General features: G+C 44.4%; 7 protein-coding genes across 21 annotated transcripts; 3 read left to right on the top strand and 4 right to left on the bottom strand.

Annotated features, from left to right (window-relative positions):
- The first annotated feature begins 13,545 nt into the window (after window positions 1-13,545).
- On the top strand, window positions 13,546-42,294 carry LOC115175681 (endonuclease/exonuclease/phosphatase family domain-containing protein 1). Its single transcript, XM_029735114.1, has 7 exons — window positions 13,546-14,396; window positions 28,564-28,615; window positions 37,079-37,189; window positions 40,784-40,912; window positions 41,070-41,202; window positions 41,371-41,565; window positions 41,798-42,294. Exons 1-7 carry the CDS (start codon window positions 13,546-13,548, stop codon window positions 41,983-41,985), a joined length of 1,659 nt encoding a protein of 552 aa, XP_029590974.1. The 3' UTR covers window positions 41,986-42,294.
- A 5,441-nt stretch (window positions 42,295-47,735) lies between these two features.
- Window positions 47,736-57,706, bottom strand: LOC115175680 (uncharacterized protein KIAA0895). Of its 2 annotated transcripts, XM_029735113.1 has the most exons (8): window positions 57,362-57,706; window positions 55,647-55,921; window positions 55,152-55,562; window positions 53,163-53,306; window positions 51,427-51,559; window positions 50,696-51,001; window positions 50,103-50,200; window positions 47,736-49,369 (listed from the first exon to the last, which is right to left on the bottom strand). In XM_029735113.1, exons 1-8 carry the CDS (start codon window positions 57,384-57,386, stop codon window positions 49,196-49,198), a joined length of 1,566 nt encoding a protein of 521 aa, XP_029590973.1. In that variant the 5' UTR covers window positions 57,387-57,706; the 3' UTR covers window positions 47,736-49,195. The 2 variants fall into 2 exon arrangements, with proteins under 2 accessions (XP_029590973.1, XP_029590972.1); XM_029735112.1 differs by having other exon boundaries at window positions 55,152-55,921.
- An 18,766-nt stretch (window positions 57,707-76,472) lies between these two features.
- On the top strand, window positions 76,473-92,933 carry anln (anillin, actin binding protein). 4 transcript variants are annotated; one of them, XM_029735095.1, is made up of 24 exons: window positions 76,473-76,656; window positions 77,926-78,079; window positions 78,532-79,023; window positions 79,201-79,556; window positions 79,786-80,179; window positions 80,353-80,603; window positions 84,532-84,636; window positions 84,767-84,887; window positions 85,114-85,319; window positions 85,525-85,670; window positions 86,211-86,358; window positions 86,782-86,917; window positions 87,086-87,262; window positions 87,491-87,617; window positions 87,704-87,752; window positions 87,848-87,901; window positions 88,433-88,465; window positions 88,779-88,797; window positions 89,022-89,134; window positions 89,469-89,522; window positions 89,867-89,953; window positions 90,202-90,309; window positions 90,554-90,726; window positions 91,073-92,933. In XM_029735095.1, the coding sequence occupies exons 1-24, from the start codon at window positions 76,639-76,641 to the stop codon at window positions 91,185-91,187; spliced, it is 3,636 nt and encodes a 1,211-aa protein (XP_029590955.1). In that variant the 5' UTR covers window positions 76,473-76,638; the 3' UTR covers window positions 91,188-92,933. The 4 variants fall into 4 exon arrangements, with proteins under 4 accessions (XP_029590955.1, XP_029590954.1, XP_029590956.1 ...); XM_029735094.1 differs by having other exon boundaries at window positions 79,783-80,179; XM_029735096.1 differs by lacking the exon at window positions 89,469-89,522 and having other exon boundaries at window positions 79,783-80,179.
- Window positions 92,934-93,605: 672 nt separating this feature from the next.
- Window positions 93,606-118,250, top strand: LOC115175676 (asparagine synthetase [glutamine-hydrolyzing]). 2 transcript variants are annotated; one of them, XM_029735099.1, is made up of 12 exons: window positions 93,606-93,733; window positions 100,656-100,911; window positions 103,804-104,044; window positions 104,360-104,545; window positions 104,894-104,995; window positions 105,231-105,358; window positions 106,212-106,338; window positions 106,918-107,024; window positions 107,267-107,367; window positions 107,527-107,608; window positions 115,737-115,892; window positions 117,200-118,250. In XM_029735099.1, exons 2-12 carry the CDS (start codon window positions 100,663-100,665, stop codon window positions 117,407-117,409), a joined length of 1,689 nt encoding a protein of 562 aa, XP_029590959.1. In that variant the 5' UTR covers window positions 93,606-93,733; window positions 100,656-100,662; the 3' UTR covers window positions 117,410-118,250. The 2 variants fall into 2 exon arrangements, with proteins under 2 accessions (XP_029590959.1, XP_029590958.1); XM_029735098.1 differs by lacking the exon at window positions 93,606-93,733 and adding an exon at window positions 97,368-97,513.
- LOC115175677 (uncharacterized) lies at window positions 94,484-99,450 on the bottom strand. Of its 7 annotated transcripts, none has more exons than XM_029735104.1 (4): window positions 99,265-99,450; window positions 99,111-99,232; window positions 98,831-99,065; window positions 94,484-95,304 (listed from the first exon to the last, which is right to left on the bottom strand). In XM_029735104.1, exons 2-4 carry the CDS (start codon window positions 99,180-99,182, stop codon window positions 94,496-94,498), a joined length of 1,116 nt encoding a protein of 371 aa, XP_029590964.1. In that variant the 5' UTR covers window positions 99,183-99,232; window positions 99,265-99,450; the 3' UTR covers window positions 94,484-94,495. The 7 variants fall into 7 exon arrangements, with proteins under 7 accessions (XP_029590964.1, XP_029590965.1, XP_029590960.1 ...); XM_029735105.1 differs by lacking the exon at window positions 98,831-99,065 and adding an exon at window positions 98,259-98,329 and having other exon boundaries at window positions 99,066-99,126; XM_029735100.1 differs by having other exon boundaries at window positions 98,831-99,232.
- An 881-nt stretch (window positions 118,251-119,131) lies between the features above and the next one.
- On the bottom strand, window positions 119,132-119,952 carry LOC115175679 (uncharacterized). Of its 4 annotated transcripts, none has more exons than XM_029735108.1 (2): window positions 119,564-119,952; window positions 119,132-119,502 (listed from the first exon to the last, which is right to left on the bottom strand). In XM_029735108.1, exons 1-2 carry the CDS (start codon window positions 119,948-119,950, stop codon window positions 119,179-119,181), a joined length of 711 nt encoding a protein of 236 aa, XP_029590968.1. In that variant the 5' UTR covers window positions 119,951-119,952; the 3' UTR covers window positions 119,132-119,178. The 4 variants fall into 4 exon arrangements, with proteins under 4 accessions (XP_029590968.1, XP_029590970.1, XP_029590971.1 ...); XM_029735110.1 differs by having other exon boundaries at window positions 119,132-119,412; XM_029735111.1 differs by having other exon boundaries at window positions 119,132-119,563; window positions 119,609-119,952.
- A 5,340-nt stretch (window positions 119,953-125,292) lies between these two features.
- On the bottom strand, window positions 125,293-130,981 carry LOC115175674 (protachykinin). The gene is made up of 5 exons (XM_029735092.1): window positions 130,171-130,981; window positions 129,143-129,245; window positions 128,892-128,915; window positions 126,296-126,352; window positions 125,293-126,137 (listed from the first exon to the last, which is right to left on the bottom strand). Exons 1-5 carry the CDS (start codon window positions 130,279-130,281, stop codon window positions 126,091-126,093), a joined length of 342 nt encoding a protein of 113 aa, XP_029590952.1. The 5' UTR covers window positions 130,282-130,981; the 3' UTR covers window positions 125,293-126,090.
- Between the last annotated feature and the right edge of the window lie 6,779 nt (window positions 130,982-137,760).

Genomic DNA, 137,760 nt, shown 5'->3' with positions numbered 1-137,760 from the left:
GTAGGCCTTGAAATACATCCACAGGTACACCTACAATTGACTCAAATTATGTCAATTAGCCTATCAGAAGCTTCTAAAGCCATGACATCATTTTCTGGAATTTTCCAAGCTGTTTAAAGGCACAGTCAACTTAGTGTATGTAAACTTCTGACCCACTGGAATTGTGATACAGTGAATTATAAGTGAAATAATCTGTCTGTAAACAATTGTTGGAAAACTGACTTATGTCATCCACAAAGTAGATGTCCTAACCGACTTGCCAAAACTATTGTTTGTTAACAAGACATTTGTGGAGTGGTTGAAAATCAAGTTTTAATGACTCCAACATAAGTGTATGTAAACTTCCGACTTCAACTGTATATTCACATAATAAACTTGTGATGATTAATCCCGACGTGGTTTTATTGAAATCACCGTTTTTGTTGAAAAGGTTTTACTTTGGTAAGATGGAAGGGAATTACTTTGGTAAGATGTGGCTTAGCTCACCTTTGAGTCAAGTTACAAGCCATAAACTGTCTTCTGAAATGAATTGTTCTTCTCACCAAGATGCACGCTATATTTCACCAGCAGGGGGCAGTGAATAACTACTGACTCCTTCATATCCCAAACAACAGGGATTATCAACTAGATTCAGCCATGGGATGATTTTGTTTCTTGAGCAAATGGTCTGGGGGACAGAACATAATTACAAATAATTCGTAGGATTGTAAATTAACCACAAAAACCAAATCAGATATATTTCACTAAAACAAAATTATTTCAAACCTTGCTTACATTTGTATATGATTACGTGCTTCTCTTGTCACACCCGGATCTGTTTCACCTGTCTTTGTGCTTGTCTCCACCCCCCTCCAGGTGTCATGAATCTTCCCCATTATCTCCTGTGTATTTATACCTGTGTTCTCTGTTTGTCTGTTGCCAGTTCGTTTTGTTCGTGAAACCTACCAGCATTTGTTCCCTTGCTCCTATTTGTTTCTTGCTCCTGTTTCCTAGGCCTTCCCGGTTTTGACACTTCTGCCTGCCCTGACCCTGAGCCTGCCTGTCATTTTATACCTTGCCCCATCTCACTTGATTACATTTACATTTAAGTCATTTAGCAGACGCTCTTATCCAGAGCGACTTACAAATTGGTGCATTCACCTTATGATATCCAGTGGAACAACCACTTTACAATAGTGCATCTAAATCTTTTTGGGGGGGGGGTTAGAAGGATTACTTTATCCTATCCCAGGTATTCCTTAAAGAGGTGGGGTTTCAGGTGTCTCCGGAAGGTGGTGATTGACTCCGCTGTCCTGGCGTCGTGAGGGAGCTTGTTCCACCATTGGGGTGCCAGAGCAGCGAACAGTTTTGACTGGGCTGAGCGGGAACTGTGCTTCCTCAGAGGTAGGGAGGCGAGCAGGCCAGAGGTGGATGAACGCAGTGCCCTTCTTTGGGTGTAGGGCCTGATCAGAGCCTGAAGGTACGGAGGTGCCGTTCCCCTCACAGCTCCGTAGGCAAGCACCATGGACTTGTAGCGGATGCGAGCTTCAACTGGAAGCCAGTGGAGAGAGCGGAGGAGCGGGGTGACGTGAGAGAACTTGGGAAGGTTGAACACCAGACGGGCTGCGGCGTTCTGGATGAGTTGTAGGGGTTTAATGGCACAGGCAGGGAGCCCAGCCAACAGCGAGTTGCAGTAATCCAGACGGGAGATGACAAGTGCCTGGACTAGGACCTGCGCCGCTTCCTGTGTGAGGCAGGGTCGTACTCTGCGAATGTTGTAGAGCATGAACCTACAGGATCGGGTCACCGCCTTGATGTTAGTGGAGAACGACAGGGTGTTGTCCAGGGTCACGCCAAGGTTCTTAGCACTCTGGGAGGAGGACACAAGGGAGTTGTCAACCGTGATGGTGAGATCATGGAATGGGCAGTCCTTCCCCGGGAGGAAGAGCAGCTCCGTCTTGCCGAGGTTCAGCTTGAGGTGGTGAGCCGTCATCCACACTGATATGTCTGCCAGACATGCAGAGATGCGATTCGCCACCTGGTTATCAGAAGGGGGAAAGGAGAAGATTAATTGTGTGTCGTCTGCGTAGCAATGATAGGAGAGACCATGTGAGGATATGACAGAGCCAAGTGACTTGGTGTATAGTGAGAATAGGAGAGGGCCTAGAACAGAGCCCTGGGGGACACCAGTGGTGAGAGCACGTGGTGCGGAGACAGATTCTCGCCACGCCACCTGGTAGGAGCGACCTGTCAGGTAGGACGCAATCCAAGCGTGGGCCGCGCCGGAGATGCCCAGCTCGGAGAGGGTGGAGAGGAGGATCTGATGGTTCACAGTATCAAAGGCAGCAGATAGGTCTAGAAGGATGAGAGCAGAGGAGAGAGAGTTAGCTTTAGCAGTGCGGAGAGCCTCCGTGACACAGAGAAGAGCAGTCTCAGTTGAATGCCCATTCTTGAAACCTGACTGATTAGGATCAAGAAGGTCATTCTGAGAGAGATAGCAGGAGAGCTGGCCAAGGACGGCACGTTCAAGAGTTTTGGAGAGAAAAGAAAGAAGGGATACTGGTCTGTAGTTGTTGATATCGGAGGGATCGAGTGTAGGTTTTTTCAGAAGGGGTGCAACTCTCGCTCTCTTGAAGACGGAAGGGACGTAGCCAGCGGTCAAGGATGAGTTGATGAGCGAGGTGAGGTAGGGGAGAAGGTCTCCGGAAATGGTCTGGAGAAGAGAGGAGGGGATAGGGTCGAGTGGGCAGGTTGTTGGGCGGCCGGTCGTCACGAGACGCGAGATTTCATCTGGAGAGAGAAGGGAGAAAGAGGTCAAAGCACAGGGTAGGGCAGTGTGAGCAGGACCAGCAGTGTCGTTTGGCTTAGCAAACGAGGATCGGATGTCATCAGCCTTCTTTTCAAAATGGTTGACGAAGTCATCCGCAGAGAGAGAGGAGGGGGGGGAGGGGGAGGAGGATTCAGGAGGGAGGAGAAGGTAGCAAAGAGCTTCCTAGGGTTAGAGGCAGATGCTTGGAATTTAGAGTGGTAGAAAGTGGCTTTAGCAGCAGAGACAGAAGAGGAAAATGTAGAGAGGAGGGCGTGAAAGGATGCCAGGTCCGCAGGGAGGCGAGTTTTCCTCCATTTCCGCTCGGCTGCCCGGAGCCCTGTTCTGTGAGCTCGCAGTGAGTCGTCGAGCCACGGCGCAGGAGTGGAGGACCGAGCCGGCCTGGAGGATAGGGGACAGAGAAAATCAAAGGATGCAGAAAGGGAGGAGAGGAGGGTTGAGGAGGCAGAATCAGGAGATAGGTTGGAGAAGGTTTGAGCAGAGGGAAGAGATGATAGGATGGAAGAGGAGAGAGTAGCGGGAGAGAGAGAGCGAAGGTTGGGACGGCGCAATACCATCCGAGTAGGGGCAGAGTGAGAAGTGTTGGATGAGAGCGAGAGGGAAAAGGATACAAGGTAGTGGTCGGAGACTTGGAGGGGAGTTGCAATGAGATTAGTGGAAGAACAGCATCTAGTAAAGATGAGGTCAAGCGTATTGCCTGCCTTGTGAGTAGGGGGGGAAGGTGAGAGGGTGAGGTCAAAAGAGGAGAGGAGTGGAAAGAAGGAGGCAGAGAGGAATGAGTCAAAGGTAGACGTGGGGAGGTTAAAGTCACCCAGAACTGTGAGAGGTGGGCCATCCTCAGGGAAGGAACTTATCAAGGCATCAAGCTCATTGATGAACTCTCCAAGGGAACCTGGAGGGCGATAAATGATAAGGATGTTAAGCTTGAAAGGGCTGGTAACTGTGACAGCATGGAATTCAAATGAGGAGATAGACAGATGGGTCAGGGGAGAAAGAGAGAATGTCCACTTGGGAGAGATGAGGATTCCAGTGCCACCACCCCGCTGGCTCGATGCTCTAGGGGTATGCGAGAACACGTAGGCAGACGAGGAGAGAGCAGTAGGAGTAGCAGTGTTATCTGTGGTAATCCATGTTTCCGTCAGCGCCAGGAAGTCGAGGGACTGGAGGGTAGCATAGGCTGAGATGAACTCAGCCTTGTTGGCCGCAGACCGGCAGTTCCAGAGGCTGCCGGAGACCTGGAACTCCACGTGGGTCGTGCGCGCTGGGACCACCAGGTTAGAGTGGCAGCGGCCACGCGGTGTGAAGCGTTTGTATGGCCTGTGCAGAGGGGAGAGAACAGGGATAGACAGACACATAGTTGACAAGCTACAGAAGAGGCTACGCTAATGCAAAGGAGATTGGAATGACAAGTGGACTACACGTCTCGAGTGTTCAGAAAGTTAAGCTTACGTTGCGAAAATCTTATTGACTAAAATGACGAAAATGCTAGCTAACTAACACAACACTACACTAATCAAGTCGTTCCGTTGTAATGTAATAGTTTCTACAGTGCTGCTAGTCGGTAGAGGTTGGCTATTATACAAAAGCAACTTTGTAGCTAGCTAACATAACATAACACTAATCAAGACGTTCCTTTGTAATGTATTTAGTTTCTACAATGCTGCTCGTCGGTAATAGTTGGCTAGGTATGGAACAATGGCGTCGCGGGGGACGGAAATAGCTGGCTAGCTAACCTAGCTAACCTCGATTATTGACCCCTGCCTGCCCTGACCCTGAGACTGCCTGCCGTTCTGGACTCTTTGCACATTCTCTGGATTACTGACCCCTGCCCGCCTTTGACCTGTCGTTTGCCTGGCCCTGTATTAGAAATAAACTTTTGTTTCTTCGACACTGTCTGCATCTGGGTCATACCTGAATCGTGATATCTCTATTATGCGTGAGAATACTTGAACAGATTTCCAAAGATGTAATCACGTGGAGCTGATTTCCTGGTGTTTTTAACAGTCTTTTATGTCCAGTTGGGGAACCCTGCCATATAGTCAAAGGTCATATCTCAGGAGTTTCCAGGCTATGCTTGATCACTCTTATCACACACTTTCTCTCTGTGTCCTTGAACATTCTACTCTTTAGACTTGAGTACCTGACCATCTCATCATGGTGTACCCCAAACCTGAATCCTGCTGACTAGAGAAATGCACTCAGATTTTGCATGAGTTAATTGGGGAGATCCCTGATTGTGTTTGATGCCTTTTACCCACATCAGGTGAAAGAGACTAAAGGTAAAAGTAGATAGTCTCTCGTTTAATGTAAGTGGCAAACAGGAATTCCTTGGTCGAGGAAATATAGTGCTTAGTTAGCACAATTACAAATTGACCAACAAGCTGAAACAAGTTGACTTGGACTATTTTCTTTTCTCATTGTCCAAATTCCTATTTATTTTTTTATTTTTTTTATTTCACCTTTATTTAACCAGGTAGGCCAGTTGAGAACAAGTTCTCATTTACAATTGCGACATGGCCAAGATAAAGCAAAGCAGTGCGACACAAACAACAACACAGAGTTGCACATGGAATAAACAAATGTAAAGTCAATAACACAATAGAAAAAATCTATTGTGTGCAAATGAGGTAAGATTAGGGAGGTAAGGCAATAAATAGGCCGTAGTGGCGAAGTAATTACAATTTAGCAATTAAACACTGGAGTGATAGATGTGCAGAAGATGAATGTGCAAGTAGACATACTGGGATGCAAAGGAGAAAAAAATAACAATATGGGGATGAGGTCGTTGGATGGGCTATTTACAGATGGGCTATGTACAGGTGCAATGATCTGTGAGCTGCTCTGACAGCTGATGCTTAAAGTTAGTGAGGGAGATATGAGTCTCCAGCTTCAGTGATTTTTGCAATTCGTTCCAGTCATTGGCAGCAGAGAACTGGAAGGAAAGGCGGCCAAAGGAGGAATTGGCTTTGGGGGTGACCAGTGAAATATACCTGCTGGAGCGCGTGCTACGGGTGGGTGCTGCTATGGTGACCAGTGAGCTGAGATAAGGCGGGGCTTTACCTAGCAAAGACTTATAGATGACCTGGAGCCAGTGGGTTTGGCGACGAATATGAAGCGAGGGCCAGCCAAAGAGAGCATACAGGTCGCAGTGGTGGGTAGTATATGGGGCTTTGGTGACAAAACGGATGGCACTGTGATAGACTGCATCCAATTTGCTGAGTAGAGTGTTGGAGGCTATTTTGTAAATGACATCGCCGAAGTCGAGGATCGGTAGGATAGTCAGTTTTGCGAGGGTATGTTTGGCAGCATGAGTGAAGGATGCTTTGTTGCGACATAGGCAGCCGATTCTAGATTTAATTTTGGATTGGAGATGCTTAATGTGAGTCTGGAAGGAGAGTTTACAGTCTAACCAGACACCTAGGTATTTATAATTGTCCAGAACTGTCCAGAGTAGTGATGCTGGGCGGGCGGGCAGGTGTGGGCAGCGATCGGTTGAAGAGCATGCATATAGTTTTACTTGCATTTAAGAGCAGTTGGAGGCCACGGAAGGAGAGTTGTATGGCGTTGAAGCTCGTCTGGAGGTTAGTTAACACAGTGTCCAAAGAACACGGCATAGTTTACTTTTACCTGTTTGTACTTTTTTCTATCTGTGTTAGTCAAACAAAATGGGTCCCTTTGGACTCCCCACTGCTGTGTGGAACTCACACACACTGCCCCAGCCACTCTAGAATCACGCCATAGCCCCTCTGTCAGCCGGCTATATTTGCTCACCTTTCTACTTGCTGATTGGTCAAGGGTTTTACCTGGTCATCCAGGTGATTGGTGCCTTGACCAATCTGAACAGACCAGTCTAAAGGTCCAATGTTTCAGCCCACATAGCGTGGTATTGACTGACCATTCGTGGAGACATGGATGTAGGCCATGCATTGGACTGTCTCCCAATACTGACTGCCGCAAAGAAAGTGAACTGATACCCCTGACGATTATAACTCTGTTCTGTAAAGTATATTCTGTTGTATATTTGCTGTTACTTTCTGATTGAACAATGTAAAGTTAATGCATAATAACTTTTGTTCATATCTAAATATCATCTTGGTCATCTAAATAAACTTCGGAACCATCCAGTTAGGATGATTTTGAGACCAAATAATTGGTAAGACTTTGCTTGACTTTTTTCCCTGCCAAGAACTTTCCTTGAAAGTTTGTTTCTTAAGTCCTTTGTTGTTGTAATACATTTTTTACTGTTGTTTTTTCATCATATTTACTTGGACTAAGAAAATGCACTATGACACTTAAGAAGCATTATGACCATCAGAATCATATAAGCCACCCAGGCCTATGACATACATGCCCTTATGTCAGTCATCAGTCAAAAAGAGGGTGTCTTGTACTACTCCTGAAATCTGCTCCTGCATTCATCCCAGTCATCAGAAACAGAGCATTGAGGTAGCTGCATGTCTGACATCAATGTGTGCGCAATTAAAATGATCATTTAATATGGTCAATTTCAGAAAATGTTATATAACATAAACATACTGTTGACAGTAGGTGATGGTGTAATGGAATGTTTTGCCTTGTGTGGTAGGTTTTGAAAGTCTTATGTAGGTGTCAAAACCAGCCATAAAATAATACAATATACATATATGTCACAACAACTATAAATACATGTGTCACGACAGTGTTATGACCATATTATGACAAGTTATGTCAGCTGTAGAAATATCAAATCAAACCAAGTGAAATGCGTGTATTATGATACAGTTATGACGTGTCATAATAACGTGTTATGACACTGGATGTCAAGTAAAGCGTTACCAAAGTGAATTATTGTAAAAGATATGATGGTGATCTAGGAATTAGCTGATCGTAATAGTTAAGCAGTAAAAGCTTGCCAATAGAATTTGGGTCTACTATTGACCGACACCCTTTGACACAGAAAGCAGTGTTGGCATTGGTCCTTGGTGTCTGTCTGTTGACCACATCAGCCAAGTCAAACTGGACAAAGGTCAAGGTTCACATCCTGCTGGCCCTGTGCTCAGTCAGCACCCATGGAACCATGCAGTCCAGAATGAACGTCCCTACAAACCAGGTTTTAATCATTTATATTGAGCTGAGGATAATAGCCAATTACTCCACTCAAAGTAATTGCATAAAAGTTCAGTTCGGCATAGTGCATTTTGATCACACATATACTGTATTGACCTGCTAGGGAGCAATGAAGAAACTGAAAAAGATATCTTCCTCAGCTTTTCTATCATCCCTGTGTATTGTCACTTTGAAGCCTGCCTCAGTTGTGGGCTTTCTCTAGACACTGTATGCGTCTCTTTCACGTTGGTATAAATTATTTGGAGATAGGCGCAGAAATACATAATCTGGGGTTTTAACACACCCAAAATAAACACGTATACAAAACACTGGGATGTACCCAAACAAAGAGCGAGGGTAAACCTCGTAGAACGACACGGGACCTGTAACACACAACGCACAAAAAAAGCAGCACAGGCTGAGACAACGCATAGGTACTCACACCACCAACGGACATGGGAGCAATAACACGCAGCACAGGCTGAGACAACGCATAGGTACTCACACCACCAACGGACATGGGAACAATAACACGCAGCACAGGCTGAGACAACGCATAGGTACTCACACCACCAACGGACATGGGAACAATAATCGACAGCCCAATGGCGAAACAAAGGGCACATTTATACAAATACAATCAGTGAGGAATTAGAACCAGGTGTGCGTAATGACACAGTTCAGTGCAGCCTAGAAGGCCGGTGATGTCGACCTCCAGAACTGGTGAACAGAATGAGCAGCAGTCCTGGGGGGATCCGTGACAGTCTCTATCAGTCCACTTAGGTATAAGGATCCTTGACTAATTACAGTGCCCTATTCAGCTCTATGCCTCAGTGGAGTGGTTACTAATGCTAAACCACTGGCATCAGCAGTCTCTTGCTGCCCGGTCCATGGGAAACTGGATCCAATCTTTGTTACATAACACTGTATGACACTCTGATCTCCCTCGCTGTCCACAGCACTCGGTGCCTTTCTCTAGTCTATCACCCCTGAGACCTCCTTTTTGCCAAATACTGTTCCATAGCTGGTGAAACACAGGGGCTCTTGCTTAATGCAGTCCCCTGACTTGGCTTGCACAGTCTGTTCTGCTTAATAGCTTGCTTTGACAATGACCTCCTTTTGATTTTTTTGGAGCTCTGTGTGTGGTGTGCTGGAGTGGGTCCAAGCAGACAGACAACAGAGGGAGAAGAATTGCTGCTGCGCTGTCAGCAAGTTTAAGCTCTTTTCTCTGTGTTCCCATGGCTTGGACAAGGGAACACATAAACACACACTGTGCGACACACACTTGCTGTTCCACACACACAGGCAGTACACACACATTTGCGAGGGGGCGTGCTGTGGGATTATTTAAGATACTCTTTGAAGAGGTAGGGTCTCGGATGTTTTCTGAAGATGGGCAGGGACTCTGCTGTGCTAGCTTCAGGGGCAAGCTTTGAAGGTTGAGCGGGACTTGCCCTCCCTCAAGGGTGGGAGGGCCAAGAGACCAAAGGTGGCAGAAAAGAGTACTCCAGTTGGGGTGTAGGGTTTGAGCATAGCCTGAAGGTAGGAAGGGTTCTTCTTTTTTATTTATTTTACCTTTATTTAACTAGGCAAGTCAGTTAAGAACAAATACTTATTTACAATGACGGCCTAGGAACAGTGGGTTAACTGCCTTGTTCAGGGGCAGAACGACAGATTTTTACCTTGTCAGCTCGGGGATTTGATCTTGCAACCTTTCGGTTACTAATCTAACGCTTTAACCGCTAGGCTACCTGCTTGCTGGCTCCGTAGGCAAGCACCATGGTCTTGTAGTGGATGCAAGCTTCGACTAGAAGCCAGTGGAGTGTGTGGAGGAGCGTCGTGACATGGGAGAACTTGGGAAGGTTAAACACCAGGTGAACTGCGGCATTCTGGATAAGTTGCAATGGTTTGATGGCACAAGCAGGGAGCCCAGCCAACACACACAGTGCACTCACTTGGTGTGCCACACTCACCCGCTCTCTATTTATCTCTCTCTTGTTGTGCCATGCAGTATGGTTGCACAGCAGTACGTTAGTCTCTGGACCCACTAAGGGATCAGGGGCCAGATTCTATTCTATTCTGTCTGTGTGTCTGCATCGTTTCACCACGTGTGGTCTCTGCCACCATGGAGACTGGCCTTTTGTTAGCCAGAATCCCATTATGTCATTGGACCAGACAATGTTTGTGTCTGTGTGTCTTTGTGCATCTCTGACTGCGTTTACAGAAGAAGCCCAATTCTGATCTTTTTTTCACTAATTGGTTATTTGAACAATCAGATCAACTCTGAAAAAGATCTGATTTGATTGGTCTAAAGACCGATTAATGAAAAAAGATATCAGAATTGTGCTGCCTGTGTAAATGCAGCTTAAGTGTGTACATTCTTGGAAAAAAGGGTTCCTTTTGGGTTCCAGGTAGAACACTTATGGGTTCCAGGTAGAAACCTTTTGGGATCCATCTTGAACCCTCTGTGAAAAAGGTTCTGCATGGAACCAGAAGGGTTCTACCTAGAACCAAAAAGGGTTCTCCAAAGGGTTCTAGATACCTGTACATGTTCTAGATACCTATATCCAAAGCCACTTACAGTTGGTGAGGGCATGCATGTTTTGTATGTGATCCCTGTGGGAATTGAACCCACTACCTTGGCAGTGCTAGCACCAGTTGTGCCAACTGTGACACTTCGTATACGTGTCTGTGTCAACATGGGCAAGTACGTTTTAGTGGTGATATGATCAGAGTAACTGAGAGAAGTTGGTTAGGGGTTAAGAGGACAAGATGTTGGTTGTCCTCTGGTCACACTCCAGCTCCATGCTCTGTAGACCAACCTCCAGCCCTCTCTCTGCAGGTCAAGTGGGGCCAGGAGCCTTGGCTGACACAACTAGAGGATTAGTAAGTCAATATTGGCAAAGAAGTGGCATGGAACAGAACACAGGGTTACTGGCAGAGAAAGATGACACCTCAATATCTGTCTGTTCATCACGTATGATATCTAAATCTCCTCAGCTATTTCTGACTGTGTTTACTTTGTTTGTTTTGGAATATCCAAAATTATCAAACTGTTTTGGTACATCTTGTTTGTGGTTTTATTATCTGCAGACATACATTACCTGTTGGTGTTTTCTCAGTGATTCTGACCTTGGTATTGCGTAATAAGAGCAGTGTTGAAGTGAATGTGGAAGTGTTCTGACTTTGAGCCATTTCATGAAACACTCTGACGCTATATAAAGAGGTGTGATGGGAACACTGCAAGCATGGCTTTCCCCATCAGTACTGGTGGGGGTACTGTACTGGTGTAGGCTGCATGGCGATCAGATAGCTTCCTGTCTACAGCTTCCTGGTTTATGCTAGGTAGATTCCTGGGCAGGGGTGGCCTAGATTTGATGAATCAGGTGTATTTAGAGCAGGGCTAGAGCAAAAGCCTGCATGCACAGTTCCAAAAGGGAGGTCCACTGCTTTGTTATGCTGAACCCACACAACATAACGTCCACATTGCTTTTAATTAAGACTCCATTCTGACAAAACAAAATAATCAAATAAACTGTTGCACAGCTCTGTTACAGACATGTAGTTCAGAAAGTGTTATAAATTTCAACAGTTTATCGATCACCAACTTTATGTCGCTAGAGATGAAATCCAACATAATCCCATTTTGGCTCATATAAAATGCAAATTAGATGCTAATCAAATCAGAGGAGAAAAAAACTGTAATGTAGAGAGCCAGAATGGTATTACTTAGCCTGGCTGTACATTGAAACTGGCCACAATGCATCATGTTATGTAGAAATTTTCAGCACCTCTCTCTCATTGGTTGTTCTGTTGTCTGCATATTTCTATTTGAATGGAGAAGGACAAAATGGGTGCCTAACTTATTTACTTCCATTTTAGAGAGAGAGAGAGAGAGCCTGGTGGCTGTGAGCTATATGAAGCTTTGAAATACCAATGTATATGATATCCCTGCTTGCACAGTGCCCGCATATCTGTGTATTTATTTGACTGAAAATAAATGAAGTGTTGTAACACTATTTGAAATGCAAAACTGAGAACATGTAGGGGCCTCTGTGACTGTGAACAACATGGAGACACGTTTGATTATTATTGGCTATTAAGTGGCTGTGTGTAAAAAGTGATGTTACACATATTATATTGAACAAAAATATGAACAACAATTTCAAAGATTTTGTTCAAATCAAACTTTTTTTGTCACATGCGCCGAATACAACAGGTAATACCTTACCTTGAACTGCTTACTTACAAGCCCTTAACCAACAGTGCAGTTCAAGAAGAGTTAAGAAAATATTTACCAAACAAACTAAAGTAAAAAATTATAAAAAGTAACACACTAAAATAACAATAACGAGGCTATATACAGGGGGTACCGGTACCGAGTCAGTGTGAGGGGGTACAGGTTAGTTGAGGTAATTTGTGCATGTAGGTAGGGGTGAAGTGACTATGCATAGATAATAAACAACAAATAGCAGCAGTGTACAAAACAAATGGGGGGGGGGGGGGGGGGGGGTCGTCAATGTAAATAGTTACAGTTCATATAAGGAAATCAGTCAAATCAGGCCTGGGAGGGCATAGGCCCACCCACTTGGGAGCCAGGCCCACCCAATAGGGAGCTAGGCCCAGCCAATCAGAATGACTTTTGCCCCACAAAAGGGCTTTATTACAGACAGAAATACTCCTAAATGCTTCTTTCGTAAAATAGAAAAGAGGATAAGGTGAAAAAAAGCTGCCTACTTAATTGAAATAAATCCGGTGTACCCACTTGTGTAACCTTCTGAACCCTTCATAGGTGTCAAACAGAGACCAACAGATTAGGAGATTTAATCGAAAATCTAATTTTAGGGTTTTGATGTGGATTAAGTTTTTTAGAACCTGTTGATTAAGTAATATTCCTTATAACACATACAATGGATTATACCTCTCCACAGTTGATTAATCCTTTTGTAAAAAAAAAATGTTATGCAAGTGAAAGTAGGCTAGTTTAAACTATTAGGCTACGTTTTATATGTGATAGCCTGAATAGAGATATAACATTTTGACAGTTCTTTCTTTAGACTGTAACCATTTTGATTTAAGCATGTGTTTTAATGTACTCTGTACCAGATCTGAAGTCATCTTCAGAGTAGAAGACGTGGACAGAAAAAACGGATTCGTCGGTCAGATTAGAGCCACGCCCCCCTGGTGTGACGATGAGACCAGCTGGCGTTTAATCCCAACACGATTCTGCAGCATCAACTCGCCACTGGACAGTTCCTCTAGGCAAGCTGACCGGTGTGGACGGGTAATACACCTGAATACTCAGCAAGGAAATAACACCAGCTTCATGACAAAAATGGAGTGAGAGACAGCTAAACGGCTAAAGAATTGGACCTGCGAGGGGAGCGGCTGTTTTGTGCATATGTTCTATCTATTTTAATCCCGAAAAAGCAAACACACGATAACATACTACGGCTCATATGTTTGTCAATTAGTAAAAACTGTCTTGAATGCAGGGCATGTATCTAAGCAATAGTCGATCAATCACACTGTAGTCTACATTTCCACGTTGCGCGCCTGCTGCGGTGCGGCTGCTTTCGCCGCTCTGCCCGGTCTACCCACGGTTTCTAGACTTCGAAGCCACGGTGAATTGCACTGCCAACTGAGCCGCAGCCATGGGTGGGAATTTGGGGTGCCACCGCTCGATCCCCAAAGACCCGACGGATTTCAGCAACAGCAAGCGCAAGTTTAGCGCCGCGTGCAACTTCAGCCACATCCTCGTGAACCAGGAGCGGCTGAATATCAACACGGCCACCGAGGAGGAGCTGATGACTCTACCGGGAGTGAACCGTATAGTAGCGCAGAATATCGTGCAGTATCGGGACTGCATTGCGGGGTTTAAAAAAGTAGAGGATTTGGCTCTCGTGAGTGGAATTGGTGCCGGCAAACTGGAGATCATCAGACTGGAAATATGCGTCTCGAGCAGGACGAGTTCGTCCCAACACTCGCCGTCGTCTCTGCGTAAAGACTTCGAACCCCACCTGTCATGCACAGGTATGAACATTAATACCGCCACACCAGCGCAGCTCATGAGCATCCGTGGCATCACGGGTAAAATAGCGAATAACATAGTAGAATACAGGTTAGAAAACGGTCCGTTTAAAAGCATCGAAGACTTGGTGAGGGTCAATCACATAAACTCGTCTCTATTGGACAAAATCCGCTTTCAAGTGTACGTGGAGCGTTCCAGAACACCTTCCACCAATACCAACGGGGGGTTGACATGCACCACCAAGTCTCATCCGAGCCCCACATCGTTCAGTCTCCTGAGTGAGGACCTGGATCTTCCAGCCGGGGGGCCGACTCGGATCATGTCTGTGCGGCCCGACGTGGAGCCTCCTTCGGGGATGCGGGAGGGGAAGGCGGTGGTCAGGGTGGCTACCTGGAACCTCCAGAACTGCTCCTGTGAAAAAGCCAACAACCCTGGCATCAAAGAGGTCGTGTGTATGACACTGCTTGAAAATGAGTAAGTATTGATCTGAAACCGACAAACTGTCCTTTTTATAGACGTATGTTGTCCAGACATAATGACATGGCCATTATACATTGTAGATTACACGTACAAAATATTTAGGAACAACTTCCTAATATTGAGTTGTGCACCACCTTTTGCCCTCAGAACAGCCTAACTTTGTTGGGACATGGGCAATACACAGCCTGCTCTCATAGACTAGACATAACATGGTAAATGTAAATCCGAGACATTCAAATGAGGTTATGTTTGGTATGGTTACTTAATAAGGGTGGTTGATCATAGTGGATGGTTGGGAATATACAGTTGAAGTCAGAAGTTTACATACACTTAGGTTGGCGTCATTAACTCGTTTTTCAACCACTCCACAAATTTCTTGTTAACAAACTATAGTTTTGGCAAGTTGGTTAGGACATCCACTTTGTGCATGACACAAGTCATTTTTACAACAATTGTTTACAGACACAGTGAATTATAAGTGAATTCATCTATCACAATTCCAGTTGGTCAGAAGTTTACATACACTAAGTTGACTGTGCCTTTAAACAGCTTGGAAAATTCAAGAAAATGATGTCATGGCTTTAGAAGCTTCTGATAGGTTAATTGACATAATTTGAGTCAATTGGAGGTGTACCTGTGGATGTATTTCAAGGCCTACCTTCAAACTCAGTGCCTCTTTGCTTGACATCATGGGTTAATCAAAAGAAATCAGCCAAGACCTCAGAAAAAGAATTGTAGACCTCCACAAGTCTGGTTCATCCTTGGGAGCAATTTCCAAATGTCTGAAGGTACCATGTTCATCTGTACAAACAATAGTACGCAAGTATAAACACCATGGGACCACGCAGCCGTCATACCGCTCAGGAAGGAGACGTGTTCTGTCTCCTAGAGATGAATGTACTTTGGTGCCGAAAAAGTGCAAATCAATCCCAGAACAACAGCAAAGGTCCTTGTGAAGATGCTGGAGGAAACCGGTACAAAAGTATCTATATCCACAGTAAAACGAGTCCCATATCGACATGAAAAACCGCTCAGCAAGGAAGAAGCCACTGATACAAAACCGCCATTAAAAAAAGCCAGACTACGGTTTGCAACTGCACATGGAGACAAAGATCGTTTTTGCTTTCTAATGAGTTTTTGCTATCGTTCTTTTTTTTTACATCCGTTATTAGACAGTGGCAACGATGATGATTATGAACATGGTCTTTTGCCTGCATTGTAGTGACGAAAACGATATGACAACAATAACGTCTAATGTAACTGGCCCCTCTAACAGTACAACTGGCCCCAGCTTGGCCCCCCCAGTTGAAATGGTCTAGAACCGCCACTGGTGGGTGTGACATCCCCAGTAGACTGTGTGTTTATTTCAGGTGGTTGTCTTATATAACCCCCAGAAGAGAGAAGTGCGATGCAGCAGTGAGTATGGAAGCTCTTCCTGGCCCTCCTCAGTGAAAGGGGAACACATTCTCCCCAGGTGGTGTTAGGACACACTGTTTGTGACTGAAACTATCCCTGGTGTTACGACAGAAACGTCGTGGCGGCCGATGATTGGCTGAATTCCTGGGGCGCAAGGTGGTTGGAGTTGTCAACAAAGCAGCATGACAGAAATATGATGACAAGTTTTTGATCTACCGGTAGTGTCTTTTGTGAAAATGTATGAAGTGATCTGTGCATTTGAACAACACCTTAAATACACGTGTTTGACTTTTGCATGTCAAAAACAAAATGACCACTGTTGCACATGCTGCCACTGTTTTGAACAGATTTGATTATACTATTATAGAGTGAGCTACCAGCTCACGAACGAACGAGCTCATGCATCAGGGAGAATGCAACAAGCATGCAGATGCAATAAGTGAAAACACGTTATCGAACTGGGGATAGCTAGCTAACATATCAGAAAGCATCATGCGCTAGCCAGCTAACTTTCATTCTGAAATAACTTCATATTTTTCGAGTTAGAAATTCGTTTTAGAAAGTCTTGAAATTGGCATGAGAGAGAACTAGCAAGCTACCAGGTAGATAACTGTTTCTCAACTAGTGTTGCTGTCTAATTAATATGATCAGGTTGTGTGACACACCCGGTTTTATGCTGTTTGTGTCCTACCAGATCCGTTCTAGATAGAGAAGGTTCTAGATAGTGTATCCCTCTGTCCTTCCACTCTTGTTGGATATAGTTGTCCGGTTTATCTGGTCCCAGGCTCCCATAACTGTTATGATTTATTTATTTACAAGTTAATTACAATTACCTTTTTTGTTTAGTGCCACCTGTACCTGATAGAGTAGGTGTATTCGGAAGTAAGCCGTCTGATATAAGAGCCTCATTGGGAAGAGGAGACTAGAGCAGAGCCATACGTTCTGACTGAACGGATGCACATTTGAGTGCCCCAGGACCATCCATTTACTTTGTGCTGCTATAATTTATGCTATGAAATCCTGCGGTTTCATTGGGGCAGTTGCCCATCATAGCAAATAGCTGGAAAAACCCACCAAGCAATGTTCGCATGGCCTATGCACCCATGGAGGCAGAGCTGTTGCTGCTGGCAGTCCCTGAGGGGCAGAGTAGTAGCTGAACAGCATGTTTTGAACAATATATATTTTTTGAAACAGGAAAATATACACATTTACTGCACTTTTATGAGCATTTTAAAACATAATCCATGAATGATATAATATACACTGTGTACAATATACACTGTGTACAAAACATTTAGAACACCTGCTCTTTCCATGATATAGACTGAGCAGGTGAAAGCTATGATACTTGTTAAATGCACTTCAATCGGTGTAGATGAAGGGGAAGAGACTGGTTAAAAAAGATATTTTTAAACCTTGAGACAATGAATGAATTGATTGTGTATGTATACCATTCAGAGGGTGAATGGGCAAGAATGTGCAACTCAGTATTAGGAAGATGTTCATAATGTTTTGTACACTTTCTATATAAAAATGGGGTCAATCACAAAGGTGGGGGCCCGCCCCTAATGCCTTAATGAGTGGGCTGCCCCTGAATCTGCTACTGTCAGAACGTGTGTATCTGTCATGGTCATTTGGCACCCAGAGTCAAGTCTTACATGCAGTCCCAAATCCAATCTATCACGAGAGAGTACTGTCATCATGCACATGATCCCCTCGTGTCTGTCGCTTAATATAAAGAACACTAAATACTGCCCCACCCTAGTCTAAAAAAAAGTACACTGACACACACACATTAATTTATTTTACTAAACTCCTGGGGACACAATTGATTCCCATTTGAAAATCCTATTTTCCCGAACCTCTAACCATAAATCTAATCTCTAAGCCTAAAATACAATTTTTCCCTGAGGGGACCCCACTTGTTCAAATGTTTGTTTTTGTTTGCTCTTCTTGTGAGTTCTTCTGGTCCCCACTAGTATAGTTAAACATGTCCACATACACACCTACTACATGCACAGCAATCAGGGAAAACAAAGCCCTTTCAGAATGATTTTGACCACCGTTAGCACAGTACTTTGACCCCAGATACTCCACCCCCCCCCCCCCCACCCCCCCTTCCTCGTCTTCCTCTGTACAGGTTTGGAAGCGAAAGCTATTTTCAAAGCTAGGATACTTCCCCTGACTGTCCCTCCCTTTTCCTGTGTTCTGTCAGCCTGTAGGTGGGGGTCCTGGCTGGGGACATCGACGTGCAGAGAGGAGAGGGAACAAAAGGGAGAGAGATGGGGAGAATGGGAGCAAGGGAGGGTGAGAAGGTGGATGGGAATAGAGCGAGGGAAGAAAGAAGGGGAAAGGGAGGTGTAGTGAGGGGAGTTGGAGAGGGTGTTGTCTGTTTGCTTAGCGCTGAGCTGTGGAGCGAAAGATCACAGGCTGCAGGCAGGCAGCAGGGCTGATACTTGAGTTCACAGTGCAGGCTGAGCTGGATTGTCTTGGCCTGCCTCCAGCTAGTACAGGGAGCGAGTCACTGGAGTTCAATGAACTCCTCTGCTCTGTGCTGCACCACGCGGAACCAAAGGTTAGACAGACACTCGTAAACCAGTGCTGACGCAGTGGCGGTTCTAGACCATTTCAACTGGGGGGGGGGGGGGCAAGCTGGGGCCAGTTGTACTGTTAGAGGGGCCAGTTACATTAGACGTTATTGTTGTCATATCGTTTTCTTCACTGCATTGCAGGCATTAGCAGGCAAAAGACCATGTTCATAATCATCATCGTTGCCACTGTCTAATAACGGATGTAAAAAAAGAACGATAGCAAAAATGTGTTATTTCATACTCCACATTTAGGGGGGCCATAAGGGGGTCCAAAATTGTTGTCACAGGGGCACTGGTCCAGAACCGCCCCTGGCCTGACGCAGCCTTGGAGGAGAGAAACACCCTTGGAGTTGTGTAATGAGTCAGCTGAGTGGTTGGTCTTCCCGCAACCAGTCCCTGGCTGAGACAGACGTAGACTAAGGGAAGTGGCCCCATCAGGCTAAGTAGCTAGCAGGGACACGATAGGGAGGTTACCATAGGCTACTAGGGACGTTACTATAGGCTAGCAGGGACATGACAGGGATATGGAGGTTACTATAGGCTAGCAGGGACATGACAGGGATAGGGACGTTACTATAGGCTAGCAGGGACATGACAGGGATAGGGACGTTACTATAGGCTAGCAGGGACATGACAGGGATAGGGAGGTTACTATAGGCTAGCAGGGACATGACAGGGATAGGGAGGTTACTATAGGCTAGCAGGGACATGACAGGGATATGGAGGTTACTATAGGCTAGCAGGGACATGACAGGGATATGGAGGTTACTATAGGCTAGCAGGGACATGACAGGGATAGGGAGGTTACTATAGGCTATCAGGGACATGACAGGGATATGGAGATTACTATAGGCTAGCAGGGACATGACAGGGATATGGAGGTTATTATAGGCTAGCAGGGACATGACAGGGATATGGAGGTTACTATAGGCTAGCAGGGACATGACAGGGATATGGAGGTTACTATAGGCTAGCAGGGACATGACAGGGATATGGAGGTTACTATAGGCTAGCAGGGACATGACAGGGATATGGAGGTTATTATAGGCTAGCAGGGACATGACAGGGATATGGAGGTTACTATAGGCTAGCAGGGACATGACAGGGATATGGAGGTTACTATAGGCTAGCAGGGACATGACAGGGATAGGGAGGTTACTATAGGCTAGCAGGGACATGACGGGGATATGGAGGTTACTATAGGCTAGCAGGGACATGACAGGGATATGGAGGTTATTATAGGCTAGCAGGGACATGACAGGGATATGGAGGTTACTATAGGCTAGCAGGGACATGACAGGGATATGGAGGTTACTATAGGCTAGCAGGGACATGACAGGGATATGGAGGTTATTATAGGCTAGCAGGGACATGACAGGGATATGGAGGTTACTATAGGCTAGCAGGGACATGACAGGGATATGGAGGTTACTATAGGCTAGCAGGGACATGACAGGGATATGGAGGTTACTATAGGCTAGCAGGGACATGACAGGGATATGGAGGTTATTATAGGCTAGCAGGGACATGACAGGGATATGGAGGTTACTATAGGCTAGCAGGGACATGACAGGGATATGGAGGTTACTATAGGCTAGCAGGGACATGACAGGGATATGGAGGTTACTATAGGCTAGCAGGGACATGACAGGGATATGGAGGTTATTATAGGCTAGCAGGGACATGACAGGGATATGGAGGTTATTATAGGCTAGCAGGGACATGACAGGGATATGGAGGTTACTATAGGCTAGCAGGGACATGACAGGGATATGGAGGTTACTATAGTCTAGCAGGGGTTAATTCAGTTCAGCAGTCCTGAGGATGTGTAGAATGGAGCTGCTGACACACAGCTGACTCATCTCTAGAAGAAAAACAAGTAGTCTGGCTAAGATGTTGAACAGCTGTATTGCTGACAGACTCCAGGGATACCCTCTCTGTGTACTATGTTGTCAGGGAACGGTAGGCGAGTGAACGGTAGGCCACAGAAATGCTGTAATGTCAGTTTTGCAAGATCGGTAGAGTGCCATGCATTGCGATATTGATTTGTGCAATTTTTTCACTTTGTCATGAGGCAACTTCTTTCTTCTGTTGAGCTAGTGGTTGGGGATTTGGTCTTTGTCAGTGTTATGCAATAACTATTGTGGAAATGAGATTTGGACATAAAGTAGTCAAAACTGAGAAACCACATAGGTTAACCGTGGATGTACAGCTCTAGGGAAAACAAACCCACATGCTGCCCTAAACATACACTCTCTCTCCCTCTAGGTCAACCTCTACAGGGTTAGTGAAAAAGGACTTCCAAGGTTTAAGTGGGTCTGAACTGATGATGCACTGAGGAATCCACTCTTGTTTTTACAGTGAGGGTAAACGAACAACTGCTTTCACTGCAGTCTGAACTTCTATACAATCATCCCTTTAAAATGACTCCCTCCACTTCAAGGCATGTCTGACACACTCAGGACAGGGGTGTGGATTAGATACCTGTTGGAATGTCTTCTGATTTTCATGGTTAGTGAGGTTTGTCATTAGAACCCTGACAGTGTTTCTGATATAAATCAATTCAACCAGACCAACCCAATAACAGAAACAATGTGTTCTGTGTTCATCTGAATGGACATGATCTGATAACGGAAAATCGGATCAGCGTATCTAGTTAGCTATTCAAAGGTCAGTCGATCAGTCTTGTAATGTAATCACCCAATGATTCCCATCACCACACAATCTCTGGACAAGATCCTCTCCACTTCTGAACAGATTACTGGTATTACAGATCAACTGTGTTCTCTCGCGTCTAATCTTGAAGCATTATGTTCTTTCCATACATATTTATCCATGGAAGAAGTGGTCAGAAAGGGATTTTTAAGACCTGAATGCCAAAACATTTAGGATGGAGGTCCTCAAAGTTGACCCATTTTTGCATACCCTACCATGAGACGTCCATGCCTTCATCACTGAAAAAGATAAATCGTTGAGTTTGATATCATTTAAAAGATTACAAACAGTGTTGTCAAACTATATTTTATACATTCTTGAAAAAACACAGAACCCTGTATTCAAGAGCCACTGGTGGGCACAGCACAAATACCTCCAATGTAAAATAGGGTCTAAGTTACAACGAAAATTGTAACAAAATCAGAGTTTACGTGTTTTTAGATCATTTATGTTAAAGGCAGGTGTTGGCGCTGCCTGCCTGCCACTTACCATGTTAATCCCTGTCCTAGTGCATGAAGGGAAGGCCACATCTACATCTCACCCGCAACAGCAGGTCCCCCTGCCAAAACAGACAGCATGACTATGTGCTGGACTCTACTGCAATGGTACACACCCTCTGTGCATCCCAATGAAATCTGGAGCTATCGGAGAGGCACCGTTTCTCTCACCCCTGTCAGCGTGTTTTGTGTGTGTGACAGGATTGATGCTGAGGTCATGAGCGGTGGTGTTGGGGAGGTCGCCGCTGACAGGAATGTATGTGTGTGTGTGTGTGCTCAAAACACTCAGCGCAAGCTCCAGAGGGAGAAGGTGCTGGTGGAAAATTCCATCAGCGCAGCAGTTTGTGGCAACAGACTGTGTGTGAGAAGCATTGCCCAGAAAACACTGCTTCTGTCAGTGCCAGGACAGGAGCCATCATTCCCAGTCCCTCCTGTAACAGTTTACACTGGTACACTCTGCCTTGAAACCAGTATTGCACTGGTTCTCAATTGACCTAAAAACCAAGCTACACTGATACACCACTATCTAGTACAGTAGACTCTGAGACAGGATTATTCCAAGGTGACCTTCGTGCTGCAGCTCATTAATTTTAGTTACAAAACGATATCAGTGTTATCAGATTTACTCTTATCTGAGAGGTACAGACTGTTTTCCTTCATTGTGTATTCAGTGCGCGTGTGAGCGTACGTATACAGTAGATTTCCTACCCAAGTAAATCATTCTAAGTTTCTGCGTGACAGTGGTTCTTTTTTCCATTGTAATGACATTGAGGGATTCCAGTTTCTCTGAGCCGTATATAGTGTGACTCAGCTCTCCCTCTTCTCTGATGCAGTGTGGATCTTTATGACCTTTGCTGCAAGCCCCCTCCAACTTTTTTTCATTCTGTGTGTGCGTGCGTGCACACACTCTCACTTGTTTGTACATTGCAGTAGAGCCCTTTACTCATTCTTTGTAATGTTTTTTTTGGTGCTTGCCTTAATCGTTGACAGGGTGCATTTGTTAATCTGCCTATCCTGTCGAGCTGTGAGGAGAATTGAGTGAGGATTGGAGGACTTTGAAGACGTTATCCTGTTTTATATATTTTGTTACGTTACAGCTTTATTCTAAAATTGATTGAAGAGGAACGTTTTTTATTTAATCTACACACAATACCGCATAGTGAAATTTTTTGGGGGGACATTTTAGCAAATGTATAATAAAAAAAAAAAAACGTATTTACATAAGTATTCAGACCCTTTGTTAAGAGACTCGAAATTGAGCTCAGGTGCTTCCTCTTTCTATTGATCATCCTTGATGTTTCTACAACTTGATTGGAGTCCACCTGTGGTAAATTTCAATTAATTGGACATGATTTGGAAAAGCACACACCTGTCTATATGAGGTCCCACATTTGACAGTGCATATCAGAGCAAAAACCAAGCCATGAGGTCCAAGGAATTGTCCCTAGAGCTCCGAGACATGATTGTGTTGAGGTACAGATCTGGGGAAGGGTACCAAAAAAAATTCTGCAGCATTGAAGGTCCCCAAGAACACAGTGGCCCCCAACATTCTTAAATGGAAGAAGTTTGGAATCACCAAGATTCCTAGAGCACCATCCCTACAGTGAAGCATGGTGGTGACAGCATCATGCTGTGGGGATGTTTGTCAGCGGAAGGTACTGGTAGACTGGTCAGGATGGAGGGAAAGATGAATGGTGCGAAGTACATAGATCCTTGATGAAAACCTGCTCCAGAGTGCTCAGGACCTCAGACTGGGGTGAAGGTTCACCTTCCAACAGGACAACGACCCTAAGCACAGCCACGACAACGCAGGAATAGCTTCGGAACAGGTCTCTAAATGTCCTTGAGTGGCCCAGCCAGAGCCCCGACTTGAACCCGATTTGAACATTACTGGAGACACTTGAAAAGAGCTCTACAGCGACGCTCCCCATACAACCTGACAGAGCTTGAGAGGTTCTGTAGAGAAGAATTGGGGGAACTCCACAAATACAGGTGTGCCAAGCTTGTAGCATCATACTCATGGCTGTAATTGCTGCTAAAGGAACTTCAACAAAGGACTGAGTAAAGGGTGTGAATACTTATGTAAATGTTATTTCATATATATGTTTTTACTTTGTCATTATGGGGTATTGTGTGTAGATATTTTTAAATCAATTTTAGAATAAGGCTGTTTCGTAACAATGAAAAAGTCACGGGGTCTGAAGCTGTTTGAGAGAATGCAAAGTGTGCAAAGCTGTCAAGGCAAAGGGTGGTTACTTTGAAGAATCTCAAATGTAAAATATATTTTAACACTTACTACATGACTATGTGTGTAATTTCATAGTTTTGATGTCTTCACTATTATCCTACAATGTAGAAAATAGTAAAAATAAAGAAACCCTTCAATGAGTAGGTGTAAACTTTTGACTGTGTGTGTAAATTACACTCCTGTAAGGTCGTGGTCACACTAGCATCAGGTCCCGTGTGCGCTGTGGCCAGGTCACCCGTGGTCAGTGCAAGGAGGCAGTGGAGTCCCAGAGGCTTTCTATTGTAGCCTCACATTGTGTGATCACACCTCGAGAAGAGGAAGGGAAGGGCTGTTGTCACCCTCCTAGAGAGCTCTGGCTCCAGACCTGTTTGTGTTCACTATCTCTGATTGCGTAGTTCCTGTTTGGAGACCAGAGATGTCAAGATCTCTCTCACAATCTATTATGAAAGAATTAGGGTTTTAGGGTAGGGTGGAAGCTCTAGTGTGGTGGGTAAGCAAAACCAATTGAAGACCACAACCAATACAGCTAAAAAAAGTTCCTCAAGTGCTGGTTATGGAGTGTTCCTTTGCAAATGGGTCCATAGTACATTATGTAATTTGTCTCCATTTACTATCAGTCGATATATTACTGAAATAGGAGACTATCTCTGGGTGGACCCTCTGCTGTCTGTTCTTATCAGTTTAGTCTCATCGGTCATCCCTGCCTTCACTCGTTTATGCTCTTCATGTCATTCCCTCCCTCTTTTTATGGACTGGGAGCTCCTGTGAACCACCACCTCATCCGTCCCTAGCCGAGAAGACCGAGAGGCTAACGTTGACACGTTTATTTTTTCCCTTCTACTTATATTAGTAGATGCGGCGTTGCATAATGGGTCAAAGTCAGAACAGATGCAACAGCAGTGTTGTGTAATGTTCTATAATAACTGCTGGAAAACAGCCAACCTACTGTGCTTGAGATGTGTTTTGGAGTAGAGAGTGGCAGGGTACGAATCCTGCTCGTCGCAAGGTCTCCAGTCCACTTCTCCAGTCACATCCACAGTGACTGAGCTGTATGCTGGAATTAGAAAATCAGTCTAGGCTTAGCTGTCCTGTCTGTCTCCTGATATAAACTCAGCAAAAAAAGAAACGTCCTCTCACTGTCAACTGTGTTTATTTTAAGCAAACTTAACGTGTAAATATTTGTATGAACATAAGATTCAACAACTGAGACATAAACTGAACAAGTTCCACAGACAAGTGACTAACAAAAATTCAATAATGTGTCCCTGAACAAAGGGGGGATCAAAAGTAACAGTCAGTATCTGGTGTGGCCACCAGCTGCATTAAGTACTGCAGTGCATCTCCTCCTCATGGACTGCACCAGATTTGCCAGTTCTTGATGTGAGATGTTAAACCACTCTTCCACCAAGGCACCTGCAAGTTCCCTGACATTTCTGGGGGGAATGTCCCTAGCCCTCACCCTCCGATCCAACAGGTCCCAGACGTGCTCAATGGGATTGAGATCCGGGCTCTTCGCTGGCCATGGCAGAGCACTGACATTCCTGTTTTGCAGGAAATCAATATGGTTGGTGGCATTGTCATGCTGGAGGGTCATGTCAGGATGAGCCTGCAGGAAGGGTACCACATGAGGGAGGAGGATGTCTTCCCTGTAATGCACAGCGTTGAGATTTCCTGCAATGACAACAAGCTCAGTCCGATGATGCTGTGACACACCGCCCCAGACCATGATGGACCCTCCACCTCCAAATCGATCCTGCTCCAGAGTACAGGCCTCGGTGTAACGCTCATTCCTTCGATGATAAACGCGAATCCGACCATCACCCCTTGTGAGACAAAACTGCGACTCGTCAGTGAAGAGCACTTTTTGCCAATCCTGTCTGGTCCAGCGATGGTGGGTTTGTGCCCATAGGCCACATTGTTGCCGGTGATGTCTGGTGAGGAGCTGCCTTACAACAGGCCTACAAGCCCTCGGTCCAGCCTCTCCGCAATAGACTGAGAGTCTGAGCACTGATGGAGGGCTTGTGCGTTCCTGGTGTAACTCGGGCAGTTGTTGCCATCCTGTACCTGTCCCACAGGTGTAATGTTCGGATGTACTGATCCTGTGCAGGTGTTGTTACACGTGGTCTGCTACTGCGAGGACGATCAGCTGTCCGTCCTGTCTCCCTGTAGCACTGGCTTAGGCGTCTCACAGTACGGACATTGCAATTTATTGCCCTGACCACATCTGCGGTCCTCATGCCTCCTTGCAGCATGCCTAAGGCACATTCACGCAGATGAGCAGGGACCCTGGGCATCTTTCTTTTGGTGTTTTTCAGTCCGTAGAAAGGCCTCTTTAGTGTCCTAAGTTTTAATAACTGTGACCTTAATTGCCTACCGTCTGTAAGCTGTTAGTGTCTTAACGACCGTTCCACAGGTGCATGTTCATTAATTGTTTATGGTTCGTTAAACAAGCATGGGAAACGGTGTTTAAACCCTTTTCAATGGAGATCTGTGAAGTTGTTTGGATTGTTGCGAATTATCTTTGAAAAACAGGGTCCTGAAAAAGGGCCGTTTTTTTCTTTTTTTGCTGAGTTTATATTAATGCACTGGATCCCTGGTTCCAGAACTAACTGTGAAGGTTGAGGAGTCGAGAGGTGAAGATAACAGATTCCACAGCGTTCTGGATCTGCGGGGTGAGGGGCCTAACGTGAGAAACGTTTCCCCAGGCTGTTGCATGGTGGTAGAGAGAGGGAGTCCACTGCCCTGTGGGTGGTGCTGTCTTGGGGAGTGATTGAGGGCCCAGTGAAGCAGCTAGGTGGAGTGAGCACCTATGGGACCTAGCACCAGGTGAAGTAGAGACCACAACTCAGACCTCCATATTGATTGATTGCCCTGATGCAGAAAATGCTAATTGAGGATGGTGCTTCTTGCAAAAGGATAATGTGGGCAGTGTACTAAGGGGAGAGGGAGGAGGTATGGGCTTGAATAATACACCATTGTGAAGCCTGACTGAATCTGTGTGGTTGGCCACTCACCATCTTGTAGGACCACAAATTATGTTGTGACAAACATCCCCTCAGCCAACGCCTTCTCAACATTTTGCTGCATCACATGACATGTCTATCACAACTACGCAGAACCAACTCATTTAAGGCCGTTATTATTACGGCCACCGACATTTGCCACATATCGTGATTGTGTCTTACATCATAACTGTTATCCCAACATATTGTCTCCGTTCATGGAGTACATGTGGGCCACAGCAACCCACCATGTAACCGGCCCACTTTCACAAATACTTTATGAAAGAATGCAATCTGTTGAAAGGCTCTCTTTTTTTAATGATCGGCGTGGAGCTAAGCTTGTGGTGGCCTCTGCAGCAGCGTTTCACAAATAGAAACCCCCTGCCTATGCAACCTCATTTCGCTGCCTCTTTTTAGGATTACTGTGTGTGTGTGTGTGTGTGTGTGATTACCTAGCACATAGAGAGCCTCTTCAATAGGCATAAAATACACTCGACTACATGTAATTATCTAATTAAAGTTAATCAGCCTTGATCAATACTGTGGACGGGGCCATAAAACACTACCTGGTCGGCATTGGAGCCTGAAGATGTGCAGTAAAACGTGAGGAGGCGCTGTGAAATATTTCCATAATGGACATAATGTAACAGTGGTGTGTGTGTTATCTCATATGTGAAATAGGCCTGTGAAATACCTCTTCTGTTACAACTGTAGTCCATAGTCTAAGCCCTCCGTTGAAGATAAAAACAATTAGAAATCCCATTATCAAATGAGGTTTCTCTGGGGCCTATTCGTTTTAAACAAGTCTGAATGAGTCAGTGAACGAATGAGGAATGTTCAGTTTGCTCATTTAGTTAATAGACAGCAGTGAGGGAGACATGAAAACCGTGTGTGTACAGCAGGATAGAGAGAGATGAGATAGTGGCCTAGCCGGAGGGAGAGAATAGTGCTTTGCCCTTTTTTTTTTATTACGCTTACTAGTGGGCTGGAAAAACAATTAGAAAGTAAATGGATGAATGTTTACGAGATAAAGTAGGTTCCATGCTATCTCTGCACCAATGTGTTTGTATATAACATCTCCTGGGCTTGTCACTTTTATTTTTGTAATTGCTCAAGGGCACAGACAGATTTTTCACCTAGTCAGCTCAGGGATTCGAACCAGCAACCTTTCACTTACTGGCCCAACGCTCTTAACCACTAGGCTACCTGCCACCCGTAGTTCAGTCTCCTCTCCCCCCTCTGCTATTCTCTGCATAATAAATGATTTGCATGCATCCGAAATGGCACCCTATTCCATAGTGCACTACTTTAGATCAGAGCCGCTGTGTATAGTGCACTATGTAAGGAATAGTGTGCCATTTCAGACGCAACCATTGAAGCTAATCACATGGTGCTTCAAGGGAAAAGACTCGTTATGAGTCATGTTATGTGTTGTAGAGACGGGAGCATCCTGGATGTGGACGGAGGCCCTCTGTGTTTACTCAACTTTTGTGGTTGTTGTGTAAATAATGCATTGGCCTCTCTCTATTACCAGAAGTGTGTGTGTGTGTGTGTGTGTGTGTGTGTGCTACCCTATCATATGGCTAATAATAACACAAAAGTCATCTTGGATAACAGAGATTAAATCACCACTGTTTTATTGATGCATCCATGTGTCTTACACCATCTTTCTGTCTAATTTTCTCTCTCCAGCATCAAGTTACTGGCAGTCCAAGACCTGGTAGATCAGGAGGCCCTTGACAAGGTACAGTGTAGCAATCCCTTACTTCACCTACTAGATAAAATACAATTTCTTATTGATTTGGGGAGCAAAGCCTTGTGTACCTATTAGTCCACCAGTACAGATCATCTTTATGTTCGTGATAATTATGAGATGCTCTTGACAGTAAAAACATGTAGCGATCCTCCCTCGATTGCTGTCTCTCTCACCCACTTAACCTTCTGTTCTTTCTCAAATAAGCATAATTCTCTTTCTCCCTCTCTCACACTCACACAGCTGTTACTAAAAGTCTGCTCCAGCACTGATATAAACACCAATATCATCTAGACACTGGCCAACATTTACTTGTAAACACACAAATGATCTTCAGACTAGATCTGATCTGTTATCTATACGTCTATCCATTTAACTGAGTGCATATTCACCAAACATCAGCCCCGAGATATGACATTCTCTGATTCTGTCCACAGCTACATTCTCCTGACCTCAATACCAAAGTAGACCACAGATGTGCATAGACAGCCCCTAATGGGTTGACGACATTACATAACATCCAGTAATGGAGAAACAGACATTCTAGCGGTATACAGCAGCATACCAGGGCAGTGTCCCCCACCTCTATCTCCTCGCACTCGTAAAGAAGACACCCTCTCCCTTTCTCCACACCTACCGTAGCAACTACTGACTTATTTATAGCGGTGAAAGCACAGGAGATTGGCTTCACAGTTCACACACTAAATGTTTGCCTTAAAATAGAACATAGTTTACACCGAGGGAGAGCGAGGGGGAGAGAGACCGTATGTGATGTGCTCCTGGAGAGAGGACTATGTCGGCAGAGCTGCTCTCTCACAGAGAGAGTTACATAGAGAAAGGTCCTCTCTAAAGAGAGGGATTGATAGTTTCTCTCTAAAGAGAGAGGAGGGAAGGGAGCTGAGGGGAAAATATAGGCGGAGGGAAGGAGGTTGCTCTATGAAGAGAAATTATCCATCGATTCCTCTTTCCGCTCGTCTTCCACAGATAAAATGTTCACTCCCTCCCTCTATCTCTGCAGTGCAGGCAGTCAGTGAGTCACGAAGTGTGAACGGTTCTGAATGCACACTATGTCCAAACCCAAAGGCTACGCAAGCTGTCAGAGACTCTGTCGCTGCTCTAACATCACATCTGTCCTCTTTGTCTCATTCCCCCAACTAATTCATCAACTCCTTGCAGGGATTCTTTAACTCTCCAATGGAATTACACAAATTGAATGTTAGGTCAAATTCCAAAACTGAAATTACTTTTTAGTTTTTTCACCTTTTATTTAACCAGGTAGGCTAGTTGAGAACAAGTTCTCATTTACAACTGCGACCTGGCCAAGATAAAGCTCAGCAGTGTGACACATACAACAACACAGTTACACATGGAATAAACAAACATACAGTCAGTAACACAATAGAAAGGTCTATATACAGTATGTGCAAATGTAGTGAGATTAGGGAGGTAAGGAAATAAATAGGCCATAATGGTTTCATAACATCCAGTTTAGAGTTCCCCCTATAATCAGACAAAACAAGATCGAACTGTAGATTCATACAGTGCATTCAGATAGTATTCATACCTCTTGACTTTTTCTGCATTTTGTTACGTTACAACCTCATTCTTAAATGGATAATCTATCTACATGTATTACCCCGTAATGAGAAAGCGAAAACATGTTTTTAGAATTTCTTGCAAATTTATTTACATAAATATTCAGAACCTTTTTCTATGAGACTCAAAATTGAGCTCCGGTGCATCTGGTTTCAGTTGATCATGTTTGATGTTTCTACAACTTGATTGGAGTCCAGCTGTGATAAATTGAAATGATTGTTCATGATTTGGAAAGGCACACACCTGTCTATATAAGGTCTCACAGTTGACAGTGCATGTCAGAGCAAAAACCAAGCCATGAAGTCGAAGGAATTGTCCGTAGAGCTACAAGACAGGATTGTGTCGAGGCACAGATCTGGGGAAGAGTACCAAAAAATATCTGCAGCATTGAAGGTCCCCAAGAACACAGTGGCCTCCATTTTTAAATGGAAGTAATTTGGAACTACCAAGACTGAGCAATCAGGGGAGAAGGGCCTTGGTCAGGGAGGTGACCAAGAACCCAATGGTCACTCTGACAGAGCTCCAGAGTTCCTCTGTGGAGATGGTTGACCTTCTGGAAGGTTCTTCCATCTCTGCAGCACTCCACCAATCAGGTCTTTATGGTAGAGTGGCCAGAAGGAAGCCACTCTTCAGTAAAAGGCACATGACAGCCCGCTTGGAGTTAGACACCTAAAGGACTCATGAACCATGAGAAACAAGATTCTCTGGTCTGATGATTGAACTCTTTGGCCTGAATGCCAAGTGTCACGTCTGGAGGAAACCTGCCACCATCCCTACGGTGAAGCATGGTGGTGGTAGTATCATGCTGTGGGGATGTTTTTCAGTGGCAGGGACTGGAAGACTAGTGTCGTGTCTTTGGCTATGCCAGATTAAGTGATATGACATGCTATTCTATAAAATAATTTCTCTGTAATTAATATTACCTGATTTAAGCTAATCAGGTAAATGTAATTAACTACAAATTCAGGGCACCACGAAATAATGTTTATAGATCTGTTATCTTCTGAATAAACCCTTAAAGACCTAGTAATCTTTTACATCGTAGCAGTCAATATTTAATCCTCGCCTTATTCAGTCTCATCTGAAAGTTGTAAATTCTTGGTTATCTTCACGAACCCTGGCTAACAAGTTGAATCAGCAATACAAAATTTGGTTTAATTATTTATTTACTAAATACCTAAATAATCATACAGAATTACATGTACACAGAATGAAAATTTCAAAGTTTCACACCAAGTTGCCATACTTTTAAGCTTGTGCTATATTCTGGCTGGTATAGTCGAAATTCATCCTTTCAGCGTGTCGATCATCACCTTCACATTGAACACGATGATAATTTAGTTAGGTTATTATCTGAGCCCTTTTGACGTAAGACCGTCGTCCTCACGACCTCGGAACAGGAAGTTAGATTTTCGCCAATGGGTTTATATAGTGGTGAAGAAAAGGGCGTGTTTCATAGTTTACAACCAATGTCTGTTTACTTGGTCGGGGCCTCTGAGTGAGCAGAGTTTACTCTATGACAACCAATTCTCTCCTTTAGAAGCTAAAATTACATTTAATCTTTCCACAAATAGTTTCATATTTAAACATTTCAATTGTGCAACAATTCCATGTGAATCTGATAACTAGAATGTGTAGACTTTCCAGGATACAGTTTGTCGTCCTCTCATCAGGAATGATGTCTCAGACGACAACTGAACTGTCATCATATTCATTAAGTACCAATGCATATTTTCAACTGGTTGGATGACCGAAATATGGTTATGTTTCCCACCTTTTGATGTTACCAGATTCTATGTTAACAAAGGGATTTTCAATAGTCACATCGGTAGAGAGAGGAAAATGGGGAAAGGTATTTATGGGGGTCATAAACCTCCCCAACAGGCCAACGTCATGACACTAGTCAGGGTCGAGAGAAAGATGAACGGAGCAAAGTACAGAGAGATGATGAAAAACTGCTCCAGAGCTCGCAGGACCTCAGACTGGGGCAACGATTCACTTTACAACAGGACAACAACCCTAAGTACACAGCCAAGACAACGCAGAAGTGGCTTCGGGACAAGTCTGAATGTCCTTGAGTGGCCCAGCAAGAGCCCGGACTTGAACCTGATCAAACATCTCTGGAGAAACCTGAAAATAGCTGTGCAGCGATGCTCCCCATCCAACCTGACATGGCTTGAGAGGCTCTGCAGAGAAGAATGCGATAAACTCTCCAAATACAGGTGTGCCAAACTTGTAGCATCATACCCAAGAAGTCTCCAGGCTGTAATTGCAGATTGAACTGCTGCCTCCAGGGGTGATGGCACTACTACTGGACAAACCCCCAACACAAATACATTATTTGATTGGCTTTCTATTGGTTTCTGTCATTTGTTTACCTTTAATCTCTGCAAATATGGTCAACACATCTTATGAGTTGTCCATCTGTGATGCAGCATCACACACCACACGCTATGACACTATGACTAAAGCAGCAGTTTGAGTTGGCATATTTACTGACAGTTGACATTTTTCACTGTTTAGTCATTCTAAGCATGTGTAGCAGTCGTGGTCACTGTTTTCTTGTTCTGTCTTGTAGTTAAGGAACCTTCTGTGGTTTATGGTGAATTACTGAGCAATGATTAATCTTTTCCCCTAAAAGATTATTCTTGGTGTTCTTCTAGTTGTTTACCGGGATTTGCTAGTGTAAGGTTCAAAAGAACTTGACTGTGTCAACCTGAGTTACATTAAGGCTGAGGCTGACTGACGGGGACTTTCACATACACATTTTCTTAGCCCAGTCTTCATTAAACCTAGGTTAAATCTGACCAAGGTGGCTTACCCTTGTTTCACACAAGCACTTGTTAACCCTGGGCTAACCAAACAACAAGCAGTAGTAGAGTAACATGGAGGTAACCATCATCTAGTCAGTTGGCTACATCACAACACACACTATTTACAATTATCACCCTTACGAACACACCCCCACAATATTGTTGTCTATCTTCCCGTTTCACACTCCCACACATTTCCTTTTGTTTTCTTTCCCTCAGACTAGTACTGTATTTATCTATTGTGTAACAGTAGTGAAATGTGGTAGTCGTGTGGATTTGCTATGCTTCCTTATTTCCATGACAACAAGTAACTATCTGGAATAAAGCACTCACTGCTGCTAAAACATCCAATGTCTCCATGGTGACCAGGTACAGTGTTTTATGGCCCCCTGTCCACAGTATTGATCAAGGCTGATTAACTTTAATTAGGGCCGCCCCCCTTTTTGAAGGCCCTCGGATCAACCGGGGGGGGGGGGCGCGCGCTGAGTCAGTCAGTCTCAATGTTGCGAGTTACAATAGGTGCCATTTTGAAATTTGATTGTGGATTAACAGTTTTTCTCTTATGTCAGTCACTGATAGTTAGTCAGTTAGTCCATGTCAGCTAAATATTTTTAGATAGACTAATTTACCAATCTAAACTTGTAGTATTCACGGACGAATAACTGCCAAGGGGGGGCCCCCACCTTTTTTTTTTTTTTTTTTGTCAGTGTGACTAAGATGTCATATTAAAAACTGCAAACATTTCTCTCCGCCCTACGGCAAAATGTGTAGAATTGGAGGAAAGTTGCTTTAAAACAACAACAAAAATCTGACACCCTGTGGCAAAATGTGTAGAATTAAACTAAATGAACTCTAAAACGTAAAAGGAATTTTCTACAGGGGGGGTTTGGCGGCGCAACTGCCACCCGCCGTTCCGATTTTTCTTTTTGTGGCCCCCACCCCATCAAAGTTGCCCATCTTGCTAGATCAGTGGTTCCCAAACTTATGGTCCCGTACCCCTTAAAACAATCAACCTCCAGCTGCGTACCCCCACTAGCACCAGGGTCAGCGCACTCTCAAATGTTTTTTTTTTGTCATCATTGTAAGCCTGCCACACACACACACTATACGACACATTTATCAAACATAAGAATGAGTGTGAGTTTTTCTCACAACCCGGCTCGTGGTAAGTGACAAAGAGCTCTTATAGGACCAGGGCACAAATAATAATAACTAATTTTTCTCTATATTTAGCCATCTTCCATATAAAACCTTATTTGTTCATCAAATTATGAATAATTCGCCACAGGTTAATGAGAAGGGTGTGCTTGAAAAGCTCCACATAACGCTGCAATGAGGGTTCTATTGGAGAGAGTCTCAGTCTTAAATCATTTTCCACAGTCTGTGCCTGTATTTAGTTTTCATGCTAGTGAGGGCCGAGAATCCACTCTCATATAGGTATGTGGTTGCAAAGGGCATCCGTGTCTTAACAGCTCGATTTTCCAAGGCAAGAAACTCTGAGCGCAGCCCAATCCAGAAATCTGGCAGTGGCTTTTGATTTAAATTACATTTTCACAGAACCGCTTATTGCAATTTCGATGAGGCTCTCTTGTTCAGATATCGGTAAGTGGACTGGAGGCAGGGCATGAAAGGGATAATGAATCTAGTTGTTTGTGTCATCCGTTTCAGGAAAGTACCTGCGTAATTGCGCACCCAACTCACTCAGGTGCTTCGCTATATCACATTTGACATTGTCTGTAAGCTTGAGTTCAATTGCACACAAAAAGCATACAATGATGGAAAGACCTGTGTGTTGTCCTTGTTAATGCAACAGAGAAGAGCTCCAACTTATTAATCATAGCCTCAATTTTGTCCCGTACATTGAATATAGTTGCGGAGAGTCCCTGTAATCCTAGATTCAGATCATTCAGGCATGGAGAAAACATTAGTGTGAGAAACTCTGTATCATGCAAGCGGTCAGACCAGGGGAAATTATGGTGAGTAAAGAATTGTAAGCTCGTCTCTCAGTTCAAAGAAACAGGTCAATACTTTGCTCCTTGATAACCAGCACACTTCTGTATATTGTAAAAGCATTAAATGGTCGCTGCCTGTATCATTGCATAATGCAGAAAATACACAAGTTCAGGGGCCTTGCTTTAACAAAGTTAACCATTTTCACTGTAGTGTCCCAAAACGTCTCTCTTTCAAGCTGTCAGACATTCCCTTGGCAGCAAGAGCCTCTCGTGGATGCTGCAGTGTACCCAAGTGGCGTCGGGAGCAACTGCTTGCACGCGCGTTACCACTCCACTATGTCTCCCTGTCATGGCTTTTGCGGCATCAGTACTGATACCAACACATCTTGACCACAAGTCCATTTGATGTCACAAAGCTGTCCAGTATTTTGAAAATATCCTCTTGTGTTGTCCTGGTTTCCAGAAGAGGATGTCTTCCTTAATTGACCCCCCCATAAACGTAACAGACATATACCAGGAGCTGTGCCAGGCCCGCCACGTCTGTTGAGTCATCCAGCTGTAACGCATTTAATTCACTGGCTTGTATGCCAAGCAGTAATTGTTTCAAAACACCTCCTGCCATGTCACTGATGTGTCGTGAAACAGTGTTTGATGAAGTCATTGTCTGTATAGTTTTTTGGGCCTTTTCTCCCAGCATTGTTCCAGCCATATCCACGGCAGCAGGAAGAATGAAGTCCTCCACAACAGTATGGGGCTTGCCTGTCCTAGCCACTCGGTAGCTCACCATATAAGATGCTTCTAGCTCCTTCTTATTAATGGTATCTGTTGCTTTTATACATGTCTTACTATTTTTCTAATTGTCATGTTTCTAAATGTCTGCGCAAGAGTGAAGGTTTCCGGAGAGATAGTAACGGTTAATGTGATTGGATGTTAATTATTTGACTAGGCTACCTGTATTTGACATTGTGTTGTTATTTCGCTGAACACCAGATGGTTCAATTGTATTTTTGGCAGTGAAACGAGGCTACTCAGGTGAGAAAAATACCTCACCCAAATGTACCGCCCCGTTGGAAAATATAAATGTAACAGTTACTGTTTGAAAATGTGAAGGGTAAAAAAAGGATTTTTATTTTGCGTAGCCCCGACGGCATTGCGTACCCCAGTTTGGGAATACCTGTGCTAGATGATTACATTCGCAGGTCTCGGGACCTGTGCCAAGGCCTCCTCTATACCCACGTCTTGGTTCATCCCTGGTTGAGTTATGGCTGTGTGTTTATTGTTCCTGGGTAGAGCTGCCTTCCATCCATCCTTATATCTCCCTCCACTTCTGTCGGATCCAGGCATCAGGACGATAGTAAATCCTGCTTGTTTTCTTCCGGCTGCCATTTTGAAACTTTGTTATTAGCGTCATTTATGGTGAGCTGCTTGGCGCTGTGTCAGCCTGAGTTGGTTCTTGACATTAATGGGGCCGACAGGAGAGGATGATGGGGTATTTATTGATGATAGTCACACTGTTAAAGACCCTCTGCTTTCCTGGTGCCCCATAGGAAAGCTCTCCCTCTGGGACTTATAGTAGACCTAGTAGCAGGTCAGCCAGGAAGAGAAAGAATGCAAGGAAGACTGTCTCCCATTCCATCATTGCCAAACTTCAGTGACCTTTCACACGTTACAACACTACTGGTGTCTGGTGCACCCTGAAATACATTTGGTCACTTCCTTTTCCTGAGTCTCTTTCCTGTAGAATACGGTACTGCTGGAGATCATTTCAAATTGTATCATTTGAGACATTTCAGTTATATCTTTCACTTCATACTAAAACAGTGCTCATTTAATTGTATGTATTTTAAATATCTTCTGTGGCTATTTTAAGAACAGATCGTAGAGGATAAATAAACCGAGACAATAATAGTGTTGACTGTAGATGTGATACGTGATGTACTGCTCTGTGTAGTCATACACACCCTACATCCATTGCAATGCCCACTTCATTGAAATGGAGTGATGAGAATGTAGAATGACTAGTACACTATTTCTAGGGTCTACTGTCCAATCCGGTTTTGTGTAATAATACGTACCCCTCTATTGTGTTGCAGTTCTGTGTGGAACTGAACCAGGGCTCGTTGGACAGCGTGAGGAAGTGGAGAGGACCACGGGGGGTCTGGAAGAGTATCGTCTCTGAGAAACCCACAGGACTGTTCAACAAGGTAGGGTTACTGATTACATCACTGCACTAATTCATATTTTGTTTCTCATTCTGTATGTCTTTCTTGCTTCTCTCTTTCCAACTCTCTCCCGCTCTGTCCCCCCCCCCACAACCCCTCTCTCACATCCCATCTGAAACAGACCATCCGTCTCAATAGTTCACACAGCCATTATCACTAAAACATTTACTAACCATATACACTCTTGAACAACCTTTCTACACTCATTAAACAGAACCGAGTAAGGGGTTGCTATCAGTGACCAGACGTAGCAAAATAGTTCACATCATCTAAGGCCTGCTGTAGGGATCAAAGGTCTAGTACAGTATGATTTAAAAGGTGGTTGATTTATGAGATCCTTTTTAGAGGACCTTTCAGTTCCCAGAATGTCTGTCTTATTGGTTAAAGAATCTCTCTGAGATGACACACACTCTGTCTTCCTGAACCCCAGAAGGAGTAAATAGCAGTGTTTATCCTCAGAGGAAGTTAGTCCTGATATGGACCCTTGATGTAAACTTGAGAGGTATTCTGTGGCGATGGCTCCTGTCAATAAGATGGATAGTACAGATGATGTGGAGGGGGGGGAGGTCGTAAACAAACCCTCCCCTCAGACCTCTAGTACTGTCAGCCTCCCAGCCCTGTCCTCCCCTCTGTCCTCTAGTACTGTCAGCCTCCCAGCCCTGTCCACCCCTCAGACCTCTAGTACTGTCAGCCTCCCAGCCCTGTCCACCCCTCAGACCTCTAGTACTGTCAGCCTCCCAGCCCTGTCCTCCCCTCTGTCCTCTAGTACTGTCAGCCTCCCAGCCCTGTCCACCCCTCAGACCTCTAGTACTGTCAGCCTCCCAGCCCTGTCCTCCCCTCAGACCTCTAGTACTGTCAGCCTCCCAGCCCTGTCCTCTAGTACTGTCAGCCTCCCAGCCCTGTCCTCTAGTACTGTCAGCCTCCCAGCCCTGTCCTCTAGTACTCTCAGCCTCCCAGCCCTGTCCTCTAGTACTGTCAGCCTCCCAGCCCTGTCCTCTAGTACTGTCAGCCTCCCAGCCCTGTCCTCTAGTACTGTCAGCCTCCCTGCCCCGCCTGTCCTCTAGTCACTGCCAGCCTCCCTGCCCCGCCTGTCCTCTAGTCACTGCCAGCCTCCCTGCCCCGCCTGTCCTCTAGTCACTGCCAGCCTCCCTGCCCCGCCTGTCCTCTAGTCCTGCCAGCCTCCCTGCCCCCCCTCTCCTAGTCCTGCCACTCCCAGCCCCCCCTCTCCTAGTCCTGCCACCCTCCCAGCCCCCCTCTCCTAGTCCTGCCACTGCCAGCCGCCCAGCCCCCCCTCTCCTAGTCCTGCCACTGCCTCCTAGTCCTGCCACTGCCAGCCTCCCTCTCCTAGTCCTGCCACTGCCAGCCTCCCAGCCCCCCCCTCTCCTAGTCCTGCCACTGCCAGCCTCCCAGCCCCCCCCCCCTCTCCTAGTCCTGCCACCCTTCCAGCCCTCTCTCTCCTAGTCCTGCCACTGCCTCCTAGTCTTGCCACTGTCAGCCAGTCCTGCCACTGCCTCCTAGTCCTGCCACTGCCAGCCAGCCCTCTCTCTCCTAGTCCTGCCACTGCCTCCCAGCCCTCTCTCTCCTAGTCCTGCCACTGCCTCCCAGCCCTCTCTCTCCTAGTCCTGCCACTGCCAGCCAGCCCTCTCTCTCCTAGTCCTGCCACTGCCAGCCAGCCCTCTCTCTCCTAGTCCTGCCACTGCCAGCCAGCCCTCTCTCTCCTAGTCCTGCCACTGCCAGCCAGCCCTCTCTCTCCTAGTCCTGCCACTGCCAGCCAGCCCTCTCCCTCCTAGTCCTGCCACTGCCAGCCAGCCCTCTCTCTCCTAGTCCTGCCACTGCCAGCCAGCCCTCTCTCTCCTAGTCCTGCCACTGCCAGCCAGCCCTCTCTCTCCTAGTCCTGCCAACTGCCAGCCAGCCCTCTCTCTCCTAGTCCTGCCAACTGCCAGCCAGCCCTCTCTCTCCTAGTCCTGCCACTGCCAGCCAGCCCTCTCTCTCCTAGTCCTGCCACTGCCTCCCAGCCCTCCCTCTCCTAGTCCTGCCACTGCCAGCCAGCCCTCTCTCTCCTAGTCCTGCCACTGCCTCCCAGCCCTCCCTCTCCTAGTCCTGCCACTGCCAGCCAGCCCTCTCTCTCCTAGTCCTGCCACTGCCAGCCAGCCCTCTCTCTCCTAGTCCTGCCACTACCAGCCAGCCCTCTCTCTCCTAGTCCTGCCACTGACAGCCAGCCCTCCCTCTCCTAGTCCTGCCACTGCCTCCCAGCCCTCCCTCTCCTAGTCCTGCCACTGCCTCCCAGCCCTTTCTCTCCTAGTCCTGCCACTGCCTCCCAGCCCTCTCTCTCCTAGTCTTGCCACTGCCTCCCAGCCCTTTCTCTCCTAGTCCTGCCACTGCCTCCCAGCCCTCTCTCTCCTAGTCCTGCCACTGCCAGCCAGCCCTCTCTCTCCTAGACCTGCCACTGCCTCCTAGACCTGCCACTGCCTCCTAGACCTGCCACTGCCTCCTAGACCTGCCACTGCCTCCTAGACCTGCCACTGCCTCCTAGACCTGCCACTGCCTCCTAGTCCTGCCACTGCCTCCTAGTCCTGCCACTGCCTCCTAGTCCTGCCGAGCGCTATTGTGTTGTTAAAATGCTCTGGAATGGAGCTATAACTCTTCTGCTGCTGCTGCCCTGATCTCTTCACTGCTGCCCTGATCTGTACGATTTCAATTTAGTTTTTATAACGGCTTTTGGTGGTGGGGTGTGTGTACGATTTTTTTATTTGTTTTTAGTTTGTGTGTGTGTGTGTGTGTGTGTGTGTGTGGTATCTGCCCTCTGCATATGGTTTAAAACGCTCTTCTGATTTAGCAGCAGCAAGATGGAGCCAGTGGTTATCATATCTGTCTGAGGCTCCACTGCAGTGTCCTAGTTCACTGGCCTTTCGGATCTGACCGACATCTCTCTCAGTATCAAACTGGGCCATCTGCCGCTGGTTCTAGCTATGATGCTGACCGTGCCCCTCTCTTACCCTGCTGTTACCCCCTGTTGCTTTATCTTGGCCAGGTCGCAGTTGTAAATGAGAACTTGTTCTCAACTAGCCTACCTGGTTAAATAAAGGTACAATTTAAAAAATATCCCAGCACATGATACCCTCAGAGAGGCGTATACCCTCCCTGGGTGAGAGAGGGCTCATTCAGCCAACAGAAAGGAGAACTGAGGATATCTACAGTATATGGGCCATATATCCCAGGCTCTTTATATTTAGAGGCTAACCAGGAAACACCCTTAGTGATATAGTACAGAGTCTGAGCTCTGGCTTTGGGAAGTTCACTGAGTTGACTCCAATACTGGTTCAAGGGCATCCTGGAAGTTGAACTAGTCTTCTTTTACTCCTGTCTAGTCCTCCCTTCCTCCAGGGAGTCAGTTATTTGTCTGAGTGTGTCTCCTGTTGTCCTCTCCTCCAGGGAGTCAGTTATTTGTCTGAGTGTGTCTCCTGTTGTCCTCTCCTCCAGGGAGTCAGTTATTTGTCTGAGTGTGTCTCCTGTTGTCCTCTCCTCCAGGGAGTCAGTTATTTGTCTGAGTGTGTCTCCTGTTGTCCTCTCCTCCAGGGAGTCAGTTATTCTGGGTTCCTGTGGGACAGCTCTTCTGGGATTGACCTGAAAGATGCTTCGGTCCTGGAGAGTCCTGTCGTCAACGGGATGCACCCCCACCCCCGGCCGTATCTCGCCCACTTTTATGTAAGTCAACAAGGAGTGTGTTTTTGGTGGGAACTCCCTAAACTGAAATTACGAACAGAACGCATGACTCATTTTATTGCCCCCATCAATACCATTATAACCATATAATGTCCTGCCAGAGAGACTAACATTATGTTAATGGTTAATATGTGACTAGGTTGGATCGTTGGAGATGACAATGGTCAATGTCCACATGAGTGCTGGGGCTTGGGAGTGCAACGGTAAGAACCATCCCTCTGAGGAGGTCAAGGCCCACAGACTGACCTCCAGGATCCAGGACACACTGAAAGGTCAGTAGCTGAAGGTCACCCTATTCTGTCTTTTCTAACCTTACATCCTCTTCCTTTATTCTTGCCATCTTTCTCTTCAGTGGTTTAATGTATTAGTTGAATTGACCTAGTTACAAAGCTAATGTAGCTACATTGCTAATGTCCATCTGTGGTTCATCTGTGTGACAGCTCAGAAGGGCCTGGTGGTGTTGGGAGACTTTGGCTTGCCCCCCCAGAGCAGTGAGCTGGACCAGCTGAGGAAGGAGAGGCTGAGCCCACTGGTGTCCCCTAACATGTTCACCAACATCAGCACCCGCTCCCCCAAGGGATCCCTCTGTCTGGACAACATCTGGGTCAGCAAGTCACTGAAGAAGATCTACGCAGGTATGTCTGTTTTGATATCTACTGATGTAACTGTGTGTGTCGGTGTAACTAGAAATGGTATGAACGCTACATATTCTAACTGCAATAACATACCATTGGCACATGAATGCTAGATTTGAATTTGTCTGTTAGTGTTATGAGCTTGGCTATGGAGGGATTTTAGTGCCACCAGGAATTGAATGTGTTACCCTCTGACCTGTCTATATCTCCATGTGTGTGCTGCCCCCTGCAGGACACTGTCTGGTGGTGCGAGAGGGCCTGACCAACCCCTGGATACCTGACAACTGGTCCTGGGGCGGGGTGGTGTCCGACCATTGTCCTGTCATGGCCGAGTTCTTTGTGGACGTGGCGCAGAAGGTGCTGAGAAACAGAGTTTCCGTGGTAGAGAGAGGAGAAAGTATGTCGAAACATGAGCGGTGACTGCTGCTCGCGGTCGCCACGGAGATACAGAAGGGAGGATGTGATATCAGACTGACTTGACTTTGCCCTGGACTGGTTCCTACTTTGGTCTGGGATTTGCAGTGGATCAAAGGGTGGATTTACCTGACGAATGTGAATTGAAGCACCGAGATTGCCTTTTTAGTTTCCTTTATCAATGTACAGTAGAGACTATCATGACATTGTTTTGCAGTAAATCATTTAAAACTGATACAGTGTGTTAGACATCAGTGTGCCAAAACATTTTTAAAATGTATATGAAATAAAAGGAAATAAACATTCCCTTTCTGTGCTCATCTTTGATATGAGATCCGAGCACAAGCATGTTCAACACGATACAAGCAAACACAACTAATGTGAATTTCACATGATTTTGTTGTACTTGCGCCTGTGACCTACAGTGTATTTGGAAAGTATTCTTACCCCTTCCCTTTTTCCACATTTTGTTACGTTACAGCCTTATTCTAACATTGATTAAATTCATTTTTTTCCTCAGCAATCTACACACAACACCCCATAATGACAAAGTGAAAACAGGTTTTTAGAATTGTTGCACATTTATAAAAATATATTATTTACATAAGTATTCAGATCCTATGAGACTCAATTGAGCTCAGGTGCATCCTGTTTCAATTGATCATCCTAGAGATGTTTCTATAACTTGAATAGAGTCCACCTGTGGACATCTCGATTGGACATGATTTGTAAAAGCACACACCTGTCTATATAAGGTCCCACAGTTGACAGTGCATGTCAGAGCAAAAAAACTAAGGACATCAAGGACAACTAAAATCATAACAGCAAGGCCAACTGTATATGTTTGAGTGCATATCTGGCACTATTTACATGTGTGTGTCTGTGTATGTGTGTATTCGAATGAGAGTGTGTGTATATGCATGTGTACAAACACCTGCACAGCATCAGGCGAACCAGCATTAGCTGTAAAAACACTGCCCCTCAGTGTCAATCAAACATACTTTTTATTATGTTTTATTTTGACTTTATTTTTTATACTTTTATCTTTGACCATCATTCTATCTCCCGCCCAGCAACTCCACTCCCACCTGTCTCCATTTCCACATCCCAACCCTCAGCCCATCCCACCTATCTCTGCTGGCCACCCTCTTTGGATTTCTACACAACATATCTTTCAACTATGCTGTGATGTTTAATGTACAATTTCAATCTATCTAATCTAATAGAATCCACAGATTGCGAGTTGAAGATAAATACTTTTACTAAGAGTATTAGTAATTGACCCAGTCTCTCCAAATCTAACAGTACTATTTCTAGGGTCAATTTTAGATCAATGTTATGCATTTTCAGCCATTCCTGAACCTGAGATCAGAAACAGGCTACCTGAGGGCAATACCAAAATAAATGGTCTATTGATTCTGTATCCTCACAACAAAATCTGCAGAGCTTCGATGATTTTATGCCCCAAATATTCAACATTTTGTTGGTGGCAAGAATTCTATATAATAATTTTATCTGAAAAGCACAAAGTCTAGAATCGTAGTCTTGAATCTTGTGTTGTTTTAAATATCAACTCATACACCCTGTACCATGGAATCGGATCCCAACTATTTTGCAATCTGAATGCCACAGTTGTCAACATACTGGTCCTCAAATGAAACTGGTAAACATTCCTATTTATGCTATTTTATTTCTCTGCCAGTTTTGATCCTTTATATTGGGCAGAAAGACCAGTTCCCTACCTCCTCCTGCCACCTGCCTCCTCCATTTTTGTGGTAATGCTGTAATCAATTGGTTGTACTCTTGGATTGAGCCGACCTTCCCATACAATTCTGATAACTCCATGGAAGACATAACTCTACCATTCCAATTTACAATATCATTTAAGAAAAAAATACCCTTTTCAAATATCTTTCCCATAAATACAGGTATTTTATCAACCAGCACATTTGAGTTCAGCCATAGAACAAATATTATCTTTTACATTTACATTACATTTTCAGGGGGATGAAATTGAAATTGTAGTCTGCAATGCTTGTTTGAAAAAAGTGTCATTTTCAATTAATCGAAAATGAGACACGGCAATCTGCACAAAGGCAAAAAGGCAATTTTTAAACAATGGATGAGCTTTTCTTAGTAATCTACTTGAGAACCATTTAGGGTTCAAGTAAAACTTTTGAATGAGTGAAGCTTTTAGAGAGAGGTTTAGTGCTTTTATATTTAACCATCTCAACCCACCCAATTCATATTCATTAAATAGATAGACATGCTTTATTTTGTCTGGTTTAGAGTCCCAGATAAAGTGAAATAGTTTTTGCTCATATGATTTGAAAAACGAATCATCAGGAGTAGGCAGCACCATAAGTAAGTGAGTAAACTGAAGTGAGGCAACTTGACACCAATTACTAGCTCCTTCCAACACATTGTCTGTCCAGATGAAGATAGGATACAGTATGTGAACTCACACACTGATCTCTGAACTACAGTGTTCAACCCCCTGACTAAATACATGTTAGAATCACCTTTGGCAGCGATTACAGCTGTGAGTCTTTCTGGGTAAGACTTTGCACACCTGGATTGTACAATATTTGCACATTATTTAAAAAAATCTTCAAGTTCTGTGAAGTTTGCTGTTTATCATTGATAGACAGCCATTTTAAAGTGTTGCCATAGATTTGCAAGCTGATTTAAGTCAAAACTGTAACTAGACCACTCATCCAATGTCATCTTAGTAAGCAACTCCAGTTTATATTTGGCTTTGTGTTTTAGGTTATTGTCCTGCTGAAAGGTGTGATTTATACCGGGAAACATTTATGGTGTTTGCCAAATGTATAAATCTCTATATTTTTGTGCATGCACATTCTTTTCAGAAATAGTGCACGCAGATATTTATTGTCAAATGTATGCAACGGTAATGACTACCCCTGATGACTTGGTCACGATGAGTCAGCACAATTGCTTCTCCTTCTTTTTTAAGCATTCCCTGTGGCTCAGTTGGTAGAGCATGGTGTTTGCAACGCCAGCATGGTGTGTGCAATGCCAGGGTTGTGGGTTCGATTCCACAGGGGGCCAGTACAAAAAATGCATGAAATGAAATGTATGCATTCACTACTGTAACTCTCTTTATCTCTCTCGCTGTCTCTGGTCACTTTCACAATCAGACAGAAAAACAGGGTAATAACCTCCCTTGTTATTGTTTTAAAACCAGACAGACAGACAATGGTGACATTTAACAGATCAAAGCTGCTCTGTAAAAGCCCCAGAAACAGTGTTTTTCATACAAGTGATCTTCTGCAACCCGCTGACTTTGATTTATTCATTTTTATTCATGTTGAGCTTAGGGATAGTGATAGAATGTAGCCTCTTAACAGAGGTTAGAGAAGTGGGTTTGAATCCTAGGGCTGACTGTTATTATAACACTTCAGTACCCACATGAAAAAATACTATAGTATTCAGTGTAGTGTTTTTGCAGAATTTACTGTAGTATTCACTGTAGTCTGAAAAAACACTACAGTGAATACTGTAGTATACTGTAGTATTTACAGTTAACTATGGTATAAATACTGTAGTAAAAGACAACTGTAGAATATACTATAGTAATTAATGTAATGTTATTGTGTATTGTACTATACTGTAGTATTTACTGTAGTGTTTTTGCGCACTGTATTATATTGTAGTATTTACTGTATTGTTTTTGTTTTATCTTTGACATAGAAGTGGAGGCTTTCTTCTTCAGGAAACCTACTGGAGAAATACTAAAAGAACACATTTTCCATAACCTGTAGGTAGGTAGGACTGGGGTCGGTACAGATAGTTGAGAGCTTCTGCCCTTTTCTATAATCTGTAGGGAACACAATATATGGTCTATACATAGGTTTCTCACTTGTTGGTGGCTCAAACTGCGATATGGGGGAGGGGAATTGGCAGGGTATATGCAAATTAAACACTGTAGTATTTACTATAGTTATAAAAGTGCAGTGTTTTTGCAGACCTTATTGTAGTATTTATTACCGTTTTTTGCAGATTGCACTGTAGTATTTACTATAGTATTCTACAGTATACTACAACATTCTATAGTAAGTACTACAATACACATGATCGATGGATCCTACAGTGTGTAGTATAGTATTCTACAGTATACTACAGTTTCTGTTATAATTCTATAGTAAGTACTGTAGTATTCTATAGTAAACTGTAGTATTTTGTCATGTAGGCAGACATTTAAGAGTATTCTTTATCACTATCCTAAAAAAGTAGACCTGGCTTTCCAACCAGATGATTAATGTGAAAATAAGGACCATTCATCGCTGAGGTTCCTATTTTGGAAGCTGTGACATCCTGAAGGTAAGTGTGCCTGGAAAGTGTCGAGCTCTGCTCTTGCGACAGCTTATCCGTTTCAGTTCAGCCAAGTTCTTCTTTCAGTGGCACATGTCTGAGTGAACTGCGCTTGGGGGATGTTACATCCTCTATTGCTATGGTTACATCACTATCAGCATCATGTATTACAGGATGAGGAAGTTCAGAAGGAACCTTCGGTCTGTGATGTCATAGCATATCCTCACTAAGAGTATGGTTACTATCGGTCAATACTGGCTGTGTCACATTAGGATGGAATGTGTTTAAAGTAAAATGCACCTTTTGTAATGTTCATAATTCTACTTTCATCATTGATATATGATGTTGGGAGTTGAGTTGCCGCTGTCTTCAGTTTTTAAGTGATTTCACATATCATAGTCGAATCATATCACTGCCGAATAGAGCTATGGAGAAAGTAGTGGATGGGACTGCCCTCTAGCGGTGAAAGATGTGGACTGCAGAGGCCTCCTCTCCTTGAGCCCACCCACACTTCAGCTGTCACACCTGTCCTACAAACATCTAACCCACTTTTACCAGACAAGCTTCTAAAACAAAATGGCTCTGTGAAATATTTATGGTTGGCTTCCAAGCCATGTGAAACATGCCCATACAAAATAAAAATTGTCTCAGAATGTTTAGAAACTTGGCTTTTGACATTGTCTTGCGTAAAACATAGAATCCCATACATTTATCATCTGGTTTACATGTTAAAATGAACCTGATTCCATTGTTAGTAGTATAACACAATAACAGCCAGGTCAAGCTTGACCGATAGACTATAAACACCGGTGAAGGCTGCTGAGGGGAGGATGGCTCATAATAATGGCTGAAATGGAGTCAATGGTATGGTATCAAACACGTGCATGTGGTGGATACCATTCCATTGACTCCATTCCAGCCATTATTATGAGCCATCCTCCCCTCAGCAGCCTCCACTGATAAACACCCATATCTAACCATAGAAAACATCTCCTGACCAGCCCACACTATGAAGTTGTCTCCTCAAGTAGGACAAGCACCTATCCATTTAACAAATCAGAGCACACCAGTAGAAAAACGTTTAAAAACGTTCTGCAACAGAAAATTAAAACAAGCATTTCTTATTGGACAAGTTCAGATAGTACCTCCCTGTTTCAGCCTGTTTTCTTCCATTTCATGCCTAGTGAATATGACCCAGGTTCTATGGAGCAGAGTGGCCGCCCAGGATAAGAGGACCTGTTCTTGTTGGTGAGCCGTGTAGACAGAGGCCTATTGTCCAGCATGTCAGTACTTGTAGGTGCCAATAAACACAGGCCACAATGGAGTCGTTTCACAGCGAAACCGGAGATTAATGAAGCGACAAGGTGACTGCAACACCTCTTTCCTCAGATTGAGAACAGACAGAAACACAAAGTCAAGTCTCCAAGGTGATGGATCCACTTTATTAGGGTTTCTCCGGGGCTTCAGTGAACATCGGGAGGTATTAAAATACAGTACAATACAATACATAGTGCTCATCATACAGTTGGATCATGCCCAGGGCCATTTGTGGTGAATTATCGGCAGCAAACATGTTACCTACAGTCAAAATTAGACTGGTCCCAGATCAGTTTGTGCTGTCCTGCCAACTCCTATGGTCATTGGAAATAACTATTGGCAAGACAGCACAAACTGATCTAGGACCAGGCTAGGTGGAAGTGTCAATAGAACAATATTTATCAAATATCACAGTGTTCAGTTCTCATAACAGGTACCAAAAGCAAGAATATCAACAACCTGTCAATCATGTTTGACAAAACGGAGAAAAACATTACAGTACAATATTACTGTTGTACTGTGCCTTTAAAAACACTAGGCCTATTGGAGAGTTCATCAGTGTAAGGTTATAAGGTTATCTCTAAGAAAACTGCCTGAAACAAAGCAGTTCAAAGTTCATAGGTGAAAGGTTATAAATGCTGGAGAGAAAAGTGCAAATCTTAAGACGGTGGGTGTTTGTAGGGATTGATGCTGCTGCACCAAGGTAACCTCTTGCCGGATACATCAATGGGGCACAAATACATATGATCCACAATGCACTTCTATGCTATCACAATCCTACTATCTCAGCACTATGCTGCTGTCTTGTGCTTCGTTAGGTTGCCTCTTCCACATGCCTTCCTCCACTGTGACCTGGCACATCATGCATCAGTGTTGTGCTTTTATGATACCATATCTCTCTCCTGTACGTCTCTTACTGCAGCCCGATACTGACAACCACACACTCTCTCTGGTTCATGGGTAATTCCCTGAACATCAACTATTAGAACAGTAACCAACCAAGGGCACAGTAAAAGCAAAGGAACCCATTAGTCTTTGGAACAGAATATTGAAAATAGAAGTGCACTTAGCTTTGGGGTGCAAGAGAGAGATTGAGAAATGGAGAGGGAAACCCTACATACAATACAGTATGCTGCACAAGTCAGTCACGTCACACAGCTACCATATGTGGTAGAAAACCAGTTTTCAACCAGGAAACTACATCATCATGACATCATATGCCATTTTGCCTGTTGGGGATGGTAGTGAGAGATGCAGGGTTGTCACTGTGAATGATGTCAGGTTTCGGTAGCTCAGTAGCTCGGTGGAAGTGTGGCATACTGGAGGGTCAGGGGTCACTTATTTCTGGGTATGCTCAGATGAGGAGCATATGGTCACTTTTCATGGGGTACTGGGACAGAAGAACCCACACACTCACGTACTCCAACACATACCTTTATAACAACCTTATAACAACCTCTATGCCTTTGTTATTTACAAAACGTTTCAATCCCAAATGGATCTTGGTCCGGTTGCTGTTAACCTATAAAAGCTATGTGCTGGAGTAACTGAGTGTGCAGGCCCACTAGTCCTCCATGTCTCGGATGAGCACCCCGAGCTCCTCGTCAGTCAGCTGGTTGACCTCCATGATCTTCTCCAGCTGTTCAGCGTAGCACGCTGTGTCCTGCAGGAAGTGAGGTATCCTCACGGGCTCCATCTGCGCCAGGCCTTTCAGCCGATCCACGTCCTCGTACGACACCTGGGCAAGCAGACAGACAGAAACAATCGAGATCATGCTAATGTGTTTTAGAACAAGCGAAGAAAAACGTCAGACAGACAGAAACAATCAAGATGGAATAATGTAATACAAGCAGGTTTCTATTCAGCAGGGAGTGCCACTGGCCAACCCTCCTCCAGGCAGGCTTTTGTTCATAATCCACTACTCTAACACACCAGGAACTGCGAATCCATACTCTGATGAGCAGCTCATTAGAATCAGATGTGCTAGAGCAGGGCAGGAACAAAAGCCTGCATACCAAGTAGCTCTCTAGGAGGAGGGTTGGCCACCTGTGCTATACAGATATGCCTCGAACAGACAGCAGTAACACTGGAAGCCCATCTGTGTGAAACACATTAAGTCATGTGTTCCCTCTCTATGCCTGAATTAATAATATGATCTGCTCTGCTTTCTCCTCATACTGCTGTATTTACCTAAGTTTTTTCAGCCTGGCATCTCATTTAAATTCATGTGCAAATAGGCATTGTAGTTATGGTGAAGGAGAGAGAGGGACAGAGGAGAGCGATACGAAAGCTGTGTAGTCAAACACATCGCCATTGTGTCCCCTGTCTGCAGTGTAATGCAAACCCTTTGCAAAATAATCATTACGCACAAAAAGGCATAGGATGCCGGTTAGGCAGCCTCCTGATAAACCTACTCTTACCACGTATATGGGTTCTTGTTTGATATATTAAACAGACCCCCTGTTACCCACCTTCCCCAGGGATATTAGCAGCTGGAAGTCAATCTTCTCTCTGTGTCTCAGGATCTTCAGGATGCCATCCAGGTAAACCTGGTCCTTACTGAAACAACCTGAAATATACAACAACAAGCCCATGGAGATGACATCAGTACGTACTGAAACAGTCAAGTCCACATTCATTACATCAGAAGTTAAAAACAGCCAAGGCCTGATAGAAAATGCTGACTCCAGTAGGAGGAAAAGCTCAAGTAAGAGATAGGCGTGTGGCTGCATGCAGGACTGCCTATGGACAGACGTAGGAGCTTAATTTGATCACCCTGTTGCAGGAGAACTTTCCTGCAATGCAGAACATTTAAAACGTGTAGTGTATCAGAGGTTTAAAAAGGCTTCTGAAGTTTGCAATTTACACTTTCAAATTTCAGACTTGATTTTCCCTTACGAAAGATGTATCAACCCCTACAAAAATGTCCATTAATTATAATCCACATAATAATTCACATTTCCTGTTGCTGTAGGATTATTTTCCTGCTGTAGCAAACCGGCTCAAATGAAGATACTACATCTGGATGAGCGTGTGAACAAACGGTTGTGTCTTTGTTAGTTACCTGGCTGTGCGGTGTTGGTCTGTCCCCTCTTGGCTCGTACACAGTAGTCCCAGCGTGTGTTGGGGTCCTGGACGAAGCGTCCCAGGCTGTGGAACAGCTGAGAGAAGGACATGCGGCTGGCCTGGTACACAGTGTAGTAGAGCAAGGAGGCCCTCCACAGGGTAGGGTCCTTACGGAACAGGACAGAGTGGATGCTGGCCAGCCCCTCCTCCGTGGGGTTCAAAGGTCGGAGGTTGTGCTTCTTCCTGCCGACTCCGCTGTTCCACGGCTGCTGGGCGTTGTTGATGCCCCGGAAGTAGTGTGTGCCTGGGCAGTGTGCACAGACACAGGAAATGATCGCAGTGGCTATATTGCACCAACAGGGTGAAGAGTCCCAAGCTGACCTCATCCTAGAAAAAATAACAGTGCTGCTGAGTACAGCAGAGCAGACTAGTGGGCCAGGGAATTACTGTGAGCGAACAGCAAGTTCAGTATTGAGTGGTCCAGGACCATGAGTAATGATTGTGTTCATTTAAATGTGCTGTGGTTGTGGAAGTGTGTCTTATCAACCAATACATGTTTTGCACCTAGCACTCCTGACCCATTCTCCCTGATCCAGGACAACTGTGTGCATTATGTTACCCTTGAATTACATTACTGTGTGGCTGCAATACTGAAACAAACACTGGGATTTGTGCACCTCTTGACAAAACTAAGCACCCCTAGAGGTATAATGGAGTTACAGTACCAACCGATCTCGTGTCGTAGCATGCCCTCCAGCCAGTGTTCCCGGGCTGTGGCAATGTTGATGGTCAGAGTGGGCCGGCTGTTCACCACCGTCATTGACGCTCTGGAGAGGAGGTCGTCTGTCACGTTGACCACTATCTGACAACAGAGAGAGGGAGAGATGTTGAGACTCACTTTATATGGAGCACTATTTGGCAAAGACACCACATAGAGATATGTGGTTGAGAAACGTCTACCTTAATAAGTGCTATGGTACCATAGCAGAATATGGGGTTACTATGTGGGAATTGTTATGATTGGGGTGTGCAGAAAGTTCATTATAGTGATCTTAGGGGGTTTGTTCTTTTGGGTGATTTAGGAGGAACAAGATGAACCAGGCCCTGGCAGAGTAGTATTTTATTATGTCTGTTTGCCATGGTCTCTATGACCTTCATGGCTCAGAACGTGGCAGAACTTATTATTCATTTATTCAACAAAAACCACAGGGCTGTAAAGCGGATGTGCTCATGGAAATGGAAACCTTGTACAAGTTGCCTGTCATCCTCCACAAACAACACCCGTTCTGCCAGTCACATTCAGTTAAAAAGGTGCCCAAAGCACACATATCCCTGGATCACTCGTCTTTTCAGTTCGCTGCAGCTAGCAACTGGAACAAGCTGCAACAAACACTCAAACTGGACAGTTTAATCTTAATCTCTTCATTCAAAGACTCAATCATGTTGTCTCTACCGTCTTTCCCTTTGTGCTGTTGTCTGTGCCCAACAATGTTTGTACCCTCTTTTGTGCTGCTACCATGTTGTGCTGCTGTCATGTTGTGTTGCTACCATGCTGTATTGTCATGTGTTGCTGCCATGCTATGTTGTTGTCTTAGGTCTCTCTTTATGTAGTGTTGTCTCTCTTGTCGTGATGTGTGTTTTGTCCTATATTTTTATTTAATTTATTTTGAATCCCCCATCCCCGCAGAAGGCCTTTTGCCTTTTGGTAGGTCGTCATTGTAAATAACAATTTGTTCTTAACTGACTTGCCTAGTTAAATAAAGGTTAAATAAAAAAAATTGTAAAAAAAATGGCCTCATGGTGAAATCCCTGAGCGGTTTCCTTCCTCTCTGGCAACTGAGTTAGGAAGGACACCTGTATCTTTGTAGTGACTGGGTGTATTGATACAACATACAAAGTGTAATTAAGAACTTCTCCATGCTCAAAGGGATGTTCAATGTCTGCTTTTATTTTTTTACCTATCTACCAATAGGTGCCTTTCTTTGTGAGGCATTGGAAAACCTCCCTGGTCTTTGTGGTTGAATCTGTGTTTTAAATTCACTGCTCAACTGAGGGATGTGTGGGGTACAGAGATATCATGTTAAACACTATTATTGCACACAGAGTCCATGCAACTTATTACATGAATTTTATGCACATTTTTACTCCCAAACTTATTTAGTCTTGCCACAACAGAGGGGTTGAATACTTATTGACTCAAGATTTCTAAAAACATAATTCCATTTTGACATTATGGAGTATTGTGTGTAGGCCAGTGACAAAAAATATATATTTAATCTGTTTTAAATTCAGGCTGTAACACAACACAATTTGGAACAAAGTCAAGTGGTGTGAATCCTTTCTGAAGGCACTGTAGTTGACCCTGGATCTGTGGTAAGGGGTACCTTCTACCATTCTCCAGGTAAAAGTTGCCCTTGACCACAGATCTAGAATCAGATTACTCCAGCTGGTCCATGTCCTCTCACCTCCCCAATACAACCCTCCTTTTCCATGTACTTCTTGACCAGGTACCAGATACGGCACTTGGTGAGCAGGTTGCCTCCTGTGGCTTGCTCAAACTTCTCATAATTCCCATACTTCTGGAGGGCCAACTCCATGATACGCACCGCCTGTAGAGGGAGAGAAACACAATGACAGAAAACATTATGCTAAAATCTAATGTTGGACTTAGACGTTATCTCAGTAAGGATACAGCTACAAAGGCTTGATTCAGTTCAGCAGTGCAACTTGTGTTGAGATGATATTGAGGGAAATAACAAGAACTTGACTCATCCTTCAGTTGATTTGTTTGGAGGGATATACTGCATAGCAAAGAGCTATCTATGATTAGGCTATATAAATAGCTCCCATTTAGGAATAGCACTTGGAGTTGTTTTGTCAGGTGGCAAGGCCAGGGCAGGACAGGTCAGTGCTTTCTCCCTTCTCTCTGTGGTGTGGTCAGGGCTGTGGACTAGGCCTGATAGAGACAGTCCCTACTCCCTACAGATCATTACAGAGATCATCCTCTCTCTCGCCCCAGCGCTCACGCCATAGAGATCAAGTAGAGACCGGAAATAAAGTCAGTTCTGTTAAATGTACAGTAACTGGAGTGGTTACGCAATAGCACAATTAGCTGTTGAAGTCACACAGTGTAAACGAGTTCCTGAAGCTTATCAGGGTTAAGATTACTGCATGAGGTAGCCTAAACAACATGAAGTTGGGCAGATAGGCTAATTTGTGTTTCATTGTTTGAAGTTTAATAACAGTTGATTGTCAGCTTTGAGGATCAAAACAAAAAAGGGTTGTATTCTACATCAGTGTAGTGAATGGCCACACAGTTCTACACAATGGGAATGTGTAAAACGATACTAATACCAGGAGTGGAAGAAAGTAAACATGATAGCACAAACGGCAATGTCCACCACAGGATCAAATTACCTACATTTCCTGTAGTCTTCACTCAACAAAAGAGGCTGCCATAGGTTCCTATCAGTATACTATTGTTACCCAGATAGCAAGCATGCAACAGAACACCTTAGGGGTTGCTATTAAGTTCCAACCGCACTCAAAACACAGACTACATTCTATTAATTCTACTGTATGTTAGACAGCAGGCTACCTAGTACAATCACTGTGATTTACAGTAGTGCTTGAAATAATATTTTCTTGGAAATTGATTTCTCCCTCAATTCATTCTTGCAGCTCCGCTAACTATTGCGTGAGGTACAAAGATGTGCAGTAATATTCATGTATCCAATAACCTTTACGATGTCTTATTTCTCTTGTCTCTCTTGTTGGGGTAATCACAACATGACTTTTAACATACTCACTCAGCTATCGATCTGTCGTTAGAGTAGCTTGTTGGCTATCTGGCCAGAATAAGGGCTAATGTGGATAGCCATTTGATAAATACTAATGTGGATAGATCTCCAGACTACAGCTCAGACAGAGAGAGCACTGGTGTCTCTTTCCACCCCCTGACTGGTGTGCTAAGCTTGAGTTTTAAAGCACTTTTCCTCCCAGCTAAGCTATCCAAGCTTGTCTGTCAGGGTTGTCTGCTGCCTGGCTACATGGCTTTCACTGGGTGGGCAGATTTACTTCAGCTCAGTCCTGGGAGAATAAGAGGTTTGGCAGAGAGAAATTGTTTGGCCACAGGCTCTGGGCTTGACCCCGGCACAATGTGCCTCACTATATAAAATCAGCCGGCTCAGCAGTAGCATTGGGCACTTGGGACATGGTTTAGGACAGGGTAGGTCATCTGTACCGACCTCTGGAAGTGCTTACTGTTTGTTGTGCCTAGTCTACCTCTTGCCTTAGTTGTATAAAACTTGTCTCCTGTCCTTAGACTTACCTGTAACAGTAATTGGCATGATAATTCGCTCCTCACCTCTCCACTGTTACAGCTGATGTGTAGGGAGATTTATGGTTTAAAATGGCCCAAAAAAACACTATTAATTAATTGACATGGGTCTCACCTGTGTCAGGAAGCGGTCGGAGGCATTGTTGTGGCGAGCCAGCACCAGCGGAGACACAGGGTTGCTGTACTCAAACTGAGGATTGTAGCTAAAGTCCGACTTGAAGAACTTCACCTTCTCCTTCTCCACGTTGGACGGCTTGATGGCAGTGAGGATGCAAAGCTTCTTGATCCCGGCGTTCTCCCCTTCCCGCATCACCCCTCCTCTGGGCAGCGAGGGCAGCTTGGTACGGGGTGAACTAGAAAAGCAGGTCTTCCGTGGCCGGGCGACAGGGCGGGGGGACAGGCCCATGGTGCTACCCAGGACCGTGATGCTGTGGGCTGCCTTTTGTCTGCTGGCGAAGCCCCCTGAGGCAGAGGAGAAGACATGGTGGTGGGAGGGGTGCCTGGTGTCCCTGGTGTCTCCGCTGCCCTGCTGGCCCAACAGTAACAGAGGAGTTACAGACGGGTGGCGGTGGTTATCGTGTGACCTGCTGGATGTAGAGGCACATCTCACCGTCTTCTTGGGCCTGCGGTACGGGGAGTGCTTTGGGCTCTGTCTCTCCTCCTCCTCGCCCTGCAGGAGCACATTGTAGCTGCTGGTTCCTGTGGTAAAGAGGTCCTTGAGGATGCTGGAGGACAGCTTCTCCAGGCACACCTGAGTGGGGCTCAGAGGCTGCTTGTCCGGCACAGTGGGGCTCGAGTACTTCTTAGAGATCTCCATCTCTACCGGCACTGTCGAGCTCAGGAGGTACTTCTTAGACTGCTCCATCTCTGGCCAATGGAGCCTTTCTGAAACAACAAGTGATGATGACTGACCGAGGGTTGAGTCAGTAATACTGACACAGCAGCTTACTTATTTTAGATTCTCTCACTCACTCACTGAGCAGTACATAGGCTAATCCTCTTACAGAACGAGACAGAGGAGCTTCTTCAGTCTGCAGCCAGTTCAGCTCTAAAGCTAGACTTCTGTGAATTATGTCATGTGTGCATGTGTTGTTTACAGAACCCAATAGAGGATTATTCAATAGCTCAGAGGGTGATATCATTAGTTTGGGTTTGCAGAGCAACACTGACTCACTCAGCCCAAGGCAATAAAGGCTGCTTCTATCCTCCTCCATTTCATAGAATCACAGTGCATAGACCTCAAATGGACATATCCAAATGGACATTTCTGACAACCTCTCCAGTTACAGTTTTATAACAACTGTATCAGCAGTCCTTAGTGGGACTATTATGCACAAAGCACAATCAGTTATGATGTAGGCGTGTCGCCAAATGATACCCATCATGTCTCCAGAGTCTGACAGGGTAGCAGCCCTAGTGCAGAGCTTTGTGTCCTGTGCTCCAGTGAGATGGGCTGGTTGACCAGGAGCGTCATCACACTGTGTGTAACTACTTTGTTCAGACAGGAGCACTGATGTGGAAGCTATGCAACCACTGCACTAACAACTCAACCAATTCAGGGCTTCAGCAGATCACATGGCAACAACAGATTTCAAAACAAACCATTTCAGATAACATTACCCAAGCTGAATCATTCCAAAAGATGAGTCAGTAGCTGGTCATGGAACAAATACATTAAGAATGGATAAATATCCCTTGACCATGTCAATGTACTAACAAGTACTGCAATACAGTAGCTACTGACAGTAATAATGCATTGTTAGACTTGTTATAACAATGTTGGTGTACTTTTTATATGCTTACTCTTTTAAATGTGTGCTTTTATAGATTTTTTATCTTGTGTATGTAAAAGTGGCTTTTGGTGTCTTGAAAGGTGCTTGAAAAGTTAAGCATGTACGTTATGACTGCTTTATAATGTCTAAGAGGTCTATAATGTCTACAAGATCATCAGCAGACTCCAGCACCATCATCTACCATTCTCTGACCAGCTCACTCCGCTCAAGCCATAAACTGACCCTCTCCATCTTCAGAGGATGCAGCTTTCAACTTGGCCTCTATTTGTTGGCCTGTCATGGTACTAGTGCTTGTTGTTTTTTGCTCTAGAAGCGCTTTAAAAATCTAATACATTATTATTATTAAAAACATCAAATTAAAACAACAGCCAGTTTCAGAGTGAGTGGAAATGCAGCACAACTTATTATAAGCATTTTATCTGTTTGAAGTGCAGTGTGTTTATGTTGTTGCTGGCTTTCTGGCCAGATTGGAAAGCTAATGTTAGCTAATTCAAGCAAATTCAAGTCATACACAGATGAAGTGCATACATACCAGTGACTTTTATTGATTCGAGCATTGAATCGAGTCTTTGTTCTGAGGACCACCTCTTGACAACAACGTCTTCCAAGCAAAAAAACCTAGTAACTTAGCTATCTAACGTTAGCTAGCTAATACTTAACCTTAGCTAATGTAGCTAGCTAACCAGTTTACCAACTGTCACTAACCTAACTAGCCAGCTAGATCAAACTAAACAAGATTAGCTAGCTAGCAAGCTAGATGGTCAACTAACGATGACAGACAAACAGCTAACTGAGAATGTCATCAGTCATTCCGTGCTCCTGTAGCTCTCAAACTGTTATTGAGACTGAAGAACGAAATGACTCAAGCTAAGAGCGGTTTCCATGGTACCCAGGCAACGTCACACAGAAACGATTGTGCTTCTGTGAGATGACGTTTTCAGTAAAAAGACAAGAGATTCGATTTTTTGCAACTAATATTATTCCAAAGTGTATTTACAGTTCATACATATTTGTATGATGTTTTTCCCTTTTTTAACCAAACCTCATACAAATTCCACCAAATTGTTTCATAAATGTAGCTTCATTCAATATCTGCTCATCTGATTCCATGTATTTCTGCATGTTTTAAATCTGTGACTCAGACTCAATGGCATAAAGAAAAGCATATGCTTCATTTAACCGGGCAGGTCAAATTCCATCCTCCTAATGTCTCACTGAAGGTAGGGCCTTGAATTATGGGATTATAATGATGACGAAGCACAGAACTAGCTGGGTTTGTATTTTGAATTTCGTGATCACACATTATTTATGATTCATGATTGCAAGTATGATTCGTAAGTTTGTATCATGATGTGTGAAAGATTTAAGAATGGTCGCAAACCTGTCATTTGACATTTGAATACATTCAATCAGATTTAAAGCATAAAGTGAATTTACGAGTATGAATATTCTACTGTGAATTAAAGATACACTTGCAGATTTTGAATCTGCATGTACTCTTGAGTTCTGTCACTGTTATCACCTTACCAAGAGATTCGTAAATTTGTAGAAAGTTTTGTTAATTTGCAGAGGTTTGCTCTGGGGGCAGGACATTTTACGCCTGAGTACTGACCAATTAGTTTCCTCTGCCAAAACCACAGCCGCCTAACCATTGGCTGGATTGTTCCATCAATCAAATCAAAATTGATAATGTGAAATATAATGGTACATTTCAGATGAACTCCAGACCCCTCTACAGGTACTTAAGAATGGCTTGTCAGAAAGCAATGGCTAGAAGAATGATTAAGATAGTGAAAAGGGAGGCATGGCAGGTATTTTATAATGATTAAGATAGTGAAAAGGGAGGCATGGCAGGTATTTTATAATGATTAAGATAGTGAAAAGGGAGGCATGGCAGGTATTTTATAATGATTAAGATAGTGAAAAGGGAGGCATGGCAGGTATTTTATAATGATTAAGATAGTGAAAAGGGAGGCATGGCAGGTATTTTGTTCCACTATTGTTAGAGGGACCGAAATTGGTACACTTTGGAAAATGTTTTTAAAACATATGGGGAAAGATAAAACTGGTGGAATTCCAGTGTTGGTAGAAGGAAACATCATAGCTGTATCAAGTAAAGAAAAGTAAAATGTCCTAGGTGGTGCGTTTGCAGCGGTTCATATGTAGGGAAAAGTTAAAGAAGCATGGAGATGTCTTTAAGAGAAAAAGGGATTCGGGAGAAGCTATGAATGCAGAGTTCTCTATGTTGGAGATGACGTTGGTGTTGGAAGGCTGTGGGCAAACTGCTCCTAGAGATAGGATGTGTTATGTGATCAAATCAAATCAAATTGTATTGGTCACATACACATGGTTAGCAGATGTTAATGCGAGTGTAGCGAAATGCTTGTGCTTCTAGTTCCGACCATGCAGTAATATCTAACAAGTAATCTAACAATTTCACAACAACTACCTTATACACACAAGTGTAAAGGAATGAATAAGAATATGTACATATAAATATATTGATGAGCGATGGCGGAACAGCATAGGCAAGATGCAGTAGATGGTATAGAGTACAGTATATACATATGAGATGAGTAATGTAGGGTATGTAAACATTATATAAAGTGGCATTGTTTAAAGTGACTAGTGATACATTTATTACATCCCATTTTTAATTATTAAGGTGGCTAGAGATTTGAGTCAGTATGTTGGCAGCAGCCACTCAATGTTAGTGATGGCTGTTTAACAGTCTGATGGCCTTGAGATAGAAGCTGTTTTTCAGTCTCTCGGTCCTAGCTTTGATGCACCTGTACTGACCTGGCCTTCTGGATGATAGCGGGGTGAACAGGCAGTGGCTCGGGTGGTTGTTGTCCTTGATGATCTTTTTGGCCTTACTGTGACATCGGGTGGTGTAGGTGTCTCGGAGGGCAGGTAGTTTGCCCCCGGTGATGCGTTGTGCAGACCTCACTACCCTCTGGAGATCCTTGCGGTTGTGGGCGGAGCAGTTGCCGTACCAGGCGGTGATACAGCCTGACAGGATGCTCTCGATTGTGCATCTGTAAAAGCTTTTGAGTGTTTTTGGTGACAAGCCAAATTTCTTCAGCCTCCTGAGGTTGAAGAGGCACTGTTGTGCCTTCTTCACCACGCTGTCTGTGTGGGTGGACCATTTCAGTTTGTCCGTGATGTGTACGCCGAGGAACTTAAAACTTTCCACCTTCTCTACTGCTCCACTGCTGTCCCGTCGATGTGGATAGGGGGGTGCTCCCTCTGCTGTTTCCTGAAGTCCACGATCATCTCCTTTGTTTTGTTGACATTGAGTGTGAGGTTGTTTTCCTGACACCACACTCCGAGGACCCTCACCTCCTCCCTGTAGGCCGTCTCGTCGTTGTTGGTAATTAAGCCTACCACTGTAGTGTCGTCTGCAAACTTGATAACTGAGTCAGAGGCGTGCATGGCCACGCAGTCATGGGTGAACAGGGAGTACAGGAGAGGGCTGAGAACGCACCCTTGTGGGGCCCCAGTGTTGAGGATCAGCGGGGTGGAGATCAGAAGGTCCAGGACCCAGTTGTACAGGGCGGGGTCGAGACCCAGGGTCTCGAGCTTAATGACGAATTTGGAGTGTACTATGGTGTTAAATGCTGAGCTGTAGTCGGTGAACAGCATTCTTACATAGGTATTCCTCTTGTCCAGATGGGTTAGGGCAGTGTGCAGTGTGATTGCGATTGCGTCGTCTGTGGACCTATTGGGGCGGTAAGCAAATTGGAGTGGGGCTAGGGTGTCAGGTAGGGTGGAGGTGATATGTTCCTTGACTAGTCTCTCAAAGCACTTCATGATAACGGAAGTGAGTGCTACGGGGCGATAGTCGTTTAGCTCAGTTACCTTAGCTTTCTTGGGAACAGGAACAATGTGGCCCCCTTGAAGCATGTGGGAACAGCATACTGGGATAGGGACTGATTGAATATGTCCGTAAACACACCAGCCAGCTGGTCTGCGCAGGCTGCCGTCTGGGCCGGCAGCCTTGCGAGGGTTAAATGTTTTACTCACGTTGGCTGCGGTGAAGGAGAGTCCGCAGGTTTTGGTAGCAGGCCGTGTCGGTGGCACTGTATTGTTTTCAAAGCGAGCGAAGAAATTGTTTAGTTTGTCTGGGAGCAAGACATTGGGGTCTGCGATGGGGCTGGTTTTTTTTTTGTAGTCCGTGATTGACTGTAGACCCTGCCACATTCCTCTCATGTCTGAGCCGTTGAATTGTGACCCTACTTTGTCTCTATACTGGCACTTAGCTTGTTTGATTGCCTTGCGGAGAGAATAGCTTCACTGTTTGTATTCGGTCATGTTTCCGGTCGCCTTGCCCTGATTAAAAGCAGTGGTTCGCGCTTTCAGTTTTGCGCGAATGCTGCCATCAATCCACGGTTTCTGGTTGGGGAAGGTTTTAATAGTCGCTGTTTTAGTTTCTGTCTATAGGCTGGGAACAACAAAATGGAGTCATGGTCAGATTTGCCGAAAGGAGGGCAAGGGTGTCACGTCCTGACCAGTAGAGGGGGTAGTTGGGTCAGGACGTGGCAGAGGGGAGTGTGTGTTTTTTATTGTTTCATTGATTTTGGCCGTGTGACTTCCAATCAAGCACAGCTGTAGAGGGTTGTGGTTGATTGGGAGTCACACATAAGGTGCCTACTTTGCCTTGTGGGGTTGTGGGTGGTTGTTTTTTACACTGCTTGTATTAGCCTGTAGAACTGTCACTGTTGTCACCCTTTTTGTTGTTAAGTGAATGCTCTACTCCTTTATTTGAAATTAAATATGAGTATTCACATACCTGCTGCGCCTTGGTTCATTTCAGAAGACAGCCGTTACAAAGGGGTGGTTTTGTATGTGTCGCAGAAGTTAGAGTAACAATGATCCTGAATTTTCCCAGCCCGGGTCGCGCATTCGATATGCTGATAAAATTTTATCGAGCCTTGTTTTCAGATTAGCCTTGTTAAAATCCCCAGCTACAATAAATGCAGCCTCAGGATATGTGGTTTCCAGTTTACATAGAATCCAATGAAGTTCTTTCAGGGCCGTCGAGGTGTCTGTTTGGGGGGGATGTACACGACTGTGATTTTAATCGAAGAGAATTCTCTTGGGTTCCTGTATGTTGTTATGGTCACACCACGACTCGTTAATCATAAGTCATACACCCCCGCCCTTCTTCTTACCAGAGATATGTTTGTTTCTGTCGGTGCGATGCGTGAAGAAACCAGGTGGCTGTACCGACTCTGATAACGTATCCCGAGTGAGCCATGTTTCCGTGAAACAGAGAATGTTCCAATCTCTGATGTCTCTCTGGAAGGCAACCCTTGTTGTCAAGAGACTGGACGTTGGCTAGTAGTATACTCGGGAGCGGTGGGCGATGTGCCTGTCTACGGAGCCTGACCAGAAGACCGCTCCGTCTGCGCCTTCTGCGGCGTCGTTGTTTTGGGTCACCTGCTGGGATTCGATCCATTGTCCTGGGTGGTGGACCAAACAGAGGATCCGCTTCGGGAAAGTCGTATTCCTGGTCGTAATGTTGGTAAGTTGATGTTCTCTTATATCCAATAGTTCCTCCCAGCTGTATGTAATGAGACTTAAGATTTCCTGGGGTAACAGTGTAAGAAATAATACATTAAAAAAACAAAATACTGCATAGTTTCCAAAGAACGCGAAGCGAGGCGGCCATCTCTGTCGGCGCCGAAAGATGTAGCATAGCTTCTTGCATCAGTAGTACAGTTGATGTTTAAGCATGCATTGTAGAGTATGTTGGAAGCAGTGTTAGAGTTGTATAATAAGGTGTGGAGGACTGGGGTGATACCTGCTGGGTGGAAAAGTGAGGTGGTGTTGCTGTTTGTAAAATCAGGTAAAGATCCTGCTAGGGTGGGCAGTTATAGGCCTATCGCGCTGACATCCAACGTGTACATTTATGGAAAAGATGATAGTGAGTAGGATGATGTATCTTTTGAAAGTCAGGGGTTTGATGAGCGTAGCACAGAGTGGGTTTCTGGAAGGGAAGGTCTGCCATGGATGCCCTGGTGACAGTTAGTACAGAGATAGCCAAGGTCCTGACTGTAAAAGAGGTGATGAGTGTTGTGTATTTTGACATTGAGAAAGCTTATGATACCATGTGGAGGGAATGCTTGTTGATCAAGTTGAGTGCATAAGTCATTGGCTGACTTCTGTATAACTGGATCATGGACTTGTTTGATTGAGTTCTACGGGTGAGGGTGGGGTCAGAGTTGTCAATGTGGTTTGAAGTGGACAATGGTACTCCTCAGGGATGTGTTGTTAGTCCGGTGTTGTTCACCCGGATGGCTAGATGACATATTTAAGGATGTGGGACAGGGAGTGGGTGTGGCCTTCTATGCCAATGATGGGGTTGTATAGAACAGAGGTGGGCATGTGAAATATGTGATGAGGAAGATGCAAGAAGCTATGGGAGTTGTGGAAGATTGGTCTCTAACATAGGGGTTTAGGATGTCTGTGGCCAAATCCTGCTTTATGGTGTTTTCTAGGAGAAAGGTTAAAGATGTTAGGCTGCACATACAGTAGGTAGGTGTCTGAGTTTAATTGATTAGGTATGTGGTTTGTTGAGAGGCTTACTTGGAAGAGACATGTTGAGTATATTGAAATTAGGTGTAGGAAGGTGCTGAACCTCATCAGGGCAGTGGCAGGATATGATTGGGGGTCGGATAGAGAAACACAGTTGTATATGTACCAGGTACTGATCAGGTCATCTTTGGATTATGGGTGCTTTTTATATGGATTGGCAGCAAAAACGGTACTACAGCGCCTGGATATGATATGGTCAAGGGCCTTGAGATTGTGTGTAGGTCCCTTCAGGACAACACGTGTTACAGGTGGATAGTGGGGATCTGCCACTGAGGATAAGGCGGGACAAACTTGCATTAGCGTACTGGGCGAGGTTGAAAGGGAGTTCAGAAGGACATCCTGCGGTCATGGAAACTGGGGAATGCTGGGAGCAAGGAGGGGGGTAAGCAGAGAGCGTTCGAGTGAACAATCGGGCAAAAGGTGGTAGAATATGGACTGGGGGAGAGAGAGATAGGGCCGCCAATTGCATTGGGGAACGTTCCTCCGTGGCTGTTTCCGAAACCAAGTGTAGATGTGGACATGATTGAGGGCAGGAGAGAATGGGGTGAGGACGTCAGACGGTGTGTGGAGAGATACTGTATACAGATACTCGGTTTTACTCATTTTTAAGGATATATACAGATGTTTCAAATGATCCAGTCAGTGGTAGGGTGGGGTAGGGGTGTATATCCCAGATTTCAATATTCGAGTATGTAAGCAGTTAAATTATTATGTGTCAGTGTATGCGGCCGAGTTGATGGCCATGATTATAGGTATGAGATGGGAGGAGGAGGTGAAACCTGAGTGGTGATCTGCTCTGATTCAGCTGCAGTGTTGAGTAGTGTGAAGACAGGCAGGTCGGATAGGGGAGACTTGTTTGTGGAGATGATGGTGCTGTTAATGGGATTGAATAGGATGGGAGTGGTGCTAAGCTTTTGCTGGGGTTTTGCCCATGTGGTTGTGGAGGGTAATGAGAAGGCCAGTGGTGGAAAAAGTACCCAGTTGTCATACTTGAGTAAAAGTAAAGATACCGTAATAGAAAATTACTCAAGTAAAAGTTAAAGTCACCCAGTAAAATACTACTTGAGTAAAAGTATTTCATTTTAAATACGCTTAAGTATCACAAGTAAATGTCATTGCTAAAATATACTTAAGTATCAAAAGTAAAAGTACAAATTATTTCACTTTCCTTATATTAAGCTAATCAGGGGGCACTATTTTCTTGTTTTATTTTACAGATTGCCAGGGGCACACTCCAACACTCAGACATAATTTACAAATGAGGTATTTGTGTTTAGTGAGTCTGCCAGATCAGAGACAGTAGGTATGACCAGGGATGTTCTCTTGATAAGTGAGTGAATTGGACCATTTTCCTGTCCTGCTAAGTATTCCAAATGTAATGAGCACTTTTGGGTGTCAGGGAAAATGTATGGAGTAAAAAGTATTTACTCCATACTATTTTCTTTAGGAATGTAGTGAAGTAAAAGTTGTCAAAAAATATGAATACTAAAGTAATGTACAGATACACAAAAAAACGACTTAAGTAGTACTTTAAAGTATTTTTACTTAAGTACTTTACACCACTGGAGAAGGCCAATGTGGTGACTAAGAGTGCTGTGAGGAGAGAGGGGGTAGATATTCAGGTCCCACTGAACTGCAGGAAAGTCAAGTCCTTGATCCGGGCAAAAGAGCTGATCTTTGGCAAAGGGAGTGGGAAGCTACTGTAGTAGTAAGGGGATGCAATTGTATTGTGTGCATCGGTCAGTAAAGACAGAAGTGGGATGTATGGGATGTAGGAGAGAGGAAGTTGTGTGTAGTAGACTACGGTTTGGGCACACAGGTTTGAATGCCATTTTGTGGATGATAGGGAGACACGAAACAGGTCTGTGTGATGAGTGTTTAATGGAGGAAACGGTGGAGCATGTGTTGATATATTGTGAACTGTACGTGTCAAGCCTTGATCTGTTTCACCTGTCTTTGTGATTGTCTCCACCCACCTCCAGGTGTCACCCATTTTCCATTTAGTACCTGGGTATTTATTCCGGTGTTGCCTGTTTGTCTGTTGCTAGTTCATCTTGTCATGTCAAGTCAATCAGTGTGGTTTTATGTGCGCCTGCTTTTTCCTTATCTCTTGTTTGCTAGTCCTCCTGGTTTTGACCCTTGCCTGCCTTGACTCTGATCCCGCCTGCCTGCCCTGCCCTGACCTTGAGCCTGCCTGCCACTCTGTACCTCCTGGACTCTGACCTCGTTTATGATCTTTTGCCTGTCCACGACCATTCTCTAGCTTGCCCCTTGAATTATAATAAATATCAGAGACTCGAACCATCTGCATCGCGTGTCTGCATCTGGGTCTCGCCCTGTACCCTAATAGTATGACATACACTACCGGTCAAAAGTTTCAGAACACCTACTCATTCAAGGGTTTTTCTTTATTTTTACTATTTTCTACATTGTAGGATAATAGTGAAGACATCAAAACTATGAAATAACACATATGGAATCATGTAGTAACCAAAAAAGTGTTAAACAAATCAAAATATATTTTTATTTGAGATTCTTCAAATAGCCACCCTTTGCCTTGATGATAGATAGCTTTGCACACTCTTGGCATTATCTCAACCAGCTTCACCTATAATGCTTTTCCAACAGTCTTGAAGGAGTTCCCACATATGCTGAGCACTGCTTTTCCTTCACTCTGCGGTCCGACTCATCCCAAACCATCTAAATTTGGTTGAGGTTGGGGGATTGTGGAGGCCAGGTCATCTGATGCAGCGCTCCATCACTCTCCTTCTTGGTAAAATAGCCCTTACACAGTCTGGAGGTGTGTTGGGTCATTGTCCTGTTGAATTCTAAGTAACCCACAGACAGTGTTACCAGCAAAGCACCCCCACACCATAACACCTCCTCCTCCATGCTTTACGGTGGGAAATACACATGCGGAGATCATCCGTTCACCCACAACACATCTCACAAATACACGGCGGTTGGAACCACAAATCTCCAATTTGGACTCCAAACCAAAAGAAAAATTTCAACCGGTCTAATGTCCATTGCTTGTGTTTCTTGGCCCAAGCAAGTCTCTTCTTCTTATTGGTGTCCTTTAGTAGTGGTTTCTTTGCAGCAATTCAACCAGGCCTGATTCACACAGTCTCCTCTGAACAGTTGATGTGTCTGTTACTTGAACTCTGTGACGCATTTATTTGGCCTTTAATTTATGAGGCTGGTAACTCTGATTAACTTATCTTCTGCAGCAGAGGTAACTCTGGGTCTTCCTTTCCTGTGGCGGTCCTCTTGAGAGCCAGTTTCATCATAGCGCTTGATGGTTTTTGCGACTGCACTTGAAGAAACTTTAAAAGTTCTTGATTTTCCGTATTGACTGACCATGTCTTAAAGTAATGATGGACTGTCGTTTCTCTTTGCTTATTTGAGCTGTTCTTGCCATAATATGGACTTGGTCTTTTACCCTATTTGGTAAAAGACCAAGGCTATCTTCTGTATACCCCCGACCTTGTCACAACACAACTGATTGGATTAAACACATTAAGAAGGAAAGAAATTCAACAAATTCACTTTTAAGAAGGCACACCTGTTAACTGAAATGCATTCCAGGTGACTACCACATGAAGCTGTTTGAGAGAATGCCAAGAGTGTGCAAAGCTGTCATTAAGGCAAAGGGTGTGTCGTGACGTAACTATCATTAGTGTGATGATGGGTATTCATCAAATAATTACCTCCTATGTTTAGTTATTACTCGATTAAATTAATAATGTAACAATTAACTCATTAGGAATCTGGGGCACCAGAGGAAAAGTTTGTTTAATTAGTTACCGTTTCCCGAATTAACTCAAGAATTTATCAGAATATATCGATATCATACCAGTCATCAATTAATAATTTCCTCATATCGGTCTCATTCTGAACGTCGTATAATCCATGGATATCAGGCCCAGGCCCTGTGTGTAGCTAACTGACCCACTCTGCCCATTCATCGTCATTTACCCGTTGTTGTCTTACCTGTTGTTGTCTTAGCTCTCCCAATCAACACCTGTGATTGCTTTATGCCTCTCTCTCTAATGTCAATATGCCTTGTATAATGTTGTTTAGGGTACCTCTCTTTGTTTTATTTTACTGCGGAGCACCTAGTCCCGCTCTACATGCCTCTGGTACATGCCTACATGCCTCTGTCATACTATCCAGGTCTATGCCGAAACAGTTCGAGCTTCTACTTTTAAAAATCCATCTCATTTACAAAATAGCCTCCAACACTCTACTCAGCAAATTGGATGCAGTCTATCACAGCGCCATCCGTTTTGTCACCAAAGCCTCATATACTACCAACCACTGCGACCTGTATGCTCTCGTTGGCTGGTCCTCGCTACATATTCATCGCCAAACCCACTGGCTCCAGGTCATCTATAAGTCTCTGCTAGGTAAAGCTCCACTTTATCTCAGCTCATTGGTCACCATAGCAACACCCACCTTTAGCACGTGCTCCAGCAGGTATATTTCACTGGTCATCCCCAAAGCCAACACCTACTTTGGCCACCTTTCCTTCCAGTTCTCTGCTGCCAATGACTGGAAGGAATTGCAAAAATTACTAGTTGGAGACTATCTCCCTCACTAACTTTAATCATCAGCTGTCAGAGCAGCTTACCGATCGCTGCAGCTGTACACAGCCCATCTGTAAATAGCCCATTCAACCAACTACCTACCTTATCCCCATATTTGTTTTTGTTTTTCTGCTCTTTTGCACACCAGTATTTCTACTTGAACATCCTCATCCGCACATCTATCACTCCAGTGTTAATTTGCTAAATTGTAATTACTTTGCCACTATGGCCTATTTATTGCCTAGTGGACTAACACGATATGACGGCTTGTTACACAATGGAAAGGAGGTAGGGAAAGATAAGGAGTGGGAGAGACAAAGAGAGTGGGCTTATATGTACATACATTTGGAAACTATGCTCACCGTAAATGTCAAAATTTAGCACCCTAACAACCGCTCATTCGGATTGGAAATGCAACACATATTTACACGTAGATGTCTTTCTCTGTCGTTTCTCTGTTGAAACCATTCGATCCATCTATGGGGAGTATTTTGATGTAAGTCTCTGGTTGTGTAAATCTCTGGTTGTCCACCAGAGGTCACAATGTCCTTAGTTGTAGTGGGCTTCTTTGTCTTAGAGTGTCCTTAGAATGGATACTCCGGAGTACCTACGATGGCGAGAGAACTGTTATTTGCAGTTGTAGGCTTCTTTGTCTCTGAGTGTTTGTTAGAATGTATACTCCAGATGTTACACACGCGGTGGTCTTTGGTCGAGTTTACTAGACTACCAGACTTAACTACAGACTGAATGTTTTGGTGTAGTCTATCTTCTTCACTCAAGAGTTTCAGAGGGTCTTACCATTTTCTGGTGTTGTAGTTTTAAACCATTTGTCAGCCGTGTAGCCACTGCTCCACGCTGTCTGGTCTGTATTTAAATTCCAACCATTTCAACATGTGGACCATGTCCTCACGTTCTCTGGTCTAATGTAAATTTTGTCACGAGTCCTTTTATTCTTGAGTAAAAATGGGGTGTTCCATTACGCCGACACAATTTCTGTGCTCACTTGGTCGGGGTTACTGACTGAGCAAAAGTTTATATGAAAAACAATTCTCATTTAGAAGGCTAAAATCACATTGTTATCTTCACAAAAATATTCTTATACTTAATAATGTATTTTATACAACATTAGATGCAAACCTGATAACTAGGATGTGTACACCTTCAGAGTTACAGTTATCTTGTTATACTATCCTTAATGACATCACAAAATAATAAATGATATGACATGATTATTGTTTGGATCCCCACCAACCATTTCCCACGTTCTTTGTTAGAAATATTGTTTCATTATCCACTTTTGGATGTTGGAGTTTTGGCAAAGTCTCTCTCTACACACATCACATTCCTTTGTTCAATACTGCAGGGCATGAGAGAAAGTTTACGACCGGCGTTAAGTCATAAAACCGGGGGGGCTATCTGTCCTGTCATGTGCCAAGCTGATCTGGCGCCTTTGATCCTCACCCAGGAGAGAAAGTCATGACAGGTGGCTATTTGAAGAATCTCAAATATAAAATATATTTTGATTTGTTTAACACTTTTTTGATGTTATTTCATAGTTTTGATGTCTTTACTATTATTCTAAAATGTAGCAAATAGTAAAAAATTAAGAAACACCCTTGCATGAGTAGGTGTTCTTAAACTTTTGATCGGTAGTGTATATAGGGAGAGATTGTGTGAAAGGGTTAGAGAGGCTGGACAGGGTTGGGGTTTGGGTGGTGTAGTGGGGGGAGGGAAGTGGTGTCTAGGGCTCTATTTTCAGGACTAATGAAGAGAATTTAATGTAGGTCGTGACTGGCCTCACACTGCAGTACAGTAGGTGGTGGTGTATCCACATTAAAAGTTGGATGCGATCTGCCAACCCAATCCCAAAGAAGAAGAAGAAGAAGAACTCCAGACCAGGGTTGCAATGTCTGTGGTTTTGCGCAAATTGTGCTACTTTGAAAACGATATGGTGGGTGAAAATGTATTGGTTGTGGGTTGCGGGCTTTTGGTCTATTTCTAAGTTTCACCTGCTGCTGACTGTCAGGCAGTGAAGCAGGCTGTTGCTGACTGAGTGAGTGATGGGGAGGGTCGGAGGGGTGTGTGTGTGTGTTGAGAGAGCACTACAGCTATTGGCTGAGTCATGTGACTGAGAGGAGAGAGAGCAGCACACACACACCTCATGAGAACTTTTTACCAGTTGTAGGTAGACTATTTAGATTATTTTGCTCGGAGGTGATTTAATTAAGAAATAAGGCCCGAGGCGGTGTGGTATATGGCCAATATACTACGGCTAAGGGCTGTTCTTACGTACGACACAATGCGGATTGCCTGGATACAGCCTTTAGCCAGTGTATATTGGCAATACACCACAAACACCGAGGTGCCTTATTGCTATTCTAAACTTGTTACCATCGTAATTAGAGCAGTAAAATAAATGTTTTGTCATACCCGTGGTATACGGTCTCAAACCACCCAGTTTATAAACTGCATTCTAATGTAGACTTTGCTGAAAGAAAACGGTATCAAGTGAAGTGTTTTATGCATGCTCAGTTCTTGGGTCTCTGGGGCTGCCCGAGTGGAAATTTGAAATGGAAGTTATGGAACTCCCTCGCCTGATTCTTTTTATGGGAAAAAGGCCTCAATAAAACTGACATCAAATGTGGAGAATGATACATTTGCCTCTGTTGGCCATCAAGTAGCTTATTCATTTATATGCCATTGTATGCCATTGTAGGCTACTATAGGCTCCCATTTGATACAATAAATATGTTGAAATGACGATATCACTGGAGTCCTTGCAAATCAATTTGTGCCACTTGTGTAGCCTACCTGGAGCTGGCAAACTGATTTAATCAATAGCCTATAACTTCAGTTTATTGTAATTGTAGCCTTGTGCTATTATGCAATTATTAATGGGCATGTTTAGTTAATTAAATTGGGAGTTCTATCACAATTCAAAGCTCTATCCCAATTGCCGATCAGTTGTTAGAACGCATTAGATTGACGGTTACAGTAGTCAGATTAGGCTAAAGGTAAAACATAATTATCTTTTTTAAACACTGGCTAGCCACCCGAGTGGCGCAGCGGTCTAAGGAACTGCATCGCAGTGCTAGAGGCGTCACTACAGACCTGGCTGTATCACTGCGTTTGTAGCGATCCCAGGCTGCTACCTGCCTTTGTATCACAACCGGCAGTGATCGGGAGTCCCATAGGTCGGCGCACAATTGGCCCAGCGTCTTCCGGGTTAGGGGAGGATTTGGCCGGGGGCTTTACCTGGCTCATCGCGCTGTAGCGACTCCTTGTGGCAGGCTGGGTGCCTGCAGGCTGAACTCGGTTGTCAGGTGAGCAGTGTTTCCACCAACACATTGGTGCAGCTGGCTTCTGGGTTAAGCAAAATTGAGGAGAAAAAGGGGATAAAATAAAAAAATAAACACTGGCTGTTGTTGACAAGCATATTCAGTTCATGTACATGTTATTTCATTCAGTGATTGAAATTATGACCTCATCCTCAGTAGCCTATTCCAGCAGGCTATTGGGAAACACTAGCACTTCTTACCTCAAAATCACCTCACAATTCATGTTGAATAAATTACTCTGTTCATTTGAACTAAGCAAGCTGCTAAATCGTTCAGTTTATATCTTGCCTACATCTTGCCTAGGCTACTGTAGACTATCTGTAATGATATGTAGGCCTATAAGGAGTTATAGGCTACCTGCCTTTATCTAAGCAAACCATGTCAAAATTGAATTACAATCATAAATCCAGATTTTAGTCTATACCTATTGAAATTACAAGTCAATCTCACAAATGGGACATTTATAATGGTTTGTAGTCTTAACATCTGCCACATAATAACAGCACAATTGCCAGAAAATAGTATAACATTTGTTTTTTTAAGTTCATCCAAGTGTTTTTTGGGATCCTCTGTCCAACTTTAATCACTCAAACTCTCCTGTCGGTTTTATCAGTAGTTATGCAAATGCACAAAAGGGATTTATTTACAATTATAAACCTGGTTCGAACACTGAATGCTGATTGACTGAAAGCCATGGTATATGAGACCATATACCACGGGTATGACTAAAAAGTACTTTTTACTGTTCTATTTACATTGGTAACCAGTTTATGATAGCAGTAAGGCACCTCTGAGGTTTGTGGTATATGGCAAATATACCATGGCTAACTGCGCGTTGCATCATGCTTAAGAACAGCCCTTAGCCATAGTATATTGGCCATATACCATATCCCCTTGTGCCTTATTGCTTTATCAAATCGCTTAATCATAGCAGTCAAACGAGTTAAATCAACATCCATTTGTCACGTCCATTCCCACTCCCCCCCTCCGGCGGTCAACGTCGCCGGGTTTATTAACCACCGGTCCTGGCATTCATCATTACGTGCACCTGGCATTCATCATTACGCGCACCTGGCATTCATCATTACGCGCACCTGCGCTTCATCTATAGGCACACCTGGACTCCATCACTTCAGTGATTACCTATATCTGTCACTCCCTCAGTTCTATTCCCCAGGCAGTATTGACTATGTGGTTCATGTCTGTACGCTACTCATATGGTTTGTATTGGTCTGCTTATTATCAAACTCACCACCTGCACATGCTTCCCAGCATCCACATTACAGAATACTGCCTCACCGACTGGAAGCAGCAGGAAATCAGAACATCTCCCAGATGATCAACGAACAGGGAGACCTACTTCGTAAGCACCATGACCAGCTGGTGCAACTGGGGACGGCTATGGAAGAGGTTCTTCGCAGTCTTCAACGTCTCGAACATGCCCGAGAGGCACATCAGTACATTCAGCGGTCTGCCCAGGTCAGCGATGCCCGTTTGTCGCTCCCTGATAAATATGATGGAACCCCGTCTACATACCGTGGCTTCCTACTCCAGTGCTCCTTCTATTTGCACAACAGATGGGAGCCCCCACTACCAAGAGGTCCAAGGTTGCCACGGTTATTTCTCTGCTACCTGGGCGGGCGTTGGAGTGGGCTATGGCTGTCTGGGAGAGGTGAGGAGGAGCTGTCTTCGTATGAGGGGTCCACGGCTCTGTTCAGAGTTATTTTTGATCATCCACCGGAGGGCAGAGGGAGGTGAACGCCTACTCCAACTACGGCAGGATGACCAGACCGCTGCCGAGTACCCGCTCACCTTCCAGACAGTAGCAGCATCCAGCGGATGGAATGAGCCGGCACTCTGTACCCTATTCTGAAGAGGACTACACGAGGAGGTCCAAACAGAACTAGCATGTCGTGATGACAACCTCTCCTTGGACGCACTCATCGCGATGGCCATCTGGTTGGATAATGTACTTCGTGAGCGACTGTACCCACATCGCTTCTTTCTCCCTCCCTCAGTGAACACTGTAGCAGAGCCTGAACCTATGGAGGTAAGGGTCACACGCCTCCCCGCAGAGCGATGCAGACAGAGACGGCTGAGGCTCTGTCTATTGTGGTCTAGGGGGGCACCAGCTTCAGTGTTTGGTACGTCTGTCACGACTTCCGCCGAAGTTGGTCCCTCTCCTTGTTTGGGCGGCGTTTGGCGGTCGCCGTCACCGGTTTTCTAGTTGCCACCGATCCACGTTTTCTTTTTCCATTTGTTTTGTCTTCATTGTACACACCTGACTTCCATTTCTTAATTATTGTTCCCTATTTAACCCTCTGGTTTCCCCATTGGTTTTGTGCGTGATTGTTCCGTGTTAAGCTGTCGCGTATGTTTGTGAGCTGAGTTTGTTTCCCTAAAGACCTTTATTACTCATTCTCGGTGTCCTGCGCCTGACTCCGTCCCACCTGCTGCACATTGACTCTTGACAACGTCCCATATCGGGATCTACGAGAGCAGAGGGACGTCACGTGATCTTACTCACACCTGCCCCAGGAGGAGGATCTCAGTTTCTGTTAAACCCTTTTTAGTGTCGCTGACACTAGATTGCTGTCCATCATGTACTGTTTCTACAGCGTTAGTGGATTTCTGGTGCCACGGGGAACTTTATTGATCAGACCCTTGCCTCCTCTCTGAACATCCTGCTCTCCTGTCCGTTTCCGGTTGAAGCCCTTGATGATAGGCCACTAGGATCCGGAACCATCACCACACCCCTCACCGTGGAATCCATTCATCAGGAAAACATCCCCTTCATCACTAGTGCACCAGCTCACAAGATCATCCTCGGCCTCCAATGGCTCTAACGCCATAACCCCACCATCTCATGGTCAAAGATGAGAATCACAGACTGGTCACCCGAATGCCGGCGGACCTGTTTTCCTGTTCTCTCTCGTGTCATAGCCCCTGTGGTCTGGGACGTAGATGTGGACATTCGCCAGGCTCTGGAGAGGGAACCTTCTCCCACTACCTGTCCTCCTGAGCACCTCTACGTTCCCATGGGAATAAGGACGCGACTGTTGACCTGGGCACACACAGCTCTCGTTGCTGGACATACTGGGATCACCCGTACTATACAATCATTCTCCGAAAAGTATTGGTGGCCCACCTTGGAGCAGGACGTTACTCGCTATATCAACTCCTGTTCTGTGTGTGTCCAAACTAAGTCTCCCCGACATGCTTCAGCAGGGAAAATCCATCCCGTGCCTCAGCGTCCCTGGTCTCATCGGTAACAAAGACAACGGACAGATCTCCCCTCTGACGGTTTCACCACCATTCTGGTGGTCGTGGACAGATTTTCTAAATCATGCCAGTTTATTCCTCTCTCTGGTCTCCCTACCTCTCTCCAGGTCGCTGAGGCACTGTTACGGCAGGTCTCCCAGCATTATGGCCTTCCGGAGGACATTGTCTCCGACCGTGGCCAGTCTACACACACACACACATAGGACAGATTGGGGATGTGTTTAACTATTCTTTTGGGGACCAGAAGTCCAACTGGGGACATTTTGTTAGTCCCCATGAGGTCAAGTTATATTTCTAGGGATTTAGGGTTAGAATTAGGGTTAGGAGCTCGGGTTAAGGTTAGGCTTTTGGGTTAAGGTAAGAGTATGGGTTAGGGAAAATAGGATTTTGAATGTGACTGAATTGTGTGTCCCCACAAGGTTAGCTATACAAGACTGTATGTGTGAGAGAGAGACAACAACTTACAGTACCAGTCAAAAGTTTGGATATATTTTGATTTGTTTAACACTTTTTGGCTCACTACATGATTCCATATGTGTTATTTCATAGTTTTGATGTCTTCACTATTATTCTACAATGTATAAAATATAAAAAATAAAAAAAATGGAATGAGTAGGTGTGTCAACATTTGACTGGTACTGTGTATATAGCCATAATATGACATTTGAAATGTCTCTATTCCTTTGGAACTTGTGAGTGTAGTGTTTACTGTTTTTTGTTGTTGTTTATTTCACTTGCTTTGGCAATGTAAACATGTTTGCCATGAGAATAAAGCCCTTTGAGAGAAGACAGGCTATGTGTGCACTGCCCACCAAATGAGGTGGAAACTAAGCTGCACTTCCTGACCTCTTGCCAAATGTATGACCATATTAGAGATACATTTCCCTGAGAATACACAGACCCACAAAGAGTTCGAAAACAAACCCAATTTTGATAAATTCCATATCTATTGGGTTTAATACACAGTGTGCCATCACAGCAGCAAGATTTCTGACCTGTTGCCACAATAAAAAGGCAACCAGTGAAGAACAAACACCATTGTAAATACAACCCATATTTGTTTTTATTTTCCCTTTTGTACTTTAACTATTTGCACATCGTTACTACACTGTAAATAGACAAAATATGACATTTATTCATTTGGAACTTCTGTGAATGTGTACTGTTAACTTTTATTTTGACTTTTGTTCATTATCTACTTCACTTGCTTTGGCAATGTTAACATATGTTTCCCTTGCCAATAAAGCCCTTAAATTGAACTGAGAGCGATAAAGCCCTTGAATTGAATTGAGAGAGATAAAGCGCTTGAATTGAATTGAGATAAAGCCCTTGAATTGAATTGAGAGTGATAAAGCCCTTGAATTGAATTGAGAGAGATAAAGCGCTTGAATTGAATTGAGCGCGATAAAGCCCTTGAATTGAATTGAGAGTGATAAAGCCCTTAAATTGAACTGAGAGCGATAAAGCCCTTGAATTGAATTGAGAGAGATAAAGCCCTTGAATTGAATTGAGAGAGTCAAAGCCCTTGAATTGAATTGAGAGAGATAAAGCCCTTGAATTGAATTGAGAGTGATAAAGCCCTTGAATTGAATTGAGAGTGATAAAGCCCTTGAATTGAATTGAGAGAGCTAAAGCCCTTGAATTGAATTGAGAGAGATAAAGCCCTTGAATTGAATTGAGAGAGCTAAAGCCCTTGAATTGAATTGAGAGAGATAAAGCCCTTGAATTGAATTGAGAGAGACTTGAATGGCTAGACTGCGTCTGTCTACGCCCATCGGGTTTATCATTGGCTGTCGCGTGATTCCAACCGTCGGAGTCTGCGCAGTGAACACAGCACTGAAATTCAAATGTTGAACAGATCTGTTTGTTAAAAAAAAGGCCGTCTGCAGAAACGGCGGCTTAGGAGCTGTCCGCGTTTAGTGTATTAGGATAGACAAACGACGATTATTCAGTATACGTTAGCTAAATCAATAGATTTGAACAGAGAAACTCTTATCGGGATGGATCCGTTTACCGAGGTGAGTGCACAGTTTGTTTCTAGCTAGCTGCCATGGCCAGCTAACGATAACGCGTTAGCCAACAAAACATTATTTATTGTTGCATTGCATAAAGATGGTAAACTTGTTTGATAGTCACTGTCAAACCCATATTTGTAGCACTGAAATAATGTTGTTAACCTGGATTCAAAACAACGTTAGCTACGTTAACTTACTATGTAACGTTTGTGTGGTAGGTAGTTAACTGGTAGTAGCGTTTAGGACATAACATTGGAAGTATTGGTTGGAGTCAAACTAATACAGACTCCCGACGTTGTGTCCCATAGCTAGGTAACTGGTAACTAACGTTACATTACCTCGTTAACTTGTTCTTCAACAAATGGGAATTTAAATATCTTAACTAGTGTAGCTAGGTAACGTTAGATAACTTTAGCTAAATTCAAATGTATAACGTTAACTGAAAGTTGTTGGAAATGTTGCTAGCTAACGTTAGATAGCCAAGTCAAATAGTATAGAAGTGACATCTAAACCCTGACACCTTCCATACCGTATATAATTTGATATCTAAAGTTAGCCTGCTACCTTTCCTGTTCATAATACTGTACTAAAATTGCATGCCAGCATAAGGCCGTCAGATTGTCCATTCCAACCAATAGAAATGCTCGAGAGATTTCAAATCCAGTAACCACAACAAGTCAGAAGTGGCTCATTCCTAAGGAATGACACACACTAACGAGTTTTCCACACATCCTGGCTGGGTGTGAGACGCCCAGGCAACTGAAACAGGCAGGAATGTGTTGAGTCTTGCACTGTAGCAGCCAGGGCAATAAATCATACCTCAGGACTGTTTGCCTTGGACTGGGAGGCTAGCTAGGGTTTTGGTGTACAGATGAGAACTGACAGGAGAGGAGGAGGCCAGGGAGAAGGACTGTAGAGAACTGCAGCCTTATCTCCCCCAGACCTAGTTGTTTTTCTTGACCCTGTGACATGGACTAAAACGTATTCACTATTTTAAAGCCATAGACCCCCGCCATCCACTGCTCACTATAGGTGCAATAGCAAAAAGGAAAACATAGTATAATGGCACTAACTTAAGTTAACAATGGTGTGTAATGTCCTTCACTTTTATCTGTGCTAGTCAGTGCTGTACAGATTGTAAGTCAGGCTACTCCTGAGTTATGTTCTTATTAGATTAATTTAAATTGGTGAATAAAAGAAGAAATGGTGTAGACACTGCTTTTCAATGCAAATGTGTTATATTTTCGAATAAAGTGTTTTTTACCTGTTCAGAAACTCCTGGAGAGGACCCGTGCTCGCAGGGAGAACCTGCAGAAGAAGATGGCAGAGAGGCCCACTGCTGCTAACAGACAGATGGCCAAGCGAGCTAGGGAGCCTCTGGCTGAGACCTGCAACAGCCTGGTCACAGTGCCTGTCATCAAAAAAGGTAAGATCTTACTCATTTATTCTCAATGTGATACAACATAATTTCTCAATACATTCATTTTCTAGCCCTGTGATCACTCTGGCTGCGATAGTGAGTATTGCATTGATGGGAATCATTTTAATTTACACCTTAGATGGCTCCATTAGCCTTTAGGTGATTGAACTTCATGCCCTGCACGTGCATGGCTTTCCATACCGGAAGCTTAACCTTTGAAACAGCTCACTGAGAAATATCTGTTCAAATCAAGTCAGCGGGATGGGTCTATGGCTGCAGCTTTCCCTATGCTGTATTCAAATATAGACAAACTGGTGATGCTTCAGATCGTCTGTATATGTATATCTGTGAGCTTTAATATGGTATTCCAGGCATATACTTAAATACTAATTTTGTGGATTGGAAATTTCCCACTGTGTAAACTTAACTTATGGTCTTTCTCACTTGACCTCCCCTAGCCCCTCACCCATCCAGCAAGCCCTCTCCCTCAAAGCGGAGTCGTTCAGGTGAACGTGGCCAGCCCACCATGATTGGCGAGGAGAACAGGGAGCCTTCAATGACTCCTCGCACCCTGACCCCTACTCTGACAGACCCCCAGACTGACCGGAAGCCCCCAACGGGCCCAGCCAGCATCCACTCTGCCGCCTCTTCTTTGGGGAGGGTGGCTGTCCCCCCTCCTGCTCCTGTTCCTGAACCAGAACCCAAGCTGGCAGCACAGCTTGTCCCAGAGCAGGCCAGGGAGGTAGCACGCTCTGCCCCAGAACCAAAGGAGGTGGCTGTGAGTGTTGCTCCACAGCCACAGAGGACCAAGAATGTGGAGGTGGTGCCTGCTTGCTCGGTTCTTCAGAGGAACCGAGAAGAGCAGAGGGAGGCTCCCACCTCTACCCCTGCTGCCATTAAGTCTCGCCTGGCCAGACTGGCTGAACAGAGGCAGTACTGGGATTCTGAAGGTAAGGCACATGGCCTGTTGACTAGCTAGATAATTTCATTTGCACATGTAGCACCTGCTTAACCTTTATAGATCACCCGAAAACCAACATCAGTTTGGAATTAGACTACTACAATCATATTAAAAGCATATTTGTTTTTGGCTGACAAATAAGAATGCCTATGTTTTTCCCTTCAAGGTACCTCTGAGGTTCCAGACATCCCAGCAGCTCTGTCCCCAGTAAAGAGCCAGACCCACCGGAGGCAGGCTGTGGCCCTGGTCCCCACACCTGTCCCTGCTGCTGCATCCTCAGAAGCCCCCGTGGGCAGGAAGGGTCGACTGGCCAACCTCGCTGCCAGCATTGGGTCCTGGGAGGACGACCTCGGCCACGCCGCCCCTCGTAGCAGAGACTATGCACAAGGGAACCCTGGTAGTGTCAGTATCGCCACACCAGCTTGGAGGAGAGAGACAGGTGCCAAACCCATCTCTGTGGTTGCAGACCGGACACAAATGAGTCAGTCATCAAACAGCATTCCTGTTCCGGACTCCAACCAGGTGAGTCATAATGCGACAGTTAGCTTAGTTAATAATCATGATGTACATAACTTTTATGTGAGTAATATGTCCACCCATGGGAGAGGCTGATTCTATGGAGACATTTTGGATGTGAAAAAGATTCAAAGTAGAAATTAAGATAGGAAGTGGTGATGCTTTGCAAGAAAGCAGTAACAAGTTATTTTAAATAGTTTGGTTAATACATTTCCCTCTTGCATTTCTTCAGCAGCCTTTAAACTCCCCAGTCAAGTCCACCGGAGTGGTTCCCCCCAGCCCCCAGAAGACTGAAGTACCTGAAGCCAGACCAGCTAGACAGACTAGCAGAGGTCTCCCCTCTCCTTTACCCAGTCCCCAGCGGAGTTGCCAGGGTAGAGCCTCAGCCTTCACACCCAGCCCCCAAAAAGGTGCTCCCTCAGCCTCACCTGTTCCTCAGAGCACCCTGAAGAACCAGGCCCTGTCCCGAGCCCTGGAGGTCAACGCTAGCCCCAGGAAGTCAGAGCTCCCCACACAGCCCTCTAACACTGGGCCCTCTGTCCTGCAGACCAGAGAGAGGTTCACCAAGGAAACCCCCCCCTCCACTCCCCTGCAGCAGAGAGGCACCGCAGGAGCAACTGGAACTCCAGGTGAGCTAGAATGAGCACTCAATTTAGCTTTGTTTCCTAAGCTGAAGTTGACAGCTTATTAGTTTGTTCTGAAATATCAGATGTTTTAATATGCAGTCTCTGCTCATTTGTCTGTTGCTGTCCTCTTCCATTGTCCTCCCAAGAGTTACTAGCTATTTTTCTGTTTCCAACAGGTGTCAAGTCGTTCATGGAGCGTTTTGGGGAGAGGTGCCAGGAGCGCTCCGGCCTGAGTTCCACTGATACCAGCCATGGAGCTGCCGCTCATACCCCAACTGTAGTAAACCCGTCTGGGGCAGGCCTGGCTGGTCGTACCCCTGTGGTAAGCCATTCTGGGACCCCCAACACCAGGCTGGTGCAGGAGAGGCTGAGAGCTGCCCAGGTTGCCAACACCACCACTGCTGACCTTGCACAGAAACAGAAACTGGTACGTACAGTTCACTTTATTTGCTCAGACCTTCTACCTTAACTTCTGTTGCATCTCTATCGAAAATACAGCATCTCTGCTGTAACGTGACATTTTCTAAGGCTTCCATTGGCTCTCAGAAGGCGCCAGAAAGTAAAATGGGGTGTCTGCTGTCTCTGGGCGAAGAACAGCAGGAGAATTTGTGAGTGGTCAGCCTGGGGACAGTGACACTGGAGATGCGTGTTCATGAGAATTCTCAATTTTTTTCTTTCAGCCTTTGAATGAATACTAGAGGACAACTTTACTGGAGGACAACTTATTTTTAACTAAGACAAAATAATTTTTAACTGAATTTTTCCAGTACAATATAGGTTCAGCAAATCCCCTTATTGTTTGGGATACCTTTTAAATGTACCTTCAGGGGTCATTCGATTCAATATTCATCAATAATAAAAAAACAAGACTAACAAGGGAAATCCATTAACTAAGTACAGGTAGATGGCAATAAAAACGATACTACAGAGATACAAAATAAGTTGGAGGAAAAACAAAAATAACTTGAGGAACTTATTCAAGAACAATCTGATGTTATCTATTACAAAAATAAAGCAAACTGGATGGAATATGGAGAAAAATGCACCAAATTCTTCCTGAATCTCCAATACAGGAACGCTAACAAAAATAATTTGCAGAAACTCAACTCCGTCTTCAGTAATATCTATGATTCTCCGAATTATATTTTAAGAGGAAGCTAATTATTTTAGGCAGATGTTCTCTTTTCCGTCTCATCCTCTCCCACTGAATGAAGATTACAGTAAGGAATTCTTTCCAAATAATACAGAAAATTAACAAATGTACAGAAAGATCAGTGCGAAGGCCAAATTACAGAGGAATAACTTTTTGAGGCTATTAAATCCTTTCAGTCTGGAAAAACCCCAGGGCTTGATAGCATACCGGTAGAGGTATATCAAGTATTTTTTCATATACTAAAAGCTCCATTGTTAGATTGTTTTAACTACTCCTATAGAAATACTTGTCTGTCAGGTACTCAGCAGAAAGGTCTGATTTTTCTATTATTAAAACAAGACCCAGATGGCAAATATAAAGATCCAGTATATCTAAAAAAACTGGAGGCCCCTTACACCACAATGTTGTGATGCAAAATGAATAGCATTCAGAATTAAAGGGGTTTTACCAGGTATTGTTCATCCTGATCAGACAGGTTTTTTACATGGACGATACATTGGAGATAATATACGACAACTACTAGAAATAATAGAACATCATGAAACATAGGAAGCCAGGAATGGTATTTTATAGCGGATTTTGAAAAGGCATTTGATAAAGTAAGACAGGATTTTATTTATAAATGCCTGGATTTTTTTCAATTTCATTAATTCTCTAATAAAATGGGTAAAAATTATGTATAGCAACCCCAGGTGTAAAATAGTAAATAACGGCTAATTCTCAGAGTTTTGAATTGTCAAGAGGAGCCAAACAAGGGTGTCACCATATCTATTCGTTATGGCCATTGAAATGCTAGCTATTAAAATCGGCTCCAATAACAACATTAGAGGATTAGAAATCCAAGGCTTAAAAACAAAGGTGTCCATGTATGCCAATGACTCAAGTTTTATTTTAAGTCCGCAAGCTAGTTCCCTGCAGTATCTCATTGAAGATCTAGATAACTTTTCTGGAGTCTGGACTAAAACCTAATTATAAGTGTACAATATTACGTATTGGATCCTTAAATACAACTTTTACATTACCTTGCAGCTTACCTATAAAATGGGCTGATGGTGAAGTAGACATGCTCGGTATTCATATCACAAAATATATTAATAAGCTCTCCGCAATGAATTTCAATAGAAAACTTGTAAAAATAGACAAGATCCTGTAACCATGGAGAGGTAAATACCTGTCTATTTATGGAAAAATTGCCCTGATTAACTCCTTAGTCATATCTCAGTTTACTCACTTACTTGTGGAGCTGCCTACTCCTGATGATTTGAAAAACAAATCATATGAGCAAAAATATTTTGCTTTATCTGGGACGCTAAACCAGACAAAATAAAGCATGTCTATCTATATAATGAATATGAATTGGGTGTTTTGAGAGTATTAAATATAAAATCACTAAACCTCTATCTAAAAGCTTCACTTATTCAAAAGTTTTACTTGAACCCTACATGGTTCTCAAGTAGATTAATGTGCAGATTGCCATGTCTCATTTTTGATTAATTGAAAATGATACTTTGAAAAAAGTATGTCTTTTTCAAACAAGCATTGCAGAGCTGGCTACAATTTCAATTTCAACCCCCTGAAAAGAGAGAACAAATATTAAGGCTGAACTCAAATGTGCTGGTCGATAAAATACATGTATTTATGGGAAAGATGTTTGAAAAGGCTATTTTGTTCTTAAATGATATTGTAATGGTAGAGTTATGTCCTTCATTGAGTTATCAGAATTGTACGGGAAGGTCTACTCAATCCAAGAGTACAACCAATTGATTACCGCATTCCCCAAAAAATGGAGGAGGCGGGTGGCAGGAGGAGGTAGGGAACTGGTCTTTCTGCCCAATATAAAGGATCAAAACTGGCGGAGGAATACAAATAGCATAAATAGGAATGTATACCAGTTTTATTTGAGGACCAGGATGTTGACAACTGTGCCATTCAGATTGCAAAATAGTTGGGAAGAGATTTTTGATATACCGATTCCATGGTACAGGGTGTATGAGTTGATATATAAAACAACACAAGATTCTAGACTTCATGCTTTTCAGCTAAAATTATCATATGGAATTCTTGCCACCAACAAAATGTTGAATATTTGGGACATAAAATCATCGAAGCTCTGCAGATTTTGTTGTGAGGATACAGAATCAATAGACCATTTATTTTGGTATTGCCCTCAGGTAGCCTGTTTCTGGTCTCAGGTTAAGGAATGGCTAAAAATGCATAGCATTGATCTAAAATTGACCCTAGAAATAGTACTGTTAGATTTGGAGAGACTGGGTCAATTACTAATACTCTTAGTAAAAGTATTTATCTTCAACACGCAATCTGTAGATTCTATTCGATAGATTGAAATTGTACGTTAAACATCATAGCATAGTTGAAAGCTATGTGTTGTGTAGAAACACGATGTGGGTGGCCAGCAGAGATGGATGGGATGAGCTGAGGGTTGGTATGTGGGAGTGGAGTTGCTGTGTGAGAGAGCATGATGGTCAAAAGATAAAGGGGGCAAAATAAAACATAATAAAAGCACATTTGAATGACACTAGGTGGCAGTGTTTTTACAACTAATGCCGGTTTGCTTGAGGCTGATGCCGTACAGGTGTTTGTACACATGCATATACACACACTCTCATTCAAATGAACACATATAAGAACAGACACCTACATCTAATAGTGCCAGACATGCACACAAACATATACAGTAGGCATTGCTGTTATTTCAGTTGTCCTTGATGTCCTTTGTTTTAAATGTATTATTTTTTGCATTGTTTGCTGTTTTCTTCTGTCTTTTCCTTTTTTCTCTTTAGCTCATTCTCTTGGTTGTTGGTGCATTGGGGGGTTCTTGGTGGTGGGAATGGAATGAATTGTATTTATTTTATTTTTCTTCCGGGGGGGAGACTGTGGGAGGGGTCTCGAATGGTTGAGAGACAGCTATTGGGGAACTGTGGGGGGGATCTTGGAGGAATCGGGTTTCACAAGATTGTGATCGTGAAAAAGGAAACTATGACATATATTTTATATCACTATCATGCACACGCACCCACACACAAGGATGGCTCTGTTGCAGAAAGACTGATACATGTTTGATAGTGTCTTGATGCTCTATTGTTTGTCCTTCATGTTCTAATACTTTAATGTCACCCCTTCCTTGTGTTTTTTGTAATACATTTTTTTTTAAACACCGTAATATTCTCATTCTTTATTGCAGGAGCGCGAGTCGGAACTTGCTCAGATTCGTAACCGGTTCCAGACAGGGAACATTTGGAAGATCAAGGATGAAGAGGCAGACAACAAGCGAAACACAGAGGCCAAGGTTGGTGGTGAAGTATATTTATTTTAACCACACTTGGACCAAACTTTATATGTGCAGACTGTTGTATGATGGATGACTGCAAAGCAACTAGGAAGGAAATGTTAAATTAGCCTCTAATAATTATTCTCAGGATCTGATTGAGCAGGATCTGGATAGCCTGAATGCAGCATCCAAAAAACCCAATGTACCTGCTGCCACCAACCCAACCTCCAGCCCTGTGAAGCGAGTAGAATTCTCAGTGGAGGAATCAGGTACTGTACTTACTGAGTATACTACTTGATCATACTAACTTGGCTTTCGAAGAGTACACTGATCATAAAAATAAGTCTTCGGATGCTTGAATCAGATGCAAGTTACAGCGTTTTAATGTCCTATGGTTTCGGTCAACAACAAACTTAATTAGAGCAGTCCTTACAATTTAAGTTCATACCGTTGGCGTCACTATATAATATTCCACTCACGATTGTCTCACTGCAGACGAAGAAGAGAGTCATGAGCTAGAGGTGAACGTGGACCAGTCCATCAACTCCGACGTGATCAACGGGATCTTTGACGGGCTCCATGACCAGAGCGAGGTGCAAAGTGGTGAGGAGGAAGATAAATTGAACATCTCCTCTATGTCCATCCTCGCCCCCTTCTCTGAGACTGTGGCTGCTGTCGTCAAGAGCCCAGTGAAGATGATGGTGAGTTAAAGTACAAAGCTGGAAACAACTAAAAGCATAGAAAGTAGTAAAATCTTTTAGCCATTTAATGTCTTGGGGACGTACAACTACTTTTTAATGCCAGCTTGTCATTTTATTTGCGCCCATGGACTAGATACAATGTTATGGCGAATGATGTATTTTTTGGGGCCAACCTAATTACTTTTTCATGTATATCCCTGCCCAGATGTCAACCCCAGCTAGTTCATTCAACGCTAAGAGCCTAACTCCTGACAGTGTTTCCAGACCCAGTAAGTTCCAGAGGGCTCGCATGCTCCGGGCTGGGTCATCAGACAGCCTAGAGACCGATGATGGCCACAACCTGCCCTACAGGTAACCAACCTGTTAAAGCCCATACCCAAACTCTAATGTAGCTGGCTGAGCTTCACCCCTTCTACTGATACATCAACAACTTTTATTTTTATTTTATTTCAAGAGACAACTAGGGCTGGGAATTGCCTGGGACCTCACGGTGCTGATATGAATCGATACTATTGCGATTCTCACAATTCTCTGTTTTGTGATTGGATATTGCGATTTGATTTTCCAAACATATTGCTCACTGTCTGCTGCAGAGAGAAAAGAGTTCATGAGAAAACGCATTTTGATCAGTCAGTGAAATGAAAGTGCTGAAAAGGTTGGCTCGCTATTTAAGAAGGTGGGGTAATGAGCTATAGGAGGAAAATACTGGCGTTTTGGCGCAGGTACAGCTAACTAGCACAAGCTAACGCCACCTACAGTAGCAAACTTGTTTTAATATATATTTTCTTTCAAATCGATATTTTTAGTCAAATATTGATATCGTCCAAAAATAATATTGCCATATAAAACTATCGATTTCAGTCTTTACATATGTTTTCCTTTCTCTTCCAGTATTGATGCGTACAGGTCGACCAGGATCAAGGAGAGTACGGAGAGGCCTCGTGTGAGGCAGGTCATCGTGAGGAAGGAGGATGTGTCTCGTAGAGCAGCAGAGGAACCCAGAAGCCAAGGACACACCAACATCAAACAGAAGATGAAGGTAAAGGCATGAACAGACCGGTAGGATTGTTGTGCGTCTGCCGGCCAAGAGTACTTAGCACCTCTGAACAGAGTGCCGGCCGTAATTTGCACATATGGTCCCTATAACACGTCGTGCTGACAGCAAGCAAACGAATGGTCCCGTACTTTGCAGACCAACAGTCTGTCTGGATAGAAACTGACTCGGTAACACAATGCCAGCACAAGAACAATTCAGGGGTCATACTGTAAGAAGGATCTCACTCTGTACAAAAACCTGATTTCATAGAATCAAGTGTAAGTGCTGAGTGCAAAAGATATGACCTCTAGTAAGTACATCCCTTAAAAGCTTTCCCCCTCACTCCATGTAGGTTCTTCTGACCACTGATGTTGATTTCCTCATTCCATGTGACCAATGAGATGTCTTCTTTCTGATTCCTTGTAGGTTCTGACCAATGAGCTGAACCTGCAGCAAACAGTGATCAGCCAGGCTAGCCAGGCCCTGAACTGCTGTACTGATGAGGAGCATGGGAAAGGCTCGCAGGTGGAGGCAGAGGCTGAGAGGCTTTTACTTATAGCCAGTGAGTTCCCATTCCACCCCTACAACACGAGTGCACATACTGACAGCCAATCCCAATTTTCTCCATATCCCTTGGGGACCGGCTGTTAAATCTTGAGATTATCTACATGCATTTCGCATTAACATTGCATTCAGTTCTTATCTGTCTTATATTCTTGTCTCCCTCCAGCTGAGAAGCGGGGGGCCCTGAAGGCAGAGCTGGACCGTCTGAAGGGAGCGGGTCCTAGCAGTCAAAGGGAGCAGGGTGGGGACATGGGGGTCACAGCCTCCAAGGGATCCATCTCCCTCCTGGAACTACGACTGCCCCTCAAAGCTGACTTTGTCTGCTCCACTGCTAACAATCCAGGTATAGACCCAACACACAATTGTTACTTGATTATCTCTTTAAAAAAATTGAGGATGGTTATTTTTTTGTCATTTGCCTGCAACCAAATTGCCTTTAGGGGACAAAGTTATATTGATCTCCTGTTTCCCACATTGTACTGTCGAACAAGATCCAAATCTACATATACTTCATGTATAGTGTGTTAGACTGAAATCATTAAGTTTTCTTTCTATTTTGTGTTTTTTCCAGAGTGGTCCAGCCATTACTTCTTCATCATGATCCGTGCTGGAGCTGAGAATACAGTTGCTACTCCCCTAGCCAGCACACGAAGCGCTATCAGTGGAGACGCCATCACCTTCTCTACCAAGTTCACCATGTGAGTTAAACTACACAGATTCTCTGAAATTCTGTAGAATAGTACCACTGTCATGTTCTAATGTCTTTCTCTGGCTTCCATTTTAGGCCTGACGTCTCTAATGACTTTGCAATTGATATTGAGGTTTACTGCCTGGTGAGTTTTTGCTACTTTCGGCAAATGCAGATATTGTTTGAGGAGGACTCTGACTTTGATCTGGGATATTACTCTAACCCTGGTTATTTCTTCAGGTGCAGAAGCGTGAGTTGAACCTTGACAAGAGGAAGAAGCCCAGCAAGTCAAAGGTAGTTAGATTTTCTCAAATGTGCCTTAAACTGTACAAATCAGTTTATTGAAGGTTGGAACTGAGCATAGTCTTGTATCTTAGCTGCTAGTTTCTGCTTGAATACACTGCCATTGTTATGCATTTAGAGCCATTTTCAAACGACGTCCTGTCTCTAAGATGAGATGGTGTGTGTGTTCAGATTCTCTGGAGCCATGTTCACGAGGCCCACGAGTTGTGCTTGTCGGTAGGGACTGATTTTAAAACCCCACTCACCTTTTTGTGTGGGTGTAGTGTAATGTTACTACTCGGTAGTAGAACACAACTAATGCTGGTCTTACCAGGCCCTAGGCCTGCTGCTGCCAAATACACACACTAGGCCTACAGGCTCCACTTTTCATTCCAACACATGGTGAAGGGTCCCTTTTGTAGGATGGAAGGCTTTGTTCAGTTGACAATGCAGTTGGCTTAGTCAGTGATTTGAATTACCCATTCACTTGTTTGTGTCCTGACGTAACCTCTTCTGAAACTGAATCACTGTTTCTCTTTCTAGGCCATCACTCCCAAGAGGTTCCTTGCCATCACTGTAAGCTTTCATTCTTACCCACCTCTAATAGACAGTACTGCCTTGTGTTCATATGCGGAATGTTTGAACACTTATCGGATCTGTTCAGGGCGATTTGGTAGGAATGATTGCCACATGAAAAATGTAGAATTGCATCGGTGAATTCATTATAGTAATATTCTGTTGCTGTGTAGATTATGCTGTCATGCATGTTGTATGCACAGTCAGCGATCTTGTAAATGCTGTCATGCATGTTGTATGCACAGTCAGCGATCTTGTAAATGATTCAAAACATGCCTTTCTTTCTAACATCTCTGGCTCGCTGCTCCTGTAGAAGAGCAGTCTGACTCCAGGTAAGGATACTTTTTCAGTTGATGAATTTGAACCCTGATGTCTTACTGTGCTTGTTTAAATAACTGCTGCTAGTGGATATTTTTATCAAGGGTTTACTTGCAGTTGTGATGTGTGGTTGTCTCACCTACTTAAGTTGAACTTATTGTTGCAAGTCTCTGGATGACGATAATGTCTGCTCAGTTACAAAAACATTGCTAAAACATCCTCCTAATGCTCTTTGCAGTGGTGGCCAGTCCTGGGGGCCCTAATGCAGTACGCACCAGTAACTTTGTCCTGGTTGGGTCTCACAAGCTAACGCTAGCCTCTATTGGGAAAAACACGTTCTCATTGGAGAAGGTAAAATCCAAAGACCTTTGTTACATAAAAAAAAAATATATATATATAAATGTTCTAACTCATTTGCTTTCACTGTTGTACAATACAGTCACTTCCATTATATCATGAATTCACCCTCTATTTCCAGTTTGGCTGTATCTCTGCACACAATGCCAGCTAATCATAGGGGCGGGGGTAACATTTGTAGAGTTTGGAACTGACAGTTGTCCTGAGCAGGGAGACAGGCCTCCCAATCTGAGTTTTTTTGTTTGTTGTTCTGCCACCTGCACGGTCTGTGTGCTACCTGCCAGACTCTGACACTCATTCACACACACACCTTGTTTCTCTCTTTTAGATCAAATATGAAGGCATTGAAAGAGCGCTTCTCAGAGACATGTTTCACAGCAAGGTTGCTAATCGATCCATGACCACTTTAATATTTTGGGGTTTGTGACATAATGTGTTTCTGTTGTGGCACCAACTAACATTTCTAACCTCAATCTACACGTTGGTTGGTATTGTTGTAAGGAAAATAAATAAGTTGTGCTGGATGTTTTTTGGGGTGTTTCAGTCAGTGTCCAGTTAATGTATTTCACCATCCAATTGAATCTTCCCTACAAGAAGACAAGTTTTGCGTTTCAGTCTAAAGCCCGATTAACACAATCTGTCCTGTCACCCGATGGAAGCATTTTGTGGTGGTGTTGGTAGTCTTTCAGCTGAGGACTGTTATAACATGTCCTGTGTAATCTGTAGGTGCCTTTCCTGTGCCCCTTGGAGGGACACCTCTACCTGAAGATGCAGTGTGAGGTGGGCTCCTTGGTGGAGGAGAGGGGCTTCTTGGTGAGTACACACTGGCTTTAAACGCGGGGCCCCTGCACACCCCAAGACTGTTGGCATGCTGAGCTAAAGCGTATCAATCAATGAAATGTATTTATCAATCCTTTTTTACACAGCAATTGTCAGTGTTTATAGGAACCCTGCTTAGACCACAAAGAGGAAGCAGAGACCAAGCCTAGGCATTCACGTCTTCATGTCTCAGTCAAGGTTTATTACACAAGCAGTTTCAATAGCTTCCTTCTGTTTTTCAGACGATGTTTGAGGATGTGAGTGGGTTCGGAGCATGGCACAGGAGATGGTGTGTCCTGTCAGGACACACCATCTCCTACTGGACTTACCCTGATGATGAGAAACGCAAGGTAAGAAAAGACGTGGAAGCCAACCTGCCTTTGATCACTATTATTGGAGCCTTTATTCTTGAATGATCAGCCCTGTGAGCCTCATTTCACAATACTGTAGTGGAAATGAGCCTTCAGGCTTTATTTAGCTAATTCTTGATAGTTTTAATGTACCCATATGCCAAATCATGTTGCCTTCAATTAGTAGCTTTTTATATATTTTAATTGTCAATCTATTTCTTTGGATGGATCCATGTCTTTCTAGAACCCAATGGGTCGCATCAACTTGGCCAACTGCACCAGTCGTAAGGTGGAGCCAGCCAACAGGGAGTTCTGTGCCCGGCCCAACACCTTCGAGCTGATCACCGTCCGGCCTCAGAGAGAGAGTGACATAGAGACGCTCGTCAGCCAGTGTAAAAACACAATGTGTGTCACCAAGTAAGTCTCTGGTTAAAGTTGCCATCGCTCTGTGTTTTGTAGGCAAATACTTTCCATGGAGAATGTTGGCTGATTTTGACATTTAATGCACTTGAGTCCAAGTTTTCTATTTTTTTGCGCTCTTCTCCCTTAAGTGAGCACTTGTTTACTCCCCCCTCAAAGATTTTAAAACAATTGGATTGGTGTAGGCAGTGTCAAGTATTAACATATTTCTTAAACCAATCCAATGCCTTCAAATCCTTCAAGGAAGTGAACGAGTGCACACTTAATGTAGAAGGAAACTGAATTGGACTTGGGTCTCCGGTCCAGTATACTGAAACGCATGACTCTTTCCGTGTACCTGCAGGAACTGGTTGTGTGCCGACACCAAGGACGAGAGGAACGTGTGGATGCAGAAGCTCAACCAGATCCTAGTGGACTTGCGCATGTGGCAGCCAGACTCCTGCTACAGGCCTGTTTGAGCACAGAGCCCCCGCCTGGACCCGAGGATAACACCCTGAATAGCTCTGGGTCTCATATGGACTGTCACTATCAGTGACACGATGAATAAGTGCAATACAGTATGAAAGTTATTGAATAAGATTTACCAGTGGATGGTATTTTTAGGTGACAGTCAAGACAGTTTAAGTTGGGATGGGCAACTGGCAGATCAACCCCCCCCAACTCAGTCGGGGTCTCAATTTACTGTTGAGAGTTTTATAGTAGACTATACAAGGTGTAATTTGGTTGTGAATCAGCAGTTTTTATGTTGCCAGTCACTCAATTAGCCCGCGTCAGCTAACATTTTTAGATTGGTAAGTTAGTCTAGCCAGCTATCTAAACTTGTGGTAGTCACAGTCGAATTACAGTCCGGGGGGGACCCCCATTAATTTTGTTAGTCACTCTCACTCAGATAGCACATTAACTACAAACATTTCTTTCTGCCCATGGCAAAATGTGTAGAATTGCAGGAAAGTAACTAAAACATTTTCTCTCCCCTGTCAAGAGGAGGGCTGCTAAAATGTTTTGCTCGCAAGGTCGCTGCATGTGTGGTTATGGATGTGGGTACTCAGACCTGCGAGCCACTGTGGCCCCTCGTGATGAGTTCAGATTTTGTGGCCCCCACCCACATTGACGTTGCCCATCCCTGGTTTAAGTTGAGTGTGAGAGAGATGTCAATAAAGCCATATTTTAGTATATATTACAGTATTGACAAGGGCTGCTGGTGCTTTTACACAATCCATGCTGACCCTGTATTTTCTATGCATTTCCAAAGTGTTGAGGCCATACTCCTAACTTTGAGAGAATTTTGAGACGGTTGCATTTTGGTTTTCTATGCTGTTACTCACACGATACATCCTACTGACGAGATGTGGCTTTTTCGGTTGAATCTGTTGTCTGATTTGGGGAACATTATTATTAAATATTTAACTTTGTCACACCCAATTCTAGAATAATCTGTGTCAGTGCCAAGGTGATGCACCAGAATTTTCTCCATATACATGCGAATGCTCCACTTTTTCATAGTATTGGGAGAATGGGATGATTTGAAAGCACTGTTGAACAATCATAAGAGGTTTTTAGACTTAGCCACACACTTATCCACTCCAATACCCTTCTTGTTTTGCTATTCCCTTTTTTCCCTTTGCAATCTTAGCCATCGCTAATCTTGTATTTATCATGTTGCTCATTGTGGTTATAAACTTCTAGGTGGTCAATGAGACTACGGAACAAGAACCCTTAATATTGTTTTTATGTAGATGTTTTATATTTTTGTGTACATGTTTTAAATGGTTACAGTTATACTGGGGGTGTGGGTCAGCAGATATGAGTATTTTAACGCCATTATTTTGTACTGGTGAACCTTGACAGTTGAGGTTATTGCAATAACCTATGGGCAGATTTCTATTCTCATTTTAGTATCGCTATACACTGTCATTAACTACAAAGCTTATTCTCAGTCCAAGTTTTAAGCATGTGCTTAGAGGACTGAGTGCATCACATTTTTGTGCTGTTACTATCCCCCCAAAACATCCATGTATGTCTTATCTACCCATGAATTAATGCACAATGTTAATTTTCCAATTGTTGGCAGTTATATTATATATCCTCTGATCTGTCCTGTCTAAATGCCAGTCTTTCATTCGAACAACAAGCACTCCAAATAATCCTGATGTACTGGTAATTCTGAAACGATGAGACTTAAATAAATGCCAGCTTTAACCAAAGTAGTGTGTTTTCTTTCAAGATGATTAGGGTTGCATTTTAAGGTACTTTTTTGTGTTTTTAGACCAAATGTAGAGGAGCATGTCAATATAAAATTGGCTATGAAGGGTGAGAAACTGAACAGATATTTCAGTGTTTGTTAAATTGTACATGGTCACTTCTAAAACCTAACTACACTGAACAAAAATGTAAAGTGTAGGTCCCATGTTTCATGAGCTGAATTTTTTTTAAATCCTGGAAATGTTCCATACACGAACAAAGCTTATTTCTCTAAAATGTTATGCACATTTGTTGGGGGGGCGCGGTCATATGCCATCTAAGCTCCACCCATGGCTGCACTCCTGCCCAATCATGTGAAATCATAGGTTAGGGCCTAATGTATTTATTTCAGTTGACTGATTTACATATATGAACTGTAAATCAGTTGAGTCTTTGAAATTGTTACATTTATATTTTTGTTCAGTATAAATTGAAACTATGTCCTTGCTAGAATAAGACCGACTCCAAATGAATGCCGATGATTAATGAATAGATGTTCGACGAGCAGGTGTCCACATACACTACATGACCAAAAGTATGTTTATAGTAACATGTTACCTTTGGCTCGCAAACTAACCAGAATGGACGTGAATCTCAAATGTAACCATAAAGTGATGCAACCGGACTTGCCGTTGCAAGTCACGCCTCTCAGTTCAGTGAAGTACAGAGTCATCACTACGGTGTACAGAAGTTCTGTCGTTGCATCATTTCAGGCGCTGAGGAGAATACTATTAATTCACCCTACTGTGTCAACGAAATAAAGGTATGTCTTTCACTAAACTGTTCATGCGTTTTAGACACATTTCAATCCAATGTGTATTTATCGCGGAGTGAACCGTTGCTCTTCCTTTCTATTGCCGGGTAGTTTGGGCGGCACATACGTTTACATTACCACGTGTGGAGCACAGAGCTACACAGTATTTGTTTAATACATGTGATGGACTCGCTTTGTGAAACCGGTTTTGATGTCTAACTGTAATACTACTTCGAATACACAATTTAATACGTTGACGTCAATAGTTTTGTAAAAAGTGTCAGTGTGTTGTGTTATAGTTTCCTATCTGATTAGCGAAGGTACAATATGTCCAATAGTCCGTTGTATAACCCTTCACATTTTTCTTCCTTCTCAATTGAAAGCAGTTGCGGTCAGTGCCGGTTAAGATAAGGAGGACGCTTTTTATTTTACATGAGCATGGCCTTATTTCTATTACAGCATGTTGGATGACTGTTATTCATATTCCATTCAGCCAGTTCAATGTAACATCGATAGATTCAGGCTACTACGTGATACATTTTCCCTATACTCATCATGAGGTTGCTACAACCTAGCCTACGAATTACAGTTTATAACGTAGGTGCACACAGGTCCAGAGACAGATTTGAGGTGACAGACAGTGACATTCAGTACCACCCTGCACACTCTTGCCTGCATCTAGCTGATATAAGACGTAGTCATTAGTCCAACAGTTGCAAACAGCGCCCCCGCCTAGACTGGAGGGTAACAACACCCTGCATGGCCTGGGTCTCATATGGCCTGGGTCTCATATGGACTGTCACTAGCAGTAACACCCTGCATGGCCTGGGTCTCATATGGACTGTCACTAGCAGTAACACCCTGCATGGCCTGGGTCCCATATGGACTGTCACTAGCAGTAACACCCTGCATGGCCTGGGTCTCATATGGTCTGTCACTAGCAGTAACACCCTGCATGGCCTGGGTCTCATATGGACTGTCACTAGCAGTAACACCCTGCATGGCCTGGGTCTCATATGGACTGTCACTAGCAGTAACACCCTGCATGGCCTGGGTCTCATATGGACTGTCACTAGCAGTAACACCCTGCATGGCCTGGGTCTCATATGGACTGTCACTAGCAGTGACACCCTGCATGGCCTGGGTCTCATATGGACTGTCACTAGCAGTAACACCCTGCATGGCCTGGGTCTCATATGGACTGTCACTAGCAGTAACACCCTGCATGGCCTGGGTCCCATATGGACTGTCACTAGCAGTAACACCCTGCATGGCCTGGGTCTCATATGGTCTGTCACTAGCAGTAACACCCTGCATGGCCTGGGTCTCATATGGACTGTCACTAGCAGTAACACCCTGCATGGCCTGGGTCTCATATGGTCTGTCACTAGCAGTGACACCCTGCATGGCCTGGGTCTCATATGGACTGTCACTAGCAGTAACACCCTGCATGGCCTGGGTCTCATATGGACTGTCACTAGCAGTAACTCCCTGCATGGCCTGGGTCTCATATGGACTGTCACTAGCAGTAACTCCCTGCATGGCCTGGGTCTCATATGGACTGTCACTAGCAGTGACACTTATAATGACTAAGTGTAATACAGTTGGAAAGTTATTAAATAAGATTTACCGCTGGATGGTATTTTTAGAGGTGCTTTAGTGGACAGTCAAGACAGTTTAAGTTGGGATGGGCAACTGGCAGATCAACCCCCCCCCCCCCCCCCAACTCAGTCGGGGTCTCAATTTACTGTTGAGAGTTATAGTAGACTATACAAGGTGTAATTTGGTTGTGAATCAGCAGTTTTTATGTTGCCAGTCACTCAATTAGCCCGCGTCAGCTAACATTTTTTAGATTGGTAAGTTAGTCTAGCCAGCTATCTAAACTTGTGGTAGTCACAGTCGAATTACAGTCCGGGGGGGACCCCCATTAATTTTGTTAGTCACTCTCACTCAGATAGCACATTAACTACAAACATTTCTTTCTGCCCATGGCAAAATGTGTAGAATTGCAGTAAATTAACTAAAACATTTCCAAAGTGTTGAGGCCATACTCCTAACTTTGAGAGAATTTTGAGACGGTTGCATTTTGGTTTTCTATGCTGTTACTCACACGATACATCCTACTGACGAGATGTGGCTTTTTCGGTTGAATCTGTTGTCTGATTTGGGGAACATTATTATTAAATATTTAACTTTGTCACACCCAATTCTAGAATAATCTGTGTCAGTGCCAAGGTGATGCACCAGAATTTTCTCCATATACATGCGAATGCTCCACTTTTTCATAGTATTGGGAGAATGGGATGATTTGAAAGCACTGTTGAACAATCATAAGAGGTTTTTAGACTTAGCCACACACTTATCCACTCCAATACCCTTCTTGTTTTGCTATTCCCTTTTTTCCCTTTGCAATCTTAGCCATCGCTAATCTTGTATTTATCATGTTGCTCATTGTGGTTATAAACTTCTAGGTGGTCAATGAGACTACGGAACAAGAACCCTTAATATTGTTTTTATGTAGATGTTTTATATTTTTGTGTACATGTTTTAAATGGTTACAGTTATACTGGGGGTGTGGGTCAGCAGATATGAGTATTTTAACGCCATTATTTTGTACTGGTGAACCTTGACAGTTGAGGTTATTGCAATAACCTATGGGCAGATTTCTATTCTCATTTTAGTATCGCTATACACTGTCATTAACTACAAAGCTTATTCTCAGTCCAAGTTTTAAGCATGTGCTTAGAGGACTGAGTGCATCACATTTTTGTGCTGTTACTATCCCCCCAAAACATCCATGTATGTCTTATCTACCCATGAATTAATGCACAATGTTAATTTTCCAATTGTTGGCAGTTATATTATATATCCTCTGATCTGTCCTGTCTAAATGCCAGTCTTTCATTCGAACAACAAGCACTCCAAATAATCCTGATGTACTGGTAATTCTGAAACGATGAGACTTAAATAAATGCCAGCTTTAACCAAAGTAGTGTGTTTTCTTTCAAGATGATTAGGGTTGCATTTTAAGGTACTTTTTTGTGTTTTTAGACCAAATGTAGAGGAGCATGTCAATATAAAATTGGCTATGAAGGGTGAGAAACTGAACAGATATTTCAGTGTTTGTTAAATTGTACATGGTCACTTCTAAAACCTAACTACACTGAACAAAAATGTAAAGTGTAGGTCCCATGTTTCATGAGCTGAATTTTTTTTAAATCCTGGAAATGTTCCATACACGAACAAAGCTTATTTCTCTAAAATGTTATGCACATTTGTTGGGGGGGCGCGGTCATATGCCATCTAAGCTCCACCCATGGCTGCACTCCTGCCCAATCATGTGAAATCATAGGTTAGGGCCTAATGTATTTATTTCAGTTGACTGATTTACATATATGAACTGTAAATCAGTTGAGTCTTTGAAATTGTTACATTTATATTTTTGTTCAGTATAAATTGAAACTATGTCCTTGCTAGAATAAGACCGACTCCAAATGAATGCCGATGATTAATGAATAGATGTTCGACGAGCAGGTGTCCACATACACTACATGACCAAAAGTATGTTTATAGTAACATGTTACCTTTGGCTCGCAAACTAACCAGAATGGACGTGAATCTCAAATGTAACCATAAAGTGATGCAACCGGACTTGCCGTTGCAAGTCACGCCTCTCAGTTCAGTGAAGTACAGAGTCATCACTACGGTGTACAGAAGTTCTGTCGTTGCATCATTTCAGGCGCTGAGGAGAATACTATTAATTCACCCTACTGTGTCAACGAAATAAAGGTATGTCTTTCACTAAACTGTTCATGCGTTTTAGACACATTTCAATCCAATGTGTATTTATCGCGGAGTGAACCGTTGCTCTTCCTTTCTATTGCCGGGTAGTTTGGGCGGCACATACGTTTACATTACCACGTGTGGAGCACAGAGCTACACAGTATTTGTTTAATACATGTGATGGACTCGCTTTGTGAAACCGGTTTTGATGTCTAACTGTAATACTACTTCGAATACACAATTTAATACGTTGACGTCAATAGTTTTGTAAAAAGTGTCAGTGTGTTGTGTTATAGTTTCCTATCTGATTAGCGAAAGTACAATATGTCCAATAGTCCGTTGTATAACCCTTCACATTTTTCTTCCTTCTCAATTGAAAGCAGTTGCGGTCAGTGCCGGTTAAGATAAGGAGGACGCTTTTTATTTTACATGAGCATGGCCTTATTTCTATTACAGCATGTTGGATGACTGTCATTCATATTCCATTCAGCCAGTTCAATGTAACATCGATAGATTCAGGCTACTACGTGATACATTTTCCCTATACTCATCATGAGGTTGCTACAACCTAGCCTACGAATTACAGTTTATAACGTAGGTGCACACAGGTCCAGAGACAGATTTGAGGTGACAGACAGTGACATTCAGTACCACCCTGCACACTCTTGCCTGCATCTAGCTGATATAGGACGTAATCATTAGTCCAACAGTTGCAAACAGCGCCCCCGCCTAGACTGGAGGGTAACAACACCCTGCATGGCCTGGGTCTCATATGGCCTGGGTCTCATATGGACTGTCACTAGCAGTAACACCCTGCATGGCCTGGGTCTCATATGGCCTGGGTCTCATATGGACTGTCACTAGCAGTAACACCCTGCATGGCCCGGGTCTCATATGGACTGTCACTAGCAGTGACACCCTGCATGGCCCGGGTCTCATATGGACTGTCACTAGCAGTAACACCCTGCATGGCCTGGGTCTCATATGGACTGTCACTAGCAGTGACACCCTGCATGGCCCGGGTCTCATATGGACTGTCACTAGCAGTAACACCCTGCATGGCCTGGGTCTCATATGGACTGTCACTAGCAGTAACACCCTGCATGGCCTGGGTCTCATATGGACTGTCACTAGCAGTAACACCCTGCATGGCCTGGGTCTCATATGGACTGTCACTAGCAGTAACACCCTGCATGGCCTGGGTCTCATATGGACTGTCACTAGCAGTAACACCCTGCATGGCCTGGGTCTCATATGGACTGTCACTAGCAGTAACACCCTGCATGGCCTGGGTCTCATATGGACTGTCACTAGCAGTAACACCCTGCATGGCCTGGGTCTCATATGGACTGTCACTAGCAGTAACTCCCTGCATGGCCTGGGTCTCATATGGACTGTCACTAGCAGTAACACCCTGCATGGCCTGGGTCTCATATGGACTGTCACTAGCAGTAACACCCTGCATGGCCTGGGTCTCATATGGACTGTCACTAGCAGTAACACCCTGCATGGCCTGGGTCTCATATGGACTGTCACTAGCAGTAACACCCTGCATGGCCTGGGTCTCATATGGACTGTCACTAGCAGTAACTCCCTGCATGGCCTGGGTCTCATATGGCCTGGGTCTCATATGGACTGTCACTAGCAGTAACACCCTGCATGGCCTGGGTCTCATATGGCCTGGGTCTCATATGGACTGTCACTAGCAGTAACACCCTGCATGGCCTGGGTCTCATATGGCCTGGGTCTCATATGGCCTGGGTCTCATATGGACTGTCACTAGCAGTAACACCCTGCATGGCCTGGGTCTCATATGGCCTGGGTCTCATATGGACTGTCACTAGCAGTAACACCCTGCATGGCCTGGGTCTCATATGGACTGTCACTAGCAGTGACACTTGCGATGTCTAGCAATGACACAACTATGTTTCTCCCCGTTTGTTCCGTTTGCTTACGTTTTAAGAAACTTATTTTCAACAGAATTCGCGGAATAAATACACTGCTGATCACGCGTAAACACACCGATGTTATATTCCTTCTTGCGTTTTATTCCTTCTGCGCTCTCCTCCTCTCACCTCTTCCCATCGCCTCTGGACTTCAATGCACAACACATCAGCTGTATGTGACCATCTGAAAAACCTTTCCAAGCCAAACCACTACACACAGCCTACATCGTTGTCACCATATTAGCTAAAGTAACGTCCTAGTCAACATAGCTAATCTAACTAATGCGTTAGTAAACCCACTACAATCATGCAGCAACAGTAAGCAGTTAAACCGTCGGGCCCCGGTGGCAATAAATTAGTAAAACCACAAGCTTACCTTGACTTGGAAGAGTTCCAGTGTTGTGTTGGAAAGTCATAGCCAGCTAGCTAACATAGCATCCTGCTGTTTGGGCAGGGTGTTTCAGTAGGCTAAACTAGCTAGCTGCATTTACAAGCTTAAAAACGACAATCTCTCTCTATATACACTTCTCTCTTGCTTCTCCAGCATATGGAATAAATTAAGTTGTTCAAAACTGTTCAACTATTGTCTTTCTCTCTCTCTGAGTCAACTACTCACCACATGCACTGCAATGCTAGCTAGCTATAGCTTATGCTTTCAGTACTAGATTAATTCTCTGATCCTTTGATTGGGTGGACAACATGTCAGTTCATGCTGCAAGAGCTCTGACAGGTTGGAGGACATCCTCCAGAGGTTGTCATAATTACTGTGTAAGTCTATTGAAAGGGGTGAGAACCAAGAGCCTCTTAGGTTTTGTATTGAAGTCACTGTACCCAGTGGAGGACAGAAGCTAGCTGTCCTCCGGCTACACCATGGTGCTACCCTACAGAGTGCTGCTGAGGCTACTGTAGACCTTCTTTGCAAAATGGTGTGTTTTGATCAATTATTTGGTGACGTGATTATATTTAGTATTGTTTTATCTAAAAAGGATAACTTTTTACATGTTTTACTATTTTTATGAAATTCACTGAGGAGGATGGTTCTCCCCTTCCTACTGACGAGCCTCCACTGGTTGAAAGGTTGTAAAGAACAGTTACAAAAGGGGCACTAGTCTCTGGACCATCCGCTCTGCCTCTTGTTGCATGTATTTATTACACCACCTCCCTCTTTCTCTCTCCCCCGCCCCACTCTCTCACCTCTCCAGCCCCAGGATGTGTGGTATATGGGCCTTGTTTGGCAGTGATGAGTGCCTGTCGGTTCAGTGCACCAGCGCTATGAAGATCGCTCACCGGGGCCCCGACGCCTTTCGCTTTGAGAACATCAATGGCTTCACTAACTGTTGTTTCGGCTTCCATCGCCTGGCTATTGTAGACCAGCTGTATGGCATGCAGCCCATCCGCATCAAGAAGTTCCCCTACCTCTGGCTTGTCTACAACGGAGAGATCTACAACCACCACACGGTAGGTCTAGCCTGCAATCCACATTGTTTCACTGTTTCACAAATCCCAGGCTAAGTAGATTTGCAAACACCACAGTAGTTATGGCCCATAGACATATAAGGTATAGCCTGGAATCCAGATTGTGTCACTGTTGTTTTATGTCACAAATCCCAGGCTATGGTAGGAGATCTACAAATCACACAGTAGTTACGGCCCATAGACATATAGAAAGGTATTGCCTGGAATCCAAACTTCTGGACCCCAGGCTACTGTAGGAATGGAGATGGTACCAGGCCTCAAGGAACTCTAGTATCTGGCCAAGTTTTGGTGTGGAACGTATTGAGTTTCTACTTGCAGGTCACGAAGCAGGGATATAGTATGGCTTTAGGCCAGTTAACTCCTCCTTTCTTTAAAAGGTACTATTTCTATGCCAAAGGGACTTACGTGGCCAAAGAAGTTAAGTCAACTTTTGTTCATGTGAGTTTGTGAAAACAGGGAGGGAAGAAAGTCGTAATATCTTCAAAGATCATATTGATAATGGTATTATCTGTCTTTAAAAAAATGGCATTCAATTATTATCTCACATCTTTTGTAACATGCACAATTGTTGGATGTGATTGTGCATACACTACTTACAATTGTGATTCAGTTATAAGCATGTATACTACCCTATGTATTAATTTGGACAGTGAAGCTAAAACTTTTCATTTGGCTCTATACTCCAGCATTATGGATTTGAGATCAAATGTTTTATATGAGGTGACAGTACAGAATGTAACTTTTTATTTTAGGGTATTTTCATACATATCTGATTTACTGTTTAGATAATGAGTGAGAAAGTATCAGAGGCATAAATATCATACCCCCTAAAAATGCCAAACTCCACTGTTATTTGTAATGGTGAGAGGGTAGCATGTTTTGGGGGCATGATCCTTGTGCATCTGTAACTTTCGCACTCATTATTATTCACGATTCATTCATGATTATCTGTAATCATTGTAGCATCCACAACTCCGGGCTGTGGATGGGCCACTCAAGGACATTCAAAGACTTGTCCTGAAGCCACTCCTGCTTTGTCTTGGGTGTGTGCTTAGGTCGTTGTCCTGTTGGAAGGTGAACCTTCACCCCAGTCTGAGTTCCTGAGCGCTCTGGGGCAGGTTTTCATCAAGGATCTTAATGTACTTTGCTCCGTTCATCTTTGCCTTGATCCTGACTAGTCTCCCAGTCCCTGCTGCTGAAAAACATCCCCACAGCATGATTCTGCCTCCACCATGCTTCACCGTAGGGATGGTGCCAGTTTTTCTCCAGACGTGACACTTGGCATTCAGGTCAAAGAGTTCAATCTTGGTTTCATCAGACCAGAGAATCTTGTTTCTCATGGTCTGAGAGTCTTTAGGTGCCTTTTGGTAAACCCCAACTGAGTAGTGGCTTCCGTCTGGCCACTCTACCATAAAGGCCTGATTGGTGGAGTGCTGCAGAGATGGTTGTCTTTCTGGAAGTTTCTCCCATCTCCACAGAGGAACTCTGGAGCTCTGTCAGAGTGACCATCGGGTTCTTGGTCACCTCCCTGACCAAGGCTCTTCTCCCCCGATTGCTCAGTTTGGCCAGATGGCCAACTCTAGGAAGAGTCTTGGTGGTTCCAAACTTCTTCCATTTAAGAATGATGGAGGCCACTGTGTTCTTGGGGACCTTCAATGCAGCAGAGATTGTTTGGTACCCTTCCCCAGATCTGTGCCTCAATACACAATCCTGTCTCGGAGCTCTACGGACAATTCCCTGGACCTCATGGCTCGGTTTTTGCTCTGACATGCACTGTCAACTGTGGGACCTTATATAGACAGGTGTGTGCCTTTACAAATCATGTCCAATCAATTGCATTTATCACAGGTGGACTCCAATCAAGTTGTTGAAACATCTCAAGGATGATCAATGGAAACAGGATGCATCTGAGTTCAATTTTGAGTCTCATAGCAAAGGGTCGCATTGTCATTATGGGGTATTGTGTGTAGATTGCTGAGGATTTTTTTTATTTAATCAATTTTAGAATAAGGCTGTAACCAACATAACAATGTGGAAAAAGTCAAGGGGTCTGAATACTTTCCTAAGGCACTGTAAGTATGAAAATACCCTCAAAATAAAGGGGACATTCTGTACTGTCGCCTCATATTCTGGAGTATAGAGTCCAGTGGTGTAAAGTACTTACGTAAATAAATTAAAGTACTTCCAAAGTAGTTTTTTTGGTGGTATCTGTACTTTACTATTTATATTTTTGACAACTTTTACTTTTACTCCGCTACATTCCTAAAGAAAATAATGTACTTTTTACTCCATACATTGTTCCTGACACCCAAAAGTACTCGTTACATTGTGAATGCTTAGCAGGAAAATGGTCCAATTTACGCACTTATCAAGAGAACATCCCTGGTCATCCCTAACACCTCTGATCTGGTGGACTCACTAAACACAAATGCTTCGTTTGTAAATTATGTCTGAGTGTTGGAGTGTTCCTCTGGCTGTCCGTACATTTTAAAAACAAGAAAATTGTGCCGTCTGGTTTGCTTAATATAAGGAATTTGAAATGATTTATACTTTTACTCTTGATGCTTAAGTTATATTTTAGCAATTACATTTACTATTGATGCTTAAGTATCTTTAAAACTAAATAGTCTAAACTTTTACTCAAGTAGTATTTTACTGGGTGACTTTCACTTTTACTTGAGTCATTTTCTATTAAAGTATCTTTACTTTTACTCAAGTATGATGATTGGGTACTTTTTCCACCACCACAAGTTTTTGCTTCACTGTCCAAATAAATATGTTGGTGAGTGTATGTCATGAGCATGTATGACCACTTGTAATGTCTTATGTCTCATAATAATCCAGATACTTTTCTCCATCTTCCTCCCTCTTTAGCTGAAGGAGCGGTTTGAGTTTACTGACTACCAGACCAAAGTAGACGGTGAGATCCTGCTTCACCTGTATGAGCGCTTCGGCATTCAGAAGATGGCATCCCTATTGGATGGGGTGTTCGCCTTCGTCCTCCTGGACACAGCCAATAGGAAGGTTTTCCTGGGGAGGGATACGTATGGCGTGCGGCCCATGTTCAAACTACTGACTGACGACGGCTTCCTGGCTGTGTGCTCTGAGGCAAAAGGTGAGAGGGGACTACTTACTTGATATCTCCATTGGGGTTGAGCGGTTTTGGTTGCTGCAAAAGTGGATTAAAGAACAATACCTATTCAGGATAGGATAGGATGAACTTTAATGTCACAGAGTGTAGAAAAAAATAAACTGCTCAACTCTATTGCTATTCAACAGAAATTCACTTGGTCAAGTACAATTGTAACAAAATGTTAAGATGTTGTTACTAGTGTGTAACGACAGTGTTACTACACAGGTACGATAACAACTTAATGTAAAGTGTGACCATGTTTGTTCTTAAACACCTGCTTTTTCTGTTTGTTCCCAGGTCTGACTCATATCACCCACTCAATGTCCTCACCTCCTAAGATCACTCCATTCCTCCCAGGACACTTTGAGGTGTTTGACCTGAAGCCCACAGGGAAGGTAGAGTCTATTCAGATGGACCGCTTCCACTGCTGCACCCAGGAGCCCAACCACGCTGCCTATGACACGGTAGAGAGGCTTCCCTCAGGTACACACCCATCCATAGTATTTCCATAACGTCAGCATCATGATTGACAGCGGCCAAGGTTACAGATTATTTAACACTACCTGTCGCTAGCTATCAGTGAAAGAAGACAAATGTTGTTTGACACATAAGATGATGGGAGAAATGGCTCGCTGATTGTTATTTCAGGATGTACGTTTTTGGTATTGTGGGTGTTGCCATGAATGAAGCCTGTTGTCCAACTGAAATCATTGTAGTCACTGACAATAGGAGTTGGATGTGTAGTATGCTAGAGTTGATTTGCTGGTCTTCAACCATTCAGTTGACTGGTCCCTGTGTGATGACAGTAAGATCTCTTGCTGTCCTCTGTAGGTTTTGTCCCAGAGACAGTGAAGAGCAACATCCGGTCTTTGTTTGAGAACGCTGTCCGGAAACGCCTCATGGCCCACAGGAGGATCGGCTGTCTTCTCTCAGGTACAAATAATGAGTATTACAGAGTATGTTTGCCTCTTTGTGTAGTGTCACACATGAAAGCTTGTGGCTTGAGTTAGTAATGCTTGAGGTCTGTTACTTGTTGTTTTCACTAATGCTTGTCTGTGCAAATACAGAAATGAGAAAACATTGTTATTATCTTTACACCATAGGTCAAATTAAAGGTGTGATAATCTAGTAAATTATGTATATGACTGTTATTATATGTTTCTACCAGGTGGTCTGGACTCCAGTCTGGTGGCAGCTACGCTGGTCAAACTGTCCAAAGAGGAGAAGTTAAAGTACCCCATCCAGACCTTCGCTATCGGGGCTGAAGACAGCCCAGACATCCTGGCTGCTCGCAAGGTGAGAGGCTCCCTCCAGCCTCCATAGAGAGACTCTGCCTTATAATATAATGGTGATGACATTGTCATGAAACAGGTTGGGTAGGTTAGGTCTTAGGAGCATGATTAAACACTACCACTTCTACACTCCATCCCCAAGGGGGCAGCAGCTACCGGGTCCAGGTGCTCTGTCAAGCCTTGATGAAGCCCACAGGTATAGGCAATCAGGTTGAGCGTGAATGATTCAGAGAGAGGTGGCCATAGAGCCTCTCGGGCCTGCAAGTCTTTTTTGTTTTAGTTAACCCTTTTAGTTTTGGAGCAGTCTTTTGAAGTTTATTTTTGTAAATATGTATTTTGGTCACCCTTTTCAACAACAAATAATAATCTGCTTGGGCTAGCTGACCCATAGGAGTCAGGACGGAGCTGGCCCTGGATCCCTGGAAGTTTGCTGTCTCCTGGGCACATGAACATACAGCACTGACCTCATACGCTGATTTCTCACATAGTTGCACATCTTAAATCAAGTTACAGACCAGTTAACTAGGCCTAAGACTTCTAGACTTAGCGAGCCGCAACAATATTAGCAGGCTAGTCAATCAGTTTCGTAACAATATAACTTCATAATCAGTAATAATCAAACTTTATTTTTGTATCACTTTTTACCCAATACATTACAGCTCCCAGGGCATTACAAATGAGAATTTTAAATAATAAAAACGCAACATAATAGAATAATACAAATATAATACCAAAGACTCCTTTGTGAAGAAGCCTGTGAAGTCATTGCTCCCTGTAATTGTAAAAGAGTATGTGTTCTCAATAAATTGAAGGCAATAAATAGATACAATGTGAATGAATATCTTGTGTTGTTCCAGGTGGCGTCCTACATCGGCAGTGAGCACCACGAGGTCAACTTCACCCCCGAAGAGGGTCTCAAAGCCGTGGAGGAGGTCATCTTTCACCTGGAGACCTATGACATCACCACCATACGCGCCTCTGTCGGTGAGAGAGCACAATGTCCCATCTTAGATCGGCCTAGACCTCCAAACACCAATCAGAAGTGGTGCCCCATTGAAGCTGAATTAATAGGTTATGAGGATGACACATTTGTGAAATACCGAGACACTAGACAGCTTCTTTGTACCTTGTCAATGTGCCCACTGACCTGGACAAAGGGAGTCTGGCCAGGCTGCATTCCTTTTCCTCCTGATTGGCTGGTTTGAATCCCAGTGGAATCCTGGGAGATTAGTGAGTGTGGCCTGTAAAAGCCTGTCAATAGAGAGAAGCAATCAGCCAGACCTTGGCCAAATATGTGGATGAAATACGTGATTCAGTTTGTCTGGTACAATCGAGCAGTCCCAAAAGTGCAAACTTGAAGTAAAGACCAAAGTTCATGTGATGATCAGTTTACTTTCATTTACTTTTTTCCTGCCAAATACAGATGGTTTTATTTGCCTCTAGATGGCGCAATAACCTTTTTTATAAGAAATGTACACTATATTTGGCAAGGCTTAATTAAGTTATAGCCAAGGGAGTACTTCAACTCAATTCTGTTTCCAATAATCCTTTCTCATTCTGCAGGCATGTACCTAGTGTCAAAGTACATCCGTGAGAAGACTGACAGCGTGGTGATCTTCTCTGGGGAGGGCTCTGACGAGCTGACACAAGGGTACATCTACTTCCACAAGGTACTGTTAGTCTCTTCCACATCAGAGATGTGTCCTTCTTTCCCACTCACCAAATGTCATGTACCAGACAGTGCTGTGGTGAATGCAGTAGTCAATTCAGGAAGTGCAGGAATTGAAAACATTTATTAGAAATCAATGGGAAATTCCTGGTCTGACTTAATTGAAAATGGAATTGAACCCAACCCTGGAAGCAGTTGTTATGTCTGGGAATATGAGCTGAGTTGTTGTGTTTCCTGTTCCAGGCTCCCACTCCCAAGGCAGCAGCAGAGGACAGTGTTCGTCTGTTGAAGGAGCTGTACCTGTTTGACGTGCTGAGAGCAGACCGCACCACCGCTGCACACGGGTAGGGGCATCAACCTATTTTTCAATACATTCATTCATTTTTACATCCATTCCTCAAACTTGTCAGACCGCTATTTGCTCTTATTTCTTTCTTTCTTTCAAGAAGCTATAGGTTTAATACAGAAGATCTAGGATTCTGACTTTCCTCTTCTCTCTACAGTCTGGAGCTGAGAGTGCCTTTCCTGGACCACAGGTTCACAGCGTACTACCTCTCCCTGCCTGAGGAGATGAGGCAACCTAAGGTCAGTTTTCTCAGCCCTATCACCATATGTTCACTATCCCAATCTCCCTATCCCCTACATTTGTCTCTAGATAATGGAGTATGAAATCGGAAGTAATCTACTGTTAGGTTCTAAATAACAGAGTATAAACTGACGGACAACTATGAAAAGCTCAAACCAAGTTTATTCACCCAATGGGTCAGACAGCTGAACAGACAAAGCCATGTTCCCACCAGCCAAAGTATATCTACCCCACTTTAGGAAGTCTCCTCCTTCCCTCTAAACATTACATCTTTATTGCTAGGCAGGAAGCGCAATGATGTGGGTAATAAACTGTTCCTTCTCCCTCAACGTGACCTGACCTCGGCCCCCATTCCTCACTAATCCACAGCTCTCCACCCTTATCAGTAACCTGACCTCGGCCTCCATTCCTCACTAATCCACAGCTCTCCACCCTTATCAGTGACCTGACCTCGGCCCCCATTCCTCACTAATCCACAGCTCTCCACCCTTATCAGTGACCTGACCTCGGCCCCCATTCCTCACTAATCCACAGCTCTCCACCCTTATCAGTGACCTGACCTCGGCCCCCATTCCTCACTAATCCACAGCTCTCCACCCTTATCAGTGACCTGACCTCGGCCCCCATTCCTCACTAATCCACAGCTCTCCACCCTTATCAGTGACCTGACCTCGGCCCCCATTCCTCACTAATCCACAGCTCTCCACCCTTATTAGTGACCTGACCTCGGCCCCCATTCCTCACTAATCCACAGCTCTCCACCCTTATCAGTGACCTGACCTCGGCCTCCATTCCTCACTAATCCACAGCTCTCCACCCTTATCGGTGACCTGACCTCGGCCTCCATTCCTCACTAATCCACAGCTCTCCACCCTTATCGGTGACCTGACCTCGGACCCCATTCCTCACTAATCCACAGCTCTCCACCCTTATCGGTGACCTGACCTCGGCCCCCATTCCTCACTAATCCACAGCTCTCCACCCTTATCGGTGACCTGACCTCGGCCCCCATTCCTCACTAATCCACAGCTCTCCACCCTTATCGGTGACCTGAACTCGGCCCCCATTCCTCACTAATCCACAGCTCTCCACCCTTATCAGTGACCTGACCTGACCTCGGCCCCCATTCCACACTAATCCACAGCTCTCCACCCTTATCAGTGACCTGACCTCGGCCTCCATTCCTCACTAATCCACAGCTCTCCACCCTTATCAGTGACCTGACCTCGGCCCCCATTCCTCACTAATCCACAGCTCTCCACCATTATCATTGACCTGACCTCGGCCCCCATTCCTCACTAATCCACAGCTCTCCACCCTTATCATTGACCTGACCTCGGCCCCCATTCCTCACTAATCCACAGCTCTCCACCCTTATCAGTGACCTGACCTCGGCCCCCATTCCTCACTAATCCACAGCTCTCCACCCTTATCAGTGACCTGACCTCGGCCCCCATTCCTCACTAATCCACAGCTCTCCACCCTTATCAGTGACCTGACCTCGGCCCCCATTCCTCACTAATCCACAGCTCTCCACCCTTATCAGTGACCTGACCTCGGCCCCCATTCCTCACTAATCCACAGCTCTCCACCCTTATCAGTGACCTGACCTCGGCCCCCATTCCTCACTAATCCACAGCTCTCCACCCTTATCATTGACCTGATCTCGGCCCCCATTCCTCACTAATCCACAGCTCTCCACCATTATCAGTGACCTGACCTCGGCCCCCATTCCACACTAATCCACAGCTCTCCACCCTTATCATTGACCTGACCTCGGCCCCCATTCCTCACTAATCCACAGCTCTCCACCCTTATCAGTGACCTGACCTCGGCCCCCATTCCTCACTAATCCACAGCTCTCCACCCTTATCAGTGACCTGACCTCGGCCCCCATTCCTCACTAATCCACAGCTCTCCACCCTTATCAGTGACCTGACCTCGGCCCCCATTCCTCACTAATCCACAGCTCTCCACCCTTATCGGTGACCTGACCTCGACCCCCATTCCTCACTAATCCACAGCTCTCCACCCTTATCAGTGACCTGACCTCGACCCCCATTCCTCACTAATCCACAGCTCTCCACCCTTATCAGTGACCTGACCTCGGCCCCCATTGCTCACTACTCCACAGCTCTCCACCCTTATCAGTGACCTGACCTCGACCCCCATTCCTCACTAATCCACAGCTCTCCACCCTTATCGGTGACCTGACCTCGGCCCCCATTCCTCACTAATCCACAGCTCTCCACCCTTATCGGTGACCTGACCTCGGCCCCCATTCCTCACTAATCCACAGCTCTCCACCCTTATCATTGACCTGACCTCGGCCTCCATTCCTCACTAATCCACAGCTCTCCACCCTTATCGGTGACCTGACCTCGGCCCCCATTCCTCACTAATCCACAGCTCTCCACCCTTATCATTGACCTGACCTCGGCCCCCATTCCTCACTAATCCACAGCTCTCCACCCTTATCAGTGACCTGACCTCGGCCCCCATTCCTCACTAATCCACAGCTCTCCACCCTTATCGGTGACCTGACCTCGGCCCCCATTCCTCACTAATCCACAGCTCTCCACCCTTATCAGTGACCTGACCTCGGCCCCCATTCCTCACTAATCCACAGCTCTCCACCCTTATCAGTGACCTGACCTGACCTCGGCCCCCATTCCTCACTAATCCACAGCTCTCCACCCTTATCAGTGACCTGACCTCGGCCCCCATTCCTCACTAATCCACAGCTCTCCACCCTTATCAGTGACCTGACCTCGGCCCCCATTCCTCACTAATCCACAGCTCTCCACCCTTATCAGTGACCTGACCTCGGCCCCCATTCCTCACTAATCCACAGCTCTCCACCCTTATCAGTGACCTGACCTCGGCCCCCATTCCTCACTAATCCACAGCTCTCCACCCTTATCGGTGACCTGACCTCGACCCCCATTCCTCACTAATCCACAGCTCTCCACCCTTATCGGTGACCTGACCTCGGCCCCCATTCCTCACTAATCCACAGCTCTCCACCCTTATCATTGACCTGACCTCGGCCCCCATTCCTCACTAATCCACAGCTCTCCACCCTTATCGGTGACCTGACCTCGGCCCCCATTCCTCACTAATCCACAGCTCTCCACCCTTATCATTGACCTGACCTCGGCCCCCATTCCTCACTAATCCACAGCTCTCCACCCTTATCAGTGACCTGACCTCGGCCCCCATTCCTCACTAATCCACAGCTCTCCACCCTTATCAGTGACCTGACCTCGGCCCCCATTCCTCACTAATCCACAGCTCTCCACCCTTATCAGTGACCTGACCTCGGCCCCCATTCCTCACTAATCCACAGCTCTCCACCCTTATCGGTGACCTGACCTCGACCCCCATTCCTCACTAATCCACAGCTCTCCACCCTTATCAGTGACCTGACCTCGACCCCCATTCCTCACTAATCCACAGCTCTCCACCCTTATCAGTGACCTGACCTCGGCCCCCATTGCTCACTACTCCACAGCTCTCCACCCTTATCAGTGACCTGACCTCGACCCCCATTCCTCACTAATCCACAGCTCTCCACCCTTATCGGTGACCTGACCTCGGCCCCCATTCCTCACTAATCCACAGCTCTCCACCCTTATCATTGACCTGACCTCGGCCTCCATTCCTCACTAATCCACAGCTCTCCACCCTTATCGGTGACCTGACCTCGGCCCCCATTCCTCACTAATCCACAGCTCTCCACCCTTATCATTGACCTGACCTCGGCCCCCATTCCTCACTAATCCACAGCTCTCCACCCTTATCAGTGACCTGACCTCGGCCCCCATTCCTCACTAATCCACAGCTCTCCACCCTTATCAGTGACCTGACCTCGGCCCCCATTCCTCACTAATCCACAGCTCTCCACCCTTATCAGTGACCTGACCTCGGCCCCCATTCCTCACTAATCCACAGCTCTCCACCCTTATCAGTGACCTGACCTGACCTCGGCCCCCATTCCTCACTAATCCACAGCTCTCCACCCTTATCAGTGACCTGACCTCGGCCCCCATTCCTCACTAATCCACAGCTCTCCACCCTTATCAGTGACCTGACCTCGGCCCCCATTCCTCACTAATCCACAGCTCTCCACCCTTATCAGTGACCTGACCTCGGCCCCCATTCCTCACTAATCCACAGCTCTCCACCCTTATCAGTGACCTGACCTCGGCCCCCATTCCTCACTAATCCACAGCTCTCCACCCTTATCAGTGACCTGACCTCGACCCCCATTCCTCACTAATCCACAGCTCTCCACCCTTATCGGTGACCTGACCTCGGCCCCCATTCCTCACTAATCCACAGCTCTCCACCCTTATCATTGACCTGACCTCGGCCTCCATTCCTCACTAATCCACAGCTCTCCACCCTTATCGGTGACCTGACCTCGGCCCCCATTCCTCACTAATCCACAGCTCTCCACCCTTATCATTGACCTGACCTCGGCCCCCATTCCTCACTAATCCACAGCTCTCCACCCTTATCAGTGACCTGACCTCGGCCCCCATTCCTCACTAATCCACAGCTCTCCACCCTTATCAGTGACCTGACCTCGGCCCCCATTCCTCACTAATCCACAGCTCTCCACCCTTATCAGTGACCTGACCTCGGCCCCCATTCCTCACTAATCCACAGCTCTCCACCCTTATCAGTGACCTGACCTGACCTCGGCCCCCATTCCTCACTAATCCACAGCTCTCCACCCTTATCAGTGACCTGACCTCGGCCCCCATTCCTCACTAATCCACAGCTCTCCACCCTTATCAGTGACCTGACCTCGGCCCCCATTCCTCACTAATCCACAGCTCTCCACCCTTATCAGTGACCTGACCTCGACCCCCATTCCTCACTAATCCACAGCTCTCCACCATTATCAGTGACCTGACCTCGGCCCCCATTCCACACTAATCCACAGCTCTCCACCCTTATCAGTGACCTGACCTCGGCCCCCATTCCTCACTAATCCACAGCTCTCCACCCTTATCAGTGACCTGACCTCGGCCCCCATTCCTCACTAATCCACAGCTCTCCACCCTTATCAGTGACCTGACCTGACCTCGGCCCCCATTCCTCACTAATCCACAGCTCTCCACCCTTATCAGTGACCTGACCTCGGCCCCCATTCCTCACTAATCCACAGCTCTCCACCCTTATCAGTGACCTGACCTCGGCCCCCATTCCTCACTAATCCACAGCTCTCCACCCTTATCAGTGACCTGACCTCGGCCCCCATTCCTCACTAATCCACAGCTCTCCACCCTTATCAGTGACCTGACCTCGGCCCCCATTCCTCACTAATCCACAGCTCTCCACCCTTATCAGTGACCTGACCTCGACCCCCATTCCTCACTAATCCACAGCTCTCCACCCTTATCGGTGACCTGACCTCGGCCCCCATTCCTCACTAATCCACAGCTCTCCACCCTTATCGTTGACCTGACCTCGGCCTCCATTCCTCACTAATCCACAGCTCTCCACCCTTATCGGTGACCTGACCTCGGCCCCCATTCCTCACTAATCCACAGCTCTCCACCCTTATCATTGACCTGACCTCGGCCCCCATTCCTCACTAATCCACAGCTCTCCACCCTTATCAGTGACCTGACCTCGGCCCCCATTCCTCACTAATCCACAGCTCTCCACCCTTATCAGTGACCTGACCTCGGCCCCCATTCCTCACTAATCCACAGCTCTCCACCCTTATCAGTGACCTGACCTCGGCCCCCATTCCTCACTAATCCACAGCTCTCCACCCTTATCAGTGACCTGACCTGACCTCGGCCCCCATTCCTCACTAATCCACAGCTCTCCACCCTTATCAGTGACCTGACCTCGGCCCCCATTCCTCACTAATCCACAGCTCTCCACCCTTATCGGTGACCTGACCTCGGCCCCCATTCCTCACTAATCCACAGCTCTCCACCCTTATCAGTGACCTGACCTGACCTCGGCCCCCATTCCTCACTAATCCACAGCTCTCCACCCTTATCAGTGACCTGACCTCGGCCCCCATTCCTCACTAATCCACAGCTCTCCACCCTTATCAGTGACCTGACCTCGGCCCCCATTCCTCACTAATCCACAGCTCTCCACCCTTATCAGTGACCTGACCTCGGCCCCCATTCCTCACTAATCCACAGCTCTCCACCCTTATCAGTGACCTGACCTCGACCCCCATTCCTCACTGATCCACAGCTCTCCACCATTATCAGTGACCTGACCTCGGCCCCCATTCCACACTAATCCACAGCTCTCCACCCTTATCAGTGACCTGACCTCGGCCCCCATTCCTCACTAATCCACAGCTCTCCACCCTTATCAGTGACCTGACCTCGGCCCCCATTCCTCACTAATCCACAGCTCTCCACCCTTATCAGTGACCTGACCTGACCTCGGCCCCCATTCCTCACTAATCCACAGCTCTCCACCCTTATCAGTGACCTGACCTGACCTCGGCCCCCATTCCTCACTAATCCACAGCTCTCCACCCTTATCAGTGACCTGACCTCGGCCCCCATTCCTCACTAATCCACAGCTCTCCACCCTTATCAGTGACCTGACCTCGGCCCCCATTCCTCACTAATCCACAGCTCTCCACCCTTATCAGTGACCTGACCTCGGCCCCCATTCCTCACTAATCCACAGCTCTCCACCCTTATCAGTGACCTGACCTCAACCCCCATTCCTCACTAATCCACAGCTCTCCACCCTTATCGGTGACCTGACCTCGGCCCCCATTCCTCACTAATCCACAGCTCTCCACCCTTATCATTGACCTGACCTCGGCCTCCATTCCTCACTAATCCACAGCTCTCCACCCTTATCGGTGACCTGACCTCGGCCCCCATTCCTCACTAATCCACAGCTCTCCACCCTTATCATTGACCTGACCTCGGCCCCCATTCCTCACTAATCCACAGCTCTCCACCCTTATCAGTGACCTGACCTCGGCCCCCATTCCTCACTAATCCACAGCTCTCCACCCTTATCAGTGACCTGACCTCGGCCCCCATTCCTCACTAATCCACAGCTCTCCACCCTTATCAGTGACCTGACCTCGGCCCCCATTCCTCACTAATCCACAGCTCTCCACCCTTATCAGTGACCTGACCTGACCTCGGCCCCCATTCCTCACTAATCCACAGCTCTCCACCCTTATCAGTGACCTGACCTCGGCCCCCATTCCTCACTAATCCACAGCTCTCCACCCTTATCAGTGACCTGACCTCGGCCCCCATTCCTCACTAATCCACAGCTCTCCACCCTTATCAGTGACCTGACCTCGGCCCCCATTCCACACTAATCCACAGCTCTCCACCCTTATCAGTGACCTGACCTCGGCCCCCATTCCTCACTACTCCACAGCTCTCCACCCTTATCAGTGACCTGACCTCGGCCCCCATTCCTCACTAATCCACAGCTCTCCACCCTTATCAGTGACCTGACCTCGGCCCCCATTCCACACTAATCCACAGCTCTCCACCCTTATCAGTGACCTGACCTCGACCCCCATTCCTCACTAATCCACAGCTCTCCACCCTTATCAGTGACCTGACCTCGGCCCCCATTCCTCACTAATCCACAGCTCTCCACCCTTATCAGTGACCTGACCTCGGCCCCCATTCCTCACTAATCCACAGCTCTCCACCCTTATTAGTGACCTGACCTCGGCCCCCATTCCTCACTAATCCACAGCTCTCCACCCTTATCAGTGACCTGACCTCGGCCTCCATTCCTCACTAATCCACAGCTCTCCACCCTTATCAGTGACCACAACCATGTGATTGCCTTTTCCGTTAATCAGTAACATTCCCTGGCTCATATCCAACCTTAATTAACCCCACCATATACATTCCTCCAACAGATTACCATTCACTTCTGGTGTAGCAAGTATTTAGAATTACGACCCAACATTGAAACCAGACTGTGGCCCTTCTCCTTTCCATAGGATACCGGATGTCTAACAATAACGTAAACGTTCTGCAAATCAGAGTCCTTGCAGCAAAAATCTCTCTAAACATGTAAAGGATTCCAGTGCTATAATTCCAAACACAGTTCAGTTTCACTGAGGTATGTGTGTGTAACCAGGATGGAGTGGAGAAGCACCTCCTCAGAGACTCGTTTAAAGGTCTGAACCTGATCCCAGACGAGATCCTATGGCGACGTAAAGAGGCCTTCAGTGACGGAATGATGTCTGTCAAGAAGTCCTGGTACAACAGCCTGCAGGACCAGATGGAGTCTGAGGTATTTTTGTATTTATTATGGATCCTCATTAGCTGCTGCCAAAGCAAAAACTACTCTTCCTGGGGTCCAGCCAAATTAAGGCAGTTTATACAATTTTTTTAAAACATTACAATACATTCCCAGATTCCACAACACATTGTGTGCCCTCAGGCCCCTACTCCACCACTACCACATATCTACAGTACTAAATCCATGTGTATGTATAGTGCGTATGTTGTCGTGTTTGTATGCATGTGTCTGTGCCAATGTTTGTGTTGCTTCACAGTCCCCGCTGTTCCATAAGGTGTTTTTTAATCCATTTTTTTTAAAATCTAATTTTACTGCTTGTATCAGTTACTTGATGTGGAATAGAGTTCCATGTAACCATGGCTCTATGTAGTACTGTGCACCTCCATAGTCTGTTCTGGACTTGGGGACTGTGAAGAGACCTGGCATGTGGCATGTTTTGTGGGGTATGCATGGGTGTACGTGCTGTGTGTCAGTAGTCTAGACAGACAGCTCGGTGCATTCAACATGTCAATACCTCTCATAAATAAAAGTAGTGATGAAGTCAATATCTCCTCCACTTTTAGCCAGGAGAGATTTACATGCACATTATTAATATTAGCTCTGTGTCTACATCCAAGGGCCAGCCGTGCTGCCCTGTTCTGAGCCAAATGCAATTTTCCTAACTCCTTTTTTGTGGCACCTGACCACACGACTGAACAGTAGTCCAGGTGCAACAAAACTAGGGCCTGTAGGACCTGCCTTGTTGATGGTGTTGTTAAGAAGGCAGAGCATCGCTTTATTATAGAGACTTCTCCCCATCTTAGCTACTACAGCATCAATATATTTTGACCATAACAGTTTACAATCTAGTGTTACTCCAAGCAGTTTAGTCATCTCAACTTGCTCAATTTCCACATTATTTCCACATCATTACAAGATTTAGTTGAGGTTTAGGGTTTAGTGAGTGTTTTGTTCCAAATACAATGCTTTTAGTTTTAGAAATGTTTAGGAGTAACTTATTCCTTGCTACCCACTCTGAAACTAACTGCTGCACTTTAAGTGTTGCTGTCATTTCAGTCGTGTATAGTGTTGAGTCATCCGCATACATAGACACTCTGGCTTTACTCAGTCAGTGGCATGTCGTTAGTAAAAATTGAAAAAAGCAAGGTACACACACACACAGTCAGACACACACACGTGCATACACACACAGCAGACTCGCGTGTACACACACACAGGCACGCTGGGACATGACATACACACACAGCAGGCTCGCGTGTACACACACACATTCTGACTCCTTCTTTCTCTCCTCCAAGGTGAACGACTTCCAGCTGGAGAAGTCTCCTAAGACGTTCCCGTTCCTCCCTCCCAGAACCAAAGAGGCGTACTTCTACCGCCAGGTGTTTGAGAAGCATTACCCGGGCCAGGCCGAGTGGCTCAGCCACTACTGGATGCCCCGCTGGATCAATGCTACAGACCCCTCAGCCAGAACCCTCTCCATCTACAAGCCTGACAAAGACCAGTGATACAGCAACAACAGTGGCTCTTTTCCAATACCCTCACTAGCGTAGCACTTAGAATGAAGCAGTCTGTTGAGCATGCATTCTAAGTGGTATGTTAGTATGGATATTGGAACGTAGCTGTCAGCTGTCAATCACTTCTGCCACTATTACTACACCTCCCCCTCACAACATACCGATCTGGAAACTGTCTGATGCTAAAGTTGTGACTTTTATGGAATTTTGGGTAACGATTAGGCTTGTCCCAGCGTGCCTGTGTGTGTGTACACGCGAGCCTGCTGTGTGTATATGTCATGTCCCAGCGTGCCTGTGTGTGTGTACACGCGAGCCTGCTGTGTGTATATGTCATGTCCCAGCGTGCCTGTGTGTGTGTACACGCGAGCTTGCTGTGTGTGTATGTCATGTCCCAGCGTGCCTGTGTACACGCGAGTCTGCTGTGTGCGTATGTACTTGTGTGTGTCTGACTGTGTGTATGTTTACCTTGCTTTTTTCAATTTTTATGGCCACGGTTATTGTCATTTTTGTTTAAAAATCTTTTGACCTTGTAATGGTTTATAATGCATCTTTAGATACGACAAACCTAATGACTAGAACACAGCATTGGTGACATCCCTGTCTCAAAAACTAATGGATTTGACCTCTTGGAACTTTTGGAAATGAATCTTCTCCCAACCGTGCCGTTCTGCTCATAAAATGATTACCAACTTTACCCACTTCATGTAAAACTGCTATTGGGTAAATTATGTCTACTTGAATATAAAGTTCAATCCCCCATTCTCCTGAAACTTGAATCTAAAGTTGAATCCCCCTTTTCCTAAAATGAATGTATTAAAACTATAAGACTTTTTTTTAGTTCATGTTATTGAGCATAATTGTCGGTTACACAATTATGCGATAATAATGGCAGCCCTATGGAGGAATCATCAAGCTCTAGTACTTGTGTTAATTACAGTTACAGGGTCAGTACTGGTTTGGGAAACGGCTGTTTCACTAGGAATAGTTGATCATGTTGGGAAGACTGGAATGATGCTGTAGGCCATCTATCTGGGATTCAGTAGCACTACTACTGTAATGCTTTCACCGATTATAGTACCATACCGATATATGGTGATTACATATTATTCTATCTAAATTACATACATATTTTAACAGCTTCAGACATTGGCTAAACCTTAACATGATATTTAACTGTTCCTAATGAGTGCTTTTTCCTGTCATTTACATGAAGTTAGATGTGTATAACCGGTACTGCAATTGTCTTTTTGCCTCTTACCCAGACAGGGAGCAGGCTGTAATAGGTTCAATTCCGTGCAAGAAGATGACTTGATTATGTCCCAGGAGACAATAGACAGGATAGCTATAGGTATAGATCAGTTGAGGTCAGTGCCGTTCTATTACAGCATATTGGATGACTGTCATTCATATTCCATTCACCCAGTTCAATGTAACATCGATAGATTCAGGCTACTACGTGATACATTTTCCTTATACTCATCATGAGGTTGCTACAACCTAGCCTACGAATGAACGTTTATAACGTAGGTGCACACAGGTCCAGAGACATTCAGTACCACCCTGCACACTCTTGCCTGCATCTAGCTGATATAGGACGTAATCATTAGTCCAACAGTTGCAAACAGCGCCCCCGCCTAGACTGGAGGGTAACACCCTGCATGGCCTGGGTCTCATATGGACTGTCACTAGCAGTGACACGCTGCATGGCCTGGGTCTCATATGGACTGTCACTAGCAGTGACACCCTGCATGGCCTGGGTCTCATATGGCCTGGGTCTCATATGGACTGTCACTAGCAGTAACACCCTGCATGGCCTGGGTCTCATATGGACTGTCACTAGCAGTGACACCCTGCATGGCCTGGGTCTCATATGGACTGTCACTAGCAGTAACTCCCTGCATGGCCTGGGTCTCATATGGACTGTCACTAGCAGTGACACCCTGCATGGCCTGGGTCTCATATGGACTGTCACTAGCAGTAACACCCTGCATGGCCTGGGTCTCATATGGACTGTCACTAGCAGTAACTCCCTGCATGGCCTGGGTCTCATATGGACTGTCACTAGCAGTGACACCCTGCATGGCCTGGGTCTCATATGGACTGTCACTAGCAGTAACTCCCTGCATGGCCTGGGTCTCATATGGCCTGGGTCTCATATGGACTGTCACTAGCAGTAACACCCTGCATGGCCTGGGTCTCATATGGACTGTCACTAGCAGTAACACCCTGCATGGTCTGGGTCTCATATGGCCTGGGTCTCATATGGACTGTCACTAGCAGTAACACCCTGCATGGCCTGGGTCTCATATGGACTGTCACTAGCAGTGACACCCTGCATGGCCTGGGTCTCATATGGACTGTCACTAGCAGTAACTCCCTGCATGGCCTGGGTCTCATATGGACTGTCACTAGCAGTGACACCCTGCATGGCCTGGGTCTCATATGGACTGTCACTAGCAGTGACACCCTGCATGGCCTGGGTCTCATATGGACTGTCACTAGCAGTAACACCCTGCATGGCCTGGGTCCCATATGGACTGTCACTAGCAGTAACACCCTGCATGGCCTGGGTCTCATATGGACTGTCACTAACAGTAACACCCTGCATGGCCTGGGTCTCATATGGTCTGTCACTAGCAGTAACACCCTGCATGGCCTGGGTCTCATATGGACTGTCACTAGCAGTAACACCCTGCATGGCCTGGGTCTCATATGGACTGTCACTAGCAGTGACACCCTGCATGGCCTGGGTCTCATATGGACTGTCACTAGCAGTAACACCCTGCATGGCCTGGGTCTCATATGGACTGTCACTAGCAGTGACACTTGCGATGTCTAGCAATGACACAACTATGTTTCTCCCCGTTTGTTCCGTTTGCTTACTTTTTAAGAAACGCTTTTCAACAGAATTCGCGGAATAAATACACCGCTGATCACGCGTAAACACACCGATGTTATATTCCTTGCGTTTTATTCCTTCTGCGCTCTCCTCCTCTCACCTCTTCCCATCGCCTCTGGACTTCAATGCACAACACATCAGCTGTATGTGACCATCTGAAAAACCTTTCCAAGCCAAACCACTACACACAGCCTACATCGTTGTCACCATATTAGCTAAAGTAACGTCCTAGTCAACATAGCTAATATAACTAATGCGTTAGTAAACCCACTACAATCATGCAGCAACAGTAAGCGGTTAAACCGTCGGGCCCCGGTGGCAATAAATTAGTAAAACCACAAGCTTACCTTGACTTGGAAGAGTTCCAGTGTTGTGTTGGAAAGTCATAGCCAGCTAGCTAACATAGCATCCTGCTGTTTGGGCAGGGTGTTTCAGTAGGCTAAACTAGCTAGCTGCATTTACAAGCTTAAAAACGACAATCTCTCTCTATATACACTTCTCTCTTGCTTCTCCAGCATATGGAATAAATTAAGTTGTTCAAAACTGTTCAACTATTGTCTTTCTCTCTCAATTGAGTCAACTACTCACCACATGCACTGCAATGCTAGCTAGCTATAGCTTATGCTTTCAGTACTAGATTAATTCTCTGATCCTTTGATTGGGTGGACAACATGTCAGTTCATGCTGCAAGAGCTCTGACAGGTTGGAGGACATCCTCCAGAGGTTGTCATAATTACTGTGTAAGTCTATGGAAGGAGTTGAGAACCATGAGCCTCCTAGGTTTTGTTTTGAAGTCAATGTGCCCAGAGGAGGACAAGCTTGCTGTCCTCCTGCTACACCATGGTGCTACCCTACAGAGTGCTGCTGAGTCTACTGTAGACCTTTGCAAAATAGTGTTTTAATCAATTATTTGGTAACATGATTATATTTATTATAGTATTGTTTCATCTAAAAATAATAACTTTTAAAGCGTTTTACCATTTATATGAAATTCACTGAGGAGGATGGTTCTGCCCTTCCTCCTCTGAGGAGCCTCCACTGGTATAGATAGACATTCTCCTGTTCTTTACCCAACCTGATAAAGAGAAGTACCCTAATTTAACTCATGTGTCTTTTAAACATTTGAAATGTCAGAACAGAATTATGATGAAACCTTTTAATGCTTTGATGCCTTGACCAATCCCCAAGGTTATCTTTCTTTGAACATTTCTTATTGAAAAGGATAATGCTCAACACTCAGTCACCATTAAAAAAGTAGTATTTTATTGAAGCAACTATTAAAAGCTTGACTATTGGGCCTTAATCAGAACAGAACATGTTTTTACTTCCCCCCCCCCCCCCCCCGTTTTTGTTTTAAGTTATTATCCTAATAAAAGCAAGACCATGACATGGTGTAATAGTGGTCTATAAACCATAATAAAGTGTGTGTGCGTGGATGTGTGTTTTTGTATTTATGTGTGGGTTCTTGCGTGACTGTGTCGTTGAGATGACAATAGAATGTGTTACAGATTGAATGTCAAGCTGGGAACAACATGATTCAATTGAAGATGAAACATACTTGAGACAGACTCGTATAATGGGTTACATTACATAAGGAAAATAGTGAAACCAAAAGACAAGCTGGAAGTTGGATGCTAACCATGGTGCATTGATTGCACTTTGTTTTCTCAACTACGATCCATCTAGTCTAGACTTATGGAAATGTAAGAAACTACAACATTAGATGTCTAAAGTGATGTATATAATGCTATGTGTCTGTCTACTGTATTTCATCCTAACCACTACTGATGTAAAAAAGTGCTCCATACCCTTGACAATGTCTATCTGACGTGTTTTCTTTTGTGTGTGTGGTCCTGATCTTCATGAGTTTGCATTACAATATCCGCACTAGCATACGACTTAAGTATAACGCAATATATTGGGAATGCATTCTAAGTACTATGGGTATCCTAATATAGAAAACAGAAAGGAAAACACTGCACACTGCTGCTCATGCTCCCAGGTGATATTTATTTACAGTGTTTCGACCCTTAGGTCTTCATCAGGCATCCCTATCCCAGGTGGAAGGTCCTATATATAGGGACAGTACTCAGTGACATCACTTCCTGAAACAGGAAGTAAAAAATGTATGACAGTACCAGTCAAAAGTTTGGACACACCTACTCATTCCAGTGTTTTTCTTTATTTTTACTATTTTCTACATTGTAAAATAATAGTGAAGACATCAAAACAATGAAATAACACATATGGAATCATGTAGTAACCAAAAAAGTGTTAAACAAATCAAAATATATTTTATATTTGAGATACTTCAAAGTAGTCACCCTTTGCCTTGATGACAGCTTTGCACACTCTGGTGATAACACCCAGGTGATATTTATTTACAACAACGTTTCGACCCTTAGGTCTTCATCAGGCATCCCTATCCCAGGTGGGGGTGGAAGGTCCTATATAGGGGCAGTACTCAGTGACATCACTTCCTGAAACAATATGGTAAAAAATGTATGACTGTTTCACAATGTATCAAAATATATGATCATACACAGGGAATGTGATCAGTATTTACAGTAATATACATACACATACAATATTCAACGAGGATAAAAAAAACGGTTTCAAATCAAACCCGTCATTAAGGCCAAGAGGAGACAGTGTGTTGAGCCTGTGGATCCAGAAAGATTCCCTTTGAAGAAGTTTCCTCTCAATGTCCTCTCCCCTGTGTGACATCTTGACCATTTCTATTCCAATGTATCTCAGAGAACTAATAGGATGTCCAGCTGTACAAAATGAGCAGCAAGCAGATTTTTTGTTTCACCTGTCTGTATATTTCTGCGGTGCTCACTGATCCGTGTCTTAAGGCTTTGTCGTGTCTTTGGGCACCATTAAACTGAAGACATGTTTATCAATTAACTCCCTGCAATTATTATTACGCGATTAAACTGATTAATCGTATAACTGTAATTAACTAGGAGATCGGGGCACCAAGGAAAATATTCAGATTACAAAGTTATAATTTTCCTAATATAACTTTCCTATATTATAACATTATATATTATATTATAGTATAGGCCGATTATCTTCTGGTATAAATGGTGTATTTTACCTCGCGTCCAGTCTCATTCCAAACGTCGTAAATTGTTGTATCTGCACGAATCCAGCCTTTACTAAAGTCATCCATACATCAATTGTCTTAAAATCATTTATTTACTAAACTAAGTAATTCACAGAAAGCATACAAACAGTAGTTATCGTTCAAGAAATGGTAGAGTAATGTGCCCTAGTGGGCTAAACCGGCATGGCGGCATGTTAAACAAACAAGGGGTTGGGGGCAGCGGAGAAGGCACAACAGAGTTGATAAATATTAACAATTGATATGCTAATCCTTTGCACATGAACGCTCACTCATTCGGGAACAATTGCAATCAATATATATTTACGCTCAGTGTGTCGTCGGGATCCTTGTTGGAGAGTTTTTGTCCTGTTGCAGAGTTTTTGTCCTGTTCTCTCTCTCTCTCTCTCTCGGTTAGAATGGATCTTTCAAAGCGACATTCATTAATGTCGTTATAGGATGGATGTTTCGTCGGTCTTCGCGTTCAATGATATAATTTCTAGCTGCAGACTATTAATTAATATCAAAGACTTGTTATTATTCTGTCGGTCTCGATAGTCTAAAAGTTTAACCATGTGGTATAGTTAACTTTCAGTAGAGGAATTGGATGGTCAAACCTTGGCTCTCTCTTCTGAGGTAAGCTGGTCTGAAGAAAGTAACCCAGGGTGGGGGTTTTATACGTGAACATAGAACAGGCTTGTCACATGACGCCTGGTCCTGTCTGTGTCCCTGGGGGGCGTGCCGATGACTGATTTAAGCTTTGAACAGAAATACATTCTATCACATTAACATCAGTACATAGCATCTCAACGTATTCCAAATAGATTTATCCTTATTAATACATTTTATACAACCATTTAGATGCAAGTCCCATAGCTGAGGCTATTATATAAACAGTTTTATGGTAATATGGCTATATTGTCTCTTCTGAGTATCACAAAATTGTACCAAGCGGACCAGTTCGTAGCTGGATTCTTCACCGATCTTTTATACCTTCTCCAGAACATAAATGTCATTCGGTTCCCCAATTCTGTGAGTTGGAAGAATTTCCTGTGTCTCTCTATGAAACCCCTCTGTGTCTCAACTGGGCCAGGCGGCAGGACATTTCCTTTGGAATTTACGACCGCCTTCACCGGGCCTGGGTAGGGAGAGGTAGGTAGGGGGATGGTGCAAGGGGGAGGGGGTCAACTGTGCTCCCTGTACTCAAAGAGAGGGCAACGTCATGACAGCTTCTACGGGGTTTCCCTATGTAAGACAGACCACAAGGACATTTCAACATGTAAATAACAATGGTGGACATGCAGGTAATCAGGCCCTTGATCTTAAATCTTTGTCCGGTGGGTAAATGAGTTGCATTTGTACATGAAGCTGCATTGAGCACATGATCATATTTTGCATTGAGCACATGATCATATATTTTGATACATTGAATGTTAATATTGTGAAACTATGTCATATATTTTTTACCTCCTGTTTCAGGAAGTGAGGTCACTGAGTACTGCCCCTATATATAGGACCATCCACCCCCACCTGCGATAGGGATGCCTGATGAAGACCTAAGGGTCGAAACTTTGTTGTAAATAAATATCACCTGGGAGCATGAGCAGCATTGTGCAGCGTTTTCCTTTCTGTTTTCCATGAGTCTGCCTACAACTCCAGCACCTGCGGAAAGTAGCTGGATGTGTGTACTGTATGTTCTTCAGTGTGAGAGGGAGGAGTTGCCCAATTTTACAACTCTGTGTGCTACTTTCTTTGTCCCCCAGAGGGTGCACCACTCCACGATATCTACACCAGTTACACAATTGCCTTTCTTCTCTTTCACAGCATATTCCTATCTGTGAAAATAAGAAATTCACGTTCCACCAATAAAGAAAATAGTTTTAATATATCAAGCCACAATCACACACAAGTATTCTGTCATACCATACATCTTGGTTTTATAAACATGACAGTTTGATTTACAGTCAATTTAAACGAGAGCGTGCCCTGATAAGAGCAGCATGTACCAGAGTGTACCAGAGTGTGTAGTTGATTTACAGCACAATCATTTATGAGGCACTAGACAGTGGGCTTGGCAGTGCAATTTTCTACATACCCTGGGGTAGAGCTTTGCTTTGATGTTCCACGACAACAGTATTCTCTGAAACATATGATATGCTAATGGCACTAATACTGTGACATACATTAAATAACATTATGTTTCTGTAAGGTACGGTAGGAGTACCAGATCACACCGTGCGGGGCAAAATTCCGCAAACTTTCCCAAATGTCCCAGGATTTCCCAGAAATCCTGATCGGAGGATTCTGGGAATTTCTGGTTTACGATTTCCCTTCTGATTTAATCTTAAAACCGGGATTTCCGGAAAACCTGTGAATTTTGGGGAAAACGACCGTAATTTTGTAACCCTCTTCAGATCACACTCCTGCCCTCCTTTAAGCTCCCTTCTTCCTGGACAAATGAAATTGGCACTGTCAGGTACAATACAGCTACGAAACCACGATGTGAAAACAGACATTTTATTATGGTAACTTACAATAACTTTGACTAACTATACATATTTTGGAGGAAACAAAGCTCGGCATCAGACACCCCTTCCACTTGTCTGTAGGAATGGCTGGATGAGAAGCGGACCAATAGCAGAGGACTGAAGAAAGACCAACCGGTCAGCGGCGCTTGTCGTAGTTCTGTAGTGCGTTCCACTCATATGAATCTATAGTTGAAGAGAAAGTTTGTAAATAACACAGCACAATTTATTTTCAGATTGTCATTTTAAGCACGGATCCAGCAATTATTGTGGATTTGTAACCAGGCCAGCTACGAACAGCTCAGTTCGATCAGTCGTGTAAAAATCTCATATGAGGCCCTTGCCTGGTTTCTCTTGGCTCCTCTTACCCATCAGTCCAACAAAGGAGTTAATTTTATGCCCTGAAAGAGAAGATAAGAGAGGAGAAAAAGGTGTGAGTTTCTTCCCGTAACAGTTAAAACCATTGTCACTGCAATTACAGACAGCGAGTGATGCAGACTAGTGTGCAGAACAAAAAGGTGCGAGTTCTCCCAATAACTGCCAATATTATTTACACCCTAACCCTAAACTAACCCTAGCCCTAACCTTAACCCTTACCCTTATTCTAAACCTAACCGTTACCTTAACAAGCGGTTGCTTATCAACAGATAGTGTGTTGATAGTATGACCATGTGTAGATCATCTATATGGGACTATCCAAATAAAGTGGGACCCATCATTCTTTGTCAGCGATGCAATGCCTAGTGTATAACCTCGATGGGGACAGAGTGTGATGAATAATACACCTCTCCTACTGATCTCTAGTATCGTACAAATTGACTGACGGACTCCACCCCCTTGCCCTAGTGACTGAGGGATATAGCAGGCCACCCACAGGTTTTGGAACGAAGGGTTGTGGTTGGAGATGTTTTCCTAAGAGGGCGGGGATAGGATGTATGTCCTGAGGGGACATTTGCGTCCCAGACTGACTGTTGTCTCTGTCAGCCTCTGTCAATCCCCCTAATGGAATATAAGGGTGGAGGGAATGGGGATACGGGGAGGATGTAGGGGAGACGGGGGAGTAGTGGGGTTATAAAACTCTGCGGGAGACCCCTGGGATACCCTATCTGTCAACACACCCATCATACTCATTCAAATTAAGTGGGGGTAAACTCAAATGTGATCAATTTACTTAAATGCTTCAATATTCCCATCAGAGATATGGGAATCATGACGATCATAAAGGGAAGATGGTATCATGTGCATCTTCCACTGGTGGTCTAGTCACGAGTCACTTTTTAATTGTCCCTCCGGACATCATAAGTGCTTGGCCCCTCGCTGTGTGTAACGTACTATATATATCTTAAAATGTATAGATTATATTATATTTATATATATGCACACTGTACAATGTATATATTATATTATACAGTTTGTGTAAATGGAAGGGTGAGATGCTCGGGTCCACCTTTCCATCATCAGCGTAACCAATATAATTGAACGCCTAAATGTCCTTGGGGCATTGATCGAAGCACTCGCTCTCTTCCTCTCTCTCCCCCTTTCTCTCCCTCCCTCCCTCTCTCTCTCCATCTCTCTCCTTCACTCTCTTTCTCCCTCTATCTCTCTCCTTCACTCTCTCTCTCTATCTCGCTCCTTCTATCTTCCACCCTCACTCACTTTCTCTCTCTTTGCCTGTACTGACTGATGTACAGTCATGCCTGCATCAAGGCTCCGGCAGCACGTTGGTCTACACGTATTTATGACGTACTTGCTGCCTCCTATCGCTGAGTGGGGGAGTCATTAAGGAAATGCCTCAATGACTGAACAGAGGGAAGACATAGCAAGGGGTCTTCATGGTAGAATTAAGACTATGTATCCTAGCGAAGGACTAGAGTTGTCTTCAAGGCAGAACTAAGACTACCACCTACTGCATCCTAAAATCCCGTCAAACGACCTGTTAGCTGTGTGGGTTGTGATTTAATTAAAACATTTGACAGGTTTATTTTCCTGTCTCTCTTTCTCTCTCTATCTACTTGTACTTACCATTATGCAAAAATAAATATCATTATTCAACCCCTGAATTTTGTTAGCTTTTTGCTGCTGGGCAACATTTGGTTTGTGTTCTCCCTCCCATGCATGATAATGAGGACCTGTTGGCCTACGGCACTTGATATGTGACACCAGCCTGTGTTCTCCCTCACCCCCCTCTTACCCCTCTTCTCACCCCACCTCTCACACCATGTCACCCCTCTGGTTAACACGACTCCTCTCACCCACATAGGAGTACTGGTGAAGTACAGGTGAAGTACTGGTGAAGTACAGGTGAAGTACTGGTGAAGTACAGGTGAAGTACTGGTGAAGTACAGGTGAAGTACTGGTGAAGTACAGGTGAAGTACTGGTGAAGTACAGGTGAAGTACTGGTGAAATACAGGTAAAGTACAGGTGAAGTACAGGTGAAGTACTGGTGAAATACATGTAAAGGACAGGTGAAGTACAGGTGAAGTACTGGTGAAGTACAGGTGAAGTACTGGTGAAGTACATGTAAAGGACAGGTGTAGTACAGGTGAAGTACTGGTGAAGTACAGGTGAAGTACTGGTGAAGTACAGGTGAAGAACCTGTGTCATCCCTAAATCCCTCCTACTCATGGAGTTAACTCATAACACTACAACACTTGTCACATGGTGTACCTGGCCTATGTGCAAATAAAGCCATCATCACTTGGGTTGATCTCACAATAGATTTTCCCCAACTTTGCCAAATGGTCTGATTGGCTACCCCTGCCTGCCGTACACACTGCCCACACAGTCCCTGTGTATCCTAATGTCAGAAAAACGAATTATAACTACATCATGGCTTCATTTGTTGGTATGCATGGACAATTGCAATTTTTTGGGGGAAATGTCCTCCAAGATTAATTTAAAAGATGAATTAATGAATTAATGATACGTTTTTCACTTACTTTTTCGGGTTATCTGTGGATTTACTGTTGGAATAAAAGGGGGGGAACTTCAGTCAATGTAGGCCTATAATTATCGAATTTATGAATTTATGAATACGCATCAAAACGTGCGTAAATATATTGATATACAGTATGTAATTATTAAGGGCATTATCAATAATGTCATTCCATTTCATTTCAATAAACGGGAAAGTGCCTTCAAGAGCGTGAAGGGTGAGGACAGGGCGAGGCGCGAGGAAGCACAGTCTTACCGGAGGAGCGTTTCCCCATTAGGCCAAAGAACTGATGCGGCCTCGGTTTCCGCGTCATTCTCCGCAGTATCTCTCCGAATGGGTCAGATGACAGCCACTCGTCCTGCACGAGGGAGAAAATCGAATTAATGGAACATTAGACACCAGAGTAGGGTATAGGGCGAGGGGTGGGGACACTGACTCCCTTATAGCCTTCCAACCTATACCTTTGCGTAAAATATTGTACACTTGTATAGCACTAGATCTAATCTCGCAGAGAAATCAATATACAACAGTAAAGACACCCCTGTGTGAACTTTTATATCCGACCTATTTTTATCTGACGGGGTAGCCTACAGGTCAGCATTAGTCTAAGTAGTAGTCCAACCACTGCTATGGCTAATGGACCGCGCACATTAAAGTGCCCATCAATTATTCAATTCCAGGTCCGTTGGTTCCTTCCCTATTGTATAGCCCACCCGCCTTGTTAAAACGCTTTGCGTAACCTGCTGAATGTTCCCAAACCGACTGCAGATTATGAGAGATAGGAGCCCCGCCCGGAGACTTGGCAGGCGCCCAACCCGCAATGTCAAAGGGAGAACGTGCGCTACATGTGAGTAGAGCTTCATTCTGGGACTAAGGTAATTGTGGAATCACACTGAGCTAAGAGCTCATACTTTATCCCCATTGAATCATAACACATCTTTCACAAGACATAGAATTTGTGTTGCTGGTAGAATGTTTGATGTTTTGTCTGTATACATGCGTAATTACGCATGACCAAACTCTCCAAACAGGTGACTTATTTTATAAAAGCATACAAATATTTTTATTTTATTTTATTTTATAGAAATTGGTTGAAATTCCATTCAATAATTTTGATGAAACAAAACACAAGGCTGTGCCATCAAATTAAAAAAGTATTTTCCCCATAGTTAAGCAATCATACATTTTCCCATGTCAATTTTTTAAATTCGTTAACAGGCGATTCTGACAAACAAATAGGCCTAACATATTTTCTTGTCTTACATCAAATCATTAATGCCTACCGTAATTTGATCGTTCATCCAATAATCAAGATCTTCTTTTGGACCAATTTCTTCACAAAAAAGTTGGGCGATAGCAAGAAAAGCTATCACAAGCGGTAGCAGTAATTTCATGATGCAGCAATCTGTTGCGTGCAACTCTTCAGCCGTTTAAGTCTTCTTTCTTCGTTTGTTTCGATTTTCAAAAGTAGAAATAGCCTGTTCGGGCACTTGTAAACGGAGTTTAAATGTTTTTAGCCACTCTCTAGGACTTTTGAGAGCTCGATGTTGACACCTGCGGAAATTGGTATCTTCTCTCCATATAAGTGCCTCAAGCGTGCGCACAAACGATAGGTTCCCTCTTTGGTTGCAACCTCGCCTCAGTTCTATCTCTGCTCCAGTCAGCGAGCTCTGCTGCTCTTTAATGCCTTCACTTTGGTCCTGTTGTGTCTTTGTGACCACACTGTAGTACTGCACTAGGTTATATAGCAAGGGATAGAAGGGTGACAGGTATCTAATTCGCTTTATATCAATTAAGCAAGTACATTTACTTGACAGGTACTTCCTCGGAGCTGTGTGATGACTAATATCCGTTTGGTATTTTGCATATGGTCAATATTACTTTCAAACGTTCCCCTGTGACCCTCCTTGGCACTCAGTGTATTGTTCCCTTTGTAATCGGACTGTCCAAGTGAAGCGAAGGAAGCAAGTGAGTCTGATGACGCACTGAAGTTGAAGGTTTCTACGTAAGTCTTTAAGACCTGTCCTACGCCAAAGCAAAAAATTCATCATAAAAAGAAAGTTGATTTGCACCTTACTTATCAGTGGAACATGTTTTTCTTCACATTGACAGTAGTTTGGATTCTGAAAGTCACTTTTCTAAAAATGTATCATTGGAAATTGAATCATTATAATTGCTAAGCTATCCTAAAAGTGGTGTCATCTTTATTCTAATTTAATGTGTTGCATGATGAGAAAATAAAAAAAATGTTTTTCTCTTAGATACAGAACCTCCTTTGTAGTGACCTCATTTGTAGTGATCCATAACCATTTAGTCATTTAAATAAAAAATATCCATAACCCCTTCTCTAAAACACACAGACAAGGTCCCCCATCACTTATAGGCACTATAGGCTTCTCTCAGAAGTGTGTGCTTTCTTCGTCTCTAACCAGATATAGGCTATTTGACAATGGTTCAGGACACATAAAGAATTACCAAAAAAAACTGAGCAAACTAGAATGCTATTTGGCCCTAAACAGAGAGTACACAGTGGCCACTGTGACTGACCCAAAATGAAGGAAAGCTTTGACTCAGTGAGAGACTCAGTGAGCATAGCCTTGCTATTGAGAACGGCTGCCGTAGGCAGACCTGGCTCTCAAGAGAAGACAGGCTATATGTACTGCCCACAAAAGGAGCTGCACTTCCTAACCTCCGGCTAAATGTATGACTATATTAGAGACACATATTTCCCTCAGATTACACAGACCCACAAAGAATTCAAATACAAAACCCAATTTTGATAAACTCCCATATCTATTGGGTGAAATAGCACAGTGTGCCATCACAGCAGCAAGATTTGTGACCTGTTGCCATAAGAAAAGTGTAACCAGTGAAGAACAAACACCATCTTAAATACAACCCATATTTATGTTTTATTTATTTTCCCTTTTGTACTTTAACTATTTGCACATAATATGACATTTGTAATGTCTTTATTATTTTTGGAACTTTTGTGATGTTTACTGTTCATTTTTATTGTTTATTTCACTTTTGTTTATTATCTAGTTCACTTGCTTTGGCAATTTTAACATGTTTCCCATGCCAATAAAGCCCTTAAACTGAAATAGAATTGAATTAAACAGGTGTCTGACCCCACAGAGACAGAGAGGAGCCAGCTGATTTTCATCACAAAGCTTGGCTTGTTTAGCAGAAAGGTGTTGGATGTGACGAGAGAGATGCACTGACACTGACAACACACAGTTCACAGTGTCCACGCAGCTCACCGAGTGCTTGACAACTCAAGTGCCTTTCTCCCAGCCACAATGGACTCCTTTTATTTAAACATGTTGTTAATGGAAAATTGCTCATTTTAATTTGACCAATAAATAACATGAGGTGTCCTTCATTCGCGATGCATATATATAATTTCACTGTCATGTATAGTATATTTAGTCTACGGATGATCTAATAGGTCACACTGTCACCATCAATCACATAGTGGGATGTGTACATTTATAACACATAAACCACAGTACAAATAGTCTTGAAAGAGCATGAGTCTTGAGCATATGTAGAGACAGAGATACAATGATGATGTGCATAATTTACAATGAGTACATTAGGATTGACCCAGTCAAAATGTGGACATTTTACAGTGATCCAACCTATAGGAAGTGTTCTAATGACACCTGAATCTACTCCTCTTTTTGACATTTGACCTTTTGCCACGTCACATTGTGCCTGTCATCAGATCAGAAGCATATATTACTAAAACGTTCAATTTATAAATAACAAATATTACATTTCTGGATCAGGATTAGTCAATCAGCAGTGGTGGGTCTGGGGACAAAGTTATGGTGGATGGATTTACGCTGCTGCTAATATTAATGACATTATCTGTGCTGCCACGGTATCTGTAGTCACCAAGACGCTTTAGATGGATTTGAATCATCCTCACAACTAGGACTGCTTATCTAATTAACAGTGGGAAGAGGAGAGGTAGTGAGGAGAGAGAGAAGAAGGGAAAAAGAGAGAGGGACGGAGAGGGAAAGAGGGAGAGAGGGAGGGGGAGGAAGGGGAAAGGGCCCTTAAATCAGAAGAAGCTGGTATTCTGTGGGAGAGACAATGGAAGATGGAGACTGAGAGAAAGAGAATATGAAAGAGAGAAGAGGAGAGGGAGCAAGTGAGAGAAGGAGTGAGAGGGGGAGGTGGGAGGGCTATTGAATCAAAGGGTTGAATCTACAGTGTGCTGCTGTAGAGGAAGAATGCGAGGAGAGCCCTGGGAGCTATGGGAGTAAAGAAGGAAGATACAAGGCAGAGGTAGAAGGGGAGAGGTGGGAGGTAGATTGAGAGATGTGAGAGGTAGAAGGGGAGAGGTGGGAGGTAGATTGAGAGATGTGAGAGGTAGAAGGGGAGAGGTGGGAGGTACATTGAGAGATGTGAGAGGTAGAAGGGGAGAGGTGGGAGGTACATTGAGAGATGTGAGAGGTAGAAGGGGAGAGGTGGGAGGTAGATTGAGAGATGTGAGAGGTAGAAGGGGAGAGGTGGGAGGTAGATTGAGAGATGTGAGAGGTAGAAGGGGAGAGGTGGGAGGTACATTGAGAGATGTGAGAGGTAGAAGGGGAGAGGTGGGAGGTACATTGAGAGATGTGAGAGGTAGAAGGGGAGAGGTGGGAGGTAGATTGAGAGATGTGAGAGGTAGAAGGGGAGAGGTGGGAGGTAGATTGAGAGATGTGAGAGGTAGAAGGGGAGAGGTGGGAGGTAGATTGAGAGATGTGAGAGGTAGAAGGGGAGAGGTGGGAGGTAGATTGAGAGATGTGAGAGGTAGAAGGGGAGAGGTGGGAGGTAGATTGAGAGATGTGAGAGGTAGAAGGGGAGAGGTGGGAGGTAGATTGAGAGATGTGAGAGGTAGAAGGGGAGAGGTGGGAGGTGGGAGGTAGATTGAGAGATGTGAGAGGTAGAAGGGGAGAGGTGGGAGGTAGATTGAGGGATGTGAGAGGTAGAAGGGGAGAGGTGGGAGGTAGATTGAGAGATGTGAGAGGTGGGAGGTAGATTGAGAGATGTGAGAGGTAGAAGGGGAGAGGTGGGAGGTAGATTGAGAGATGTGAGAGGTAGAAGGGGAGAGGTGGGAGGTAGATTGAGAGATGTGAGAGGTAGAAGGGGAGAGGTGGGAGGTAGATTGAGAGATGTGAGAAGTAGAAGGGGAGAGGTGGGAGGTAGATTGAGAGATGTGAGAGGTAGAAGGGGAGAGGTGGGAGGTGGGAGGTAGATTGAGAGATGTGAGAGGTAGAAGGGGAGAGGTGGGAGGTAGATTGAGGGATGTGAGAGGTAGAAGGGGAGAGGTGGGAGGTTGATTGAGAGATGTGAGAGGTAGAAGGGGAGAGGTGGGAGGTACATTGAGTGATGTGAGAGATAGAAGGGGGGAGGTGGGAGGTAGATTGAGAGATGTGAGAGGTAGAAGGGGAGAGGTGGGAGGTACATTGAGAGATGTGAGAGGTAGAAGGGGAGAGGTGGGAGGTAGATTGAGAGATGTGAGAGGTAGAAGGGGAGAGGTGGGAGGTACATTGAGAGATGTGAGAGGTAGAAGGGGAGAGGTGGGAGGTAGATTGAGGGATGTGAGAGGTAGAAGGGGAGAGGTGGGAGGTTGATTGAGAGATGTGAGAGGTAGAAGGGGGGAGGTGGGAGGTTGATTGAGAGATGTGAGAGGTAGAAGGGGAGAGGTGGGAGGTACATTGAGTGATGTGAGAGATAGAAGGGGGGAGGTGGGAGGTAGATTGAGAGATGTGAGAGGTAGAAGGGGAGAGGTGGGAGGTAGATTGAGAGATGTGAGAGGTAGAAGGGGAGAGGTGGGAGGTAGATTGAGAGATGTGAGAGGTAGAAGGGGAGAGGTGGGAGGTAGATTGAGAGATGTGAGAGGTAGAAGGGGAGAGGTGGGAGGTACATTGAGAGATGTGAGAGGTAGAAGGGGAGAGGTGGGAGGTTGATTGAGAGATGTGAGAGGTAGAAGGGGAGAGGTGGGAGGTACATTGAGAGATGTGAGAGGTAGCTGGAGAGATGTGAGAGGTAGAAGGGGAGAGGTGGGAGGTTGATTGAGAGATGTGAGAGGTAGAAGGGGAGAGGTGGGAGGTTGATTGAGAGATGTGAGAGGTAGAAGGGGAGAGGTGGGAGGTAGATTGAGAGATGTGAGAGGTAGAAGGGGAGAGGTGGGAGGTAGATTGAGAGATGTGAGAGGTAGAAGGGGAGAGGTGGGAGGTTGATTGAGAGATGTGAGAGGTAGAAGGGGAGAGGTGGGAGGTTGATTGAGAGATGTGAGAGGTAGAAGGGGAGAGGTGGGAGGTAGATTGAGAGATGTGAGAGGTAGAAGGGGAGAGGTGGGAGGTAGATTGAGAGATGTGAGAGGTAGAAGGGGAGAGGTGGGAGGTAGATTGAGGGATGTGAGAGGTAGAAGGGGAGAGGTGGGAGGTAGATTGAGAGATGTGAGAGGTAGAAGGGGAGAGGTGGGAGGTAGATTGAGAGATGTGAGAGGTAGAAGGGGAGAGGTGGGAGGTAGATTGAGAGATGTGAGAGGTAGAAGGGGAGAGGTGGGAGGTAGATTGAGAGATGTGAGAGGTAGAAGGGGAGAGGTGGGAGGTAGATTGAGAGATGTGAGAGGTAGAAGGGGAGAGGTGGGAGGTAGATTGAGAGATGTGAGAGGTAGAAGGGGAGAGGTGGGAGGTTGATTGAGAGATGTGAGAGGTAGAAGGGGAGAGGTGGGCGGTACATTGAGAGATGTGAGAGGTAAGAGAGAGGTAGAAGGAGGTAGAGGGAGTAAAGTTGTAGATAGAGGAGGAGACAGGGTGGAGAAGGAAGATAAATGGGAGGTTAGCAGGGTGGAGAGGCAGAGAGAAACAGACAGAGCTATGTTAATTATATCAAAAGCTGTAGCGATATGATGGCATGATATGACACAGCATGGCATTGCAGGTGACCGGGGTGAGGCTCTATATCACCACCATGTAGATAATAGAATCAAGCTTGATTCCCAGCAGGTATCATTCAACATGTCACTACTATCTCCATCTGATAACGTAACACAGGGCTGTATGGGACTCTGAGATTACAGAATCACAACCAACTGTCATCAAGTCCCGTGTCAGAAAACCTTTTTGAAAAAACATTTGATGTTTCTGTTTGGGCTTTTATTATACAAAATAATGTTTTCTCTCTTTCCCTCTCATTCTCTCTCTCCTTCCCTCTCTCTTTCACCCCGTTTCCTCTTTTATCCTCTCCCTCTCTCCTTTTAGAGACAGAGACTTTCCCACAACAATGAATCCTAAAACATATAAAACAGGATAATGTGTCTCTTGGCCCGGATCATATTGTGGTTTTTGTACCTTACAGAAAGTGTCAGTGGATTTGAATTGCGAGCCATTATGTGGTGCATAAAATCAACAAGTCAGCCTGCTGCAGATAGATACACAGAGAGTAAGAGTAGAGGACAGTGATTGTGTGTGGACATTTTACATATCCCACAGTGATACATGTAATTGCTTGGCAAAGCAGAATTAATTCTGAATACATGAGGCTAAAGTGCATCAGCACATAAAAAATGAGAGAAACAACATTATTCTGTCCAAAAAGACGTTAACCAGCGTTGGCCGACATCCACATAGCAGATGTTTTGATGGTGTTGGAGGTGTAACTGCGGTATGAGCAGGCATCACTGGAGGCTGGTGGGAGGAGCTATAGGAGGACAAGCTCATTGAAATGGCTAAAATGGAATAAATGGAACGGAGTCAAACATGGGGTTTCCATATGGTGGATGTGTTTGATAACGTTCCATTTATTCCATTACAGACATTACAATGAGCCCGTCCTCCTATAGCTCCTCCCACCAGCCTCCACTGGCTGACATATCGGTGAGTGGCTGCTTTTGTGTGCCACAAACCACTCCCTTCCTTATTATTCCTACAGCATTAGAGGTTCAAAACGGCGCTAGAAAGTGTAGGCTCTATCGATGGTAGAAATAATGACTCTCAAATGTCAAACCGTTGATGTTAGATTAATGCATGTCTGTGTATATCCTGGGTTTTTATCATATGACGTGGAAATTGAGACAGATTCAGATCCATGTATCCATGATAACTAGTGTTGTGTCCGAAAGGGCAGCCTATTCACTATATAGTGCACCACTTAGTGCCATTTTGGATGCAGCCTTAGGTCACAGTGAAGGATACTGTTCTCTATTCATGTACATGGTCTCTTCTGTCACTTGGTTCATTGGGATTGTGTAGAATAATGACATTGAGTGAGAATATCAATGACTGGGCTTCGTTCAAACAGAACGGTGTCACTGTCACAAAGGAATTATAAGGCTTTTGTTAACATAAATCAATGTTCATACTCACAAGGTGACCAACTATACCAGACTGGAGGTCAGACCACATTGCAGTGGTTCTATCATGCTGTATAATTATAGGACAAGTGCAGGAATATTTAATAGGGGGTTTTGTTTTCTCCACCCAAACAAAAAAGTGAGGTGTAAACCTCTAAATAATACACGGGACGAGACCCGTAAAACAAGTGCACAATAACACGTAGCATGGAAGCCGATAAAACAGCACTGGGACTCACAAGACCAACGGACATGGTAACAATAATCTACAAGGACAATGGGGAACCGAGGGCACATATATACAGTACAATTATCTGTAAGGTCCCACAGTCAAGCAGTGCATTTCAAACACAGATTCAACCACAAAGACCAGGGAGGTTTTCCAATGCCACACAAAGAAGGGCATAGATTGGTAGATGAGTAAAAAAGCAGACATTGAATATCCCTTTGAGCATGGTGAAGTTATAAATTACACTTTGGATGGTGTATCAATGCACCCAGTCACTACAAAGATACAGGC

This window comes from Salmo trutta, chromosome 36 (assembly GCF_901001165.1).
Source record: "Salmo trutta chromosome 36, fSalTru1.1, whole genome shotgun sequence".
Taxonomy (NCBI): Eukaryota; Metazoa; Chordata; class Actinopteri; order Salmoniformes; family Salmonidae; genus Salmo; species Salmo trutta.
Note: the sequence above shows the minus strand (reverse complement) of the source record. Positions and strands in the feature narration are given on the sequence as shown.

Bases quoted from the DNA above. Each gene is read 5' to 3' on its own strand.
- LOC115175681 (XM_029735114.1), top strand. From the start codon at position 13,546: ATGGGTGGGAATTTGGGGTGCCACCGCTCGATCCCCAAAGACCCGACG. The intron at 14,397-28,563 runs GTAAGTATTGAT...TTCTCTCTCCAG, and splicing joins ATGACACTGCTTGAAAATGA to CATCAAGTTACTGGCAGTCC. The intron at 37,190-40,783 runs GTAGGGTTACTG...CCTCTCCTCCAG, and splicing joins CCACAGGACTGTTCAACAAG to GGAGTCAGTTATTCTGGGTT.
- LOC115175680 (XM_029735112.1), bottom strand. From the start codon at position 57,386: ATGCTCGAATCAATAAAAGTCACTG. The intron at 55,922-57,361 runs GTATGTATGCAC...TTGTTGTTTCAG, and splicing joins CGAATCAATAAAAGTCACTG to AAAGGCTCCATTGGCCAGAG. The intron at 51,560-53,162 runs GTGAGAGGACAT...CTCTGTTGTCAG, and splicing joins AGGAGGGTTGTATTGGGGAG to ATAGTGGTCAACGTGACAGA.
- anln (XM_029735094.1), top strand. The intron at 79,557-79,782 runs GTGAGTCATAAT...GCATTTCTTCAG, and splicing joins CTGTTCCGGACTCCAACCAG to CAGCCTTTAAACTCCCCAGT. The intron at 80,604-84,531 runs GTACGTACAGTT...TCTTTATTGCAG, and splicing joins TTGCACAGAAACAGAAACTG to GAGCGCGAGTCGGAACTTGC.
- LOC115175677 (XM_029735100.1), bottom strand. From the start codon at position 99,182: ATGAGACCCAGGCCATGCAGGGTGTTACTGCTAGTGACAGTCCATATG. The intron at 95,305-98,830 runs GTGTTACTGCTA...TAGTCATTATAA, and splicing joins TGAGACCCAGGCCATGCAGG to GTGTCACTGCTAGTGACAGT.
- LOC115175676 (XM_029735099.1), top strand. From the start codon at position 100,663: ATGTGTGGTATATGGGCCTTGTTTGGCAGTGATGAGTGCCTGTCGGTT. The intron at 104,996-105,230 runs GTACAAATAATG...TGTTTCTACCAG, and splicing joins GATCGGCTGTCTTCTCTCAG to GTGGTCTGGACTCCAGTCTG. The intron at 107,025-107,266 runs GTACTGTTAGTC...TTCCTGTTCCAG, and splicing joins GGTACATCTACTTCCACAAG to GCTCCCACTCCCAAGGCAGC.
- LOC115175679 (XM_029735108.1), bottom strand. From the start codon at position 119,950: ATGGGACCCAGGCCATGCAGGGTGTTACTGCTAGTGACAGTCCATATG. The intron at 119,503-119,563 runs GCCATATGAGAC...TATGAGACCCAG, and splicing joins ACAGTCCATATGAGACCCAG to GCCATGCAGGGTGTCACTGC.
- LOC115175674 (XM_029735092.1), bottom strand. From the start codon at position 130,281: ATGAAATTACTGCTACCGCTTGTGATAGCTTTTCTTGCTATCGCCCAA. The intron at 126,353-128,891 runs GTAAGTGAAAAA...CTTCTCTTTCAG, and splicing joins TCCACAGATAACCCGAAAAA to GGCATAAAATTAACTCCTTT. The intron at 126,138-126,295 runs GCAAGGGCCTCA...CTTCAACTATAG, and splicing joins GAGGAGCCAAGAGAAACCAG to ATTCATATGAGTGGAACGCA.